This window comes from Salvia hispanica, chromosome 1 (assembly GCF_029641045.1).
Source record: "Salvia hispanica isolate PSC_SH4W2 chromosome 1, Shi_PSC_v1, whole genome shotgun sequence".
Classification (NCBI taxonomy): domain Eukaryota; kingdom Viridiplantae; phylum Streptophyta; class Magnoliopsida; order Lamiales; family Lamiaceae; genus Salvia; species Salvia hispanica.
In genome coordinates, this window is record NC_142692.1 from 37,008,663 (window position 1) to 37,137,078 (window position 128,416).

Sequence of the window (128,416 nt, forward strand, 5' to 3'; positions counted from 1 at the left end):
ATTCTCTCTCATCAATTTGGGGTAGGATTATCGAGGAAGATGATGACTTGGAAAGAAGATGATAACCCCTAAGTAATTAAGGTTTTAAATTAGGAAGTGATAATCACAATCAATATGTTCAAGTTGGTCAAAATAAGGATTAAAATGGTTGACTATTAAAATATTAACGGAATAGTTAACGGATGATCAATTGTGATCTGATTTAAAATGCACAGAATGATAAAAAATCAAAAGATAGAGTCTAGGACCAAAATTGTTAAATAGGCATACATTGAGAACTAATTTTGGCCTTTACTCTTAATACTCTTAATATATGTAGTAAAAGTTTGATATTCTATTAATGTGGCCACATCCCACTTGCGTCTTTCCCTAAACGGCAAGGTTTTTCAATAGCCACTTGGGCACACATTTTAATGCTTTCTTCATTTAAATTTTACTAGTAATACTTATGTTATTATCTTCCAGAAAACATGTAAATTTAAAGATATATTTTTAAAATTGAAAATGTATACATTTTAAAATACACCTTTGGTTGGGAAATGAATTTTTATGAAGTAGAGGTAAATATAGTATAGTGATTATGTCTCTTTATCTTATTATATATCATTTCTCTTATAGATGCTCTTATTGGGATAAATAATCTAAAGAGTCAGCAATATTTAATCAAACACTAAGAAGTTCTGATTTTTAAAATTAGTAAAAAAATTGTGATATTAGAAATTTTTTATTTGTCGCATAAAAAAAATAGACGATCATATCGAATATGGAATCGAATGAATCATATGTAGATAGCACTTATACTCCTATTTAGTTAAATGATAGTAATGTGTATTCATATACAATGTAATGTCGTTTGATTGAAAAACATCATACGTAAGTGATCGTATATTTTATTGCCTTGTGTTAATTGATAGCTTGTTTGGCTTAATTTGTGAAAGTGTAAATAGAGTGAATTTGTTGGATCAAATTAAATTTTTTTTAAAAATAATTTACACTTTTTCGTAGTATTCCATGTTTGGACAAACAGATTAATAGTATTAAACCTTTCGTCCTAGTAACTTTTTTTATCTATGAATTATTGTATACAGTACGACATTTTTAGTATGTTAAATAGAAGAAAAAATAATGTTTCCATTTTAAAAATGAATTTGTAGGATATGGGTATTAAGTTAACCGTAAAGTAAATAATACTCTGAAATTGAGTTTGAATCCATCTTGACACTTATTTTAAAATTTTATTTATTCTATCAACTTTAAGAATAATGAATCCGACAGCACATGGTTGGAATATAATTTAATCCAAATCCAAATTAAGCAACGCAATTAGTCCGTAGTCCGACACGTGTACCTTGGAAAGATATTTTGAATCCACGTGTCCCTCGCTCACCCCTTACAAGGTGGATTTTTCCCATGTTCCGCCACTCGCGTGTATTATTGTCCAATAAAAACCCACCACGTGTCCCCAAAAATAAAGTTGTTTCCGCGATGGGCGAGTGGGGGAGCTCGACCCAGCGAGTCCGCCAACGAGCGAGCACGTGAAGTGGGACATCCGCACGCTGGCCAAGCGCCTCCTGTGGCGCCAAGCTCCTCTTCTTCTGCGGCGGATGCGACTTCGCAGTGAGGAGGCAGTTCCGCCTGGGCGGTTCTCGAAGACGTCCTCTACGTGAGCGAGGAAGGGGAAGGGGGAAACGACGTCGTGGGGAAAGTGTTTCGGTCATTTTTCAAGTCGAGGACGCGGGAGCGGCAGATCGGGTTCGAGGAGGGGGTGCGTTGCCCGTAGAGGGTGTGGAGCATGACGGCGGCGCGGCTGATCCCGCGAGGAAGCTCGGGTCCAGCGGAGTACTTCGTGTGCCTCAACGGGCACCTCCACGGCCTCTGCTGGCTGGTGCACCTCTCCTCCGACGATGAAGATGGCGGAAATCGGAATTGCATCAATTCACCCAACAACGCTAATAATTGATGCAATTACATAATCAATCGGTGCAAGGAGCGGAGATGAAGACGACGCTGATCGGAATTACATCGTTGACGCAATTAATACGTATTAAATCGGGATTAGTGGAATATTAAACCGGAAATGCAAATTTTATTTTTAATGTCCATTGGCGTCGGTGTTGGGATATATATTTTGTAGGATTAAAAATTACACTGACTTTGGAAACGAGTAGAATGAATTTCGATATTTTTATCTTGTTACTGAGAAATTTTTGTATTATGTCGTTTACTCATATTTTTCACCCTTTTGTGTATGCGTTGCATGTGTTGCATGCATCAATAAGTTTGCATTAGTGTATTTAGTATTCAAGGCAATTTGTGAAAAAAGTCAAATTATGTAACTTTAAACTTTTTAAACTTTTTAATTATAAAACGTTATTAACATAATATTTCAACAAATTAGTAGCATATTTATATTTAAATTTAAATTATTTATGAAGTCTGCAATGGATCAAATTCATTGACAATATTGTCCTTGCATAGTTTTTTCGATGTTATATTAAATATAATTTCATCCAAATTAGATTCTTGGCTCTTCGCAAAACTGAAATTTTAATATTGATGATTTTGTCTATTTTTTAAAGTTATTAATATAATCAGAGTTTAATCAAAATTTATAAATTTTTATTGCAATTTTCACTTTTTCCTGTCCCGGAATTTTTTATTTTCATGAGTGACATCTTAATAGAGTACTACATATTTATTTGCCCTAATTAGCTTATATTTTTATGAAATTTTAAATGAATATATCAAATAAAAAAACTAGGAACACTTTCCCAAAAAGGAATCGAAAATAATTTTAATTCCAATTCATGTGACTTTAGTTGAGATTTGTGAAGCGTACAAATTATGTCTGCCTTTACTTATTCTTTAAGTAAGATCTCAATCTCATCATGAATTGGCCGATACTTGTTTTTATGTATGTATATATACGCATTAATCCAGAAATAAAATAAATATATTTACTTCCAAGTGTTGAACTGTTGCACCTTTTAATTATAACTCGTAAAACAAAGACGCATCAATTCTCCAAATGGAGATTTCTGACAAATCAAATGACAATGTTGTTTCAAGAATTAGTCAAATATAATCATCTTTTGCTTTGATATTATCAAAAGACTAATTAGTTAATATCAATGTGAATATTTTAGAATTTCCACACGACTACAATCTACAATACATATTACATTAAATATATACTACTCCGTAGGAGTATTTGTTTTGCATAAATATAGAGCACATTTCATTTTCCTCTATTTGAAGAAAAAAAAAGGTGTCGAATAAAATTTGAATTATGAAGTACCTATCTCTAATTAATATTCGCAATTTTAATTTCAAACAATATATTTCAATCGTTACTTTCAATCGTTATAATAACCAACAACTTTTTTTCAAACTAGAAATAGAAGACTTCGAATTTAACCCATGAGAAAGCCTTCAAAAATAGAATATCGACTGAATACTTTCAGCGGCCAAAATCAATTTTATAAAATAATCTTAGTAATATAGTACAAGTTTTAATATAAAATTAATAAATTAAGAAAAAAAAAGATAAAATATTTGAAATACTATTAAAGGAAAAATGAGACACACCTTACTAGAATAAAAACTTATCACAAATAAAGAATAACTAGTTTTCACAAACGAACCAACTTGAAGAAATGACTATTTTCATGAACAGGATGGTATTATAAAAAACTACTACAAATTAGATTGAATATCGAAACAATAAATTTAGAGAAACATTTCAAAATCATATGAAAATATACTACTTCTGTCTATTAATAATATTTTAATTATTTTATCTCTATCTCATTATTTTATAATTTCGTATGCAAACTCGTGACGACCACTACCAAGACTATTTTACGTGGACGGCGCAATATATAAATAAATCATGAAAATTGTAGATAGTAGTTTTCCAACAATGGAGTAGGGGGCAAAATGGTAATTTGAATATTTGAAAATGCTGGTTGTATTGCGGTTATTAACGTTGAGAAAGAACAAATGTGTGTTGAGAAAACGAGAAAATCGGGAAGCAAAAAAAGAGCCGCGTTCTCCTTGCCGCCCTTGCCCTCGCCACCTCCGCCTCCGCCTCCTCCGCCGCCTAGATTCCATAATTCCTCTCTCTTCCACTCCGAGGAGACTAGGGAGACCGTTCCTCTCCATCAATATAGGTAATATCTCCCTCCACATTTCTCTACATTTCAACCACAACAATCTATCACATCTTCATTTTGTTCCGAAATTAGCTCGGAAACAAGTTTTTTTTGTTCTCCTCTTGTTTGTATGCGAACATTTGGCGTTTGATTTTTTTTTTTTTAAAGTTTTGGAATTAGTTTTTTTTTTCGATGAATATTTTGTTTTCTGATATCGAATAGCGAGCAAATGATTCAAAGAATTGATGTTAATGATGTGAGTGTTCGTTGAAATTAGAAGGATAATAGCATTGATCCTCTGTTTCGTGATATGTTCTTCGTAGAATGAGTTGCGTGCCGCATAAGAGGCATCAATATAGGTAATATTTTCCTCTACATTTCTAAACATTTCAACCACAACAATTTATCATCAGTCTTTCTGTTAGCGTTATTTTTAACTTCGTTTTGGCTCAGCAATTAGCTCGGAAACTAGTTATGTGTTCTCCTTTTTGTTTATATGCGAACATTTTGCGTTTGATTATTTGTTTGCTTAATTTTTATGTTTTTGAATTAGTTTTTGGTTGTTCGCTGATATTTGTTTTCTGATACCGGATAACGAGCGAATGATTCGATACATTGATGTAGGATGTTATGGTGTTATGCTGTGAGTTTTCATTGAAATTAGAGGGATAATATAGCATTGATCCTACGTTTTGTGATCTGTTCTTCGTAGAATGAGCTGTGTGCCGCATAAGAGGTTGCTAGTACAGTATCATAGTTCTGATCTGGAGTTATTTTGTAGTAATTCCTTTTCTTATTTTTTCAGGTTATTTATGGTAGGATGATTTAATGGCCTGTGATGTTGTATTCGACATGTTTTAGGAGTTCACAGAGATTGGTCTAGCTGATCAACAAGCTTCTAAAAGATTGTAAGTGGCAAGTGAGAATGTTTTCGATTAATAGTGAAACTTTCGATGTTATCTTTTTTCTTTATATTATTGAGGCAACTTTGATCACTTATCTGGTATTCATCTCATTCGAGCAGAGTTAATCGGTGATCGTTAGATAAGAGGATGGCCAGTGTTCAAGATATTGTCGTAGCAGCTTCCATCAATCTGTTATCTGTACTGGCGTTTCTTCTAGCTTTTGCATTCTTAAGGCTCCAACCGTTTTGCGATAGAGTCTACTTTCCAAAATGGTACAAAAAGGGCATACGAGAGAGCCCCAAGAAAACGGGAACTGCGCTGAAGAAGTTTGTGAACTTAGATTTCAGAACATATTTAAGGTTTTGGAAATGGATGCCTGAGGCGTTAAGAATGCCGGAGCCTGAGCTGATAGAGCATGCAGGACTTGATGCTGCTGTGTACGTAAGGATTTATCTTCTTGGGTAAGTGCATAAGATTTGAGGTTATGACTTTGGTACGATGATATAGATTTGAAGGGAAAAACAGTTAAAGACACCAATTACTTTTTTAGTACTAGTATTATCCAAATTTACAAATCCAGCATTCTATGTTTTTTCTTTAGTGTGATGAAGAAATTTCAAATGCAGATTGAAAATCTTTGTTCCTATTACTTTCCTTGCATTTGCTGTATTGGTGCCCATTAATTGGACTGGAGAATCGCTGGATAAAATAAAAGATATAACGTACAGCAACATCGACAAGCTTTCTATATCTAATGTATCTCCAGGATCTTTGAGGTGAGAACTAGTTTTATTTTACTAGATATATTCATCTACTTTAGATCTATGGGCTTTGAAATGCTTAAGGAGGAAAACAAACACTGTTTTGATAATTTTTAATGCTATTTCATCTGGTAAATAGTACTCAGTAAAGCTGATAGCCCCTTTTCCCAGGTTCATAGCACACATTGCAATGGCATATGTATTCACATTTTGGACGTGTTATTCCCTTTACAAAGAATACAAGATTGTAATGACCAAGAGGTTGGAATTCTTAGCTGCTGAAAACCGTCGGCCAGATCAATTCACTGTGAGTTTATAAACTATGCTCCCTGCATCCATAGATGCTTATGTATAAGTTATTACAAATATTGATCGACCAACTTTACCAATTGATCCTTAAAATGGGAATTTTTTAGCCTGGGCTCCATTCTAACACTCTATTGCTATAAGATGTGTGGATGACACTTGCCATTTCATTTTCAGGTCCTAGTGAGAAATGTTCCCCCAGACCCTGACGAATCAGTTAGCGAGCATGTGGAACATTTCTTTTGTGTGAATCATGCTGATACTTATCTCATGCATCAGGTGCGTGTTCAGTTTGCCGCTATATTTCACAAGTTATGGGAATGCACGCACACACACACACACACGCATATCCTCTTTTTGTTCACCAGACTTTGGACAAGAAGATTGGTTAATGATGAGAAATGAGCCTAAGGGAGAGAGGTCTGGCACTTTTAAAACCCAAACTTGTTCAAATTAGATGTGACGAGTTGGATTCCAACCATCTTAGCTGCTCTTTGCGTGATTGTAGTAATTATAAAATAATATTATTCCAACATCAAGGGAATCATAAAGTCAATGTTTAGCAGATTTCAATTTAAATCAATTTGACCCGAATACATTTGATTCCAACCTTTTAACTCTATATTGCTTGTTGATAACTGGTTTAGGTTGTATATAACGCAAACAAACTAGCCACTTTGGTTGAGACGAAGAAAGGTTTGCACAACTGGCAAACATATTATCAAACAAGATATGAGAGAAACCCAAAAGCTAGGCCAAGAACAAAGGTAAGTTGTTTGCTCGTAAATTTCTTACTTTGAAGATAATGCTATATAGAAGAACTTATCATCTCATATTTTCTTGAGTTTATAGAAAGGTTTTTGGGGGCTTTGGGGAGAAAACGTGGATGCCATTGATTACTACACAGCAGAAATTGAGAAGATAAATGGAGAAGTAAGCCTGCTAGTCTACATAATGCCATGCTTGGTTGTTATTCCATTATAGTTTGCTTGATTCATGCTATGTAAATATGTTGTTGTTTCAAATTCAGAGATCTTATTCAGTAACCTAAGTGATTATCATCGATTAGTAGGAAACGAAGATAGTTACATTGAGCTAGTAACAAGTGTACTTCAATGACCTACAATGACCTATCTTTAAGTTCATTCTTTTTTTTGTTACCTTTCTCTCTGGATCAGGAAGCTGCTGAAAGAGAAAAAGTTATGAGCGACCCAAATGCGATAGTTCCGGCAGCATTTGTTTCATTCCGATCTAGATGGGGAGCAGCTGTTTGTGCTCAAACACAACAATCAAGCAATCCAACCATCTGGTTGACTGAATGGGCGCCTGAGCCACGCAATGTCTACTGGGAGAATCTTGCAATACCATATGTTGAGCTTGCTGTGAAAAGACTGCTAATGGCTGTTGCTATGTTTTTCCTCACCTTCTTTTTTATGATCCCTATAGCATTTGTTCAATCCATGGCAAGCATTGAAGGCATCGAAAAGGTTTTTCCATTCCTCAAACCAGTGATCGAAACGTGAGCTCAAATCTATATAATATTTGTCTTCCTCTGCACATAACTTCCTTTAGCATGCACCATGCTTTACCCACCTTCATCATCATCTTCTTCTTCTTCTTCTTCTTCAGGGAAAGGGTCAAATCCGTTGTTCAAGGCTTTCTTCCCGGCATTGCTTTGAAGATATTCTTGGTTCTTCTTCCCACAATTCTCATGTCAATGTCCAAAGTAGAAGGTCTCACCTCTTTTTCATCTCTGGACCGAAGAACAGCTGGAAAATATCATTTGTTCATAATTGTAAACGTCTTCTTCGGAAGTATCATCACAGGAGCAGCGTTCGAGCAGCTCCAGAAATTCCTCAACCAGGCACCATCAGAGTACGTTGCTTACTCTCTTCTTGTAGCTTGCAATTGCAACACATACACATTGTTAAGAATCCACTAGCAAGTTGTTTTTGTGAAAGTTCATTTTTGCTTGATCGTTAACGAGTCCCTTTTTTCGCTGCCTTGCAGAATCCCGAGAACAGTGGGTGTTGCCATCCCAATGAAAGCTACCTTCTTTATTACTTACATCATGGTTGATGGTTGGGCCGGGATTGCTGCAGAGGTCCTCCGAATAGTTCCTCTCGTTCTGTTCCACCTGAAAAACACATTCATAGTCAAGACCGAAAAGGACAGGGAAGAAGCAATGGATGCCGGTGGCATCAATTTCTACATAACAGAACCTCGGATACAACTGTATTTCTTGTTGGGGCTCGTATATGCAACAGTCACTCCCTTCATCCTTCCTTTCATCATCGTCTTCTTCGCCTTCGCATATCTGGTTTTCCGCCACCAGGTATGCTCGTATCACTCTGGGACCACCCTCGTTAGTTCTCACCTGCTAAAAGCACGTCTGGTTCTCCCCCGCAGATCATAAACGTATACGATCAGAAATACGAGAGTGCAGCTTCATTCTGGCCAGATATACACCGTCGTGTGATCATAGGCTTGATAATGTCGCAGCTGCTTCTAATGGGGCTGCTGAGCACAAAAGGTGTTTCTAAATCAACTCCGGTGTTGCTAGTGCTCCCTGTCTTGACCATCTGGTTTCATCGGTTTTGTAAGGGCCGTTTCGAATCTGCATTCGTGAAGTTCCCGCTGCAGGTATATTCGACTTCCATCCTCCTCCAGCTTGTTGTTAATCGAGCCATGTTTACAACCGCGCGTTTTTCCTTTTCGTGGTGCGTACAGGATGCTGTGATCAAGGACACGTTGGAGAAGGCAACGGAGCCAAACTTGGACTTGAAAGCATACCTACACAATGCTTACACACATCCCGTGTTCAAGCCCGTTGAGGCCGAGAGAACGGTATTCATCGATGAGGAGGAGAACAATCCTCTTGTCACCACCAAGAGGACTTCACGTCGGGAGAACGGTGGCGGGGGCAGGGGCGGCGACGGCGGTGGTGGTAGTAAACCTGATTCTGGAAGGGTTACTCCCCGTGTTGTATTAGATTGAGAAGAACCCCAAGTTTCTAAGGGGTTTGTATTTTCGTATATTCATATTCTTTTATTTGGTGCTTCATTGCCCCATATAACTTTGTATTATAAGGTCAAATATACATGTTTGAGCCTTTAATTTTACTAAGAATGACGTGTTTAATCTATTTTCGTTTTGTTTTTGTGAAGGATCGATAATAACTTCTCATTTACCCGTTAATCGAGATGACTCAAATCCCGATCTATTGATAGAAGGAAAATGGAGAAGCATCTTACAAGCTAAGTACTTCATTTTTCACTTAATAATCCATGTCAAATTTTCCGGCATACTAAAGCTAGCAACGACATCAAGGTGGCATTTTTTACCCGATTTGGACGATTTGGACTCGACTCGTGTATTTGGAAGATCAGCTACACCGGTGATGGATCTCAACGTTAGCTTGATGCATCTGCTCGACAACTCCAAACCTGAGCACAATTACCATGTCAAATTAACGGCCAGCTCTAAGAGAGCCAGCACTTGATCAACGGCCCGTTGTTTCTCCTGCCATTTCAACCTACTTGCAACTGATTCCGGGTCCAGAGCTTGTGTAGTCATGGCTTTTTCGTGCTCGGACCGCACCTCCTGGAGGAACACATCGACCTCTCTCACAAAATCGACCCTTAGAAGAACATCGTCAGCCTCAATGTTTGGCCTCATTGGCCCGTGATGCTAAATAAACAGCCAAACGTTATCAAGAAAGAAACCATGAGAATCAAGACGAATATAGAAAATGGCAACTTTCCGCATTTTACAAAAAAACTCTTTTCAATTAAAAAACCTCAACTTTGGAAAAAGTTTGATTTGTGTCCCACCTTACAGAATCCGATGATAAATGATGATTCACCTCACCGGAGTATACTATTGAATATTGCAGATTCCGGCAAGGTGACTTATTATTTTGATGCCGGATTATGTAAAGCGGGACATAATCAAACTTTGAAGTGAAAATGAAAACTGAGAATACATTTTGGAAAACGGTCAAAGTTGGAGACAGTGAGCCGAGGAAACATGCACCTAATACCAGAAAGGCGAGGCGAGTGATTTTACCTTATCAAGGTCGAATCCAGCAGGTACGAGGATGCTGAAAGGATCCTCTCTGGGAAAGGTTTCGATCATGAGCTTCTTGCATGCCTTGAGCCACCCGTCGTGATCGAATCCATCGTGCATATTCAACATCTCGTTCAACAATCTCATCGCTGGAGTGGCCTCCCTCACCAAGATCTCAGTCTAAGAACGAGAGAATAATTCGGAAAATTGTGACAAAATAATACTGCGTCCAATCCAATAACAACAGAACATGAGAAGTGAAGTTACCTCAACCCTCCTGTACAAGAGATCAAGACTTCTAATGGCATCCTTTTCTTCCTGAAATAAATATTCATGATTAAATCTCCCAATCTCAACAACTAAATTATTACTCCATTTCTAAATTGGGAATCATCATCATCATCATCCTTGCCATATCAACAACATAAATTTTATCAATCAACACTAAAGTATTGCGTTCATATAAAAAGTAAAACATCTAAATTCACATTAACAGACATTGGGGACACAATAACTCACATCACGTCGAGCAAGATCAAGGCGATTCCATATCACCAAAAGAACCAGTTCAGTGAGTTCGCCTTTCTCTGCAGCTTCCACAATTCTCTGCAGTGTAAGTGCGTCATCCAATACTAGCTCGAAACAATAGCTAACATCACAGATGAAGAAATACTAACACAAAAAGGTGATCGAATTCTCGAGTAAGGCTACTTATTATACAACTATGAAAATTCTAGAGAAGCAACTGGAAAATCAGTTTTCCGCAGCGACATATACACCTCGTCTGCAACAGCTTACTGGAATGAGGAGATTCGCGTAAAACGCATTGGTTTGAAGCCAATTCAATAATCAATTCACATTCAATTTCTCATCTTCCTCCCATTTCTCTTTTATGCAACTTTTCTCCACAATTTCAACAGTATACCTCTCTTTTCCCCTAAATTGTCTTCAATGGAGATAACATTCGACTTGTCAAATTTCGAAATTAGCTTCTCTCTAAACCCTAAACCCCCAAATTCATGCTGTTGAAAGAGAGAGAAAGCAGTACCTCTTCGACCTCTTCAGCAGATCTAATGAAGCTGGAGACCAATTTCTTAGCTTTTCTCAGATCTTCGTCGCGATAATTTTTTAGGCGCAATCCGATTTGACGATACTCATCGACTTTTCTCTCTTCTTCCTCGTCCTCCTCTTGCCGCCTCTTGTGAAACTCCTTCGTCTTTTCCCTCTGCCTAGCTTGCCATTCCTACACACACGCGCGCGCAGATTGAGAAAACGTAGAAATTGAATTGTGGAGCAAACGGAGCGAATTCATACATCATCGTAGTACTCTTTAGGGAGGCCAGGTATGTAATCCTGCTCTTCTATCTTCTTGCATCTCTGTGTAATTGAGCTAGCAACGGATAATTGAGGGGAGAAGCTGCGATTGAAACACGAGTGTGTGGGAAATGTTGATAACGGCCATGAATTATTGAAGCTTGAGCTTGTTAGCAGCTGCAAAAATTTTGCCTCCATTTCTTCGTCTCTCTTTTACCGGTTTCAGTTATATTATCCCTAAACACCAGAGTGTAGTAACTAAATGAAATATTTTATTGAAATTGTATTTTTTTATTTTTTTAACGAACCCGCCCTTTTGACGGAATCCGACTAATCCTGCTCGACCGGACTTGCGGATTAAGTATTGAAATTGTATTTTTGTCACGACCGCGCCTTACTAAGGATAGCATTGCTCGGTGAATCGTAACTAGGGGAGGGGAAAAAGAAGAGGGGATAGAAAGGGGATGAAAGAATTAACAATACGACACTCAAATACGTTTTAATAAGATAAAGAAGGTTCACAAGGCAGGATATGAGTGAACCGAATCTAAATTCTCATAGTTGACTGTCAATTCAGTTGACCAAACATGTTTGAAAGAGTTGACAGAACATTGGATGATGTATCTATCCGAGTAAGTCCCGACATACCAAATTAATGGAGGAATTAAAAAAAATACGATTGTTGACAAGTTGAATTGACTATCGATTCATCACATCATAATTATGAAAAAGAATTTGATGGCTTTCCAAGTCTTTCATAGGTAATACAAGCAACTCTCTTAGGGAGAAAGTAAAATTTAAGATTTAGCTTGGAGTTCAGAAAAATTTAACGACACGTGAAAGAGTCTTGTGGCAAAGGTAAATCCTAACTTTGTAAGAAAAGAATTTACAAATCATATATTGAGAAAGAGAACGGCCAACGAGATATTCAAGGGCAATATGCTATTCTTGAAAGTTAATTGCCTTAGAGGCATAATTGTTTCAGAAATGAGATTTGTTGGTAGAACTCATGAAGCCACTACTCTTACAAAGAACGAGTCAAAGAATATTGACTTCAATCAATGACTTTTAAAAAGATGAGGGCAAGACCCAAACTTACGCGTACGGAAAATGAACCACCACTTGGTGCAGAAAGAAAGGAACAAAATGGTACACTACTCTCGAAATATGAATCAATCAATTTCTTTATCAGAAAGAGGAAAAAAATTTGGGGCTCCAAGTAAATACTGGTGGTTAAAATCGCCATTGTGATCCATAAGACGGTACTCCACATTCGTCTTCTTGTAAGTGGGATAAGAGAAAACTAGGTAAATCCTATGTTCCTAATAGAGATCATTTTATAGTCGTGTCTGGTAACTTTTGTTGATGAACATATCTTCATAGTAGTCTTGATACACCACAACAGTCATTCCTGTGAAAATTTAGAAGTCGAAACATAAAAGAGATCTTTAGGATAGTACGATGTTGTTATTATTAACTCACAAAATCCAAGGATTTTCATATAGCTTCTTCCCGTCGGTCTATATTTGTCAAGTATATAGACTCACCTCATTCGGATGACGTTCGTGCTGACGATTTTTATTTATTTATTTTTTTAACAAATTCTTACATCACTCTTAGAAAAGTTGGCGCAATAGACCTGCCTCAAACTCATTTCTTGTCTGTCATCGTTCGGCAATCGGTTTCTCATGACATTGTACGTATAACTAGGATTCTAAGAGGACTCAGGTCTAAAACAACTTTAGCTCAGTATCGGCACCTTGTCGGGCCTGGATTTATGATAATTTTTCTCATAATTTTTTTGTCACAGTCAAGCATTAGGAAGGAAAAATTTAGCAAACAACGGGTATTAGTTGGTTTCATTCACTCTTGAGAATTAAGACAGTAGTCGACTCAAATGTCCTCAAGGTTTAGAACACTTGAGCAATAAGACTAGTCCATGTTATTAAGCAATAACAACATTTTCTTTAATCTTGTTTGTTTCTTCTGTATACCGAATGACTCATTGTTACGTCATTCTCTTTGTTTCCATTGCTCAGGAAAGCGAATCATACATATCATTCTAAGTTCAAACTAGGTTCAAAAGGGACAATTCATCTTAAAGCATTTTATGTTCTCCGATGATAAAATCCTAAAGACCAACTTAAAGAGTTATTCATTTCCTTCAACCTTTTAAGCTTATCACATAAAAACTCACACTTTCAACTTTTGCTTCAAAAAAGTAAGTTACCTTTTTTTTTTCGTTGAGTGTGATGAACTGGTGCTGAGTTTTGGTCGAGTCGACACATAGTCAAGTGAAACAAGTCAAGACCATTTAAGAAGAAAGACTCTCGGGTTCAGAGCGGAAATGGAACCTAGGCTCTGATACCACTCTGTCACGACCGCGCCTTACTAAGGATAGCATTGCTCGGTGAATCGTAACTAGGGGAGGGGAAAAAGAAGAGGGGATAGAAAGGGGATGAAAGAATTAACAATACGACACTCAAATATGTTTTAATAAGATAAAGAAGGTTCACAAGGCAACGAAAGATCATGAAGATCAAAAAAAGTATTTATCACAAGTCACTCATTGCTAATCATTTTCCTTACGATCCATCTAATACAAAATACTACAATAGTGCACAGCGGAAGGTGTTGCAAACGCATGGCCATATGTGTGAAGACATATGCCACAAAAAAAATCCTATAAAAGAGATGAGACGACCGCCAACTCCACACAGCCATCATTTCATCACAGCTCAACCTGCACATTTAGAAATACATGCAGGGCTGAGTACGGAGTACTCAGTGAACACATTGCCGAAAGTTACACATATATAAGAAAAGTCATCATTATCATGCCATCACAGTAACACACGGGGGTTTTTCATAAAGGCCCGAGCTTACTAAGTTCATTTTCATAAAGTTCGTCTGATCAGACTAAGTTCATTCCAGCAATCCGCCATATCTGATGGTTCATTGTGTGTCGGGAAGGTGGCCACCTTCCACGATCACATTGACCGGCCAACCCTTACGATGACTCACGGTCCATTCCTTTGTGTACACTAACTCGAATAAGATCTTGGTCCTATTGGAGCCGAATTCGATTCATTCATTCATTCATTCATTTGGCATCGCCAAACAGATAGGCATCATAAAATAAACAATTTATGGCACGATAACATTTTAAAAAAAAAAAGGTAAGTGCGATTTTATCAAGCAAAAATCATTTCATATATTTGATAATTTTATCCACACTTAATGTGTTGGATATAAAGCCCACCTCCTTGCTTCCCAAAAATTTGTACTTCTCTACACAAGCTCGGCTTCGAAAGCAAACTCCTTGTACACGCCCTTCTTGAAAGAGGGTATTCATTCAATTAGTTTTATGGACATACATAAGGTGCATGACATGCAATGATCCTACATGGAATATGCATCCTATGTTCGAGGTTCGATCAAAGATAACTTCATTCCATCACAACTTACGACTCTCTAATTTAAAAGAGACTTTAAAAGTAATTGATTAAGATTAATTGTTTAATCACTCCAGAAATCTACAGTATTAACAAACGAGCAATAAATCTTCAAACCCAACAATTAAATCTGGCCTTATAACTTGCACTTAAATTAAACTCAAGTATAAAATAAAAAGGGCAAACATTTCCAACTAATTAAAGTCTAAAGAAACTGCCCAAAGTAATAAATAGGAAGAGCCCAACTATTAATTCCTTGGTCCAGAGAGGAGCCCAAAATTCAAAAGAAGTCAGATTTTTAATTTAGGATAGGAGCGCGCCGCCCCCTTCTTCCCCAACATCTCACGCCTCTCTCTGTCCGTCACCTCTCTCGGTTGGTCATGGCGTCGCCGGCGAGCGACGCCGGCCACCTAACTCTTCGCTCTCGTTCCTCCTTTCCTCTATCAATTTATCGGTTTTCATTTTCTATCTCTCTCTCTCTCTCTCGGTTCAATTATTTTGAGTGCAGCGGGGTTTGCTCGGGCAGCGGCGGCACCCCGAGAGGGCAGCAGCTGCACGTGTGTGTGTGTGGCTGCCGTGGGTCGCAGCAGCGGCGCACTCCTCTGGATGAGACAGCAGGGGCGTGCAGTGGCGACACTGGACAGCTCCGGCAGCGGCAGTGGTTGTGTGTGCGCAAGGCGGCGGAGTTTCAGACCGCACCTCGGGCAAAGGCCCATCAGGCAGCGCGTTGTTGAAGCGCACATACCCCTCAAAGCTAAGTCTCAACTTGTTTCTTGGTTGCTCGCTATGGTTATCTCAACTAATTAGGATTTATGGTACTTAAGGCTCTACTTGGTTCATTCTTTCATTCAAAGGATATTGGAGGAGTTAGAACTTGGTCTTCATGATAAATCTTTTTCTTTTTTTTTTCTTGGCACACGAGCTTGATAAAAAAAAACGTTGGCATCTATTATTGTTGCTAAGATCAAAAGCATCAAAGGCTAAAGCATGATATTGATTCCTAATATAAGCATGCTTGAAAAGTGTCCATGAAAGAAGTTAAATATGCTACGTGAGATTTGTTGTTGGGATTTAATGAGGAAGGAATGTTGTAAAGGAAAGAAAATGGTAGGGCTTGCCATAATATTTGAGCATTCTATGATTCTTGTTCATGCATGGTCTAATGATATGAATAGCTATGAATAAATTTGATGCTTGAAGATTTTACCTTGAAGAAATGAGGAAAAAGTAGGGTGGAGAGACTTGGCTCCTCTTCTTCAAGCACTCATTTGAAGATCCTCACTTTGAAATAAATTTGATGGTGGTTTATGGTGGAACAAAAGATTTAAGAGTAGAGATAGAGTGGTATTTATAGTGGAAAAGGGTACATAGGAAAAAACATGGTCAAATCCCTAATTCATGGAAGCAAACTTTTACACAAGAGATAATGACTTTTTGCCAAAAGGGGTAAGTTGGCAAATCAATCATTCTTAATACCATAAATAGCAAGAATATTACATCTTGTCGCTTAAAAAGACGTGAGCCGTCGTTTGGAAAACGCGAGCCGTCGTTTGATAAGCGTGCTTGAAGTGATGTGATTTCGTCGATCGTCTCGTCTTGATTTAACATGCTTCTTATCCTTTTGTGTAGCCATCGGGGTTCAAGGCGTGACTATTGAGCAAGATCCGGAGAGCATGTAGAGTATTTTTTTTATTTTTACTCTAATGTTGAACTCGATGTAGAACTTTTATTTGAAGCTCGGTCTTTAAATACGGACTATAAGGATATTAAATATTGTAATAACACTATTTTCATTCATCACTCAAAATATACTTCACAACGTTTGATCATACTAGAAGTAAAAGAGGTTAGGCGCGAAACTAATATGTATTAATTATAGGTTAGTTTCCAAAATTCTTAGGAATAAAAAGGGCGGGTGTTACAATTTTATATAGACTGTATTTTAGTTTAAGAGAATTGGAATTATACTGAAATTGAGATTAAAATTATAGTTAAAATTTAATTTGATGTTAATTTTGTTTATGATTGTAAAAACAAATATTCATTTGTAGATCAAAAAATTACTAGTATTAAAAAATGGTTAAAATCGGATTGATTTTATGATTATGTTTTGTGTGCATGTGTACGAGTTTGGGGATGTCTTATTTTACGGTTACTATATTTGAAATTTTAAATATTTACTTTGGACATGATAGTACAAAACAACACACTCCCATTCGTCTATAAAAATTTGTCTTAAAAGTGGACGACAATAGTGCAAAATTGTAAAGTAAGAGATATAGAAAAAAGAAATTGGTTAAATTATTATTAATGAAAAATGAGAACATCATGTATTATAGAGAGATATTCACCATAAATAAATATGACTATTTCGTGAACATTTTTTTGAAACCAATAAACCAATATTCCACTATTACTGTTTACTAGTATATCCCCCGCGCATTGTGCAGCAGACAAAATTCGTAGTAAATCATATACTAACTCGTGTGAGATATGAATAATTTATTACGTATTCATTTAGTTACAATTGTAATTTATTACTGAGTTATCAATGGAGAATACATATATATAAAATATGGAATAAAATTTGAAATATCTGTGTATCCCTATAATTTATGAATACAAATATTCTTATAAATTTATGAATACATACTCTCTTATAAATAATTTGGACAATCAAATATCCAAATCGATAATAATAACAATTGCGGTGCATCCATTGTAAAAAAACATGGATTTAATTTTTCGTAGAACAACACAATGAAGTATATTAATGTTTTTCTATTTATTACTATCATACACTATTATTTTTTTATTTACTGTAGCAGATATTATTATTATTATACATCTTACCTTATTTGACTGTTATGATATTACTTTCTTGAATTAGTTACTATTTTTGTATATTTAAGAATAAATATGATGTTGTATGTACAATATTAATACAATATCAATTCTTTGAAATTACTTCAGAATAGTTGTAAAATAAACTATCGACTTATAGTACTACTACATATAAAAGCACATGACAACATTCTTCAAATTTACTACTTCATAACTAGAAATATATGTGTCACACTTTAATCTTTGCGAGGTATGAATAAATGAAATTAGTCAAATATTGTACTTTGTTTTATTTGGGGGGAAATTTCATTTATTGCAAAATTCTATCTGTTTTGTATTATGTTTATGACACTATTATAGATAACATGATATTCATTACAAATATTAACATCTACTCCCTCCGTCCGCGATTAGGAGTCCCAGTCACTTTTGCACACCCATTTTATAAAAATCATAAAAAATAGTTAAAGTGGAGAAATGGTAAAGTAAGAGAGAGGATAATGTTGACAAGAATCTTCTCAACATTATTTTATCTTTTACTTTACCATTTTTCCACTTTAACTATTTTTTTTTATCATTTTTATAAAATGGATGCGCAAAAGTGACCGGGACATCTAATCGCGGACGGAGGGAGTATTAACTTAAATTTTGATTAATTTTGCTATGATCTAGTATATCCCCAGCGCGTTGCGCAGCTGACGAAATTCGTACCAAATCCTATAATCCGTGCGAGGTATGAATAAAGGAAATTATTTAACACACTCCGTGCCCAAAAGTTTTATACGATAATACATTAATGATACAATTTTATTAATCCCTTCCCATTCTTCTGTTTTTTTAATTTTCTTAATGACACCTTTCCACAATATTTCTTCCAAATTTAGAGTAGTACTGTTCTTTTAATATTAATGATATCTCTTCACGATAAGTTTTAAAATATTATGAGTAGTACTACTATTACTTTTTGTCATAAAAATAAATGATTTAGTCACTTTGAAACTTTACAATATAGAAAAATTACTATTAATATACAAAGAACAACGAATTGAATATAAGTAATTAACGATTAATATTACTTTGATATATCACGATATGTAATATAAACGTATGATTACAGTCGAATCTCGTTAAAATATGTAATTTTGATTTTGTTTCTCTAATTTTTAAAATTTCAATTTCTTTAATTTCTTTTATGTTTGGAATGCTACAGTCGAATCTTGTTAAAATAATTCTTGTATTCTTAAATCATCTATTTCATATTTTAAAGCTATATGATTGATGTTTTCTCTGTTTCTTTATAAAATACACTTTGCAACAAAATCAATTGTTTATACTAAATATATCATATTAATATTAATTTAGTTTACTGTTGTGATTTTAATAATTTCATAATTTTAATTCTCCATTATATTTATATCTTTTAAGCTCTCCAATCAAAATCAATAAAAACATAATCAAATCCTGCAATATATAATAAAGTGATTTGAATTTCATGAAATTTTAATTTTTGAAAATTACAATCGAACATTGCTTAAAAAATCACATGTTCTTAACTCATCTATTTAATATTTTAAATCTATATAGTTAATAATTTATATTTTATATAGAATATTGCATAGCAAAAAGTACATTACGCAGTGTTGTTAAATTGTAAACTATGTTGCTAAATCGGTACTGCAACCTAGCCCTATCGATTACTAAACCCTTTGGGGATGGATTTAACTTCGATCACTTAGTGAAAACTATGCCATTGAGTCGGTGCTACACCCTAGCCTCATGGACTACTAAACCCTTGGAGTGTTGTTCCCAAATCACATTAAATTGTCAATCAAATGACATTCATATGATTAGTAAATTTGTACTTCAGCCCAGCGTGATGCGCATACGACGATATTTATAGTAATCAAATTAAGTACGTAATCATGTATTATTGATACATGTGAACTTTAGTACTGTTATATAGTACTATCAAATTGTTATGCCTGTGAACTTTTTGAATGCACGTTGGAACTTTCGTAAATTCACATTCACAGTAAAAGATGGAGTAAATATTAGAGTTCTTAGCTCTATTCACTACTAATATCAGTATTATAATTCTTTTTCTTTTCCTGACACTTGTCATTAATTTTATTATTGTCTCTGTGACAATATGAAGAAGTGCTACATTGTTGAAACAAATATAAAAAAATAGTATTCTGGGATGAATATAAAAAAAACAATTATTGTAGATTACATGCTCGATCATGTTTTAGATTACCACCCGTTTATGCATATAATAAATATATAAAGAAAATAATCGACAAACAGATCATATTGAAATCATATTTAAAATATAGTTGATTTAATCATTCGATTATATTGTTTTTCTAATTTTAGAAATTCAAGGTTACCAATTTAATTTTAATTTCTAATTAAAAATTCATGGATCAACGAACAAAGTCAATACTCATTGATAAATATAAAATAATGATTATAGTAGTACATATTTAAACATAGTTTAGACTATTGCCAATTATATTATAAGAACAAAATCATTAATCTATTATTGGGATAATTTTGATATACTAAAAATCATATCGGAAATATGATCAATTAATCTATCATTTAGATTTTTTAATTTTAAAAATCAAATGAGAGAAATTCAATTTTAAATTTTAAAGTTCATGATTACCGGAAGGAACCAAAATCCATATATAATTGAAATTAGAAGTTAATATCAAATAATTTGATTTGGGCTTATTGAAGGTTAGAATAAATAAATAGATGAAAGCCATAATTTAAGGATCTTATTGAAGCCTATTACAACTATACAATGAAATTTAGGTAATTAATTGTAGGTATAGTTACTGATATTTTAAATAATCTATTAACTAATAGTCTGATATATTGAATAATTACTAAAAATTAGTATTTTCTTATGATGGATGGTAAAAAGAAAATATAATTTTTGAAAATGCGAGAACCACATGTTCTTAACTCATCTATTTTTTAATATTTTAAATCTATATAGTTAATATTTTTATATTTCATATAGAATATTACATAGAAAAAATATATTGCACAATGTTGTTAAATTGTAAACTATGTTACTAAGTCGGTACTACAACCTAGCCCTATGGAATATGGATTACTAAACCCTTTGGAGATAGATTTTGTAACACCCGCCCTTTTTATTCCTAAGAAATTTGGAAACTGACCTATTAATTAATATATATTAGTTTCGCACCTAACCTCTTTTACTTCTCAGTATGATCAAACGTTGTGAAGTATATTTTGAGTGATGAGTGAAAATAGTGTTATTACAATATTTAATATCCTTATAGTCCATATTTAAAAACCGAGCTTCAAAATAAAAGTTCTACATCGAGTTCAACATTAAAGTAAAAATAAAAATTATACTCCATGCTCTCCGGATTTTGCTCAATAGTCACGTCTTGAACCCCGATAGCTACACGAAAGGATAAGAAGCATGTTAAATCAAGACGAGACGATCGACGAAATCACATCAAATCAAGCACGTTTATCAAACGACGGCTCGCGTTTTCCAAACGACGGCTCACGTCTTTTTAAGCGACAAGATGTAAGATTCTTGCTAAATATGGTAATTAGAATGATGAATGAGACAACTTACCCCAAATGGTAAAAAGTCCCTACACTTTGGACAATACTTTTCCTTCATAATTCAAGCTTATGACCATGTATTTCCATGCACCTTTTTCCTCTATAAATACTACACCCACTCCACTCTTAAACACTTTTGTTCCACCACAAAAATCTTCAAATTAAATGATCTAGAGGTGATGATTCAAATGAGAGCTTGAAGAGGATAAATCTCAACACCACCTTTCTTTCCTCTTTTCTCCAAGGTAATCTTTTCTCTCAAAACTTCTCTTACTTCATAGACATTATCATACAACATTCAAGCATGAACATTTAGAGTTTAACATGCCCAACACCATCGCCTTATTCTATGCATTGAACTTTGGAATCACCAATGCTTATGATTAATTGTTCGTGAACAAACTTTCTTATGCAAATTGCTAATAACTATGCTTTACCTAAGCAATCAAGGATTATGAGCTTTTGATAACCATTAAATCAATAATCATAATCGAGCATCAAATGGAAATGAGGGCTTAGCTTTTAAGAGTGCAACGATAAGCACCGGAAATTCCCGAACGGCGCCGTAGCTGCTCCGCCGTGGCAGCCACCACAGCTGCCGCTGCTGTCCCGGCAGCCACGCACACACGCTGCTGCCGCTGCCCTCACACACACCCATCCCCGGCCTTCGCAGCTACTGTCCGGCGACTCCGCCGTGACCTTGCGCTCGCTGACCGGGCACCGCTACATCATCCCGAGCAACCCAGCGCCGCCCCTATCCCGGGCAATACCCCGATGCACCCTTCTCCCCTCACTCGGCGAGTCGGTGCTTGAAATCAAACCTAGAGTGAGGAATGTGTGTGTGTGTGTGTGTTCAAACATGTGCTAAAGTATGGAGTGGTATGTGAGGTAGAGAAAACGTACCTGAATTTTAAGATGGCGATGGTGGTGGCGGACGGACGGCGTGATGGGGGGGGCTGCACTCCGGCAGCCGAGTCCCTGTTCACCGAGAGAGAGCAGTCGAGATAGAGGGAGGGTGAGCGTGACCGAGGTTTGAGAGAGGGAGTTAGGCCGAGGAGGGAGCAGCCTCGACCGGTGGCCGGCGTCGCTCGCCGGCGGGCGAAGGAGATGGTGACGAGAGAGAGAGAGAGAGAGACGTGAGATGTTAGGGGGAGGAGGAAAAATCTGATTTTGAAAATGTGTTGAATTAAATTAGCATTCCACTTTAAGTTTTGGGTATTGGGCTCCCCTTGGGCCAAGATAATTCTTTTAGTGTGGTCTCTTGTTAGTTTTAATGTGGGCTGAAATTTTAGAAGAAAGGAAAATTTGTGGCTTTGGGGCCTAAGTAAAGAAATAGACTTTTATTTAATTAATTGTTTGGTTTGATGTTTTATTTTGGTTTGGTGTTATTGAGTTGTTTGAGATGATTAAATAATTCAATTTCTTTTAAATTCTCTTATAAATTGAGAGCCATAAATTTAATTGAATAAAGTTATCTTGATCGAACTTCGAACGTAGGATGCATTTCCATATAGGATCATTGCATGTCATACACCTAATGTATGTTCATATGACTAATTGAATGAATACCCTCTTTCAAGAAGGGCGTGTACAAGGAGTTTGCTTTCGAAGCCGAGCTTGTGTAGAGAAGTAGTACTTTATTGGGAAGCATCGAGGTGGGCTTTATATCCAACACATTAAGTGTGGATAAAATTATCAAATATATGAAATGATTTTTGTTTGATAAAATCGCACTTACTTTTTTTTCAAATGTTATCGTGCCATAAATGATTTGTTTTTATGATGCCTATCTGTTTGGCGATGCCAAATGAATGAATGAATGAATCGAATTCGGCTCCAATAGGACCAAGTTCCTATTCGAGTTAGTGTACACAAAGGAATGGACCGTGTGTCATCGTAAGGGGCCGGTCAATGTGATCGTGGAAGGTGGCCACCTTCCCGACACACAATGAACCATCAGATATGGCGGATTGTTGGAATGAACTTAGCTTGATCAAGCGAACTTTATGAAAATGAACTTAGTAAGCTCGGGCATTTAAGAAAACCCCGTGTGTTACTGTGATGGCACGATAATGACTTTTTCTTATATATGTGTAACTTTTGGCAATGTGTTCACTGAGTACCTCGTACTCAGCCCTGCATGTATTTCTAAATGTGCAGGTTGAGCAGTGATGAAATGGTGGCTGAGTGGAGTTGGTGGTCGTCTCATATCTTTTGTAGGGTTCTTGTGGCATATATCTTCACACATATGGCCATGTGTTTACAACTCCTTCCGCTGTGCACTATTGTAGTATTATTTACTAGATGAATCGTAAGAATAATGATTAGTAACAAGTGACTGTGTCAAACACTCTTTTAAATTTCATCATCTTTCGTTGTCTTGTGAACCTCCTTTGTCTTGTTAAGAACTATGTGATTGTCTTATCGTTATTTCTTTTATCCCCTTTCTATCCCCTCTTCTTATTTCTCTCCCCTAGTCATGATTCACCGAGCAATGCTATCCTTAGCAAGGTGCGGTCGTGACAGATTTAACTTCGCTCACTTAGCGAACGCTATTTTTTTGTGTCGGTACTATACCCTAACCCCATGTACTACTAAACCCTTGGAGTGTTGGATTTACATTTCAGCCCCGCCGCGATGCGCAACTGACGATATTTTTAGTAATCAAATAAGTACATAATCATGTACTATTGATACATGTGAACTTTAAGAATCGAATCGTTATATGCTCCATCCGTCTAATGAAATATTGTCCATATATCAATCCCAGCGCGATGCACTATTTTATTAATTGAATAAGTATATATAATTAAGTATTGTTAACAACGTTAAATTTTGATATCACTATATAGTATTAAGATTGATTTCTATTCCACAAAAATAAACAATTAATAATTTAAATGAAGAGAGAAAAAGAGCAAGATATTTTAATTGGAATGAGAAACGTGGTTAAGTGTATCAACTGAAGAAGGAAAGTTTTAAAAAAAAAGAAAAGTGTCATTTTATTTGGGACAAACTAAAAAGAAAAATGTGTCATCTTAAGTGGGTGATAAAATTTACTAAAACTAATACTCCTACATGGCCCTAATTAAAATTTTAAAACTAATACACCTACATGACCATAATTAAAATTTTACTAAAACTAATACCTTCAATTTACTAAAAATAATATTCCAACACGGCTATAATTAAAATTTACTAAAACTAATACCTTCAATTTACTAAAACTAATATTCCTACACGGCCATAAATTATATTTAAAATTATCATTTATTAATTCGAAGTAGGGTTTACTTAATCCTAATTATATTTGGTTCAAAACATATTAGCTTAGCCCAAATTCACTTTTAGGGTCCAATGGCATTTTTCAATTCCTCCTAGCGGCCCCTCTCTTTCTTAGTTATTTCTACCTCTTTCACGCCACAAATTTTACTCTAGATTTCTTAAATTTGTTTTGTTTGCTAAGAATATGGAATGCGTATATTGTGGAATAAAAAAAATATGGAATGCGTATGATGTGAAATTTTACTCTAGATTACAAAAAATAAAAGAATATGGAATGTGTATGATGTGTCTGATATAATTTGAAACTTCATATAATGTTATTATAAAAAATTAAAATAAATATATAATGGTGTGGTTGGATACTCACTGATAAATAAAAAAAATGTATAGTTGAGGGGTTAAATATTGAGCATATCTTAAAATAATATAACTTATTATTTTGGGTTCTCTTATACATATATCATACAAAAAGTAAATTTTCCATTGTACAAAACAAAAGCTTGATTGATAAAAAGCAAATGTATACATTGAGCCAAATTGATTAAATTTATATACTCTATATATATCAGAATGTGAAACTATTTTTAATTTATATGACCATACCTAATATAAAGTGCATAGCATTACACTATGGTAACAAATTTTTACTTTGTATTCTTAATTAATTTTTGACAAAATTTAATAAACCATTTAAACGATTAAAATCTAAGAAATAGTTTGATAAATACCATCATTATGATCTAATTAATGTATATTTTTTTGGAAATCGCCAAACAACTTATTTGATAATACCATCAGTATTAATTACCTGGTAATCTTATGTTTAATCGGATAATGTACAACAAATATGAATAAAATTATTAATGAAGGAGTGAGGCGGTAGGTCAGGCCAACAACGTAACAGTGTGGGTCCCATTCCAATAATCCAATCGCCCTTTCCTTTATCCCAAAAAATTCCAAAAATTACATCAACTATATAGCTTCTTTAAAAAGCTTTGCACAAAATCTAAATTAAATAAAAACGTATATGTTGTGTCAATCTCTGTAGGGGTTTTTAACATGTGAGATAGAGATAAACTATTGATTAATGACATAAAATAATATTTCTTTCCAATTTGATCAAATTTGTATATTCCAATATATATCGGTATGCGGAACAATTTTTTCTTTGCACAAATGAAAGGAAAAGATGGATTAGCAATTTATGATATTGGAATAGGAATAGCCATTATAGCGTCTACAGTCTACAGTGTGAATTGGGAATATGAAAATGCATGGACAATAGAGAAAACTTTTTGGAATATGCATCATATGGACAATTCTTTGTGTGGAACGATTAAAATTATAAATAATCACTTTAAATGTATATTGTTAAAATATATTCCCTCTGTAGTTGAGTCATATTCCTTTTTGGGTTGTCCCACTGTAGCTGAGTCGTTTCCTCTTTTTTGGCAAAAAGCAACAACTTTTCTTCTATCTTACTTTACTCTCTCTTACTTTATTCTTTCTTCATCTCTCTACATTTATCATTTTCTACTTTATTATTCATTTATTTAACTCACTTAACACAACTTTTGTTAAATCTCGTGCCGAAAAGAAACGTCTCTACTACATAGGGAAGGATGGAATATCAATTATATCAACTAATATCCATATTATATCCCAAAATGATAAACCAAGAGCCAATGTAATCTATACATCCATATATGTATTTATACATACGTAAACGTTAAGTTATGAAATTTTTTGCATATGTATGCTAGCAAATGATTAAATGAAAAAAAATGTCTAAATTTTAAAGTTTAGGCTAAAAAAATGTTGACAACATTTTCGGTCTTTTTTCTAACATGCATATGTCGTACGAAATTGATTGGTAGTAGTTGAGACAACTATATAAGTCATCTAAAAAAGAATGAAATAAGGAAGATTTACTTAAGGAATGAAATCTACATTAATCATAGATAATATTATCGGATTAAAAAATTATGCTCCACTTACATATAAGATTATCATGAAATAATAATCTAATTAAATTTCATATCACAATATGGGCGAATATATGAGAGAATATTAGTAGCAAACATTTTCGTATCTTTATTGAGAGAATATGAGAGAATATTGGCAGCAAACATAAATGAAATTACAATCCAATTAATTTTCGTATCTTTATTGTGCAATTGAATTTGTAAAAACACACAATTTAACACAATTGAAAATCTATCATTTCTAAATAAACAATGCTTATAAACAAAAAATCAATATCTAATGTCTAAAATATAAAAACATAATACTATTTATATAATACTCTTTTCATTTCCTCATAATCGGGAAAATCTTTTTGGCACAATGTTTGAAAGGAATATTTAGTGTATTAAAAGAATATATGCTCTCATTAATTTATTAGAATGATGCAATCGATTTACATTTCCTTATGTACTTGAAAAATTGAAATAACCGAGCGACAATATTGTCATATCTTTTAATATTAGTAACGTTAGTTAGTGAAAATTTAGTGATAATGTAATATATATTCCCTAAAACTATAAAATAATATATTACATATATACACCCAGCCTTTTCAATTCTAGAAATGAAATATATATCTTCTATTAATCTATTATATTTGATAGATATTAATGTATATGTAATTTAGTAGTACCATCAAAACTAATTAATATGGTTAGACGTTAGACGACTACATGAAGTATAAATAGAGACAAAGCAATAGATAGAAAAGGTTTACAAAAAGTAGTTGAATATAATTATTTTGGATTCTTTTATATATATATGATGAAAAAAATAAATGGTCCATTGTACAAAATAAAAGTTCAATCAAAGTTAATAAAAAAGTCTAAAATTTACATTAATTATATAGTTTCTTTAAGAACTTTTGCACAAAATCTAAACAAAGTAGTGATTCAAAATACTGTAAAGCCCCTTCAAACAAATTTGATTATGATATTATGTTTTTCTTAATTTTAATAATACATAGTTTATTAAGTTAATTTAAATTGTTGTTAGATTATAATTATATAGAAATAAATAAATAAAATAGAATAAAACCTTAAATTATATCTCATAAAACCTTAAAAGTTTAAAACTAATACACCTACATGACCATAATTAAAATTTTACTAAAATTAATACCTTCCATTTACTAAAACTATTATTCCTACACGCTATAATTAAAATTTACTAAAACTAATACCTTCAATTTACTAAAACTAATACTCCTATACGGTCATAAAATAAAATTTAAATTATTTATTAATTCAAGTAGGTTTTAGTTAAGCCTTAATTATTTTTGGCCCAAAACATGTTAGCCTAGCCCAAATTCACTTTTAGGGCTGCATTATTCACTATATAATCCAACGGCATTTTTCAATTCCTCCCAACAACACTTTTCAATTCCTCCAAGCGGCGCCTCTCTTTCTTAGTTAAATCTACCTCTTTCACGCCACAAATTTTACTCCAGATTTCTTGAATTTGTTTTGTTTGCTAAGAACATGGAATGCGTATGACGTGGAATTTTACTCCAAATTACAAAAAATTAAAGAATATGGAATGCGTATGATGTGGCTGATATAATTTAAAATTTCGTATAATGTAAATTATGATTGATTTAATGTAAATTATGGAAGGCGTATAATGTAAATCATGACTTATTTAATTTACAATGAATCAATTATAATACAAAATGCTGAATTTTTCTTTTATTAATTCGATCAAGCCCAAACGGTGAAAAACTCAACTAAATATTGGAAACCATTTCCTTTTTATATAATTAGAAAGTTAAATTAAACAGAGAGACTATCTCATCATATTTTTTAATGCTAGTAATATTAATTTTGTGTATAACTTTGTCATGTATAATTTAATTTGTCTCTATATTCAAAAGTTGATGTGATGTCTGTTTGATTGTAAGTTTTATCAGCTTTAAAATATTGTTATCTCCTAGTCAATTAACAATCATTGAAGTGTATTTAAATATTTAATAAAAAATGAACACATCATAGTTATAGTGATAAGATGACTTTCCCTTATTTATGAAGAGTCTCTTTTAAAAGTTGTAGAATAGATTATTAGAATCTCTTTTAACCTGAAAAATATATTTTCGATAAATGATTAATAAAATATTGTAAAAATCTATGTTATTTTAAAATTTATATTTTAAAAAAATCAAAAAAGGATAATTTTTTTTATACAATTACAAATTCATAGCAATTGTGATATTGTAAGAGTATTGCAAAATGATATTAATAAAATATAAGTAATTTATGTATAAACTTTGTATAAATTATAGATACAATGAATTTGAGTATCACTTACTATCTTTTCTCATAGTCTGAGAAAAAAACAATATTTTTTTAGATTGATATTCCTCATACTTGAATAATCTATTTATATTTAATAAACTAAACAATTTTTTAATTAATAAAATAGAAAATAAAATAAGAAAGATAAAAGTGCATTAAAAATGAATATGATATGGTAATACTAACACAACAAAGGGGTATAATTTGTCATTTTTAATATTATCAATTTTTGTTTAAGATTTTCTATAACGGTTGAATTCAAGCTTCAATTATAATTTTATTAAATTAGAAAAAATATGATCTATTAAACAATAATAAAAATATTAAGCAAATAAGTTAAATATCTAGAAACTATAAATAGTATGTTTAAAGTTTAGGGACTAAATATATGTGTAAATGACAAAACTTTAAGATGGTTCAAAGAATATTTAACTCAATTTACATAGAGTTTAATCCAAAAAGTTTCATTACATCTCTCTTTAAATATTAATTAAATATAACTCTAATATAAAAATTCATGTGAAAACTTATTAAATATAACCCAAAGAGATATAAATATATATAAACAAATTTTTGTGAAAACATATTAAATATATATATATATATATAACCCAATTTTATTAAATATTTATTAAATATAACCCAAAGATAAAAGTTCGTGTGAAAACTTATTAAATGTATATGTGAGAGAGCCAGCGAAATCTCATTACATCTCTCTTTAAATTGGCATGAAATGAGATTTAAATATTTATTAAAAATAACCCAAAGATAAAAATTCAGCACATCTCTTTAAGATAAAAAATCAAATTATATTTTGTTATGCTTTCACTTTTTGTTAATTGTACTGGTGAAATATTTAATTGTTTGTGAAAACATGAAATGTATAGGTGACATCTCTAATCCAAATTATGCCTTATTCTGCATATTCATATATTTTAATGTTATTTAGGTATTTATATTGTTATAAGAGTAAGTATTGAATAAGATGGTAGTTAATAAATTATGGGGGGCGTGCCTAGTCCGAACTATATATGTTGCCTTTATACCTATATATATGTAGTTAAGCTTCAAAATTAAAATAATATAATATATTACATGGCTTTGTATATATATGTACGTATAAAATTGGTGATAGCCTCCCAATTCAAAAAGCTATATCTATATAAATAAATAAAAATAGACAAATGAACTAAAAGGATTAAAATACATAGCTATGTGACTACTGACAGAGCTCTAGAGTGCAGTGTAGGTGCGGTGTGATATGTGTCACTCGATCTAATAGGTCCAGAGGATTCGACTAGACTTCAGAGGCTAGAAGATCATGAAACTTATCAGAAAGGGGTCGTTGGGTGCACTCTGTCCCTTCAAAAACCTCAACCCACTATACTACAACTTAGCACAGGGAAGTAAAGGATCGATCCCACGAGGACGAAGGTGCTACGAAACTGCATTTGAGAATGTTTTGGGAAAAAGGGGTTGGCTGCTGCCACGCAATTTTGTGGGTGTCGAGAACTTAAAACTACTAGGTCTGAGAGATAAGCAAAACTTTACCCTACCTATTCGGTCTAATAGATCAGAAGAACTTTACTCTACCTACTGGGTCTAAGAACTGAGAGCGTACGGAACACACATGACTTTAGAGAAACTGAGATGTTTTTAAGTTCTAAAACAGCTGGAGTAAACTTAACTAGAAAGGTTTTCCTAATTTGGACAGACAAGCATAAAGCAAAAAGCAAGACAATTTTCCTTAAACTACCAGCGTCTGGAAAAGCATGCAGAAAAGTAAAAGAGACAAAGTGGATCGTACTGACAGGTCTAGGGGACATGCAGAAAAAGCAAAGTACATGCTGAAAAGTACTGACATAAAGCAGATCTGATTCTAATTACCAACAACTTCATCTTCTTCGGGAATCAAACGAGAATAGCAGAGAAAACAGAGTTTTAAACACCATGAAGACAGAGCAAACTTTAGATGTAGACTTAAAACGAGAAATTAAAGCCTAAACTAACAGATCTATGCTACTGGACCTAAAGGATGCAGAAACAGAAAGTAAATAGCCATAATCATGCACAACGTAAACATCAAGCACCAAATATGCGAAACTTCAACTCCAAAACACCACGATTCAACAAATCCAAACATATCCATATGCAAATCCCCAACCTCCGTCAACAAACCAACGTATTTCAGCTCCAAAAATCCAATAACAAACAAAGAACGGAAGCTAAAAACAAGAGATGAACATAAACTCAGAAATATCCAACCAAAAGCAAACATAAACTTCCATAATAACTAGAAATGGGTCTGAATCCAGTAGATCAAAGTAAGGAACTAGAATTGCGAACTAAAAACCAACAAGTTTTAAACGAAAGCAAGTAAAGATTGTTTCTTCGCCTTCACAAGGCGGTGTTACACAGCAAAATAACAACGATGACGATGAGAACCACGGTGGCCAGGATCCTCCATGTCCAAGTGCGCAGTAGTCGAAAATGAAAAATTGAAGTCTGGAACTAGAACTAGAGCTAGGAGAGTGTAGAAGTGGCTGTTCACGGTCCTTTTTGTTCTTCAAGGTTGAGCTCTTTATATATGTGAGCCTCTGATCCCTAGGGTATCCCCTCTGGTGATTTTACGCTCCTGCCCTTGAGTAAAATTCTTTAAAATAATTTGCTCTCGCTCCATTCTGCTCCTGTCGCCAACTTTTGATTCTCCCAGGTCTGAACGACGACTTCTGATTTTTGCTTCAATTTCATCTCTTTTGCATCTGCCAGGTCAGGTAACAGCAGCTCCTGGGTCCGACAGATTTACTACGCACCTGAACTCATAAACGCACATTAGCGCCCCAAATGCACAGAATTTTAACCCTAAACCAATGCATGAAACGAGCCTTATCAAACTGCTCACACTTAAACCATACTTGCCCTCAAGTATGAAGACAAGAAAAATGAATAAGGCACGTTTCAATGCATGGTTTCCCCTTAACCGACTCTAAAAGAAAAAAGACTCAAACTACTAGACCTAGACGCTAAGGACTTAGACAAAGAAAACAGATAAAAACTCATATTAACACATAAACACATAAATGCATAAACTGGTTTATTTTCTAGCAGCCATCCCCACAAGATTAAGGTCAATTCAAGAACCTACAGTCTCCGAATCTTCCCATTCCCTTCTTCTATCTAATCGGCTTGTCAGTTTGTCAAGATAGCCCCTAACTTCACTAACTGTTGGATTCGCTCGATCACTCATTCCTCACCAGGGATGTTAGGATCGTTCGCTCTTTATATGCTATACCACTGATGCCTCGGGTCAGAGAGTTCCCCTGTCTTAGCTCTTATTATAATTTTCTCCTTCCCTCCTGGACTTCGTCCAACTTACACCTCCCTGGACTTCGTCCAGCTATAACTCCAATTTTTTTTATTTATTATTATTATTATTTTTTTTTATCTGGACCTTGTTCCAGTTTATTCCTCCCTTTTTAGACCCTGGACTTCGTCCAGCTTATACCTCCAGCACCCTTCCCCTAGGCCCGAGAGGTTACTTCTATCACCCAAAATTTTCTCCTTCTAAGTTCTTTCCTAAGCATCAAGTGGCAGCCCTCTTATTTTGTGTTAGTATGAAGTGTTTAAGGCTTATAACTCACTTTTAATGGAGGGCTTCACAGCTAGGTTAGTCGAGGCATATTCTATCGTCCTTACTTCATCCAAACCGACTTTGATTTATTAAGGAAAAGGGCATCAAAGTTGACATGCATTCTCTCTTTAATCACTCTCACTAAGGGGCTTTGCTTTCTATTCACCAGTTATGCATAAACACATAATTTCCTATTAACTGACTACTACTAACTCCTAAACCTAGTAAACAGACACACATAATTGACACTAGCTTGCACTAACTCCCTCCCCCCTCCCACTTCACCATGCTTGTCCCCAAGCATTTTTTGTGAAGTGGAAAACAGGGCTAAGTTAGTGCGACACCTAACAGACTCACAAAACACATATTTACAAAAACAAACTTCTCACACTTAGACCGAGCATCGGGCTAAGTGGGAGAAGATACACAATTAAACAGACACCAAAGCATGCTATATAAAAAAAACAAACTTCTCACACTTAGACCGAGCATCGGGCTAAGTAGGAGAAGATAGCTAACACATATGTACATAAAGATTACACAAATATTCACAGACACATAAAAATAGGCATGCTTTGTAAAAAAAAGAACGATCTAAAACATAAAATGACATAAAAAAAACTGAAATTTAAAATTACTTGGTTATGGGGAGGGGTCAATTCTGGCTCTGGTCCCCCGTGGGACCAGACTTCTTGGGCACCGTCTTTGCTTTCTTCTGGCTGGGCTTTGGTTCATCATCCTTCTTGGCCTTCTATTCCCCTGGCCTGGGGGTATCCTTCTTCACTGGTACGCTGGTGGTGGTCTCGCTGTCCTTCCTCTTCTTTTCTGGTACACTTGTGGTGGTCTCGCTGTCTTTTCTCTTCTTCTCTGGTGGCATTCCCTGGGCGCTGGAGGCTAGCTTCTCTGGGGTGGCTCCCGGAGTCAGTTGCCTAGAGTCTGTGGGCAACTTGGGAGGCATGCGCTGCTGCTGGGCCCGGAGCATCTTTTGGTCAACCACAGTGACCATCTTCATCATTGTCTCCACCATTCTCGTCTACCACCCTTCGTCCGTCACCTTCTCATCACCTTCTTCATCTGCCCTCTCTGTCTTTATCTTCACCCCGTCAGCTTTCCCTACTTCATAAAATCTCAACACGCCATCCTTCATTATCGTCAATCCCTTGTTGAAGAAGAACGGGAGATCGAAGTATCTGGGGTCGCTACACATTGGCAGGTTGGTGACCGAGTTGGCTATCTTCATTGACACATTTCTCTGGAGGTATGCTCCCAGCAAGTTGCACGTGTAGAGATGGCGGTCGGAGTGAGTTCTGACTCTCTGGCATGCATAGGCAGTCCAGTACCCGAGGTGGACTTTCACGTTATTCAGCATGCACCACATGAAATACAGCTCTGGAGTAGTGAGAGTTGCACCCACTTGACCCAGGAGATTGTACCTGATATATACTTGTGTCAATCGGAGTACAGGGTCAGTGATATTCATCCCCTTTGATGTGCTTGTCTTGAACTTGGCCACCTTCTTGTGGGCAACCATCCTCCAGGCCTCCTCAGCATCGAAGCCAGCTGTATACTTGGGTGCGCCGATCTCTCTCTCGTTCCACGCTCCTTCTTCCTCTTCCTCAGGTGTCAGTAGTCCCAGTCTCAACGACCACTCCCTCATACTCATCTCCATCTCCTCGTTGAATATCCTGAAAGAGATTGTGTCTGCATCGAGATCCGTAGATTGTTTGAACTTGAATGATGTGAAGAACTCCTTCGCCAGAGCCACAGGCACCTCCGCATTGCTGTGATTTAGAAGCCACTCAAACCCTATGCTTTTGAAGTAGGAGATGAACTTCTTCTCCACTCCCAGTTCCTCTAGGTCCGAGAGGCACAACTTCTTGCCGGATTTCGCCGACTTTCCATTCGTGGCTCGGCCATCACATGCCTTCTGCAGCTTTGGGTCCTCAAACTGGACCATGGCTTCCAACAACCTCTTGGTCACAAGGACCTCCATTGTTTCGAAAGGGCTCTCCTGCACGGCTGGTATCTCAGCCTCTTCTTCTTCAGTCTGATGGGAAAACGGCACACGGATCGCCTCTGGTTCGCTGATCACCACAGTGGTGTTCGCGGGGCGAGATTTCTTCTGTTGGGGTTTAGCAGCATGCTTACCCTTCCTCTTTCTTTCCGCCTCATATCTCGTCTCCAGATCCTCTGGAGAGATCTCCTCTTCGGCTGGCAAAGTTTCTTGGGCCGGGGGGATATCATCCCTAGTCTCCTCTATATCTTCCAGCCTCAGGCGCTTGGACCTGCCTGCCTCTGCCTCATCCACTTGCTTTCTGTTCAGACGGGATTGCCTCCTCGTCATCCTCTCATCCGTCGGAGTTACTTGGTCATCAGTAGTCGTATCGTCCACCACGACGATGTTGTTGGGGATAATCGCAGCGGAAATTGCAAAACAAATAAATCCACATAAGAATCTATTTAGGTGATTATGTGGGTCGATTCAATTTCATGCTTGAACATGTAGAGACATATAATTGCGCAATTAATCACATAATTTAATTTAAATTATGTTGTTGAATACTTACAACAATGATTCTCCAAAGAATCGAAGTGGCTTGCTACTTCTCCACGTGTAGATCTTGAAGCTTGATTGTGAATGCAAGACCAAAGATCTTCTAACCTATGACCCTTAACTCTATAGATCTAAATTCCTTGTGGGAGGAATCTCTTAGAAATTATAAGAATCTTGAAGGAGAAGACAAGAAAGCCAAGTGTGGAGGCTAGGGTTTGTGATTACATGTGTGTCTCCTCCTTACATTCTTATTTATAGATTTTATGATGGGCTAGGTTAGGGATCTATGGGGCTTGGATTGGGCCTCCCCCATTGGACCTTCTTTACTAATTAAATTATAACCCATAATTTAATATAAGACCAATGGAATATTTCTTGTGCCACTATAGAAGAAATATTGACCGCCCATCCAATCCGTGATTACAAGCAATCCGGGTTAACCTCTTTAATATATTATTTCCCGTGTCTAAGACTTTCTATATCCATTAATTAATTTGTAGTCTGCTATAGACTTTAAATTAATTAATATCTTTATTTCCAAGAGTTTGTCTAGTACGAGATGTATATTAAAAATATACTTTTCCTTTTCTATTTATTCTTGGATTAAATCCAAACCGGCCGGGTTTCCGAATAATAGAACTTCTCTCGAACACCTCTTGGGGATATAGTCAAACCGCGCAGGCACACGATTCAATGTAATAATAAAACTGACACCATTCTAGTTATTAATTACTACTACCCAAGATATCAGGAATATTGGGTTACGAAAAACCCGCACCTATTGATAAGTCAAAGCAGTGTATGATTAAATAACGTGTGTCCTATATTATTACAAAGATTAGGAAATATTAAATCTCCAAGACATCGTCTTACAGTAGATAGCAACAAAGACGTGTCTATACTTTAGATCCATTCAATGCTATACCACACCAGTGTCACTAGTCATTCTCAAGGTAAAGACGACTTTCGGATGGACACTGCAACCTTTCACGATAGGTAGCCAAAGCCTATCTACGTTGTGAAAAAGTTTTACTTCTACAAGGTACCGGTTGGGCCACCTACTGTGATGACCTGTTCCACGACCCAACCTTCAATGTAGAAGACTTAGACTGATTTTACTTTCCGGCGTTTTAATTATATAATTTAATATATAATTAAATACGGTCAATACCCATTAAAGTAAAATACACAGTGTGAAGAAAACATTTATTATTCTCATTAAATGAAGAGTGTTTACAATATACAAGCAATTTATCAAATTCAAAAACTCGAAAAATGCTTTTTAGTATGTATGTTCCAACAGATGTCAGTCTCGATTTCTTCACAAACTTTCTCGGCATCTTGCTCATCGTCGTCTCTTCCTTCCTCCTCAGTCTTCTCAACTTCAACTTCCTCATCAACACTCTCACCTTCTTTCTCAACCTCCTTGTCAACAACTGCCTCACCTTCTTCACCTACGCTGCCCTCACTATCTCTCTCATCTTCCACAGTCTCCTCTACACCCTGTTCCTCCTTCTCTTCCACCTCCCCTGTTTCTTCTTGACCCACTTCCTCTGTTTTATCACTCTCCCCACCATCTTCACCCTCCTCTTTTTCCCTTTCATCCCCTGACCCAGCGGCCTCTACATCCGGTATTTCTTCTTGCTCTCCTAGACTACCCCCTCCCTCCTCTCTCTCTATTTCCTCCATATCCATCCTATCTCCCTCCTCAGCATCAGTTTCTTCTATATTTACAGAGGGTTCGGCGTGGGGCTCAGTTTCTGTTTGAGGAATAGTGTGTGGGGGGTTCGTCTCTTGAGTTAGGGTTTCAGGTAAAATTTGGGGGTTTTCTGTGTGTGTGGGTAAGGCTTGTGCAGTGGGTGTTTCGATTAATGTATGGGGTCTTGGTGGAATTGTAAGTGGGGTTAGGGCAGGAATTACCTCTTCTTGTTTCCGGCATGCCTCCGACATTTGTGCGAAGAATTTGCTCGCCTTCGGCCCTTTCCCGTACTTCCTCATGAATTCTTGTATGATTTCCTCGGGATCCGGTTCCGCTTCGTCGGATTTCGCCTCGGCTGGGTTGTCTTGTCCGATAATTGGCTGTGGTTGCACTTCGGTCGGCATGGGCTGCGGTGGAACTTCCGGCGGAGTGGGGTTTTCTTCTGGTGGCGGCGTGGGTGTTTTCTCGGCCGTGGGAGTCGAACTCGTCGCCTCCGTCACCTTCTTTGTGGTCTTTCTTTTTGGCGGGTTCTTCCCGCGGGTTGTGCGTGACGCCGGATTTTTCTGCATCTTCGTCTACGGCGTTGTTTTACGGCGGTGGTTAATGGCGGTGGGTTTGATGGTTCTCGGATCTGCAGAGAGAAAGAAAAGTTTGGGAATGGTGAGTTATGAGAAAATAGTTTTAGGTGGGGGAAGTTAATTAGTTTTCTTAAGGAAGTTATTTTAGGAAAAAGAAAATAAAAGGAAAATAAAATAAATAAAAGGAAAAGAAAAAGAAAAGGAAATAAAATAAGAAAAGGAATATCATGATTGGCAGCAGGCGAACGGTCGCGTCTCTGACGCAAGCAACCGTACGCCTCACCAGCTTTTTGAAATTCAAAATTCAAACTTCCCCCTGATTTTTCTCACTTCCCTCTGACCTGGTAATTCGAAACACATAGTAAAAATAACGAAATTTGCTGAACGTTTGGGTCAAAGAGATGAGCCTTTCACACTTGTGCATTTCCCAGACGATCAGAATTTTCAAAAAAATCTTTTTGGGTTTTAGAAGCATATATATATATATATATATATATATATATATATATATATATATTGTATTTTCATAAAAAAAACTTATTCATGTTAATTACACCTAAATGTTTAAATATTCTTGGGAATTAGCTGGTCTAGTCAGCTGATCGAAATTTTTACCCTATCTACCTGACCCAGTAATTCCCGAAGAATATTTAAACATGGCTTACTAGGCAATAGTGGAAGGTGTGTGGAGTGGAATTTCTCCCACTTCACACAACTCCGAACTATCCCTAAACACTTTCACTCTATGACCATTAACAAGGAACGGAACAGAGTTAGCATTGATTCCCTGAATTTCTACTGCTCCATGCGGTCGAATGCCAACAATTGTGTAAGGCCCTATCCACTTGGATTTCAGCTTTCCAGGCATAAGCTTGAGTTTTGACTGAAAAAGGAGTACTTTCTGCCCGACCTGCAGCTCCTTGACCCGAAGGTTTTTGTCGTGCCAGAGTTTGGTCCTCTCCTTATACCACATTGCCGAATCATATGACTCCAGCCTCAACTCCTCTAGCTCCTGCAGTTGCATCTTCTTCTCTTCCTCACAGGCATGTGCCTTCATATTCATTTCCTTAACTGCCCAATACGCTTTGTGCTCTATCTCCACGGGCAGGTGGCACATTTTTCCAAATACCAATCTGTAGGGTGACATTCCTATTGGTGTCTTGTAAGCGGTTCTGTAGGCCCAGAGGGCATCACCCAAACGCTTGCTCCAGTCCTTCCTTGAGGTATTCACCGTCTTCTCTAGGATGCCCTTGATCTTTCGATTTGAGATTTCAGCCTGCCCATTTGACTGGGGATGATACGGAGTAGATAACCGATGGTGGACTCCATATTTTCTCATCAGTGCTTCAATCGTCCTATTACAGAAGTGAGTCCCTTGGTCTGAGATGATCGCTCGGGGCACGCCATATCGGTTGAATATATTGGCCTTTAGGAACTTTGAGACTTCCTTCGCATCGCTTGAGCTTGTAGCCTTGGCCTCTATCCACTTGGACACGTAATCCACAGCAACCAATATATACGTATTTCCATACGAGGATGGAAATGGGCCCATGAAATCCATGCCCCAAACATCAAAGATCTCGCAGACTATTATAGGAGTCTGTGGCATCTCATCTCTCATAGAAATCCCTCTGGTCAGTTGGCACCTGTTACAATTCTGGTAGAACTCATAAGCATCCCTATTCAACGAAGGCCAGTAGAACCTGCTATCCAGAACCTTTCTTGCAGTTTTCCTTGGGCCGAAATGGCCACCACATGCTAGTGCATGGCAATGGTTTAGCACGTCTCTTTGTTCCCACTCTGGAATACACCTTCTTATCACTTGATCAGGACCCATCTTCCAGAGGTACGGGTCATCCCAAAAGTAGTACTTGGAATCACTTTTAATCTTCATCCTCTGGGCCCTAGTGATTTCTTGTGCGGTAGGTAATTATCTAGTAACTAAATAATTTGCCAGGTCCGCGAACCAAGGCTCGTCATTCGGCTTGCCTTTCCGTTTCTCTGACTCCTCGGGCCCAGTTAATGCTAACACTGCTACCCATCTGATTGGTCTAGTGGATTCCCCTAAGTAATACAAGTGCTCCTCTGGAAAAGCATCAGGGACGGCTTCCTCATCTTCTCCCTGGGTAATCCTGCTTAAATGGTCAGCCACTCTATTCTCGGTTCCTCTTTTGTCTCTGACTTCCCAGTCGAACTCTTGCAATAGCAGCACCCATCGGATTAGCCTTGGCTTTGATTCCTTCTTGGCTAGGAGATACTTAATGGCTGCATGGTCAGTGAACACTATTGCCCTCGACCCTAGTAGATATGATCGGAATTTTTCAAATGAGTACACCACAGCCAGCATCTCCTTCTCGGTGGTGTCATAGTTCTTCTGGGCTTGGTTGAGAGTCTTCGAGGCATAAAATATGACATAACTTTTTCCTTCGATCCTTTGGCCTAGCACTGCTCCTACTGCAAAGTCACTCGCATCGCACATTACCTCGAAGGGATAATCCCAGTTGGGCGAGCGGATTATCGGAGATGTGACCAGACGATCCTTGAGTAGCTGGAAGGCTTTTTTACACTTATCATCAAACTCAAATTCCACCTCATTCTGGAGTAGTCTTGTTAGGGGTTGGGCGATCTTTGCGAAGTCCTTAATGAACCTTCGGTAGAACCTTGCATGCCCCAAGAATCCTCGAATTTCCTTCTGATTCGTTGGGTGTGGAAGCTTAGAGATCACCTCCACTTTTGCTTGATCTACCTCGATGCCCCTCTCAGATACAATATGTCCCAGTACTATCCCTTCCTTAACCATAAAGTGGCATTTCTCATAGTTCAGCACCAGGTTCTTCTTCCTGCATCTCTCCAAAACAATATCTAGGTGCCCCAGGCACGTTTCGAAAGAATCTCCATAAACGGTGAAATCATCCATAAATATCTCGATGCAATCCTCCAGTAGATCCGAGAAAATACTCATCATGCATCGCTGAAATGTCCCAGGTGCGTTGCATAGACCAAAAGGCATTCTCCAGTAGGCGTATGTTCCAAAGGGGCAGGTAAATGTGGTCTTCTCCTGATCCTCCGGATTGACATAAATTTGGAAGTATCCACTGTAGCCATCTAGAAAGCAGAAGTATTGCTTTCCCGCCAACCTCTCCAGCATTTGGTCAATGAAGGGTAGCGGAAAATGATCCTTCCTTGTGGCCGCATTAAGTTTTCGGTAGTCTATGCACATTCTCCACCCCGTGACTAACCTTGTGGGCACAAGCTCGTTGCGGTCATTCTTGACTACTTGTATTCCTGATTTCTTCGGCACCATGTGGACAGGACTCACCCACTCACTATCGGGAATGGAGTATATGATTCCCAGGGGCAGCTTCAATACTTCCTTTAAGACTTCCTCTCTCATGTTGGGGTTGAGTTTCCTCTGGAGATCCCGGTGTGCCTTGGCTCCTTCTTCCAAACGGATATGGTGCATATACATGATCGGGACTGATCCCCACTAGGTCAGATAAAGTCCACCCTATTGCTTTCTGGTTCCTCCCCAGCACTTCCAATAGCTTGACTTCCTGCTCCTGGGTCAGAAGGCTATTGATTTTGACAGCCAGAGATTTGCCTTCTCCTAAGTAGGCATACTTCAAACCCGGAGGGAGGTTCTTCAACTCTTTCTTTGGAGGGGGTACTTCAGGTGGCAACGGATTCTTCTCCATTCCTTTCTTGACCAGCTCGTCCAACTCCGGTAATTTTTCCACACTAGCCAGTTTGACTGATCCCTTGGACCCAGGGAATCCTGCCATGCCACAGAAATCCATTATTGCCTTTGTGATTTCCTCATCAGATAGGCCCTGCTTAATAACTGCTTCACACCATCCTGCAACTTCTTTCCTCATGGATTCGGTCATCTCCGAGGTATCAGCCTGTTCCTGCAATAGCTCGGTCTCAAGAAACTCCTGGACCAGGGGGTTAATCACATCAACGAAATAGAGGTTTTCCACGTCAAGTGGTTTCCTCATAGCTTCATCAATACTAAAAGTGAATTTCTCCCCATTGTAATCTAAACAGATGGTGCCATCAAAAACATCAATTATAGTCTTAGCGGTCCTCAAAAATGGTCTTCCTAAAAGAACGCCACTAGACTCAGCAGTTTCGTTTTCACTCATCTTAATCACATGGAAATCAGCAGGGTATAGAAAATCATGAACTTTAACTATCACGTTCTCTAACACTCCCTCAGGGCTAATGCATGATCTATCAGCTAACTGGATCACCACTTTCGTATCAGTCATTCTCGCTCCTACCAGTTTTTTATATATGGAAAGCGGTAACACATTAATAGACGCACCTAGATCACACATGGCATGCTCGACCCTGACGCCTCCTATAGTGATAGGTAAGGTAAACATACCTGGGTCAGTTTGCTTCGACGGCATTATCCTCTTTTGAATTACTGCAGATACATTCTCCCCGATCACAATCTTTCTATCGGATTTTTCCTTACCCGCAATGAACTCCTTAATGAATTTGCTGAACGGGGGCAGCTTCATAGCCTCCAGGAACGGGAGATTGATTTCCAGTTTCCCAAAGATCTCCATGAAATCCACGGGGTTGTCCTTTTTCTTCTTGGCATCCCCTCGGTAGGGGAAAGGTTTAATCCTCTTTGCTGCGTTTGTCGGATCTTCCTTAGAGGGCTCCTCCGCCTCTCCTTTCCCTTTTTCAGTTTCTACCTCAGGCTCTGGGTCTAAGAAAAATGGGTCTGCCATCCGAGGTAACGATCCTCCCAAGTCACCGGCTTGAAGATCATCCTCTGCTCTAACTTCTTCTTTTTGCTGGACCGGGTGGATAACCTCTTCGCTCATCGGCATTGACGTTTCATCACTTACCTTAAGCTTAGGTCCTTCGTATGCTTTCCCAGATCTCAGGGTAACTTGGCTGATATTTGCCCTTTCTGGTGGCTTTACTGAGGCCGGAATCCTTCCTTCATTCCCTCACATGTCGCTCAGGGACGTTGCGATCTGAGATAATTGCTTCGACATCAGATCCATCACGGCCTTGTGTTCCTGCTGAGCATCCTGGAGCTTGTGAACCACGTCATTGTTTGCCACCAAGTTGTTTTGCATGTGTTGTTGAGAATTCACTAGGTCATGGACCATATCATCCAGATTCCTCTGGGTCCGAGTGTTCTGTTGACTGCCACTTGGCCCTTGACCATGATTTGGTCCACCCCCTTGATGCGGGCGAAAGTTTCCTTGACCTCCTTGGTTATTGTTGTACTGATTCCCTGGCCCCTGATAGTTGTTGTTCCTCTGGTGTGGGGGTACATATGAGCTTCCCTGGTTATTTTGGTTCCTATTGTTCCAGCTGGATTGATTTCCTTAACCTCCCAGACTCCAATTACCTTGTGCTCCTTGATTCCAGTTGCCCTGCCCCTCTTGATTCCTTCCGGACCAGTTGGGTTGGTTCCCTTGGTTTCCTTCTGAGTTAGTGATCTGGAGTTGAGGGTTTTGATTCCCCTCGGACCACCTGAAGCATGGATTGTCCCTCCATGGAGCGTCTTTGATTCTCCATTGGTTCCAATTGTTGCCTTGATTATTTTGGTTCCAATTTCCTACCGCATTTATATGGGCTGGACAATCCATCCCTCCTTGAGATCCGCAATAATTGTAGCCATCCTCTGGACCCAGTACTTGTTTTTCTTTCTCTGTTGGACCCGGTGAATCGTTCTTCCCTAGGGCAGTTAGGATAGTCTTCTCCAGCTTCTCCATTCTAACGTCCATCCTTGCATCTACTCTGGCATCCATCCTTTCTTCATTTTGCACTGTGACTGCATCCGCACTTCCTTTTCGTAGGATGGTACGAGGTGAATCATATGCCTTTTTTGCATCAATTAATCTTCCCAGTATCTCTCGGGCCTCGCTCACCTTCCTCTTGGTGAAATTTCCTCCACTAGCGGTGTTCATTAGATCTTTGGACTCAGGTTTTGCCCCTTCATAGAATAGATAGTAGGTTTCGGCTTCCATCATCCGGTGGTTTGGGCAAGCGTCGAGCAGCCCCTTAAATCTGGACCAGTATTGGCTCAACGATTCATCATACTCCTGCTTGCATTCCTGGATCTCCTTCTTAAGAGCATTTGTTTTGTTAGAAGGGAAAAAGTAATCCAGAAATTCCAACTTGAAGTCCTTCCACGTATGGATCGAATCGGGAGGCAACCTTAATAACCACGTGTTAGCCTCCCCATTCAGCGCAAACGGGATCGTGCGTAGTCGGTAATCCTCCTCTGTTGCATCGTTGGGCCTCTTCTGAATACTGCAAAGCTTACTGAACTCATTGAGGAATTCGTACGGACACTCATTCCTCCGACCCGAGAAATTTGGTAGAATACCTAGCACATTAGTTTTGATGTCGATCGCCCTCTGGCGCTGGTTGGAGACGATGGCCTGGGCAGGCTCGCCATCTAAATGGGCAGTGAGCCAGCCGATCTCTGGGTCGTCGTCGCCTGCGTTGGCCATGCTCTCAACGCTTTCCTCCTCTGTCTCTGAGGTTGACTTTGGTTCCTTCTTAACTGACGAAGTTGACTCCTCGTCGCTCTCCGAACTCAGGTGAACTGGATCCCCTGTTGTAAGCCCCGATCTGGTGGTAACTGGGAATATCGCTTCCTTGACCCGCCAACTAGTCTGGGCGCTCCTCCAACCAGGTGAGTTGTTCCAGTATCCGAACCGGTAGCTCTTGTTCATAAACTGAAAAGAGAAACAAAAGAAAACATAGTAAATAAACAATTTACACCAAAACATTCGCAAACACAGAAATAACACCATGCATCCCCGACAACGGCGCCATTTTGACAGAGCTCTAAAGTGCAGTGCAGGTGCGGTGTGATATGTGTCACTCGATCTAACAGGTGCAGAGGATTCGACTAGACTTCAGAAAGGGGTCGTTGGGTGCACTCTGTCCCTTCAAAAACCTCAACCCACTATACTACAACTTAGCACAGGGAAGTAAAGGATCGATCCCACGAGGACGAAGGTGCTACGAAACTGCATTTGAGAATGTTTTGGGAAAAAGGGGTTGGCTGCTGCCACGCAATTTTGTGGGTCGAGAACTTAAAACTACTAGGTCTGAGAGATAAGCAAAACTTTACCCTACCTATTGGGTCTAATAGATCAGAAGAACTTTACTCTACCTACTGGGTCCAAGAACTTAGAACGTACGGAACACACATGACTTTAGAGAAACTGAGATATTTTTAAGTTCTAAAACAGCTGGAGTAAACTTAACTAGAAAGGTTTTCCTAATTTGGACAGACAAGCATAAAGCAAAAAGCAAGACAATTTTCCTTAAACTACCAGCGTCTGGAAAAGCATGCAGAAAAGTGAAAGAGACAAAGTGGATCGTACTGACAGGTCTAGGGGACATGCAGAAAAAGCAAAGTACATGCTGAAAAGTACTGACATAAAGCAGATCTGATTCTAATTACCAACAACTTCATCTTCTTCGGGAATCAAACGAGAATAGCAGAGAAAACAGAGTTTTAAACACCATGAAGACAGAGCAAACTTTAGATATAGACTTAAAACGAGAAATTAAAGCCTAAACTAACAGATCTATGCTACTGGACCTAAAGGATGCAGAAACAGAAAGTAAATAGCCATAATCATGCACAACGTAAACATCAAGCACCAAATATGCGAAACTTCAACTCCAAAACACCACTATTCAACAAATCCAAACATATCCATATGCAAATCCCCAACCTCCGTCAACAAACCAACGTATTTCAGCTCCAACATCCAATAACAAACAAAGAACGAAAGCTAAAAACAAGAGATGAACATAAACTCAGAGATATCCAACCAAAAGCAAACATAAACTTCCATAATAACTAGAAATGGGTCTGAATCCAATAGATCAAAGTAAGGAACTAGAGTTGCGAACTAAAAACCAATAAGTTTTAAACGAAAGCAAGTAAAGATTATTTCTTCGCCTTCACAAGGCGGTGTTACATAGCAAAATAACAACGATGACGATGAGAACCACGGTGGCCAGGATCCTCCATGTCCAAGTGCGCAGCAGTCGAAAATGAAAAATTGAAGTCTGGAACTAGAACTAGAGCTAAGAGAGTGTAGAAGTGGCTGTTCACGGTCCTTTTTGTTCTTCAAGGTTGAGCTCTTTATATATGTGAGCATCTGATCCCTAGGGTATCCCCTCTGGTGATTTTACGCTCATGCCCTTGATTAAGATTCTTTAAAATAATTTGCTCTCGCTCCATTCTGCTCCTGTCGCCAACTTTTGATTCTCCCAGGTCTGAACGACGGCTTCTGATTTTTGCTTCAATTTCATCTCTTTTGCATCTGTCAGGTCAGGTAACAGCAACTCCTGGGTCCGACAGATTTACTACGCACCTGAACTCATAAACGCACATTAGCGCCCCAAATGCACAGAATTTTAACCCTAAACCAATGCATGAAACGAGCCTTATAGAATACATTTCTATTTATGAGTTGTCGACAATATAAAATACATTTCTATTTATTTTATAAAACTTAAAAAAAATTATAGTTACATTTGCATGACAAAATCGCATAAATATATGTTACAACTAGTTCAATGAGTATAAGATAAGAATAGAGAAATTGTCAAAAGAAGCGTACCAATGCTATTTATGTAATAGTACTAATTTATCAATAAAGAAGTTTTACACCGCCTTCATTTATATACAAATATACTACACAAGTTTAGTGGTAAGAAGGAGAAATAGAGAGGAAGTCAGAAGAAATACATATAGATATTACGGCCAAAATTATAGCGGAAGAAAATAAAAGGATCAAGGATGCAGCCAGTGGAATCAGGGATTCAATTAAACTACTTACTATAATCAGGTGTGTATAAATTACACTTTTAATTTTACATATTTTATGTGATTGATTGTTATGTGTTAAATTAGAGTGAATGTTTGAATTATATGATGTGAGCCTGAAATAGTTATGTGTTATTTGATATTGATGGTTTAATATGACGTGGATATGTTATTTGTGCAATGGATATGTTTATCTGTAGTATTGGAGCTAATTGATGGAATATATGGATATGTAACTGGTGCAATGGATATGTTTGATGTAAGGTGTTGGAATTATTAGAATCATTGGATTAAAAAGGATCTGTGACAGTCATGCCCTGTGTCTGATACCAATGGCAATGGACCTACAGGTCATATACAATGGCAAAGGACCTACGGGTCATATACAATGGCAATGGACCTACGGGTCATATATACAATGGCAATGGACCTTCGGGTCATATATATGTATAAAATGGCAATGGGACCCCCGGGTCATATTATACAATGGCAATGGACATTCGGGTCATATATGTACAAAGGCAATGTGACCTTCGGGTCATATACAATGGAATCCCGGGCAGATACCAGACTTGATTTGTCACAAAATAATAAACTGAATAAAGTGGCATATGCATATGTGCATGAAATCGTATCTAATAATTGTTGGTTATTGTTATATATATTGGTTAAAGAATATATTGATATCTGGGATGTGAGATTAAAGGTAAGATTTATATACACTGAGTTGTGGCTCATATAAACCACTAATATTTTTCAGGAATAAGATAGCAGTGAACTTTTTGGGTTGACGTGAGTCATAGGAACTCCACATGTTATCAGGGTCGGCGGCTGGCGCATTTTTGGCAACCTTCTCCTCCTCATCATTTTTGCATGTAGATAAATGTGTAGTATATAGAGTGGTGAAAGAGTCCCACTACGGTTTAGAATAAAATATGTACTTGATAAATGTTGGTTTTTGGATTGATATAATATGTGTGCTCTATTTACTTGACAAATGGATTATTTAGTTTAAATTTTGAATTTATTTTTGGTAAGTGCATAAGTCATAAGAGTTGGGGTGTGACAGTATATATTAGTACCTATTAATATTATACTATATTAATTATTGATTGCTGATTTTTTTTTCAAATTTATTTACTTTACAAAAGTATAGGATTTTAACTTTATGTAACATGTCAAATGTATTAATTATTGATAGCTGAATTTGACTTTAAATAATTGCATATATTAAGAAGACATATTTTTAACCTCGGTGTATATATAGATCTGTCCTTAATGAAAATTTTATTTTCTATATAAGTATAAAAAATAAAACTTACTTTTAATACGACAGTCTATTCAGTTAAACAAAGTGGGAAGCAACTTGCACTCTTTGCACAATCCTCAATGTCTGGAAATGAAGGTTTTCAATCTTTTCAGTCTTTTCACATTTTATAAAATGAAAAGAAACAAAATAAATTAGCAATGTAGACATCATTGGATGGATATGAATTTTGGGATATTCAAATCCCTCAAGAATCTCCTCTCTTTTTATAAGCAGTACAACTGTAAATTTTGGTGGAAAATTTTTTGGAATAAAAATGATTAAAATAAAATCTGCCAAAAATAGATTAAATAGGAAGAGAAAATAATATATGAAAAGAATAGTTAAATTGTGGAGTAATAGGAAATAGTATTACCAAATTTCCAATCCTTCGGATTCTTTTAATCTCACCTCCTCATCCTTGTTCTACTTTCTCTCTCTTGATATATATACATATATCATATTTGCATCTGTATACATATATCATATTTGCATCTGTATAAAGTGTCAAAGGGTCATTAATATTGTCCACCAATGAAGTACATTGGAACTTGCAATTACAAATTATGACAGTATATTTATTGTTCTCAATTAATGAGGTTTAAAATCTATTGCTTCACAATAATAATAACTACTAAACTTAATCCTACTCTTTGCGCCGCCTACTTCTAATTGTATCTCTCATTCTCTCTCTTCTTTGCAATATACTGTATGAAAGCAATGGTAAAGAAGTACACCTCTATTCTTAAAAATTAGAGAGAATACTCTTCCAATTTGCTATAGATGAAGTTTGCAGGATTTATTTCTGCGAAAATCAGAGTTATATTTTTGAAACCATTGGTTAATAGGATATCTTTAAAAGCTACTTTCCATCTTTCGAACCAACAATTTATAGGGAGTAGATCCCCTACGCAAGATTTTATACATCAAACGATCCATCTATTTCTCTCTCTTCTTTTAATATCTTCTTTCTTTAATAGTTTTATACCTTATCTTCTTTCTATCAATCTTTGTTTCTATATTATAAAATAATTTAAAAATATTGTATAATCTTAAAATATTAGTTATAGTGTTCATTCTTGAGAATATTTAAAATATTAACTATTCAAATCATTAAATAAATATTTGATGAAACACAGTCATCTATTTCTCTCCCTTCTTTTAATATTTTCATTCTTTGTTTTCATACTATACTACTATAACATACTGAAAAATGTTGTAAATCTGAGAATATTAATTAATTATAGTTATCATTGTTGAAATAGAAAAAATAGCTCAAAATATGTTGTCCCTAACTATTTTATATGTATTTTGATGATTTAAATTATCATATTTGCATCTGCTCAAAAAATATTGATTGTTGAAACCTTTTTTTAAATTTATTTACTTTACAAAAGTATAGGATTTTAACTTATGTAACCTGTTAAAGGCATTAATTATTAATGGCTGAATTTGACTTTAAAGAATTGAATCTGATGTAACTTACTTTTAATATTGCAGTCTACTCAATTAAAAAAAAATGGGAAGTACTAAATTTCCAACCCCTCTGACCCCCTCTTATTCTTTTAATCTCACCTCCTCATCCTTGTTCTACTTTCTCTCTCTCGAGATATATATGAGCATACATATATAATATTAGCATCTATATAAAGTGTCAAGTTGGTCATCAATATTGTCCACCAATGAAATATATTGGAACTTGCAATTACAAATTATGACAGTATATATATTTTGGCTTCAACTAAGAATGGGTACCATTGCTCTCAGTTAATGAGGTTTAAAATCTATTGCTTCACAATAATCATATAACTACTAAACTTAATCCCAACTCTTTGCACCACCTATTTCTAAGAGTAAAGGCCAAAACTGACCCTGAACATATCTCCATTTTACGATTTTGGTTCTAAACATTATCTTTTGAATTTTTTGGTCCTATACATTTCAAATCGGATCACAATTGGTCCTCCGTTAATAATTCCGTTAATTTTATAACGGTCAACGGGTTTAACCCAATGTTGACCAACTTAAGCTTTTAACTATGATTTTTAACTCACTAATTATATCCTTAATTATTTTAATAAATTATTATTTAATATATAAATTAAATAATATTAAAAAAATGAGAAATTCAAAAAACAACACAGAACTATTTTTTCACCGTCCCACACTAATTTCCGTATTCTCCACAAATCAACATAGGATGAGCCGAAAAATTTGCTCAAAAATGCAGAGTTCATCACCATCAAGCTGTACCATTGGAGACCATAGACCAAAAATTAGGATTCAATGCAATTCCGCCCACAAAAAATCAAAGAAGTAGTACTGGAGTATTATACACACTTAATAGCATAATCTAACAAACAACAAAACCTGGATTCCAAACGAGTAAATCAATAACGAATACTTAAACACAGTACTAAAAAAATGTATTTTGTTGCTCTCTTCACTCATCCACCGCCGCAACGTCGGCAAGAAGAAGCATCCCTCATCAGCTCCTACTTCGCAATCGACGCCACCCACTGCGGCAGATCCAGCCCGTCTTTTGCCTCGCTCGGAGACTTCGCCGTCAGGAGCTCCAGCACGATCACCCCGAGGCCCAGATTTTACCCTTTTCCGCAAGCGGCGGCGGCATCTTGATTATTTTAGTGATGCAGATTTACTTGTAAATATGAAAGGGGGAAAAAGTAAATTAGGTCTTGTTCTTGTTTTTTTTTTGTTGTTTTGTGTTTTGTGTTTGGAATTAGGGGTTTTGTTTTGATTGTTTGATGGTGATGAACTCTGCATCTTTGAGCAAATTTTTCAGCTCATCCTATGTTGATTTGTGGAGAACACGGAAATTAGTCTGACAAAGTGAAGAAATAGTTATGTGATTGATGTTGTTTTTTTGAATTTCTCATTTTTTTAATATTATTTAATTTATATATTAAATGATGAGTAATCTATTAAAATAATTAAGAATATAATTAGTGAGTTAAAAATCATAATTAAGAGCTTAAGTTGGTCAACATTGGGTTAAACTTGTTGATCGTTATAAAATTAACGGAATTGTTAACGGAGGACCAATTGTGACCCGATTTGAAATGTACAGGACCAAAAAATTCAAAAGATAATGTTTAGGACCAAAATCGTAAAATGGAGATATGTTCAGGACCAGTTTTGGCCTTTACTCTATTTCTAACTGTATCTCTCATTCTCTCTCTCTTCCTTGCAATATACTTTATGGAACCAATAGTGAAGAAATAGAGACTTCTATATTATGGCTTAAAGTATATAAAAATAAAAGAAAATATATTATATTAAAATAAAAGAAAGAAATGACATTGATTTATTGATCTATAAAAATATATACTCCATTTACATAGAGTATTGTTCAATAAAATAAAAAAATGACATTGTAGATGTTTTTTATTTTAGATAAGTTGATTTATTGACCTGTAAAAAAATTGTACTCCATTTAATACTATTTGAAATTATTTGATTAGAATATATATTTAATGGACTTATGAGAATTAATACATATAAATAGAGAAATAAAACTCAAAACCCATTTTACAGTTGAAAACTAAGATATTTAATCTTTTATAATTATGTAGTACTCTATTATATTGATACGACAAACTCATATTTTATGGAAAATGAAATGCATTCCATTCTATTTTCTGTGCAATTATTGCTCCACAATGTCTATACATTTATTGCCTATTAATCAAAACAATGGAAGAGAAAAACCTCTTCATTTTTTCTCTTCCCTTTCTTATCTTTGGACTAATCATCTTACACAAAATATATTAAAAAAAAGAAGAAGTCCATCTAACACTCAAACGTACAAAATGATAAAAAATATTACTACTAAAAAGAAAAAAAAGTGCATCTGACACTCAAATGTACAAAATGAGTATAAAATGATAAATAATATTACTACTCCCTAGGAAAGTACTCTCTCTCCTCTCTCCTTTCACCCCTCTCTATCTCTCACTCTTTTCATCTCTATATCCCTCCTTTTTCAGCTATTTAGTTTCACTTCCTATGTATAAATGGTTGGACAGATCCGGCAAGCCACGGCCTATACTAATTTCGTTAGTGTCTTCATCTGTTCTTGTATTTTTCCTTTACTGGATCTGTACTTCTCTTATCATTCTCTAATTTACTCCTCTTTTGATATTCAATGCTTGTTAATATCTGCAAAAAAACCCAGAAGATGTTGTGAGATATTAGATTTAATAGGACAAACAATGGTGAGTATTAATAGAAGGTAATGCTGTTGTGGTTTAAAGAGTTAACCTATGTAAAAAAAATTGTTAGATAATATTCACGTACCTTAAATATTTGCAAAATATAAATGGTCAAGAACTCAAGATAAACAACAAAGTATTAAAATAAAAAAAATATAAAGATGAAGAAAGATATGAAAGTAAACGTAGAGAGAGAGAGAAGAACCTATAATTTATGTAAAAAAGAAAAATGTTAGATAATATTCACATACTTTAAATATCTGCAAAATATAAATGGTCAAGATAAGCAATAAAATATTAAAATAAAAATAAGTATAAAGATGATGAAAGATATGAAAGTAAATCGTAGAGAGAGAGAGAGAAGAACCTGTAATTTATGAATGTGTGTTGTTGCAACTAATATTTATAGAGCAACTTTCTAAATAATCTTGGGTTTTAAATTTCAAATTTCAAATTTTTTTTGTTCTAGAATGAACAGATTTCTCCCATTTTTTAGCTCCAAAAAAACCCTCCATTTTTGAGGGGGGAAAACCCACATTATTTTTGGGAGGGAAAACCCACGTTTTCTTTTGGAGGCAAAACCTACTTTTTATTTGGGTGGGAAAACCTTATTATGCTATGTGTTTCATATGCATACAAAATGTATTTATATATATAGATGATGTGATGTTTAGTCAGCTTTACAATTAAAAATGATGCTATTATCTGATGGTTTTAATGCATGAAGGTGGTGGGGTCATTTAATTTTGGTCAAAGCATGGAAGTGTGAGTTGGCGCCTACCACTTGCAAAATTCCCTCCAAATTGAAAATTTGAAAACAGGAAGGAATTCCCTTTGATTTCCCCCCAAAAGAAACCGAGCTTTTAATGGTAGTATAGATTTACTTATTTTTCTTAGACAAATAGATGAATAACTATGAGTTCTTATTGAAATTGGCTTGAATCTCCATTTTAAATGCTCCACATTTTACTCTTGTATTGAAAAACCACAACAGTTGAAATTCAAGTAAAAGTTAGTCCATTCCAATTGCCAATCTTTATGATATATAGTTGCTAAAATCATCTGAATTATACATAATATATCTAAGAGAAAGTCCATTTTTTATATACATACTAAAAATATTTCTCGCTAATCATCTACCAAAATTCATATTCCTGTTTCTACTATCATTTCTGCAGCAGCACCCATTGCACCAAACCCACTTATCCCAAGAAGAGCCAACGCCAGTTCCTCCTCATTCCACTGCTTCAGCCCCTTGCTCACCCTCTTCAGAACCTCCACGTCGACTTCGAGCATCCACGCGGGCGTACAGCTCACCATCAAACTCAGATACCCTGTCACGTACGCCCTCCACGTGGCCTTGTTGCACCCGAGCGATATCTTCCCATCGAGGGCGCTCGCGACAAACTCCAAGTGCTTCTGGAGAACCTTGGGTCGTCGTTTGGACGCAACCGACACTGAGTCAGCCCCCCACGCGAATATCCCAGAGTATACGGTGAAGTAGGCGAGGGCGTACCCAGCCAGCATCGCGCCCATACCTCCTCCTGAATCCTGTCCGTTGGGGTCAGAGCCGTGGAGGGATATGAACCACGACGGGAGTATCTCTTTGAATAGCGCCTGCACCGAGCTTAATCCACCGGTGAGCCAGACTAAGGAAGCCCCGAGTGAGGCTGCGAGCTTCACCTGACTCATTGCAGCAGAGAGCGAAACCTGGCCGTACATTGTGCTGAACTTTGTCTTCTTCAGCTTCTCCATTTTCTCCGGGGGTAACCCGCTGTTCACGATATCTTTAACAGTGTGCATTAAGAGAGAGACGATTTCTTCTATCATGAGCATGATGTTTCTGACAGCTCGGTGAACTCTCAAGTAGAGTATTCCGGGGGCTACAGCAGAAAGGCCTCCAGAGAAATTGGAACCGAAGCCGTGGCCCAGAAGAGCACCCACGCCACCCTTGCTTGCAACGGAGGAAGAGTTTGAACCAAGGGCTGCAGCAAAGCAGACCCTGAGGAGTTGAACTATGGCATCACGATTGTGGTGGAACACAGTTTGGGATGCGGAGAAAATAAGAAAGTCGCTCCACCGTTTTACTTTTTGAGCCCATAAAGAAGCTATTATTGGCATACATGGCCATGGACAACTTATGCCAAGACTACTTAAGGCTGGACCGACCATATTTAGAAGGCGCTCAGAACCTCTGTCGAGTTTGTATGTTATTGTGAGGCTCACCAGAGCTGCCAAGGGTAATGGAAGTGTGAGCATAGAGCTTCCCCCTGCAAAGAAGATACTTGTTAGCATAATGTTGAACCAGCGATCAATAGTCACGGGAGTCGCATTTTCTGCAGCACTAGAAAGTTCCAATGTTTTTTCCAGAAGACATGCCTCTACCCCAACAAAATCTCCCTATATTATCTAAATTAACTTTATCATAGTACATAATAATTATATTTTGGATCAAATTCAATTTAATTATGCAAAAAGATATACAGTGAACTCTAGAGAAAAGAAAACTAAGATGCAATAGGCTGTGTAAGGCAGCTACAACGGGTCTACTAGAGGTTATTATAGACAATATAAGACCAGCACTAAAAAAGACATACCGTCAGAAAGATCTGGGACATTGACACCAGTTGCAGCCAATATTTTATGTATTTGCTGTTCAACCATGGCTAAATTTGCAGCAGGGCTTGGCCAGTCGGTTCCATTCATAAAAGCAGGCTTCCAAAGACCCCGAGTCACTTCTGCTGACAAGTAACTTACAATAGTGGCCAAAGATGCAGGAAGAAAATCAGCAAGATCTTTGAGACCTGAGACGAAAAACAATGGTATCACTCTGTCATGTTGATGCACAAATGGAAGGAACAGAACTGACAGCGTGCAACTAACAATGGATGTACAGATGCAACAGGACCAATGCCTTTACAAACCACATTCATTCATTTTCTACTTTTGATTTATGCAGTTTTGAGAATCTAAAACTGAATGGTACGTGACTGATAGTCATAGATTACAATCTAAGATATAATACTAGCTGATTGGTAAGATTATAGTTGATGATTAAATCAGATAAAGTCATGGGTGATTTTGTTGGCAGGTACAAAGAATTTAAGAAACTGGGCAAAATCGGTATTTTCTCTTGTACAGTGCAAGCAAATGGAGTTCATAAGCAGAAAAAAGTATTTCTGGAGTAACAGAATTTTACATTAAACAAATCTATCTTCCCAAAATAGTAAATACCAAGTACATATAATTGTAAAAATTTTAACTAACCGGTGGTCAATTCACGAGGTGATAGTCTCCCGTGGGCACAGGCTGTAAGGGCAGCATCCAGGGCAAAAGGAACAGCCTCTAGAATATCCCAAGCAGGTAGCTTAAGACGGAGAAAGTGATCATCAGACCCAGATGCAGATGAGGCGCTGCTTCCAGAAGTTGTTGAAGCCAGGGGTTGACCTCTGTTAATTTTTCTGAACATCATGTTTAGGAGAGCCTCCACAATCTCATGGACAGGATTTCCTGGTACTAGACCAGAAAGAATAGAAACAATACATTCCTGGTGTTTTCTGTACCAGCGCTTCAATTTTGGAAAAGAATCAATGAATACGGGTCCTTTCGGAGAAAATCTCGATGGCCTATTTGTTTTATTTTTATTTTTTGGTGAATTCTCATATGAAGCTAACTGGGAATTATGCACCAATAGGAGGTATTCTGGAGTTAAATGAGATCCTACTGGCGTAACGTCCCCCATTACATGTTCCAGAGGCGGCTGATCAAATCTCCACAACTTCAGCAGCAGAGTAAATGCATTTGAAAATACAACATGAGAGGAAATTTCCTCGCCTGTGCTAAGACTCCAGGACATAGTGGGTGCATAAGAACCGAAGACCTCACAAATTGGCATCAAGGCAGCAGCAAGTTGAGGAACCTGAATAATTTTTTCAGTACAATGTTGGAGCATATTAGTCACAAAAACATTAAGAAATTTGACTTGGCTTCAACAAAACCTTATTGCTCTGTTCTACTCCCTCTTGATGTTATTCTTTTTTTCTTTTTTTTTAATCATGGTATTCAACTTCAAGAAAATGAAATTAAAGACAGAAGATTGACATAGCTGGACCTACCAAGCCATGCGAGGAAAATATCTGAATGCAATCAACAGATGATACTCCAACAAGAATAACATTCATAAATGGAGCATAACCTATCAAATGGCTTTCACATCCAGAAAAATCTGTAGGGAGAGCAGGCGAGAGCAATCTTGTGATTAGAAGGCCTGTATGTTCCTGTAAGCATATACACACAGCTTATCTTCAGAAAAGAGAGAAAGAGAGGGGCGGGGGGGGGGGGGGGGGGAACTACTCTGCTTTAAAATAATGACCTATGCCTTCTTCATATGCTGTCTCCTCTATTTTTAGGTTCAGGGAATTAGCAATCAACCAACATAAACTGAAGGTGGGAAATATTGCAGAGACATGTAATCAGTAGTACTTATTTCCATCAGCAAATTCAAAAATGTATTACCTGTATGCTCCAACCACGAGTAAGAGAAGCCCCACAGAATATTGTAGCAGCGGAAATCTTCTCATCATCTGTGCCACTGACAGCAATCTCATACAACCGCTCCAACTCTGCTAAGCTTATATTGATCCACAAGCTCAAACTCAGTTTTCTTACTAACAGAATATATAGAAGTAAACACTAAAATACAACCCTATATATGCATCTTACTATTATTGGCCACCAACCAACTGAAGCTCGGAATATATGAGTCAGTTGCTTATGAAATAAGGATATTTAGTTAAACAGATGATAATAGTCACATCACCATGCCAAATGAAGCAATAATTTAATAGATCAAATTTTAAAATATACAGCCTTGTTAGCAACATTAGCTGCCAAACTGATAAAAGGATTATAATTTCAGTCACTTCGCATCTAAGTAGCACGTACACGAGTTATGAAAGAGATTAAACTTTTCAAAATCATAAGTAGCACCTACCTAGTTGCTGGAGTTGACACCAATGCACTGACCATTGGAGGAGTTAAAGGTGACCCTTTCATGAAAGATGACCATCCAGGCACTTGCCCGGAAATGTTTCGAGGAATTTGGCTGCAGCAACCTTTTACATATCCAGGCCACATATATGCTGATGTGTCCAACACATTTCTAGCAATGAAAGATTCAACAATAAGATGCCTGAGATTACCAGCTGCATGTGATTAAAAACAGATCAGCGGGGCCACTTTCAACCATTAACAGGAACATGGAAGAGCAGGAAAGATGCAGAGGTTATGCATAGAATGATACCTGGGGAAAGAGCTAACACAGACATATGTAGATATGGGCATATAAAAATGAAAAACATAAATAACGTAAATGAGGCCCAATCTTTGAGCCAGAAGGAAGAAGCAATGATGAAGCAAATTCACTTTTCATATCACAAGAAATAGTGTTATCTGTAATAATTACTTAAGACAATTGAAGCTCAAAATCAGAAAGCAAATAAAACAATCTCAGGTAAAGGAAATCCCAGACAAACTATAACAAATGGTAATTTTGTAAACATAAATTCCTGATGTTCGTGATGAAACACACGTAACAAAAATAAAATGAGATAGGTTATTACTTAAAAATTAAAAGCAGAGGCTATACAAGATACTCACAACAATTCAAGGGTACGTCATTCAAGCTCATGCCACTAAGATGGCCACTGCCAACAGACATGCCTGAAAGGAACAACATTGCTTTTGCAGCAGCTTGATTGGCCAAAGAACTAACAGGTGGTGGTGCAGTCAACAACCCTTCAAAGTCATCCAACCGCTGAAGGCTTGAAATTAAGTCTTGTCGGCGCTTTCCCACCTGTTCAATATTTTTTCTCTGACTGACGGAGCATTGCTCAGCTTCACTGTTCAACTCATTTCCGTCCTCTTCAATAATATTAACAACTGAAAGTATGGCAATGGACAATAACATGCACAAACAAGTATCAAGACGAGGAACAGGACCCTCACTTGAATTCCTCTCCTGTGAAGGTAAGATACAGAGGAAAGTTTTCAACACATTTTTTAATTTCTTACAAATGTAAAGATTCCACATGTCAATTCTACCAAACTAATTAACAATGGCAACATCCACCAACATGCAATTTACCAGGTGAATACTATCAGCAGCTTCATGCAGAGAATTTAGGCAAAATATTTTAGATTGAATAGTTCAAATAGTTTTTTATTTCTTTTCCAGTTGAAGAAAAAACTATCAAATTTATAAGAATGTATCAAGATCAAAGAGCTAACAAAAACTCATATGCCAAAGGTCTTACTCCCTCCGTCCTCTAAATATAGGAAATTTTGAAAGGGTGCAGGTTTCAATGCAAAATTGGGAAAGTAAGAGAGAGATAGAAAGAAAAGTGTGTTAGTGGAAAATGGATCCCACCTCAATAGAGAGAAAGAAATTTCCTTAAATAGAAAGTTTCAATTTTTAGGGGATGGACCAAAAAGGAAAGAGTTTCTGTTTTTAGGGGATGGAGGGAGTACTTAGTAAGTGAGGAAAATCATATGCTAACACATTAAGTGAGCATTGTGTTTTTCTTTGTTCAAAGGAATTAATAGTCAATAATATCCAGTGAGTACTTGATCATATTTCAACATGATTAAGTAGGTAGTATTATCAGGTATGCTTCAATTAATGATCAGTTGATCAAGCAGAGAAACAAAAACACTGCCTTAATTTAAGATTTGATTATACTAAGAAAAAATTAATGCATTTCATGTATGTTGAATTAGCACCCACCCTCTGGACAAGACGTAGAGCTGCAGTCCACAAACCAAGAAACGCCTCTTGCCAAGTGGTCTCATTTAAAGCCTGCAGACCCTTCACCAAACCTGCCATACCATTTCAGTGTTGAGAAATATATATATACGAAATATAGGCTTGAAAACTTGTAATTGTATTTGTAGGTAAATGTACCAGCAAGAGTTTCAACAGCACTGGTAGCTCTGACTTGTAATCCATCCATTGTATCTTCTAAATAAAGATCTATGGGAAGCCAAAGTGCAGAACGAACTGTAGCATGACACTGGCTGGCAGACGACATAGGAGAAATAGCTGTCACTGCATGAAGTTGTTTCTGTGAGTTTGTTTTGCATTCACGTGACAGAACTTGGCGGGCAGCAGATGTCAACTGCAAGAGTGCCTCTGGGGATATATTTTTCGAGTTTCTTAGAGAACCAGACTTTGCAGCCAGCAGTCTTAAATGGTCGATGAAGCATTCCCAATGCGCTGGCCTAAAAGTAAAAGGAGGTGAATGTTTCAGATCCTGCATACAATCCCAAAGGAAAGAAGTCCGACAGCTATAGTTGCCAAACTATATACCGTAAATGGAAAAGTATTCACTGTTCTGTCATCTACTCAATGCAAAAGATATTCCACAATTTTACCAATAAAGCCAAAATGAAAAGAAGCTTACATGTTTCGACGGGCCAAGTAGAGAATCCTAGAAGTTGTTTTATCACGAAAAAACTCCCCAAGCATTTCAACGGCCATAATAGTATTTATCTTACTCAATGCTTCCTGGCGTTCCATTCTTTTCCCATCAAAATTATCAAGATGGTCAATGTCCATGTCTTGACTCCTAACTGGCCACCTTGATTTCTTTTCAGCTGTGAATTCTAACAGACCTTCATCATCAAGTGAAGCATCAAGTAGCTCCCATACAATAGAGAACACGAATATAACAATGAGAATCCCGGGTTCGGAGGATTGAACACCAAATATTTGGTAAAACTGGAGAACATCATTGATAGATTCCATTATCCTGAAATTCAGTGGTTCCAATTATCAATTGGAGTAACAGAAACTGGATCTTGTCTGATGCCAAAAGATCAAGAAATTCAACAGAAATTAGGAGCTCACAAATTCGCTAGCAAGTATGTCCCAAGCAAATATATACGGATAATGAAAGTATGAAACAGCTCAAATAATCAGTAACACCCAAGTCTATTACTATGATTTATAGCTCACGGAACCTAAACTGAACTTCAAGTTAAACACAGCAATTTTTCTAACACATACATATCTTTTGGCCACATTAGGTAATATCGTATCATTCTGCTAAGCAATACCACAGATGGTGGCAGAGGATAGGAAATCTAAGAGTTCAAAATCAACACTATACATTACTTTGATAGTATAGCAAAAGATTAGTCAAATTTGAAACCCGGACACACAGCATAAAGCAATAATATTATACTTCTGATAGTTAGGACCATTGATCAGCGACAGCAATGAGAATGCATATCTCTTAAGAAGCTCCATATACAATCTGTATGCCACCGGGTACCTCCTTCGACTCGGTATTACCCTGCAGAACATTACTCTGGTCAGCACTCTTAGCTTCCCTCCACTTTTCTTTGCAATATAAGTAATACTATTCTGGTTCAAATAAGAGCACTACTACACTAAGATGCCCAAGAATTAAGCTGTAAACAGATCAATCTAGCTTAACAGTCATACCTAGAAGAGAAATCATGCCCGATACAAATACACATCATAATTCAACCAGAGAAACGCAAATTATGAACAAAATTGACACTAACCTAGTGGAAAGAAGTGCGAGAACGAGCATGGGTGGGACGATGCGAATAGTCAGCGCTTTCTCGAGGAATTTCCAGGCAATCGGGTGGTTATTCGACCAGCAAATGTGAGAAACGAGAAGCTCCGCGAGCTCGACGGAGGGCATGGAGACTCCGGCGGTGGTGAGGCTCGCGGAGAGCTGCATGGCCCACATGAGGGGATCGGTGGCCCTCTCCTGCGCGGACTTGGTCAGCTCCAGCACGCCGTCCCAGAGGCGCTGCTTCGCCGCCTCCTCGTCCTCCCCCGCCGCCGCCGCCGCCATGTGATCTCGAATTGACGAATTCTAGCACCGGAGCAGCGGAAAATTAGGGCATGGAATTGGGGATTTCCGGCTACGCGTTTCAGTGTGTGAATGCAAATTTGAACAGAAGAAACAATAGAGGGAGAAGAAGTAATCACAGTAGTCAATTTTGTGGGGCACTAAAATATTAGCTCTTCCGAAGCTTCTATTGATCTAACACTTGATCCACGTCGAAATAAATACGGTGAACGAGGCTAGTTGTTATATGTATCTTTGTCATGAGATCAAGCATCGAGTTCTATTAGCTTTAGTTATAGAGACTCAGTCTAATCTAATCTAATCATTAAATCGAACGTTAACATGTCTCATATGAATGGAGTGTGTTTGTGTTCGGAAACTTGTAATGGTAAAGATTAACTAAGTTCCGAAAATGCCTGAATTAAATTAATTCGAGATTAATTTTGTCACATAGAAATGTCAAAATGCTTAAATGAGATTAAGCATCAAACTTAAACACAAATATATTGAGTGATTGGTTGATAGTATCATGTGTTCGGTTATTCAAGAGTAAATTGTTCCAAACTTCTCAATATTAAATTAGCTCATAGTTACACAATAGATATAATGAGAATAAAATATAGGAAGAAACATGTGATTTCTTGAAATTATTTCAATATGCAATGAGTGAAGATATATTGTCATACAAAGACTCATAAGTCATGTTTAATAAGTGTCATGACTAAATATCAAATCGTATAATCAAACAACGGTCATAAAACTTAAATTTATTAGATCGGTCAAATCGAACATTATGTTATGTCTTCTTATACCGGGATATTTAAATTCTTAGTCAATAATTTAATTTAAGAAAATCATATTTTATTCATTAGAAGACGAAGTATGACATGTTTAGAATCCCAGCATGTTTTAAAATATACTAGTATGTTTTGAAATATATTCTAAACATGAATTGAGTTTTAACTTTTGACTAAACCATATCACTTATCAAATTCCAAACATGGATTTGTGGAACGATACGTGAACGTGACATTGTATAAAATTGACTTTTATTTATATCAAGGGCATAAAATAAAACTTCCATTTTCGTGTCAATAATGGTTCAATTGAAAATTTCCAACCTCACAAGTATGGAAATAAATAAGTTCGCGAGACCGTGTCATAAAAGCTGTCCTTCTTGACTTAAGAGCATCTCCAATGGTCGGCTAGCGACCGGCTAGCCGATTTGCGGCGCTGGCCGATCGGCTAGCAGAACCATGGCTAGCAGAACCATTGGAGGCGGCCAGCGGGCGACCGGCGAAAATTTCGGCGTGGACTAGCCGAACGCGCGTCGCTAGCCGAAGCGCTGGCCGCCATTGTGGTGGCCCGATCGGCCAGCGACGATTTTTTATTTTTTTTAAAACCTATATAAACGCGATTTTAGTCTCATTTTCATTTGCACCACTTGTTTTAACGAGTTTTCTCTCTCTCTAACTTTCTGTACAAGAGCATCATCGAGCGATGGATCACAACAACGAGTTCAGTCCAGCGACGAGTGGATCTCAGACTCCCACGGTACCAGTGGGATCTGGATGGGCGGGCAGATGGGCCCAGGGTTTAACGTCCCCTGGAATCAGCTGATGGGGATGATGGCCGGAGCGCCAGGGGGTGGGAACCAGGGGGGGATGCCGTGGGATATGCCGGGCGGCGGACAGGCCAGCGGCGGGCAGGGGTGGGGAGGTATGCCCCAGATGCAGCAGATGATGCAGCAGATGATGGGTATGCATCCCGGGATGTAGGGGTCACCGAGGGGGGACACGATCTATCGTCCCTCTCTGGATTTTTTGACGGCTTCGTCTCACACGTCGAACCCAGTGGAGACGCAGTTCACTGGCGATGACCTTTTGTCATTCCATGACATGGGGATCGATCTCGGCGATCCGGACACTCCCGTTCCAGCGGGGCGGGCCGCGGCGAAGAAGAAGAAGAAGACGAGGGGGAAGGCCAAGGCAGTCGGCGAGTCGTCGCAGCCCGTTGTTGACGACACCCCCGGCCGGAGGATGAGTACGCCGGGGTGGCCAGGGGGTGGTTGGAGGTGTGCGACGATCCGCTGGTTGCGAACAACCAGCGGGTCGTCAACATGTGGGCGAAGATTAGAGCTGCCTACAGGAGGCACTGCCCGCACGGGAAGGACTTCAGCGGGGAGGAGGTCCGGAAGGGGTGGGAGCGCATCAGGGCCGCGGTCGGCCGTTTTTCGGCGTTGTACGCCAACGCCCTCCGTCAGCTCACTAGTGGGCAGAATGAGGAGGACGCCCGGAGGATAGCCGAGAGTCAGTTCCCCTTGGCGGGGAAGTACAAGGAGTTCCACTTCTGGGAGTGCTATGAGTTGTTGAAGGACTCCGAGAAGTTTCGTGCGGGGTGCGACACTGGGTGGCCGAAGAAGCAGAGGCTGAACTATACCGGCGACAGCGGCAGCAGCGGCGGATCCCACGACCTCCCCCCCGGATACTGAGGAGTTTCCATCCCCTCCTTCATTTGCTGGTCGCCCTCGCCGGTTGGACAGAAGCGGGCGCAACGGGCTGCGAGGGGAGGATCCCCCCTATCGCCCCGCGAGGTCTAGTCCTCCGCCCTCCCACCCGCCCCACTCGAGTACACTCTCCATTCGCGTAACAAAACGCGGGATCAGATGTACAAGGTCTTCCAAGATTGGAGGACCGCCACTGACCCCACGGAGAAGATGTTTCTTCACTCGATGCTCGAGAGCATGCGGATTAATTTGGATGTCGCGAGGGCACGGCTAGGGGGTTCCGACGTGGGCTCAGATACCACGGGTGGCGGCAGCGGCGGCGGCGAAGGCGAGGACGGCGGCGACGGCGATGAGGAGTAGAGAGTGGCGGGGCTCGTGCGTGGAAGCCCTTTTTTAAAAAAAAAAATCATGTACTTTTTTTTTAAAATCTTTGTACTTTTTTTTGAATGGAATGGATTAATTTTCCCGTATATATGTCGTAAATTTAATTCCGTAATTTAATCGTAATTTTAATTCCGTAAATATAGTATATTTTGAATTATTTTTATTGCGGCTGGCCTATGGCTGGCCTAAATCTGATGTGGCAGGTAGATTTTTAGTGCTGCTGACGTAGCAGGGAGAGAGAGTGGCTGGCCTATGGCTGGCTTATTTGCATTGGAGATGCTCTAATGGAATTTGAGACGCAATAAGTTAAAATTCATGTAATATTTCGTAATATAATCAAATAAATTCCAAAATCATAGTAAAAAAAAGGTTAGATGTGAGAATTTTTATTACGGTACTATATATTATTGAAAGTAAAATTAAGTTATCAATTTCTCACTTTTAGTATATCGTCGTGCCAGGTTAGTACCGTAGTCGCGTTGCTACAGTATCATGACAACACCAATCAGATCGTGTCACTAACAAGTTCGTGTCATGTGAGACCATGTTAGGATTTGAATGTAGCATGTCGAATTAATGTTGTGTTCGGGATTTATTATTCGAGTTTGACTTTAACAAGTTGAATTGTCATAAAGTCAATCATATAACAATCCAACTAGCACGATCTGCCAAGCGCCAACCATAACAATATTCATAAGCCAAAAAGGAAAACTTGTGTAAAACTCATCTAAGTCCAATAGACTCACTTGATAGTCAAATATATCTCAAATTATCACTATTTTTATGATTTTATCCCAAATTATTGAATTTGACCAAATATATCTAAACTCTGCAAATCTATCACCAAATCATGAACTAAACATGGATTTATGTAAAAGAAATATTTTAATTTTTTAGCACCAAAATATTCAAATATTCATCTGAAAGATATGGTGGACATACTATCAACTAATCCAAACACCAACACTTATAATTAGATTTTGAGACATCAAAGAGCTCGTTTGATGACATACCCTCAATCTCCTTGTACGTCAATGAGTCATAACCCTTCGTAAGCTTTCGACAAGTAGCTAAAAGCTCGTTTGCTTTTGTTTGGTGTTTCTGGGAGCGAAGTCTCGTATATAATCTCATCGCGGATACACAATTTTGATACGGATCGTGCATCTCCGACTGCATATGGTACCTGAAAATATACTAGAGCCAAGCATGAGCTTTGTGGTTAAAAACGAGGCCCTCGTGCAGAATCCAGACGATATCAAGCCATGTAGCGAAGGAGCAATCGAGAAATTTATGTTCTAAATAGTCAAGGAGCATTTACAAGTAACTAGACAATTTCTTGACATTTGCAGAGAAAGGCCAATATGAGTCAAGAGAAAAGAGAACTTGCCCGAGATAGGTGTTGGCTAGGTATTTAAGCGAGTGGCTCACGAGATTCGTCTTCATTAAAGGAGGGTACTTCGCCGTATCTCTGCAGGTGACAGATTGAGAAGCAAATAAGCAAAAGAAGTCTAGCTCAGCAGAAACTACCCATAAAATTCATTGGCAGTTCATGAAAGTGGAAATTCCAGCACACAGTGACTTCACCTAAGCAAATGATCGGGATAATGCGTGCTTAGGCAATACAAGTCACGTTCAAGTTCATGACCTACAAGAACCCGGGCCTTTCCACCACTCAAGCGCAATATCCCAATTGATTCTCCATTGTGCAGAATATGCAGAATCTTATCCCGCACTTCCTCTAGCGGCATGGCATCTTTTAGATGGTCCTCCGTAATCCCAGTGACCTCATACCTAAAGCGAGACTTCTGTTTAGAACGAAGAGTAGCTGATTTAAACAGGAAAACACAAGATAGTAGGATACCTAATTACCTATAATTAGTAATAGGAATTTGCGGAAGAACGTATGCGTGGAAAATCAGTTTCTCCCCCTCGTTGACAAGGCATACCCTCACACATACATCAAGTGTTCCATCACTTCCACCACCAGCCATTGCACAATCAATAGCAACAGCCTCAGGGCGGCTTCCACGCTCGTTTTCAATGATTAGTGGAGGATCATAGATTTGAGATTCTGCGCTAGGCCCCTGCTAACAAGGCAAGAACTTCCTAGTAGGAAAATGTTTAGCATTGTAATTATAGTACGAAAGCAGAGCATCACTAACTCACCAAGGGAGTAGGGGCCCGTAGGCGACATACTTGCTCGTGTTCAATTAGAAAAACTGAGCTTTCGAAAATTCTCATACAGAGGTCACAACCTCTTTCAGAGAAAACTTCGGAGCAATTCCTTTTTGACAGTGCGCCTAAATGGAAACGAGCATCAAAACCAATCTTGACCATATAATGCAATTATGATCATAATGTGTAAGTAAATTCACCAGTTGTGTGCTCCTTCAGTGATTCGAATGATTTGCAGTGCTTTTGGCATACGCCGCACTTTGGCTGGTGAGCCGAGTGATACGAGATCTTCATATGCTCGATAAGATGTTCCCTTTTCTTGTACTGCTTGAAACATGCTGCGCATCTATGCCTAAAATCAAACCAAAATCCAAATGGTAGGTTGCTTCAAAACATCAATCAATCAACAGAATATAAAGGAACAACTCGCAAAGACAAAAACTGCATCCACAAATTAGAATTACTCTTCCGAAATTTGATTAAAGGTTGAATTGGCCATTTGATCATAATCACAACATTTCAAATCCACAAAACAGCTCCCTAACAAAGACATCAACAAAAACTGAGCTGGTAATAGCCATTGGCAACAAGAGAGAAATCACTCAAACTACCAGAATCAGCTAGTGAGTAATGTTATAGTCAAATTAAGCAGTGTGATCATCGCTGCACATTTTTTCAAGCAATTTTTACAGTATTGCGGTGCAACTTTCCGATAAACAAGCTGAATTTTTAAAAAAATTTGATAGAAATCGTACCTCTTCGACGACATCGCAAGGGTTTTGTGAGGATTATGGATAGAATTAGAATCCATGGAAATGAATAATTTGAACACGTGGAAACGATGGCACTCTTTTCGGCTTTTCGCTGATTTGGATGCAAAATAATTTCGAAAATAAATCTAAAATCAAATGAAGGTTTGTTTTTTTAAGTGATTTATAAAATTAATTGTGTTTAAGTTTGCGTTTAAATTTCTGTATCTTAGTTAAATTTTGCCTTTATACACCAACTTTGCTACTAATTTGTTTTGAATTTAAATTTAATTAAATTATTAACTTGATGACTTGCTTATGTGACATAATCGGACGTCAATCAAAAAATGTTACTCCATCAAGTACCGGTAGTAAAGACAACATTATATTATATTGAAATTTATAATTTCATATGTTGAATTATGATATACCCCATATTAAAATGTATCAAGATGAAAAGTGAAAATAAGAAACAAGATACAAGGAAGTACAACAAATGAAATCATTAAATTTAGTAGTATAACACGCTATCATTTCGCTACTTGCAATGTGACATCACCTTGGTTTGCATCTAACAATGATACGTTAAATAAGTAATCAAGTTATTTACTATCAATTCCAAAAATTTGATTGATCGCTGAAATAAAAATTTTAACTCCAAATATATAATACTCCCACTTAATAAAGTACTACTATGATCTAAGATCATAATGTATTTAGTTATTTTTTGCGGGAGTATGACTGAACTAAACTTGGAGACAGACCCGAAATGAAATAAGCCTCAAGTAACCTAGGACGAATGGAGTAAAATTTTCAAGATAGAGAGCGGCGAGGGTAAACACACAGCCACTATTCACGGTTTATAGTACAAAAACTTGCAAAAGATTTGATTAGTTTCAACTACACAATCAAGCTATTAGCCCTAGAGAAAAGACTAGCATATGCAGGAATAAAAAGGCTTCTCCAATCTTGTGCCGAAGAACCCACTGCTTCGAGCTCATATGTCACCGAGAGCTAGCCGCCGCGTGCTTCTCTTCTAGTCGCATCATGCAGAAGCTCCACATCAACTCCCTCAGGCGGCAATTGGACGTATCGGACCACAGATCCCCGGATGAAGCAGTTTCGCACTGAAAGCTGCAAAAAGTATATTTCTTGAGCAGGAGCACAAGATAGTATGGATATAATACATGAACGTAGGGAATTAACTCTATCAAGAACAGTATTAATGAGGAGAAATCAATCGATCACAGATGCACGGATGGAAATTACTTGCCATGAATACTCAGATATGGCAACGGAAGTCAACAGATGCAAATAAACATACACGTTGTCATAGAAGACTTTTACTACAAACACTTGTAAAGATGGGAATCTACAAACACACCAAGTGAAGTTTTTAATGAAATCTTCTGATGCCAAATGCTTCATATTCAACGAAGAAACCAGCTTTACAGCTCGACAGCAGAAAGAGAATTTGTACATACAAAAACATGATTCTTCATTGTCCATCAAACATTCAAAGTTCCGGTGCACAAGCAGCCTCAAGCCCTCAACAAAACATGAACAACAAAAAAGCCAAATGCGTGGTATTAACCATGAAACCAGCTTTACAGACAGTTAAAAGAGAATTTTTACATAAAAAAACTTGAATATTCACTCTCCATCAAAACTTCAAAGTTCCCGTGCACTAGTAGCCTCAACAAAACATTAACCACAACAACTCAATCCAAATGCTTCGTATTAAACCAAGAAACCAAAAACTAGACTCTTCATTCTCCATCACACTTCAAAGTTCCAGTGCACAAGCGGCCTCGACAAAACAATTAACTACAACTCAACTCACTCATAACCCGAAACGACTAGCCTAACTCAGATTATTCCTGATTGAATACAGAAACAAAATTAAACACTTCAGCCTTGTTTGTTCAGCAACAGGAGGGAAGTATTAAAACTCCCAAATCATACTATGGCATATGCATACATGAAACCATCACTAAAGAGTTAAGCCCAAACTTCACAAATAGAAAGTACACTAAAACCCTAATTAAATCCCACACACAGAGGAAAAAACAGAAATCAAAGAACGAAAAACCAGATAACAAAAAGATCACATTATTCGATTAACCCTAAATCGTAGAACACGAAAGCAACCAAGCGAGAGAGAGAGAGATGAGATAATACCATATGGGGATACTTGTCCTGATCAACAACCCTAGTATTCTCCAGCTTAATGTTGAGGTACTGATCCACCGAATGCAGAGTCCCTCTAATCGCTAAATCATTCTTCAATTCCACCGTCACTTCCCTCCCCACCAAATCCTTGAAATACGAGAAGAACAACTGCAAATTGAAGAGAGAAAAAAGAAAGAAAAACAAGTAAATTAGGTTAAACCCTTAATTCAAAAATCAGAAAAATGGAAGCATCCGGAGAAGAATTCAACCATTTTTGCGAGGGAAATCGGTTTTCAGTTTCACTGCGCCTGCGACGAGAGATCCAAAAGCTGCTGGAGCGAGCTCGTTGGGGTTTGGGGGTTTTGCAGAATAAATTTTCGCTTTTTTGCAGATGCGACCCCTAAAGTCTTGTATACTTACATAAATGTCCCTTAATAACTCTTATTTTCATTATTACTCATTAATTTTGTTGTTTTTCATAATAAAATTGGAGAATTACTAAATATTTAATTTAATCACATATGAATTATGAATATCAGGTTGGAATTCATCTTTGAGAATAAGAAGAGCACATGTGAACAAGATAACATAAGAATAGCACATGCGAATAAGAAGAGTCCATATGAAATGTTTGGTGACAATCAATATCACGTGTTTGAATTATGAGTATCATTGGTGACAATCAATATCACGTGTTTGAATTATGAGTATCATGTTAGAATTCATTCTTATTAGTTATCAATCAAACCAAACATCTCCTAAACAATATAAATTCGTACTTTTGATAAAAAAATTTGTGTAAAGATGATCCAAATATAAATACTCCATCATTAAATAAGTTCCAAATATTGTATATTTCCAACACAATTTATTATTCTACTTTGGGAGACTCTACAATAATATTTCCAAATGAAAACTTCTTTTTTTACTTCAGAAAAAAGAGAGATGTCAAGTGATATGGCATTTTTAGGGTTCGAAAAACACCAACTCAATTAACGTGTTCAAAGATGGAGTATATTTTTAGGCATATTATACAAGTGTCGAGTTACTCGAATAGTCTCATATTAACCGTATACATGTTTAAGTTTTAACGTACGTAGTTTTCTACTTGGTTCGTATTTGATACAACGTCGTACTAGCTAAGGCTCGGATACCATCAAAGAACAAAACCATATATGCATACACACACACACACACACTTTAACCCAATTCTTTAAGGATTCACATAAATAGCTGAATCAAGGCACTCAACAATATAACAAATCACTTCTCTCAAAAAATTAAGAAATACAACAAATTACTATCAGAAACAGTAGGCATCAAAAAGAGTTGGGGAAAATATCAATTACAGATAGGTATGTTCTTAGTTTACTAAGGGGAACCATACACATCACAAGTTTATGGCAGAGGGCGTCGAGTTCATGCTCTAGACTGATCCATGATCTCAGATAACAATGAATGGAAGCAGATCATTTACACCTGTAACGAACACGACCAACAGCCGGACAAATATATTTCTAGTAAACCCTAAAAAAGGATCTAATGTATTTTTCTTACACTAGACAATCGCGACTTCTTACATCCTTTGTTTGACGCGTCTGCCATTGACATCACCTCCATCTAGAATACCTTCGATCCCTAGCTTGCCAACAGTAATAGAGTGTTCGTTGACCCTGGCAACATGCTCCAATAACTCGGTGAGTACCTGTGGACAGCTTTCTTTAAGGTACTCAAAACCATCTGTTTGCATGACAGCTGCAAAAACAGATCACGCTTATCAGAAACCGTTCCACACCAGTTAAGACTTTACGAAACAAAGGACATGTTATACAACAGTTATCATAATATACAAAGAAAGACTCATAAAATCTCAACAATAGACTTAATGAATTTTAGGACCACAAGGCAACTCAACCACGTGAAATTCATTCAGAAAGCAAAGCTGACACAATCATTCTGCAATGGTGCGGATCAACACTGTCTAGAAAACCGATGTACCCACAAAACTCTTGGATACTCAGTACTCAGCAATCTAAGGGACAGGTAACAACATAATTATGAGAACTTCAAGGTCAGTCAAAATACATAGTAGTAGTATTTTCTATTGATCAACATGCCTATGTAGAAATATCAAATGCACGACTTTATAGCTAATAGATTTCAGAGCCGGCGCTATCAACCCAAAGATAATTATTTGCGTCAACGTAACTAGATCCCTGATACATCTAAATCAGTGCAGTTTCATGTTATGTTCCAAAACTAAATTACATTGCAATTTCAAGATTTACCTCTAAGATTTTCCGGAAGAGCGACAAATTTGAGACAGACAGATTTCAGCTGGAAAGAGTGGTGTTGTTCTGCAAGTGCTAATGTTGTTGCAACAGTATTGATGGCAACATCCTCACAAAGGTTAGCCTCACAGAGCAACCTCAATCTATTTAAACCATACCGATCAGCAGCAGCAAGCATATGCTGAGACATCAATGTGGAGGCCCCTTTTGAGTTCAGTCCAGTAAGCTCTTCAAAGTCAGGAAGTGCGTCCCAGTACATCCAATGAAGCAGGGCCTTCAAGGTAGGGAAAATGAAGCACACAACAATAAAAAAAACTTGCAAATGACATGTAACCAAAAATTGGCATATATATAATAAACTAAATGGTAAACATAACTAAGAAAGAAAAGGTGAAAAGTTGTTCATTCACAAACAGGTATTAAAACATAAGAGGAATGAGTGGCACATTTTAGATGCATCACTCGAGGAAAAATTCACCAAATTCCATTCACCACCGAATTCTGGTTCGTAAATAAATTTATCAACTTCATTTTTATTTTAACAGTGGCACAGAGCGTGGGCTATTACATTTTTATCTGTACATTTATCTTGAGTGGAAATGACGAGCCCAATAAACCATATAAGAACATAGTACTTTACAAGATAAATGTTGGTCAGAAACATGTTTAATTTTACACTGTTTATATAAAAAGAAGTGCTTGAACTCTAATGCATTTAATAAGCTATTCTGAAGAGCTTATAAGCTCGTCCAAGCACTTTCTAAACTGAGAGGTGGTTATCAGTTTAAACATTTAAAAAGAAGAAGAAGCTCCCCCTAATCAACAAATGATTTCTTAATCTGCAAAGCAGCAAATATTAACATAGAAACAATATATTTGGACAACAGTACAAAAGATTATTAATTATCATAATGTGAAAATATTTGCAGTATACCTTAAACACAGGTGCCTCCACGTCTTCAATATTTATACACTCCGTATTTTTATCCTTCATTGGACCATATAATTGAGCTCTGAAAACAGGTGATCGTGCTGCAAGAACCAATTTATGAGCAGAAAAGGTTTCTCCATCAACTTCAAAATTAACATCAGTCCCTTTTCCACTTTCTAGCAGCTGCCCAAAATGCAGGCCAATATTTGATGGGGAAACAGGAATGGAGTAGATCTTAGGTCCCTCTGTGTGCGAGGTAACAACACCAACACAGCAATGCACATGAAGGCAATCATCCTTCAGGTAATCAGATGATTCCAGAGCAGCTCTCTTGTAAAATCGTTTGTAACCCCTGCAGCCAAATTCGAACTTAAAATTTACCATCCTCTACTTTTTAACAACCCATTACTTGGTCACCTTGCATTCACTTGAATATATGTCATATACCACAATCAACAAAGTCTGAACTCTTCATGAATTGTCAACAAATAGAGCCAATGTGCCATGAACTACTAGCATTATATATAAAGACAAAATTGACGAAGGCAACGCAAAAAAAACAATTGTTAAGACAGCTACCACTGAATACACACATAAGATTCACCACACCCAAAAGCAGACATTAATCTTACTGGAGATACCTAGCATACAATCGCAATTCGCATTCAACTACATCTCACAATCTATAAAAAAAAAACTTAACAGCAAGAACTCACTAATATAAAATTGAAAACCCACCACATGCTGCCTCGGTATTTTAGAGTATATGGTCCCGTCTCCAACGCCCTACCGAAATGGCTATGAACTTTGTGCCTCTCCCTTCCACTTTGATCCAAGAGAGTCAGCTCAAACAGCGCCCTAACGTCGGTGCCCTCACTAGCTAACGCGATGAAAAGCGAGACGTAAGTAGCATTATCCTCCGCGCTCTTTCCATCGGGATAAAAATAAACTGCCCACGAATACCCACCAACCATAAACGTATCCGACGCTACATACTTCCCAATCCCAATTCCCTTAGACAGCGAATACCCCGTGATCTTAAAATCGTGTGTGCCATTAACCGTCACCGTCTTCGACGTCGACGTTGTCTCCGCCGGCGAGGATGAGGGCTCCGCTGTTTCCTTGTCAAACCTGCCCATTATTCCCACCTCTCACAATCGTGATTGGACTTCTACACCAATTAATCGATATTTACCAGGAAATGCAACTCAATCGGGCTTTTCTCGGCCAGATTTTCTTCGACGGTGAAAATATATACGATCCGGAGGGGGAATTGGGGACAGATCTAGGTTAATCGGGGCGAATTTAAACTGGAAGTGGACTGCAGATAATCAAATTTTAGGGTTTACCAGGGGCGATTGCGAGGAATTCTCGGGCTTCTTCTTGTAATTGAATTGAGATTGACGCGAGAAATTCCTCGATTCCCGAATGGAGCCGACGACGAAAGTCGGAGCTATTCTAGTTCTAGAGAGAGAAAGAGAAGATGGTTTTATAGAGAGAGAGTGTGGTAAAAAAGGAAAAAGATATAAACGACCACCGCTATTTATAGAAATGGAGTGGCAGCTTTTCTGTTTAATCTCAATCCTACTTGCCAATGTCTCATTGGTTCATTTTATGTTAGCTTTTTTGAATGAATTAAAACGTTGGAATAGCATTGATGAAATTTAGTTAGGTGTTTTAAACATAGCAATAGGAATACTTTACAATAGATACTAAAAATTGATGATTAATTAAAGTAATTAACATGAAAAATAAGGCCAATCCTAACCTAGCCCGGATGAGGGCGGTCGAGATGTAAGCTGAGTCCAAGCTCTACGGTGGCCGCGATTTCAGTCCTCATGGACTATGTTTATCGGTTGGAAGTGGCGACCTCCGCATCATTTAGAAATTAAAAGAAAAATTGAAACCCACGGTCTCTCTCCCTCTTCGACCACGGTCCCTTTGAGGGCAACCACAGACCGTCTGGTCTTCCTCCCCATTTATTACATCGGCCAATGAGATTGTGTCAAATGGCACAATCTCATTTGTTGATAAAAATTTTATTTAAAATTGAAATATCTTTTATATATTATGTCTAAAAATTTAAAAAAATTATACCAAATTTTATAATTTTTCATCCTCTACAAATAATCACATTTTCTATAGTTTTGAATAAAAGAATATTATCTTTTCTCCTTCCATAATCCTTCTTTGATACAATTTCATTAGGGGTGGCAAATTGTGCGTGTCGGGTCGTTATCGTATCGACACGATAACGACACGAACACGATAACAACAAACACGAACACGACCCGTTAAGAAAACCTCGAACACGAACACGAACACGACCCGCTATCCTCAGACACGAACACGACACGAACACGACACGAACCGTTTCGGGTCAACACGATACGAACCCATTAATGACACGAAAATAAGTATTGAAAAATGAAAATAATAAGAATAATAATATTAAAATATTATGTGTTAATAAGAATAATAATATTAAAATATTATGTGTTAACGGATAACACGAACACGACACGAACACGCATTGTTAACGGATAACACGAACCCGACACGAACACGACACGAAATTTTCGTGTCCTTAATGGGTCGACCTGATAAGGACACGAACACGATAAGCTCTGACCCAAACCCATTAATTTCGTGCCGGTTCGTGTCGTGTCAAAAATTGTCAGCCCTAAATTTCATAGAGTATTTTTTTTTAGCTTTCTTTGCTAGTTTTGCAATAATTACGTATTTTAAATTTCGTATTTTAATTATTGTAGTTTATATTTTTTATTTGTTTATTTTTATAATTTATAATTTGTTATTTATTGTATTTTTATATAAATTTTATTGTACAATAATAAATATTTTATATGTTAATATTAGTATTATAAAATAATATAAAAATGATTATATATTGTTGTGGTTGGGTAGTCATTGATAAACCATAAAAAAATGTGTGATTGGATTGAATGAATATTAATGATGTGGATGATGATATGGAGGAAATAGAAATTAGTTAAATATTAAAAAAGTGAATGGGTTTGGTTGGGTTAAGTGGTTGTTGATAAACATGGTCATAGGGGCGGATGCCTGGGTGGACTATGGGATCTCTGCTATTTACCGGTCGAGATGGATGCAGGGTCAGGGCTCTACGACACAACTACCCCCATCCGGGCAGCCACGATTTCAGCCCTTGGATGGGAGCAGCCTAGAGATCTCGACTTTTTGGCGTAACTACTTTTAGTATCGCTACAGACACATTGGACTGTTATTTATTAAAATCATTTTGGAGTTAATTTTAATGCCCTCTTTTTTTCCCATTGGTCCAATTTTGAACTTTTTACATTTCCTTTTGTTATTTTTTCTATTATTATTATTACAATAAAAATGTCATTTTGCTCACTCCACTTTCACTTACGTAATTTAAAATTTTAGATGGTACTATACTACTTTAATGGTATAAATTGGGACTGGATGACGTCATAAAATATACAACAACAAAATACTTCTCTCAAAAAAAATAAGAAAGGAGTACAAAAGGTGGGGAAAATATGAATTACAGATAAGAATTTTCTTAGTTTAGCAAGGGGAACCATACACATATTACAAATTTTAATGGCAGAGGCCGTTGAGTTCATTTACACCTGTATCGAACACGACCAGCGGGCCGACAACATATTTCTAGTAAACCCTAAATAAGGATCTAATGTATTTTCTTACTCACCTATTGGGAATCATTAGGCAATCGCGACCTTCTTACATTCTTTGCTTGACGCGTCTGCCATTGACATCACCTCCATCTAGAATACCATCGATCCCTACCTTGCCAAAAGTAATGGAGTGTTCGTTGATCCTGGCAACATGCTCCAATAATTCGGTGAGCACGTGTGGGCAGCTTTCTTTAAGGTAGTCAAAACCATCTGTCTGCATGACAGCTGCAAAAGGCGATCAAACTTATCAAAGGCCATTTGCAGCATTAGGATTTTAAGATTATCTTGCTCTAATATACTAACTACTACAATGAAATATCAAAAATCGATTTGATCAATTTAAGAAGACGAATCATTCTACAATGTTCAAGAAGGCAAATACACCAAAAAATTCTTGGTACTCAGTTCACAGCAATCTTAGGGACTCGGGCAACCACAAAACTATAAGAACCTCAAGGTGCATCCAAATCTGTGCAGTTCATGTTATGTTTCATAACTAAAATACATTGCAATCTCAAGATTTACCTCTAAGATTTTCAGGAAGCGCAACAAACTTGAGACAGACAGATTTAAGCTGGAAACAATGGTGTTGTTCAGCGAGTGCTAATGTAGTTGCAACAGTATTGATGGCAACATCCTCACAAAGGTTGGCCTCACAGAGCAACCTCAACCTCTCTAGACCATACCGATCAGCAGCAGCAAGCATATGCTGAGACATCAAGCTCGAGGCCCCTTTTGAGTTCAGTCCAGTAAGCTCTTCAAAATCAGGAAGTGCATCCCAGTACATCCAATGAAGCAGGGCCTTCAAGGTAGGGAAAATAAAAATACAGATTGTTAATAACACATAGCAGCAATAAAAAGTTGCAAATAACATGTAAATTCTCCAAGAGGCATCTCTCACATGGTTCTGCTAGATGCATCACTCAAGGAAAAAAATCACCAAATTCCATTCACTAGAAAATGCTGGTTCATATATGAATGTATCAACTTCATTTTTACTTGTACAGAAAGTGAGATACATATCAAGCAGAGCAAGCACACTAGGCTGGCATATCAACTTTAATGTGCATGTCCAAGTCAAAATTTTATGTCATTTCCATCACACAACTAGTGGCACCAGAAAGTGATCACTGAGTAAATCATGGTTGAGTGAAAAGGATGAGCCATATAAACCATATAACTATATAAGGACAAGGTGCAAGGAAATGTGTGCAACTTTACACTGTTTATCGGAAGAGAGCTGCTTAACTCTAAAGCATTTTAGAATAGCTTATAAGCTTGGCCAATTAAATAGTAGAAGAGGAAGCTCTGCCTATGCAATGATTTCTAGATTTGCAAAGTGACAAAAAATTTGGACGACATAAAATTCAGATTAAGATTTGTAACGCAAGCACAAAAGAATATCCAATATTACCATATAATATGAAAGTCATTTGCAGTATACCTTAAACACAGGTGCCTCCACGTCTTCAATCTTTATACACTCCGTATTTTTATCCTTCATTGGACCATATAATTGAGCTCTGAAAACAGGTGATCGTGCTGCAAGAACCAATTTATGAGCAGAAAAGGTTTCTCCATCAACTTCAAAATTAACATCAGTCCCTTTTCCACTTTCTAGCAGCTGCCCAAAATGCAGGCCAATATTTGATGGGGAAACAGGAATGGAGTAGATCTTAGGTCCCTCTGTGTGCGAGGTAACAACACCAACACAGCAATGCACATGAAGGCAATCATCCTTCAGGTAATCAGATGATTCCAGAGCAGCTCTCTTGTAAAATCGTTTGTAACCCCTGCAGCCAAATTCGAACTTAAAATTTACCATCCTCTACTTTTTAACAACCCATTACTTGGTCACCTTGCATTCACTTGAATATATGTCATATACCACAATCAACAAAGTTTGAACTCTTCATGAATTGTCAACAAATAGTGCCGTGAACTACTAGCATCACACAAAGAGACAAAACATATTGCTAAGACAGTTACACCACCAAATACTCAAGGAAAACATAAACACATAAGATACACCACATACAAAAGCAGAAAGTAATACTTGTCCAACTATCCCATCTCATTTTTCCTGTATAAACTTCACTAATAACATGCAATAAACCACAGTTCGCATTCAGTTACATCTCACAATCTATAAAAGAAATTGACAGCAAACCCACCACATGCTGCCTCGGTATTTTAGAGTATACGGTCCCGTCTCCAACGCCCTACCGAAATGGCTATGAACCTTGTGCCTCTCCCTTCCACTTTGATCCAACAGAGTCAGCTCAAAGAGTGCCCTCACATCGGTTCCCTCACTAGCTAACGCGATGAAAAGCGAAACGTAAGTAGCATTATCCTCCGCGCTCTTCCCATCCGGATAAAAATAAACCGCCCACGAATACCCTCCAACCACAAACGTATCCGACGCTATGTACTTCCCAATCCCAATCCCCTTCGACAGCGAATAACCCGTGATCTTAAAATCGTGCGAGCCATTAACCGTCGCCGTCATCGACGTCGACGTCGTCTCCGAGGGCTCCGCTGTTTCCTTGTCAAACCTGCCCATCCGCGATCGGGATTCTTCACCAATTAATTGATATTTTACCTAGAAATGTAACTCAATCGGGATTTTCTCGGCCGGATTAAGATAATTACGATCCGGAGGGGGGATTGGGGGCAGATCTAGGTTAATTGGGGGGAATTGAAACTGGAAGTGGAGTGCAGATAATGAAATTTTAGGGTTTACCGGGGGCGATTGCGAGGAATTCTCGGGTTTGTTCTTGTGATTGAATTGAGATTGACGCGAGAAATTCCTCGATTCCCGAATGGAGCCGACGACGAAGGCCGGAGCTATTCTAGTTGTAGAGAGAGAAAGAGGAGATGGTTTTATAGAGAGAGAAAGTGGTCAAAGAGACCGCCACTATAAATAGAAATGGAGTGGAAGCTATAAATTGCCTTTTTTGATTAGTCTCTGTCTTACTTGGCGACGTCTCATTGGTTCATTTCTACCATGTTGGTTTTGTTCATCTCTTTTTATAAAGTGTTTTAATATGTTGAGCTAAGACGTGATGAAATCCAGGTCATTGAGTTTATGATCGAATGAATCCTTGGTTTGTGAGTGAGGTTACACGACTCGGGTATCGGGTACATCCAAAGAGCTGACGGGGCAGGTATTGGATGTTGAGATTAACACGAAATTTGGTGCGGGTTTCACGAGCACTTGTTTTATTACCTTATAATAATTGCAATGTCAAACAATAAAGATTGATGTGATATTGTAAATTCAATATTCTTGTAGAAAATATTTCTATGTTTTCAAATATATAGTGGCATGTTATTTTCAATGATAATTGGCACTCCTAAACTATGTAGACTGATATTGTTTGAATGAAATTGATATTGTGTATATTATTAACGATATTACGCACAGTGGCGGAACTATATAGGGTCAAGCCCCCACGCCAGCGGGGACTTGGCCGGCACCAGACCTCGACCCCCTCCTATACAGCCGCCCTGTGACCGGTCTTCGCCTTAGAGCAGCCCTGCACTCCAGCCGTTGCGCCGTTCTTCTGAATATTGAATTAGGATCAGGAAAGAAGAAGACAATTTTAGACTTATTAGTTTTGGGCTAAATAATTTGTCGTTGGGTTGTTTTTATTTTTGCCCTTTTGCCTTTTGGGCTATATAATAAACTAATGCTGCCCTAAGTCTTTGACATAGAATGCCCAAATCCTCATAAGTAAGAAGTTTTTACGCGATACGAAAACAAATGGCTGTCGCATGCTGGAGATTTTGCAGCTATTCGCTGATTCAGGTAAGAACTTTACGTATCACTATGTATGTATCTGGACTATGTAATTCAGTATTTCACTATTTGAAAGAATTGTAAAAATAATTTACTACTATCTTAATTGCAGCAAGAGTGTAGTGCAGTAGGTGATTTTTGATATACTTTGTTTGCCTCAATGCTTATTAATTTAGAGTGAATTACATATTTAGGACCTATATTTATCACGATGAACGTTTGCGGTCCCTATACTTATAAAATATCATTTGCGGCCCTTATACTTGTACTTATGCACGTTTTAAGGTTCTTTTCACTTTTTGATCTTTTTTGAATAAAAATACCCCCAAAGAAAAAATTTGTACATTATTTTCTCTCTTTCATCCTCCTTCTTTCTTTTTCCTTTGTCTATAATAAAATTAGAACTAAAATTATGGGTTTGTTAATCTTATTTCCTTGTATTCTGTTAATTTTTTTGAGAAATTTAATCATATGATGATAAATTTTATATTTTCATGTCATTTTCCTTCATCACACTAGAGTATTCGTGATTATGCTTCAAATGTGGAGTATTATAATTAATGATCCCGTAAATAAAAGATTAAAAATTTGAACGACGAATTTCAACAAGTGAATATTTGAATCTAATCAATCGTAAAGTGAGGAATAATAAGCAATAAATGGAATGTATGAAATTATGGTAATTTTGGTTGTGTGTATTTAGCAAGTGGGCAGCGCCCGTGACTTATGTGGGTTCTCACATCAGAAATTTCTCTTCGCAATTCTAACAAAATAATGTAAAATAAACTTCTTAGCTGAACATTTGATTTGTCTAATTTCCTTCTTCAAATATGTCTCATCTCAATTTTTGTTGTAATTATACAAGTCATTTACAAAAAGAAGAAAGAGAAAATATGAAGAAGAAAGAAAAAGGAGAGAAAATAGTAATATATAAATTTGCCTTTTATTTATTTGGGGGTATTTTTGTCCTAAAAAATGTCAAAAAAAAGAAAAGAACCTTAAAACGTGCATAAATACAAGTATAGAGACCGCAAATGATATTTTGTAAGTATAGGGACCGCAAACGTGCTTCGTGATAAGTATAAGTCCTATGTAATTCACTCATTAATTTAATTGGTCTTTAGATTTGAACTACTTGATAGTTTTTTAATTAAATTAGAACTCATGTATTGTGCAAGTAGTACGGTAGTAGTTAGTGAATTTATTAGCATATGAATAATATGTACTAGGAGTACTATTTAACACTAATTAATCTTGTTGTAGTTAGTGACTTTATTAGCATCTGAATTGGAGTAATATATACTACTATCTAACACTAATTAATCTTGTTGTTATTAATTATAGTGATGCATCGATATTTTTTCGACAACTAAAAATGCTCCAGATGATATGATAGTAGTATTTCAATTCCGGATCATATTATAAATCAAGAAAGAATTAATGTTGCAAGTGTCGAATCTATTGCGGAAAACATAAAATAGTGACCCGGCAAGACGGAATCAGACATTACAAAACATGTCGACTCGTCGAAAACAGTTATCATCTAGTGCGTCGTAAGAACAGACATTACATGTAAAATAAAATATTTTATTATGGAGTTTTTTTTATAAAAAAGATAGCCCCGACTTACTTAATTTTCTGGTTCCGTCACTAATTACGCATGTATAATATTGATGTACATTGATACCTCAATAGGGGGATGTTAAATTGACAACGCTATTTTGGGTGACATTGTGCCACCAATCTGAGCCGTTAGATTTTAGGTGAGATGCAATTTTAACATGTCATTTGGCAGTCTCAATTTTTTAAAAAAATAATTAAAAAAATGCAAAAGGCTATAATTGTAAATCAAAGTTCTAGCAGATTCTCTACAAACGTAGATCACGGTATTTCCCCCTCTCTTTCTTCAATTTCAACATTTAATCCTTCAATCTCTATAATTCTCTCAATCGCTTGTGCTACTTTCATTCTACTAATTTCAATCTGTGTAATTCTTCCAAATCACGCTCTGCTACTTTCAACCTCTATTTGCAATTCCGCAGATATTCAATATTTGTTATTTTCGTAGATGTTCTATCTCTGCAATTCTTCATTAAATCTTCCATCTTCAGAGAATCCATGGAGAATGATGTTCCTGCTGACGTCCAATTCACTGATTTCGCAACGGTAAATATTTACTTATAATCGTGTGATTGTTAAATTGCTTATTATAGTTCATGGATTTTGATATGTGATTGAATTTCACGAATTTCATATGTAATTGAACTCACGGATTTGTATCTTCTCTTGTAAATGAAATTTATGTGATGGGAATTGAAATCGTGAGGTTTATATTTCATAACTTATTGCAATTTAGTGATTGAGTGTTTGTATTACGCCATACAGATTTCGTCTGTCAGATTGCTTGACTGAATATGTTATATTGCTTGCTCATGTTTACTAAATTGCATGTCAGTGTTTGGGATTCCCAGATGATTTAATGACCAATTGAAGAAATTCTCTGATTTCATGAGCTTGCAAATGAAATTTATGTATTTTTAATTAAATTTCATGAAGTTCAAATATAAAGACTGATTGTAATTTATTATCGACTGTTTTTATTTCTCCATAAAGATTTTGTATGCCAGATTGCTTGTTTAAATATGTGACATTACTTACTTATGGGTATTAAATTGCATGTCGGTTTTCAGCTGTAATGCTAGATTTTGGAAAAGAGTTGGAGAGCAACTCTCGGCCTTGCCTGATACTGAAAAAAGGAAAAGAGTGGAAGAAGATTTTTATTTCATTGGTAGACTATATGTAATTGAAGTTCAGACACCGAAAGAATTGAGAGCAACTCCTCGGCATTGCTTGTCTGTAACAAGTTTTTTAACATACTATCATAAAAAATCAATTAGTGCTTGCCTCAGAATGTGTAATTGCTTGGTTGCATGTGTTGGATTGGATGCATTGTAATCTGAAATAACATATCTTGTCATTAATTCCATATTCTTCTTTATAATTTAATTGCATCACATATTGCATGTCAATTTATAATTTAGTGCTTGGTAGTACCAAGGATTTAAACATATTAGAGCTACAAGAGTTTGTTTTGCTTGCCAATATCTCAGAATTTGCTTACGATTGTAAATCATGCCTTATGATTGTTTAACATTCAATGTCTACACCAAACAAAATAGAAATCCAAAAACCATCAATGTATACACCCAAAGAAACCGAACGGTCAGTGACCATCAAGAGTTAGTTTACTAAAAATATTTTGAACAAAAGACAATGGTGTTCATTCTCCTATAACAATATCTTTCACTATTCAAGGTCCGGGGTACTCTGCAACCATCCTTTCTAACATCAACGGGTCCTTTTCTTTTGCGCCTCTCCAAAGTGGCGTGTTGTTGTACTCTTACGTCATCCAGAAACTTATTTTGAGCTTCTGTAGATTTCCTTCGAGAGTTCTCCTTTTTCTGCGGGCTCTACGGTTACCTTCCTTTTTCTAACCATTGTTTAATTGTGTCATGTGTTGCACAATGAAAACCAGTACACTTATCATGTATTAACAAGCACATTCCCAACCATTAGTAAGCTAATTATAGACATGTCTTTTCACACATTTTCAATGTTTTATTAAAGCGAAACATTAAAGGAGCAATTAATAAGCTTGAACAAGCAATTCTAACAAACTGAACAAGCAGTTCGAACATACTTGATGAGCAATGCTAACACTCTGAACAAGCAAACAATATAATAGAACAAAGCAATTACTAAGGCTCAATCAAGCGTCATTAGTTTGTAGGATCTTTATTTACCTTCCTTTTTCTAACCATTGTAATAAGCGTATCCTGTGTTGAATGACCGAAACTATTAGTCTGTTGGCTCGTTCTCAAGTTTGACAAGCAACAAGCATATATGTATATATGTATTAAGCGGATATATGATAAAATATAAGCAATTGAACCAGCAAGCATATATATGGAATCACATAAGCATTTTTCATACTAGTGGCAAGCAATCTGAAATTTCTAACCATTTTAATTAGCGAGTCTTATGTTCAACTACAAAAACTATTAGACTAAAAGCTTAGTCTTGAGTATGCCAAGCAGCAAGCAAATATGTAGTAAGCGGATATACAGTACAACATAAGCAATTAAAGTAGCAAGCAAGTATATGGTAACACACAAGCATTTTTCAAATTTGTGTCAAGCAATTTGAGATAATTTTTTTAACTATTCTAATCATCTAGTCCTGTGGTCAACGATCAAAACTATTACATTGTTGGCTTGTTATCGAGTATTAAAAGCATCAAGCAGATATGTAGTAAGCAGATATATATTAAACCACAAGCAATTGTAGTGGCAAGCAGATTTATGGTCACACACAAGTATTTATCCAACTTATAATTTAACCATTCCTAAAAGCAATGAAGCAATTCACTACTATGTTTTGCTTACGTGTAGATAAAGCAATCCATAATGTTTAATCAAGCGATTCACCATAACCCATCAAACAATTTTTCATTTATTAAGCAGTCAAAAACGCACTGCGAAACAATAAAAAAACAAAGCATACTAAACTGATCTATACTCAATTTTCAATATTCCAAACCTCTAAGAATAATAGTACATCAACCAACAAATCATATGTTAACAAATTGCTATAACGAAACATGAGCAAATGCAAAGCCAATAGCAAAACAAACAACATCTTCGCGGCTACATATGACTTTCAAATGAATAAGAAACATTGACATCTGCGAGCAAGCACACAAATTGGAAAACATAAGCAATTATCACTCACTACTCAAACAATTCATATTAGTTTTTGGAATTAGATTCAAGACAAACAATTTGTATTATATAGACAAGCAATTAATCAAACACAGTGAAGCAATTCACTACTATTTAAAGAAATCCATAATGTTTAATCAAGCGATTCACCACACCCTCTCGTCAAGCAATTAACAAATAAGTTTAATCAATCGCAGTGAAGCAATTCATTACTACTTTTTTTTCCCCTGGGTATAGATAAAGCAATCCATAATGTTTAATCAAGCAATTCACTACACTCTCGTCAAGCAATTAACGCATAAGCTGAATCAAAAAATTGCATAAATATATCAAATAATTGCATATACAGAGAAATAGCAAATTGAAGAAATGCATACTCATCAATTACCAAACGATTAGAAAGAAATAACGATTCATAAAATTGCATACAAATCAATTACCCTACCATCATCAACAAATCAGAAAATTGAATACACATCAATTACCTAACAATCGACATTAAGCAATTACCCAACATCAGCAATACCTAATCAAAAAATTGCATACACAATTACCCAACCTATCGCGTCGAAGCAGGAATCAAGAGCATCGTAGGAGCATCTATGAATAGCAGATAGTGCCGCCCTCCATCAGATGCAATCATAAACGATGAGAGAGCAAGGTTGGACAAATTTCATCAGCGGCGCTCCTTCTTCCGTGGACTGCTGCAACGCTAGGATGGAGGCGAAGACAGCTGATGGAAAGCAACGATTTCTTCTTAGGGTTTCTGGATTGAGAGCGCCGATTAATTGCAGAATGGGGGAGTGAGAAGATGAGAGAGAGAAATTCTCAATCAGAGTCCAAATTAATCGTGATTTTCAAATCTGTATCAGTTTAATTTATGGTCAAATGACAAATATACCCATATAAGCAATATCTATACATATATAAAAGGCGAGTTTTGGCCTTCTTTTGAAATATTTGTAAATTTTGTCCTCATTTTGAAGTATCTATAAGTTATAAGATCAATTTGAATATTTATTGAATAACTTATTGGGGTGAAGTATCTATAATTTTGTCCTCATTTTGGGGTGATTTATGTGTAGTTTGGCCATATGAATTGACTACAACATTAGTGGGTTTAGGCGTTTAGCCGTTTATGTGTCAAAGAGATAAAATAATTTAAATGGCAGTTATTTTGCTTATTGAAGGTAAATAAATGTCATATGGAACGTTGACTATTTTAGGTAAATAAATGTCATATGGAATATTGATTGATAATATTACATTTAAGAGCTTTTAATGAAAATTTTGGAGCTAAGAATAATGATTCATTGTAAATACAATTTTAAAATCATATACTGCCGTTTCATCTTGTATACAACATTTTTTAATTAAAAAATTATTAATTATGCCTTATTAAAAGTAATATGTAACCGCCACATCTATGATTCCTTTTCAATACTTTATTTTAATAAATATATACCATTTGCTAGATTCCATTCCATTTCTTCATTGTCTCCGTTCTCTATCACAAACTTTTGGCAAAAATAAAATTTTGTTCACATAAGGAAATTCACATTCCTTAACGATCTACAGCCTAATAATGCTTCATCAGTAATTCGAGTGCGGTGCTTGCATGTTTATGAATTCATTAAACATGGACAAATCAATGTAACCTCCTTGAAATATGTGTTCAACGATCAGATGGTATGTGTGTCATTGCTTAGCCCATTACTATTTTTTTAGAAATTTATCTAAAACTAAAATCGTTCATTTTTATTTTTCCATGCCGGGAACAAGGATTCAAAGCACGGTTTCAAGAAATTTTTAGAATACTTTCACCATCCTATCTATAAATATGTATCATTTGCTAACTTATACTAATTTATTCCTCATTCTCTGCAAAAGGAAGAATTTTTCTATGGGTATTGAAGAGTTGATTTCTTGCTTGCTGTATCCTATCAATTTCTAATTACACACTTCCTAGATCCAGTAAATCAACTAGATCACAAGGTCTAGAGACTCACAGGACTGGAAGTCTGGTCGTTGGTACGCAAGCAAACCTTCAAAACCCTCAACCACAGATACTAAACTAGCACAGGGAAGTAGGGATCGATCCCACAGAGATGGACTCGTAAAATACATGCGTAGAGAATTGGAAACTATTTTTGGGTTGGCTGCTGCCACGCATATTTTGGGTTGAGGAATTTAACTAAGTGAATTTGGAAATAAAGTATGCTATGCTAACTGCTAGATCTAGGCAAAAAATGAATTATGTATAAGAACTAAATCAAATCAACTACTAGATCTGGGACTTCTACGAACATCTCTAGACCAAGGAGATTAAAACAAGTGGGGACCAAACTCTGAAAAAGGTAAGTACGGACAGAATCGAATCTGCAGCCTAACTAACTAAAGCATCAACTGAAAATGACTTCATCTTCTTCAACGAACATAAATAAATGCAGAGATCGAGAAAAACAAACTCAGATGTAGATTGGAAACATAATTTTAACGGTAAACGAAACAACGACGGAAATCACACTACTAGACGAAGCAAACCAAGCAGAACAAAATCCCCATAATCTCATGCACAAATTTCACCTCCCCTGTTCAGATCCACACTTCGGATGCTAAATCCACTCCGGATCCAAGCATCCGAACAAAAATCCAACCGAACACAACTTCAATACCACGATTCTCGAATCTCCTAAAATATTCAGCAACAAATTCAAGAGAACATCTCAAATAAACAAACCAAAATAGCAAGCGTCATAATAATCAACACGAAATCCAACTTCATCAAGGCAAATCAAACGTAAACAGAACGGATAAACTGATTCAGCAACAAAACAACAAGCTCGACTTCCAAACGTGAAGTTCGAGACTGAACTGAGTACCAAACAGAAATTTTAAAAGAACAATTGTTTCTTCGCCCTCAAGGGACGGTGATGCACTGATACGAGACTCCTGAAAACGAAAACCACCCCAAATTTCCCATATCCCTAGTGTGTGTGCTAAGAGCGTGACTGTGTGTGGAGTGTAACCGATCTGCCATTCTTGTTGCGCACTCCTTTATTTATAAGCTTCGAGGTGGGGCCCAGCGAGGTATTGATTGACTTGATTGCCCTCAGCTTTTGGCTTCCTTCCTCTAGCTTTTCCTCGTGATTCCGTTCCTGCTCCTCGCTAGATATCCTCCTCCAGCATCTCCTGGATCTAGCGCTACACACACACCTGGCTTAACAAAACTTGTTAGATCCAGCAGAAATGTGATGTTTTTCACTACATAACCAATGCATGAAATTAGCCTTATCAAACTGCTCACACTTAAACCATACTTGTCCTCAAGTATAAAGACAAGAAGAAAAGAAGAATAAGGCGAATTTCAAGCATGGTTATCCCCTTGACCGACTCTACAGACTCTAGACAAAACTCCTACACCTAGACACAACTGAGGCAAAGCTAGACACTAAAACAAAGAGTACATAATCACATAGGATGAAAACATATAAACACATATGCATGAACTGGTTTCAACTTTTAGACAACCGTCCCCACAAGATTAAGGTCAATCCAACAGGCTGCACTCCTCCAAATAGGCCCTTTTCTCCCCTCTACCTAGCCAATCTGTCAGCTCGTCAAGATAGCCTGTTACTTCCCCAATTGTTAGATTCACTCGATCGCTCATTCCTTACCAGGGATGTTAGGACCGATTCTCTCTTAAGTTATTGCCAAACCACTGAAGCCTCGGGTTATGAGAATTTCCTCCTTCTATCCTCCGTCACTATCCCCCTTTTTTTTCTTTTTTTTTTTTTTTTTTCTTTCTTTCTGGACTTCGTCCAGCTTATACCTCCTTGATTTCCTGGACTTCGTCCAGCTTATACCTCCTTGATTTTTTTCTCTCTTTTTATTTCCTCCTCTGGACTTCGTCCAGCTTATACCTCCAGATTTTATGATTATATATTTTCTCCTTTCCCCCTTTTTTATTTATATTTTTTTTTTTTCTTCTCTTTTCCTTCAGCATTCAGTGGCAGACTTTTGACATATGTTAGCTCTAAGTGTTATCACAGGCTTATAACTCACCTCTAGAGTAGGGCTTCACAACTAGGCAAGTAAAGGCATTTACTATCGTTCTTGCTTCATTCAGATTGGTTCGGCTTACTAAAGAATCAGGCTTCTAAGTTGGAATACCTCCTATTTTCAATTGCTCTCCCTAAGGGAATCTGCCGTATTATATCCACTAGTTCATGCGATACAATCCTAGACCTACAACTCCTCAAAGCATAATAACACTGCATTGATTCCTCTCCCCCTCCCACTTCACTCAAGCTTGGCCTCAAGCCATCGTCGTGAAGGGGGGAAAAAGAGAATTCAATGCAGAAATAAACAACAATTCTAAAAAAAAACAACTTCTCACACTTAGACCGAGCAACGGGCTAAGTGGGAGAAGAACAAACCAACAGAAAACATAGAACTTCTCACACTTAGACCAAGCATTGGGCTAAGTGGGAGAAGATAGCATAAAACACAGCAACGCATGGAAATAAAACACAGAAAAAGAAACACAAAAACTAAAATTTACTTGGTCTGGGGAAATTGCTCATTTCTGGGGCTGGCTCCCGCGAGAGCCAGACGGTGGTGGAACACTGGGGCGGTTTGTTTTCACTTTCTTCTTCGCTGGTTGCTCCAGCTCTTCCTTTCCTTCTGCAGCTTGATCGAGTCCTGGTTTCCTCATTAGCATTTTCGTCCTCGGTGGATTTGGAACTTTCTCGGGAATAGTCGGGGTGGTCAACTGCTGGAATGGCTTGATCGAGGGACTGCTGTGGATGATCTTCTGTGCCTCGCCACTTCGGCCGATTTTGTTAGGGTTTGTAAGCTTAGAGAGAGAATGACAGTAGAGAGAGGGAGGAGCAAGTTGTGAAATTATTATGTGGAGAGAGAAGGTCGGTTCGCATCTTTTACACAGAAGAGAGAGACGGTTGCAGGCATGACATCAGCGACCGTACTCCTCCATAATTGTCGGCATTTTGAATTTCAAATTATAACTTCCCTCCTCAACTGCTCCTTCATGCACTCTTCCTCTAATTGATTCCCTTGACCGCGACCTAAAAAAAATATGAAGACCCCAGACTCCTGGGTCAAGGTTAAAGTACGAGACATAAATCCCCTTTGAGTTTGGGTCTTCGAAAATATTTTTGGAAATTTTTGAATTTTTATTTTGTTTGGATTTTCTTTGTCTTCTAAAGCAATTAAACTATGTACAATTACCTTTGAATATTCTCGAATCCCCTGGATCAGTGTGTAAAAACATAACATTTCCCTTGACCCAGGAGTTCATCGAGAATATTCCTTTGTCTGGCTAAGTGATAACTGAGAGCGCACGTAGTGGTATTTCCTCCACTACGCATAGCTCAGAATTATCCCTATAGACTTTCAATCGATGGCCATTAACAAGAAAAGGGACCGAGTTAGGAGCACTTCCCTGGATTTCCACTGCTCCGTGTGCGCGGAGGCCAACGATGGTATATGGACCTACCCACTTTGACTTCAACTTCCCTGGCATTAGCTTGAGTCTGGACTGAAATAGAAGTACTTTCTGCCCCACCTGAAGTTCCTTGACCCGGAGGTTCTTGTCGTGCCAGAGCTTCGTTCTTTCCTTGTACCACATTGCTGAATCGAATGCCTCTAGCCGTAGTTCCTCCAGCTCCTGTAGTTGCAGCTTCCTTTCTTCTTCACATACCACAGACTTCATATTCATTTCCTTAATGGCCCAGTATGCCTTGTGCTCCACTTCCACGGGTAAGTGACACATTTTCCCAAACACCAACCTATAAGGTGACATCCCGATTGGTGTCTTGTAAGCAGTTCTATACGCCCACAAAGCATCGTCAAGGCGTTTACTCCAATCCTTCCTTGTGGTGTTAACTGATTTTTCCAAAATACTCTTTATCTCCCTATTAGAGACTTCAGCTTGCCCATTCGATTGGGGGTGATATGGTGTAGACAATCTATGATGCACGCCGTATTTCCTCATGAGCGCTTCTATAGTGCGGTTGCAGAAGTGTGTTCCTTGATCTGAGATAATCGCTCTAGGAACTCCATATCTGCTGAAAATGTTTGACTTCAGAAACTTGGCCACCTCTTTAGACTCACAAGTGGGCGTAGCCTTCGCCTCTATCCATTTGGAAACGTAGTCTACAGCGACCAATATGTAAGCATTTCCGTACGACGACGGAAATGGGCCCATAAAATCCATCCCCCAAACATCGAAAATTTCGCAGATCACTATGGGCACTTGGGGCATCTCATCTCGTCTCGAGATTCCCCCTGTCTGTTGACACCTTTCGCAGCATTGACAGTATTCAAAGGCATCCTTGTTCAATGTAGGCCAGTAGAATCCACTGTCTAGAACTTTCCTTGCGGTTCTCCTTGGTCCGAAATGCCCTCCACACGCCAAGGAGTGACAATGATGGAGTACATCTCTTTGTTCCCATTCAGGAATGCAACGTCGAATTATCTGATCTGCACACATCTTCCAAAGATAAGGATCATCCCAGAAGTAATATTTGGCTTCGCTTTTAAGCTTCATCTTCTGGGCCCGGGAGGCTTCCTCTGAACTTGGCACCTCTCCCGTGACCAAGTAATTTGCCAGGTCTGCGTACCATGGTTCTGCGTTACGTACGCGCTTTCCTCGATCAGATTCTCCTGGACCGGTTAAAACTAAGACAGATTCCCAGCTTATCGGTCTAGGTGGTTCGTCCATATAGTACAAATGCTCTTCGGGAAAAACATCGGGAATAGCCTCGTCCGTATCTCCTTGATGAATTCTACTCAAGTGGTCAGCCACTCGATTCTCTGTTCCTCTTTTGTCTCTTACTTCCCAATCAAACTCCTTTGACCCAAGAAGATAAGGGCGGAATTTTTCGAACGAGTAGACGACAGCCAACATTTCCTTCTCCGTAGTATCGTAATTCTTCTGAGCTTGATTTAGTGTCTTGGACGCATAGAAAATTACGTAGTTTTTCCCATCTATCTTCTGCCCTAGGACGGCTCCCACAGCGAAATCGCTCGCGTCGCACATTATCTCAAAAGGGTGATTCCAGTCCGGTGCCCTGATAATTGGTGCGGACACTAGTCTCTCCTTGAGCAATTGAAATGCCCTCTTGCATCCCTCATCAAACTCGAACTCCACATCGTTGTGCAGCAAATGAGTGAGTGGTTGCGCAATTTTTGCAAAGTCCTTGATAAACCTTCGATAAAACCCTGCGTGACCGAGGAATCCTCTAACTTCCTTTTGATTTGTAGGGTAAGGTAGCTTTGCAATCACTTCCACCTTTGCCTTGTCCACTTGTATTCCTCTTTCAGAGACCACATGACCTAAAACAATCCCCTCAGTTACCATGAAGTGACATTTTTCAAAATTCAGAACTAGATGTTTCTCTTGACATCTTTGCAGCACTAGGTCAAGGCTGGCTAAACAAGTGTCAAATGAGCCTCCATATACAGTGAAATCATCCATGAATATCTCGATGCACACCTCTAGTAGATCCGAAAAAATACTCATCATACAACGTTGGAATGTCCCTGGTGCATTACATAGACCAAATGGCATCCTTCGGTAGGCATAAGTTCCAAAAGGGCATGTAAATGTGGTCTTTTCCTGGTCCTCTGGGTTCACGAAAATCTGGAAATAACCGCTATATCCGTCGAGGAAACAGAAATACTGTTTGCCAGCCAGCCTCTCTAGCATCTGGTCAATGAATGGTAAAGGAAAATGATCCTTTTTGGTGGCTTCATTTAGTTTCCTATAGTCGATGCACATCCTCCATCCAGTGACCAGTCGAGTAGGCACCAACTCGTTCTTGTCATTCTTCACCACTTGTATTCCAGATTTCTTCGGTACCATGTGAACCGGACTGACCCACTCGCTATCTGGAATAGAGTATATGATTCCAAGGGACAGTAGTTTCAGAACTTCCTTGAGCACTTCCTCCCTCATGTTTGGATTCAGTTTCCTTTGTGGATCACGCCGAGCCTTTGCCCCTTCCTCTAGTCTGATGTGGTGCATGCAAAGATCAGGGCTAATTCCAACTAGGTCAGAAAGTGTCCACCCTATGGCCTTCTTGTTCCTCCTTATTACTTCCAGCAGCGCACTCTCTTGGTCTTCAGTCAAGCGGCTGTTAATTATCACTGGACAAGTTTCTCCTTCCTCCAGGTATGCATACTTTAAATTTTCAGGCAAAGTTTTCAACTCCTTCTTCGGTGTGATGGCTTCCTGAGGTAAAGGGTTCTCCGCCTTACTTCTTGGCGCCATTTCCTCTAGATTCGCTCCCTCGTCTGGGCTCTTCTCCTGAACAGATCTGGCTGATTGGAATGATAGTGGCTGGTGGCAGAATGCCATGATCGCTTCATTGATCTGATCATCTGTCAAGTCCTGTGTGAAAAAAGTTTCACACCATCCTGTCACCTCCTTTTCTACAGTCTGGCTCAGCTCCGAATTGTCAAACTGTTCCTGCATTAGTTCAGTCTCAAGATATTCTTGGACTAGGGGGTTAATTACATCTACAACATGCAAGTTTTCAACATCAAGCGGTTTTTTCATAGCTTCTTCAATGTTGAAGGTGTATTTCTCCCCATGATAGTCCAGGCATATGGTTCCATCAAACACATCAATAACAGTCTTCGCGGTGCGAAGGAAGGGTCTCCCCAGTAACACCCCACTAGACTCAGCAGATTCATTACCCCTCATTTTTATCACATGAAAATCAGCTGGGTATAGGAAATCATGCACTCTGACTATGACATTTTCCAATACTCCCTCAGGCGATATGCATGTTCTATCGGCCAACTGAATCACTACTTTAGTATCGACCAAACTGACTCCCACCAATTTTTTATATATTGACAGCGGTAGGACATTTATCGAAGCACCTAGATCACACATGGCATGCTCAATTTTAATATCACCTATAGAAATAGGAAGAGTGAACATACCTGGATCTGTACACTTTGACGGCATCCTCCTCTTTTGTATCACGGCGGATACATTTTCTCCTATAACAATCTTCCCATCAGGTTTGGTTTTTCCTGCTATGAATTCCTTGATGAACTTGCTGAAGGTGGGTATTTTCAGAGCCTGCAAAAAGGGTAGGTTAATCTCCAGCTTACTAAATATTTCCACAAGGTCCTCAGTATCATCTTTCTTTTTCTTGGCTTCTCCTCGATATGGGAATGGTTTGGGTCGCTTTACTGCATTCGTGGAACTCCCTGCTGGGGCTGCACCTGTCTCCCTGCTTCCCTCTTTAAGTTCCAACTCAGGTTCTGGATCAAGGAAAAATGGGTCACTTAGTCGAGGCATCGATCCCCTTAAATCTCCCTCCTGGAGGTCATCCTGTATAGGAATTTCTCTGAGTCCAGGATCATCTCCTCGAGACTTCTGATTCCCCTTTTCTCCGTTCATCTGTGAGGGTGTCTCCTCGTTTATCACTTGCTTCGGTCCTTCATAGCCTTTCCCCGATCTCAAGGTAATTTGACTAATATTTGCTCGGTCTGGTGGTTTGACAGTGGCAGGCAATTTCCCTTCATTTCCCCGCATTTCGTTCAGCGACGTGGCCAACTGGGACATCTGCTTTGCCAACATGTCCATGGCAGACTTCTGCTCCTGCTGGGCATCTTGAATTTTGTGCACCACGTCATTATTAGCCTGCATGTTATTCTGCATGTGTTGTTGGAAATTTACCAGGTCATGCACCATGTCATCAAGATTCCGCTGTGGTCGGAAACCTTGAATTGAACTGGGATTAAATCCTTGATTTTGATTGGTTCCAACCACCTGGTTCTGGCGAAAATTTCCCTGACCTCCTTGATTATTGTTGTACTGGGTTGCTGGACCTGGGTGACTCTGTTGGAAATTTTGATTGTTTCCTGAATTGTTCCTCTGATGCGGTGGCACATAAGAATTCCCTTGGTTGCTCTGGTTCCTGTTGTTCCAGTTATGCTGATCCCCTTGGTTACGGAAATTCCAGTTGTTCAGCCCCTCTTGCTGCTTCCCTGCCCAGTTAGAATTATGCTGTGGTCCTTCCTGATTCCGGCTGGGCCATGTCTGCTGGTTCTCCGCTGGACCTGGGTGTTGTGACTGTGGTTGTTGGTTCCCTTCAGCCCATCTGAAACAAGGATTGTCCCTCCATGGTGCCTCCTTAATCTTCCACTGGTTCCAGTTGGTATTTTGATTACTTTGATTCCAATTCCCCATTGCATTCACTTGAGCTTGGAAATCTCCATCGAGTGAGGGATTATTGTAAAATTGAAGCTGATGTTCCTCTTGACCTGGGTTTTTTTCCTTATCAGTCGACCCAGGGGTATTTTTCTTTTCAATGGCATTTAGCAGTGCCTTCTCCAGTCGATCTATTCTGTCTCTAACCTCTTCTCCTTCTCGTTCCTTAACTGTGTTCGCGGAGCTTCTCCTCATGATAGCACGCGGGCAGTCATACGCCTTCTTCGCGTCGATTAATCTTCCCAGAATCTCGCGTGCCTCGCTTGCCTTATTCTTGGTGAAATTCCCCCCGCTCGAGGAATTCATTAAGTCCTTGGACTCAGGATTTGCCCCTTCGTAGAATAGATAAAATGTTTCAGCCTCCGTCATCCTGTGATTTGGGCAAGCGTCAAGCAGGCCTTTAAACCGAGACCAATATTGGCTTAAAGATTCATCGTAGTCCTGCTTACACTCTTGAATTTCTTTTTTCAAAGCGTTTGTCTTATTGGACGGAAAGAAATAGTCCAGGAACTCCAATTTGAAATCCCTCCATGTGGTGATCGAGTCAGGTGGAAGCCTCAGCAACCAAGTGTTTGCCTCTCCTTTCAATGCAAATGGAATCGCTCGCAGGCGATAGTCCTCCTCGGTAGTTTCGTTAGGCCTTTTCTGGATGCTACATAGCTTACTAAACTCGTTCAAAAACTCATAAGGACACTCATTCCTCCGTCCAGAGAATGTAGGTAAAACGCCCAGCACATTCGTCTTGATCTCAATAGACCGCTGACGTTGATTTGACACTATGGCATGAGCTGGCTCTCCGTCGAGATGTGCAGTTAGCGAACCAATCTCTGGGTCTAGGTCCACTAAGTTTGCCATTACAGACTCCTCTTCCTCCCTTTCCGAATGCTCAGTTTCTGACGACGACCGTGAATCCTCTTTCCCCGATGAATTCCACTCTTCTTCACTCCCTGATTCAAACGGAAATGGATCTACAGTTGACAACCCCGATCTGGTAGTTATGGCGGATGTTGATTCCTTAACTTGCCACTTCAACTGCACGTTCCTTGACCAAGATGGGTTGCTCCAGATTCCTGACCTTGAGCCCTTGCTCATAAACTGCCAAAAGCGAAATTCAAAAGATTAAAACTATTTACACCAAATCTCTAAACACATAAACAAACTACGCCATCCATCCCCGGCAACGGCGCCATTTGAAGAGTTGATTTTCTTGCTTGCTGTATCCTATCAATTTCTAATTACACACTTCCTAGATCCAGTAAATCAACTAGATCACAAGGTCTAGAGACTCACAGGACTGGAAGTCTGGTCGTTGGTACGCAAGCAAACCTTCAAAACCCTCAACCACAGATACTAAACTAGCACAGGGAAGTAGGGATCGATCCCACAGAGATGGACTCGTAAAATACATGCGTAGAGAATTGGAAACTATTTTTGGGTTGGCTGCTGCCACGCATATTTTGGGTTGAGGAATTTAACTAAGTGAATTTGGAAATAAAGTATGCTATGCTAACTGCTAGATCTAGGCAAAAAATGAATTATGTATAAGAACTAAATCAAATCAACTACTAGATCTGGGACTTCTACGAACATCTCTAGACCAAGGAGATTAAAACAAGTGGGGACCAAACTCTGAAAAAGGTAAGTACGGACAGAATCGAATCTGCAGCCTAACTAACTAAAGCATCAACTGAAAATGACTTCATCTTCTTCAACGAACATAAATAAATGCAGAGATCGAGAAAAACAAACTCAGATGTAGATTGGAAACATAATTTTAACGGTAAACGAAACAACGACGGAAATCACACTACTAGACGAAGCAAACCAAGCAGAACAAAATCCCCATAATCTCATGCACAAATTTCACCTCCCCTGTTCAGATCCACACTTCGGATGCTAAATCCACTCCGGATCCAAGCATCCGAACAAAAATCCAACCGAACACAACTTCAATACCACGATTCTCGAATCTCCTAAAATATTCAGCAACAAATTCAAGAGAACATCTCAAATAAACAAACCAAAATAGCAAGCGTCATAATAATCAACACGAAATCCAACTTCATCAAGGCAAATCAAACGTAAACAGAACGGATAAACTGATTCAGCAACAAAACAACAAGCTCGACTTCCAAACGTGAAGTTCGAGACTGAACTGAGTACCAAACAGAAATTTTAAAAGAACAATTGTTTCTTCGCCCTCAAGGGACGGTGATGCACTGATACGAGACTCCTGAAAACGAAAACCACCCCAAATTTCCCATATCCCTAGTGTGTGTGCTAAGAGCGTGACTGTGTGTGGAGTGTAACCGATCTGCCATTCTTGTTGCGCACTCCTTTATTTATAAGCTTCGAGGTGGGGCCCAGCGAGGTATTGATTGACTTGATTGCCCTCAGCTTTTGGCTTCCTTCCTCTAGCTTTTCCTCGTGATTCCGTTCCTGCTCCTCGCTAGATATCCTCCTCCAGCATCTCCTGGATCTAGCGCTACACACACACCTGGCTTAACAAAACTTGTTAGATCCAGCAGAAATGTGATGTTTTTCACTACATAACCAATGCATGAAATTAGCCTTATCAGGTATCACTCTTTATCTATAGTAGTACATTTATTTGAGATTATATTGTTTCAGTGATGTTAGTTCATATTTATGTTTTTTCTTAATGTTAGTTTGTTTTATTTTTTTGTTAGTTTTGTTCTAATTTTTCCGTCGAGACTATAATAATCCTTTTTTTTTACAAACATAGACCTAAAAGTGTCGTAATTTATTTAATTTTTTATCTATAATTATTTAACATATCGTCGTATATAGTACTATATTTTTTATTTTTAAATTATGTAATGATTTACTATTTTTTATTTTATTTAGTATATTTATAATGCCTAATTAATAGAATAAAAATATTATGCGTCGCGCATAGCGCGTGGGCTAATTATGTTAATAGGCAAGCAATTCGTACTCTAATCCTACAAATCAATCTCGTCCATCTAATTAAGAGATCGGACGACCTATAATGATATTAGGTTGTCATTTTAATTATGTTGTCACCATAGTGCTCCCCAACTACATCAATATTAATATAACATAGAAAATTGTTATTGAATTGTAAATCTATAATATAGATTCGGATTTCGGACTAGTCTAGCAATTGAAATTTTAATCCATTGTTATTTAAGTGATGCACCTCAGTTTGATAGGAGAACTAAAAAAAAAATTATACTCATTAACTTAATTGAATGAAATCGATAGATAATAAAATAAAAAGGTGAATAAAATTGGAATGACAAAGATATAAAATATTAATGTTAATTAATTATCGATAGTTTGACGTTATTTTATACTCACAACACACACGACCAATGTATATCTGTGAGGAATGAATGAAATATTTAGACGTAGGAGTATAAATAACCTTACTCTAATTAATTAGTTTATATCGTAAAAATGGAAACAGTGTTATCTCAAATTATTTATCCCACCTAAATAAAATCTGGTGATGAAGAAACATATCTCAAAGTTGAAATTAATAATCCTTAAAAAAGATAAATTTAATAAGAATAAATAGAAGTATATACACTGACAATTTAAAGTCTGGAATCTAATTTGAATCCATAAATTCGAAAGATTCCAACCAACAAATGAAGGCTAGTAGTAGTACAAATCTTTGTCCGAATTCGGAAATCCAGGCTGGAATCCGGAGACCACAGCCTCTCATTTGGATCTTGATTCGGATACCTAAAATCACAGAATCAAATTTCGCATTATCAACAACTCGAGGGCCTCGGCCAAATTTGAGGTGCGGCGGAGGATAAGCCAAAATAAGCTCACCCCATTATAAGATTATGTCTTCGGTATCCAATTTGGGGCTTTCTTGAGGGACAGAGAGAGAGATGGCGGAGCTGTGTTTGATGGCTTCGCATGCCTGCCACCCTCCCGGATTGGGGGTTGCTTCCCATCAAGAACTTGCTCCAATTAGGGTTTCCGATGTGAGGATTGATTTTCTCCCTATTTTATTTGTTTTAGTGTGTTTGAGGAGTTGAATTAGGCTTTGAGTGTGCTATGGTATTCAAATTTCTTTTTGGTCGATAGAATTTGATTTCTTCTTCAATATGAAATTGATTGAACTGTTTTCCCATGGTTATGATGTTTAAGCCTCATTTGCAGTGAAGTATTGTTTTGAAGCAGTATAAGTGTGTGTGTGTGTGTGTTGCATATTTTGAGCAATAATTTGGCACTGTGATGTGTTTCTTGCATAGTTGCATATGTATATGTTCCTTTCGCATCGAGCCTCTGCCTTTTTGAGTTCATCGAGTTGCAAAGGGATGTGTAGATTCTTCGTCTAGCTATGTCTCGTCCGTGTTTAGGCATCTTGAAGTCATCAGTTTCATGTGATTGCCTTTTTCTGCACTAGCACAAATGTGTTCATTCGTATCCGATTTGGATTGTTGATCTCTTGCATATGACTTCTTGTTGTGAAGGCATGTGTAGATTCTTTGTCTAGCTATATGCCTATATCTCCTTCGTGGTTAGGCATCTCGAAGTCCCCAGTATCACGTGACTGCCTTTTGTGCACGAGCACAAATGTGTTCTTTCGTATCTGTTGTGAAGTGTTGATCTCTTGCTTATGACTTCTCGTGTTGTTGATTTCATATGTACCGTCTGTTGCAGGAATATCACCATTTCCTCCCCTATAACGGGTCGAGGCAGGACCTTGTTGATCCCCTTTCGTTCAATCTAAGCGGGCTGCACAAGGAGGAGTGGAGATCCCCGAGTGGATTATTGGATCCAATCACTTACTCGGATTTGGCTCGGCGTGTAGGAAGCATGCAGTCGTTGAGTTTCAAGGTTCGTATACCTGACTTGTTATGCATAGTCAAGAATGCAATAATTTGGAGTTTGATGGTATTGACATTTATACTGATTACTTTTTGAAGACAGACACCAGTCTTGACTCCGTGCCTTCTGGCTCTGGGATTGTCGAACGATGTGCAAAGCAGGAGAAGATCTTGAAGCTACTTGCCTCGGGATCAATTGAAGAAGAAGATCCGTTGCTAAATTTGTCGATGCTCTATGATCTAGCGGGACCTCAGTCACTGATTGCAGATTTGCCTCTTATATATCCAACAGGGGAGCTCTTTCTCAAGGAACCGTCGTTGGACTTGGCCGAAGAGAGAAGCTACACCAGCACTGAAATGGCTGATATGCTTACAATAATCTCCGACATTCATTCACTGAAGAAAATGAATAAATCAAGTAGGCAGACGATGCTGGTCCCTTATTTCGAGTGGTATTCTTCAAACCAGCTACTTAGCTCGTCTTCAATGTGTCATCTCGATGAGATATTGTCATGTGTAGTTAGATTGAATCTCACTGGTGTTTCTTCTCGATTTAACAGGCGTAGAAAAGCAAGTGCAAGTACTAATGCATCAAAACTCGCGACCGAGAAAGTTATGTCTCCCAAGAGGTAAAGGCCGCGTTTGCATTATTGATCGAGCTCTTTAACCATCGAAGTTGCTAGACTGACTAGAACATCTTAATGATCTTTAAGTATCTCGTGCTGAAGCAACAAGCACGTATATTGTTCGATTGATATGCAAAATTGTCCGTTGCTCACGTAAGCTCGTGTTTTTTCCAGCCATGATAAGGTGAAGGAAAAGACACCACGAAAGAAGAAAACAACGAGGGATTCCTACAGCAGCAGCTCCCTTCACGCTTGCGAAAGTCTTCTATCCGTGATTATGGACAGGAAGCAGCCGGGTGGGAACACAATCCTCTCGTTGAAGAAATCTGGTCCCCAGCTGCCCCGACTCCTCACTCAGTTCTCGGCCAGTATTGCCGGGACTGGCATTGCTGTAGTCTTATCCGTTCTCTGCAGAGCAGCCTACAACCAGCTGCCCTTTTGCGCGTCCAAGATTCTAAGCACCGGATTGGGCTTAGGTCTTGTCTGGCTTGCTTGGGCCGTCAACAGGCTGAGGGATACGGTTGTCTCGATCAGCAAAACCTCCAGCAAAGGCTACGTCAAGGAAGAGGAGATGGTGAGTGCTTTGGACAGGAACTTGAAAGACATCTACTTCAGGGTGATCGCATTGGTCGTTGTTGTCGCCCTCAAGGTGGCCTAGCCCGAGAAATGAAGAGGCATATGGTTCGAACCCCCGACCTATTGGTTTAAAGAGATTCATCTCGTGTATAAACGAAGAAACAATGGAATTATAACTAATAAAAATCAATCTAGTACTAATTATTGAGCATTTGATTTGATTTTGCCACAAAACCAAGAAAATATTATAATGAAATTGATTTCAATACAAAAAACAGTAGAGTAATATCAACTCATTTGACCACCTCAATTTTCAAGGCAAAGCATGGTAAAGTTACCAATGCAATGCAGAGAAAAAATTAATTATTAAATTTACTACAATTCCTAGTTTCTAAATGCATCAGCTTGCCAAAAAAAAGTGCCAGTGAGCACCATTTTAATGACCTATTTTCAGCTAAAGCTCTTCGTAGGCAATCCCTTGTGTCATGACAAAAGGCATACATGGTAAATTAAATCGTCTCGACTTGTTTCATCGCGTATAAACTGCATCAACTCATAACCTTTGAAACAACTCCTGCCCCTACAGTCCGGCCACCTTCCCTCAGGGCGAATCTTTGTCCTGCCATTATCAAAACAATATCATAAATCGATAGATCAAGAGTGTTGGAAAAATATTATACTACTGCATAAATCATGGTTTCCATAAATAGACGAAATTGGATACCTGCTTCGAGAGGAACTGGGTAGATGAGCTCAAAGACAGCAGTTACATTGTCCCCGGGCATAACCATCTTCACATTTTCGGGCAACTCGACTTTACCAGTGACATCAGCTGTTCTCAAGTAGAATTGAGGTTTGTAATTCGAGAAGAAAGCAGTATGGCGACCCCCTTCCTCCTTCGTGAGGACATATATTTCTGCCTCAAATCTTGTGTATGTCTTAATGGTATTTGGTTTTGCAATCACCTAAACAAAAGACCCACAAGTAAATCAATCAACGAACAGTGTTAGTATAGGCAGGAGTTATTATTGATTTCAACTTTCAAAGGTGGTAAAGCTTTTAGTATCGAGCATTCATCTAGTGTATGGCCATGAAATTATCAACTTGGATACTAACTCCACCTTGGTTGGGTACTACTATGGTTAGGTAGATGGCAATTTCGTTTTTAACGAAGCACTGGGTTATGGAATATTTTTCTTTTATATAAGCAGTTATAATTTCTTGGACTGTCTCTCAATTTCTTTGCGCAACTTCCTTAGAATTTGAAAAAAAAAACGGAAATGAAAACACTGATAGCAATATCAAGGCAGATATTTCAAGCTGACAGTTTTTGTACGAAACACAATTGCTTGAGAATGGAACTAACCATCCCTCTTTGGACATCATCACGTTTCAAGCCACGTAGAAGCAGACCCACATTGTCTCCAGCCTAGCAAAGGTAAATCTAGTCAACAAATGCAACACGTCAATACAAGGTGAAAAGCACACAATAATTAAATCCTTACCTGGCCATTATCAAGCGTCTTTTTGAACATCTCTACACCAGTTACTGTAGTTTTAAGTTTATTCTGTAGAAGAGAGAGATGCATACGAATGTCAGTTTGTATGTTACTGAATTTAACATATTACTAATTTAACAGTACATAAGAATTCAGAAACCCATTTAATAACATGTAATAAAATTGTTTTGAAAAAGATCACCGGACATTACGCAGCAAGGCGATCTCAGGAGTGTACAAGATTTAAACTTTTCCTATCAATAGTAAGTACAAAATTCCACTTGATTGAAAAAAACAGGGCATCATGGAGCTAGGAGTGATACCAAAAGGAGGTATGATTTTAAATGTAGTATAACAATTAATCATGAGAGAGAGAAAGAGAGCTTCCACACAAATCTGATTACTCACCTGCGACAGCCCTAAAATTTCCACTTCCTCCCCAGGTTTGATGATACCCTGTTCCACACGGCCAGTTGCCACAGTTCCACGCCCCTTTGGAATGCAAGGATGAAGACAACAAGATTACAAAAGGGTAAAAGGAAGTTAAAGTATTTTCAAGAAAACGTTGCACTTTATAATCAGAAAAACAGATACTACAGCAATGCCCGACTCGCACGTTTGATTAGTCGATTTTATAATACATTTCGTAAAAAACAATTAGGAAAATTTGATAAGGATGATTTAGGAAAGAATGACTATCACCTGAATGGTAAAAACATCTTCAACAGGCATCAAGAAAGATTTCTCAAGTTGGCGTACAGGATCGGGAATATAGGCGTCTACAGCATCCATTAACTTTAAAATTGCCTGTTTCCCTATTTCTTCATTTTTACCCTCCAACGCAGACAAGGCTGATCCTCGGACAATAGGAATGTCATCCCCGGGAAACTTGTAAAAGCTAAGCAATTCTGCAAGTATTGTAGGTGATGTCAAAGAAAAGTAGTACTATCTGTTAAGGATCACAAAAACTGTTTTCTATATTGTGACTTACCACGTAGCTCCATTTCCACAAGTTCCAGCAGTTCTGGGTCATCAACAGCATCAACCTTATTCAGGAAACATACAAGTGATGGCACACCAACCTGCATCACGTGAAACGGTTTATAGCACAAGCCAAGCAGCAACTAGTAAGGTTTTTCTATTCAAATGTCATTTTCAAAATCAACACCTGGCGAGCAAGCAGAATATGTTCCTTAGTTTGTGGCATTGGTCCATCAGGTGCGGATACAACAAGAATACCTCCATCCATTTGTGCAGCTCCAGTAATCATATTCTGGTTATTGTTGAACATAATGAGTACCAAAAACAACATTATTAGAACAGCGGATACAGAACATTTTGCCCTGAAATTCATTTCAAATTTAATGCATAGACCATTACAAAATATTTGATTTAGCACTTTAAAGTTTAAACAGATAAACATTTCCAATTTCATCTAATAACTCAAATTTCACATCATGCATTGAGAGATTTCACTAATTCACGTAGCAATCCGCGTATCTAGGTTTTACTTAGATGTGCACATTTTTTTATCTAGGGTAAAAACTGATGCAAGGAAACCTAGAGAGCATATACCCTGGATGTGTTCCGTACATAAATCTTTACTGAATGTTTTATCGACAGAGAATATATAACACGGATCATTAGTCAAGAGGGAGATAAAGCCAAAATCAAAATACTCAATAAGTGACTGAGTACATCGCCAAACTTCTGAAAGAACAATTTCATAGCATGCAAACAGTGTCTTCATTATAATAATTTCTATTCCCGTTGGGATGGAGGACACAAAAAATTTCGTAGACAAGCAAAGTTAATTGCAAGAGAACTAAGAAAGCTAAATCTCCATGTGAAAATGTGACTTTGACTCATAATAAAGGATGTTTATCAGAAAACTTATCGAACACATTGCTAGGATCGCAGTAATATCTCCAGACACATTTATACAGAGTACAATTTAAAAATCACCAAATAACCAGACATGGTAAGTATTAATGAAATCAAAGCATAAATAAAAATTTGCTCCAATTTACAGCAAAGTAAATCTGTTATATCTCACCTTAACATAGTCAGCGTGACCTGGACAATCTACATGAGCATAATGCCTCTTCACAGTCTCATACTCGACATGAGCCTGCAACAAGTACATACACATTAAGACATTGGAAATATACTTGCATATAAATCTAGTGGAAAATCAAAATACATAAAGGCAAATAAGAGCCCACCGTAGCAATTGTAATCCCTCTCTTCTTCTCTTCAGGGGCTTTATCAATTTCATCAAAAGCAATAGCCTTTGCCTTCCCTTCTTCTGCTAAGACCTTTATCCACATAAAGCAAATGTATTCCAACAGGCATGAGAAGTTGAGAACTAGGCGTACTACCACAGTTTACAAAAAATACAAACAAACAACAAATACAAGCTAAATTCTCCGATTCCTTTCAAATCCTACCTTGGTAATAGCCGCAGTCAAGGTGGTCTTCCCATGGTCAACATGCCCAATGGTTCCCACATTGACATGTGGTTTTCTGTCATCAACAATCAAAATTCACTAAATCAATGCAAGTTAGCACTTTACTAGAGCAAAAGTTTGACGATCCCACTATTCACTCTCCAATTATCCCAATACAGATCAGATGCACAAAATCTAATCCTCATCCTCTTCAAATTTTCACCATAAATTTTCGTACAAGCACACGTTAATATGAATGTGAAAGCTCCAAAATGCTAATAGCAGAAAAAGGGAAACAAATCAAAATTTCAAAATTAATCCAATTCACCATTTCACTAGAGCAGCATCCTCCCACTCATCTCAATACAGATCATACACACAAAATCAAATCCCTATCCTCTCTAAATTTCAGCCCCTGAATAAAATTCCAACAGCTCCAACAACCAACCACGCGTCAATACGAATGCTCAACGCTACAAATTGCTAATAATATCAGAATAATAACGAAAACAGGTATGAATTAAAGGAAATCAAATTACGTCCGGGTAAATGTGGCCATGGATCTCCACCACGGATTGGGCATTATCGGCGAATCGGAAACGGAGAGCGGCGCGGCGACGGATCCTCGGCAGCATGATGAGTATAATTGGGGGGAGAGCGTGAACAGCCGCTTCGAGGTGGTGTTCCTGAGCGCCACAGAGGCCATTTGATGCAGTAGCTGATTGAGTCAGTGGTGAAGAGAGTGTGAGAGAAGGGAGTGAAAATGAGATCAGGGTTTTAGAACTTAACTAGGGCTTTACAAAACGACATCGTATTCAGCCTGCTCCATTTTATGGGCTTTTTAGCTTCTTGCAAAGCCCACATTGAAACATTTGTAACAAATTTGAAAATTGGTTTTTAATTTGGATTTCTTAACTCAGAATTTTGATATTGTTAATTTTATACTATGTGATTATGCAGTATATTTTTACTTTTGTAACTTGTACTAAATTAAAATATAAAACCACAACTTTTCTAGTATCGTAATTGACAATGTCGGTCAAAATCGACACTAACGTGGCAACAAAACTATGTCATTTCGAATAAATCAACACTGTTTTGCTGACACTAAAAACATAATGATTTTTGTTTTATTTAAAACAAAGCCGTTTGTTATGTCAACTCATATTTTATTTAATCGTATTAGTTTCGATTTTCACCATCATATGGCAATTGCAAAAAAATTTAAGTTATGAATTATATTCCAATTTCAAGAGTTATGGGATTGACTAAAAGTTAATAAAAAATTATAATTAAAATGACAATTATCTTTATATTTTAATACAAACTCTTGTGAACTTAGAATCTTAGATGGTAGTTAAGTATAAAAGTGAAAATGTTATTATTATTGTTTTAAATTAATAAGTACTATACGTTATGAGCATCAATGCATGGTAGTGCACTAGCTGGTATAATCAATTACTAAAATTGAGATAACATGTGTGAATTTAAAATTTTCAATAAATTTTATAAAATCACAAAAGTTGTTTGTTTGTTGAGAACTTTAATGAAATGAATCAAGAAAACTTGTTTGTTTAATATCCATGTGGCTGTTTTTTGGCCTCTATAATCATTTCATGCAATATTGCGTAACAGTCAATTTTTCACCCAACCAATAATAATTTTTGGCAGCTTTTTAATTATCTTGCTAATACATTAATATTTTAGTTATATATCTAGAAAAAATAAAACATAAAAATACATTTTTCCAATCTCTATCCATGGTTCTCAACAATAATTTTAATTATTAAAATATGTAATTTAACCGAATTTAAAATTTGTATTGTTTTGACAATATTTTTATTTTCTTTCTTTACTCTAACTATTTTAATAGTGAAAGTAAAGGAAATTCGAAAAAGTTGAAAGAAGCTTCTTAACCTTGAAAGACGCCACTCAATTATCACATGATTGCAACTCAAGATAAATTTCCCTTCAAATATTCTCAACCTAATAACACTTTTTCTCATCTCATCACATATTTTTGCAATATGTTGATGGATTTCTTCCCCACATTCTTGATCATTTTCCAAATTCTCTTACATTCCATTCTAAAAGTTACACCATTTGAGTTGAATTATCGTACAGTTTTCAATTTTGGTGACTCAAATTCGGACACCGGTGGGCTGGCTGCTGGAATAGCTTTTCCGATCAGCTTGCCTCATGGACAGACGTTCTTCCAGAAGCCAGCCGGCCGCTTGTGTGACGGTCGCCTCGTCACTGATTTTTTCAGTAAGTATCATTTTGTCTATATATATAGAAAGTCAATTCAAGTGTAAATGTATTAGCCTAGCGATAGAATGATTAATATTGTCATCCAATTCAAGTTCACGGGACGTGGACTTAATTTCTGTTTATTTAATGAATTTTGGTGACATTTGAGTAATGCCAAAAAAAATTGTTTATTTATCTATAAAAAGGAAAAGGCTACATAAAATAGACTTTGTGTTAATATAGAATTAAGATTAAATATTAGCATAAAGTCATAAATAAAGTTAATGGTCCATTAATACTCTCTTAGTCTTGTAAGAGTATGGAATTTTTTTAGTCGACACACTAAATAATTTGAAAACTTATTTCTGAGGGGATACTCATTCTCTACTAACAATATTATAATTACATTTTCTTTTTATCTCTCTTACTTTACCAATTGTGCATTATGTAAAACTCATGTCTAACTAAAAATACATACTCTTGTAGAAAGAAGGAAGTAATAATCATTATATAACTCCAAAATGATCAGTATAGTGCTATCGTTAACGATATATACGTTGTGTAGTGGATGCAATGGGATTGCCATTCATGAGCCCATACTTCAACTCAATTGGTGCACCAAATTTCAAAAGTGGGTGCAATTTCGCAACCGGTGGCTCTACTATTCTACCTGCCAAAGCCAATGCCATTAGCCCTTTCTCCCTCAACATTCAAGTGGATCAATTCATCAGATTCAAAGCTCGAGTTCTTGATGTAATCTTGAAGGGTACTCTTTCAATTTCAACATATTATATCAAAATATATTTGATTTTTTTAGAATAATAAATTTTTATGGTGGGCTTTTTCCAGACAAGAATTTGCGAAAATTTGTGCCCTCATCACATGACTTTGAAGAGGGTCTATATATGTTGGACATAGGCCAAAACGACATCGATGGGGCATTTGGTTTCATGTCCCAAGACCAAGTTTTTGCCCTAATCCCAACTATCTTGTCTGAATTTCGATTTAGAATAAAGGTTATACACGTATTTCGTTATATTGTGGTTTTGCATATCTAACTTTAAGATATGTGCGCAAATATTGATAAAAATATTGATCCGTTATGATTTTAAAACCAATAGAGATTATGTCGCTGGCATGGCTCATGACTTACTTGTGTGACACTTTCGGACGTCAACTAAAATGGTGTCACACTGTAGGAAATGAAATGAAATTGTATTATTAAATTTAGTATACTACGACAACGTTTCGTTACCTATGATGTCACTTCGTTTTGGTTGGCGTCCGAAAGTATCACACAAGTAAGTCATGAGCCATGCCAGCGACATAATCTTGATTGGTTTTAAGATCATAACAGATCAATATTTTTTCAATATTTGCACACATATTTTGAAGTTGATAATCCTACGAAGAGTTTGACATAGTTGAATTTTGCAGAAATTGTACAATGAAGGAGCTAGAAACTTTTGGATGCATAACACAGGACCCTTAGGTTGTTTGCCAAGAATTATAGCTAAATTTGGGCAAGATGAATCAAAATTGGACCAATTCAAATGTGTGGATTCACACAACCAAGCTGCAAGGCTTTTCAACTTGCAACTCCAAACCCTTTGTGCCGAGTTCCAGCAAGAGTTCCCAGAAGCTAAGGTCACTTACGTCGATATTTATGCCATAAAATCCGACCTCATTGCAAATTATTCTCAATATGGTAATGAATCTAGATTGTATATTTATTAAACTTAGGGTTGAATGAGAGTAAAATTTTATAGACTTCAATATTCTACATTATTAATTAATTTATTTCATGAATGTCAAAAGATCATTAATTAGAGATGAAAATGCTAGACTTTTGAGAATTAAAGACATAATGTCAAATGGCATACGTGGTTTCAAATAGCTTTGTGCCACAATTAATTAGTTTTGAGAACATAAAATTATGTGCAGATGTTATTCAATTTATCTCAAAAAATCGTATCGTTTTAATGTTTTAGTTTGTCCCTCAAAATCGATATTACTTCTATTTCTAGATTTCTTTTCACCACACATAACACTTCTAATAATACGAGTCTCATTACGTACCAATACAATCCCTACTATTTTTTCTCTTTCTCTCTCGAACTGTACCGATTTCACATTAAAACATGTGTCGTTTCTAAAGTCTCGACCCCCTAATGATACCGATTGATATTATATATTGTGCAGGTTTCAAGGAAGGATTAGGAGCTTGTTGTGGATATGGTGGGTTGCCATTGAACTATGATAGTAGAGTTATGTGTGGGCAGAGTGTGGTGTTGAATGGCAGTGTTGTGAAGGGAGAAGCATGCACCAACACAACTCAATATGTTAATTGGGATGGAAATCACTATACCGAGGCTGCTAATCACTACATTGCCTCCAAAATTCTCACCGGAAACTACCTCGTTCCACCGCCACCGCCACCGCCACCGCCTACGCCTAAGTCTACTTCATACTTTTCCCTTCTAACTAGGTAAAATAAACCACATAATAATAAATATTACTGCCTATGTTTGCTATTAAATGTTTCATTTGGGATCGGCACGAACGTGATGAATATGGATGGAAAAATTAGTGAAATGTATCTAATTTTTATTTATTAGTACTAGTTTTCTGTTAAATGCGAATGAAGGAAGTTAATGGAAATAAAAGTGAAAATGAGATGAAACATATAATAATAGACGTCCTAAAATGATAAGTTGAGATATTTAATGATGGACGAATTGAGAGGGTATATCTCGATCATTTGAGTTATGCAAGTGTCAAGCTATATAAATAGTAGTATAAGATAATCCAAATGCTTGACTAATAAATGGATTCATACAATTAATATGTGTTAATTTGGACGTATATATTAATAAAAAAAAGAATGGCTTCCTAAAAACAATGATATGCCTATGGGGGAAAAGGCTGTATTGATGTATAGGATTTTTTATTAAATCTTGCAATGGTTAATTTTATTTTCTTTCATTTTTTATGATTTTTATTTAATGTTATTGATTTTGTAATTGGTTTAATGGGTGGATCTTAATCGTAATATGTAATTCATGAAAAGGGGGGAAATAGTATAGTACTACTACGTAGTACTATATTAATATTTTATAATTTTTATATGGTTTTAATGCGTAAATCTTGTGTATGGGTATAGTTTTCAATTAAAAAAAACATATTATCGTTGAGATAAACTCCTGCCCTCGAATTTGCTCGTGATAAATTAGGTAAATCCAACTCCAATCAAAGCCACAAGTTTACGACTAGATTTAGCATTAAAAAAAGAAAACTCAATTATTAGGACTAATACGCACGTTTTTACTTATTTAGCCTTAATTCACAAAAATCCTATTCCCAAAGTCATATAGTTAGGCGGGAAACCGCTCGTCGATTGAACAGTGAATTGATAATTTCAATGGTTTACTTACCGGTCCGATCTTTAAAACATTAATTGCTCCAATTAAGGCCACAAGATTTCATCTAGACCTAACTTAAAAAAAGAAAACCTAAGTCTTAGGATTAATTATTAATATAAGTGTTTTTACTTTTTATACCCTAATTTCATTATAATCATATTAAATCTAAGTTTCCTTTCCCACAACACACTTGATCTTTGTTCGAACATGGCAAGTTTTAGTTCAAACCCTATCCAAATCCAAATACTTCTCTTATTAATCAAGTTATATATATGTATATAACTATCTATAGTCCCTTTTCCTCCTTCAATCAAAATTACTCACTACAACATGATGAAGACCCCAATGTGCATGTTTGCTAAAAAATTCAAGCATAGTCTAAGGAAGCTTCGGGCTCGGCACAAAATCCAAGTGCCCCGAGGCCATTTTACTGTGGACGTTGTCGACTACATGGCGGATATGGCGGTGAGGTATTTCGTCTCAGTGGAGTTTCTCAGGTGCGAGTTTTTCGTAAGCCTACTTAATGAGTACAACGAAGTTGAAGTGAATAGAGGGCCTATAACGCTGGCTTGCTCCATTGGCAAGTTCGAAGAAGCTCTCTACCGAGACCGATTACATTCGAGAATCACCAAATTTCGATGAAAAGAGAAATGTGTAGAGGCTAATTTAGATATGTATATTTGATGAAATCTTGATGATTTTAATGTTATATTGTATGGTGTATTGTACTAACTTATGATGATTTTAAGGTTATATTGTACGGAGCATTGTACTAACTTATGATGATTTTAAGGTTATATTGTACGGAGCATTGTACTAACTTATGATGATTTTATGTTAGATTGTTACACGGATTTTTATAGGCTCTAATTGTAGTTGTACACAAAAGATTTATTTATCTTTTTACTATGAGATTTGATTCACCATGATTGATATATGATGGCTCTGGTTGAGATTTTATTTTTAATACTTTCCATCAAGTTGAGTTAGTTTATACTCATACCTTAGAGTTCTTTAATTTTTCATGATAGTACGTAGTTCATAATCGCATCAAGAAATTCTTTATTTTTCTATTGATATTTTTACTCTGTCAACGAGTACAATTTTACTGATAAATAAAGGAGTCTTTTGTAATTTGTTAAGAAAGAGGAGGCTTTGGTTTAACCTAGGAGCCTTTATTTTTTTCTTACATTATTTAATAGGCCTTATATAATTTTTTCCTAGTAGTTTAACATCGACAATTTTATGTTACTAAAATTTTGATTTATTTCTTACTATTGATGTATCTGATCTTTTATTTGTTAGTTCTTTTTTTATTATATATAACTTGTAGTAATTGTTTATATCTATATTAAATTTATATGCAAATAATTGAAAAACATGAATTTCGTTAAAGTTAAAAAGGGTTTAATTTAATGGATATGTTCTTATTGGGCTTATTATTGCCTTTTCTACGATATAAGTAATGGGCCTACGAGTATAAACTTGGTAAAAATCATTTATGTTATTAATGTCATAACTGTATTCTGACCTTTTCAAGTAGTATTTGATTTTGTGGATCAACAAAACTAATATTTACACTCAGACTATTAGGTCTTCAAATTAGGTCTTCAAATCAATAATTCGTGCCCTCTTAGCTCAACTATAAAACGATAATGATAATAATATCATGAAAATTGAAAATTATACCAAAAAAACCAATATTAATAGGGTATAAATTAAATGACTCTACCACCATAGAACAACGAAAGTATAAAATTACTTTAGATGTTGAACAATGCAAATTTTAATATAAAATTAATAGAAAATATAGAAAAAATAGTTGAAATATTATTAGTAAAAATAGACACTGTCTTATTAAAGGTAAACACTTATTATAACAAAATAGTGAATAAATTTAATTAACGGACTAATAAAAAAACGAAGCTATTATTCATGAGTGGGGAATATAAATATAGAAAAGTCAAGATACAATAGTGTATTTTCTTTATAATATTATTCACCCGTGACTCATCTTAATTATTAGCACCCTTATGACACTCATATGCCCAAATAATGTCTTCACTTAATTCCAAATTTGTTTAACTCAATAACCCACTCACTATTCCCATTAAATACAAAAATTACACATCATTCACCAACAACCATAACCAATCACATGTCACCAGCCAAAAATTAAATGTTAGAATAGTTAGCAAATAAAAATATCACTAGTAAAGCTGACAAGGAATCATATATTTTCATTATCATTTAAAAAGAATTAATCAATAACACAATAACCCTTTAAATCCAGTCACCATATTCTGTACACCTAAGCGAACCATGTGGTCCCTCCACACCAGATCCCTTCTCCCAACGCGGCACTGTACAACATTCTCAACGCCATGTACAACACTCGCTCCGTTGAAAATTTCCCGCCATCGCACAACCCAAATAAAAAATTCCAACTGTCACCCACTACTATGTTTATTTTCCAACGCAGCAGCTACTGTCTCGACCTGCCGAGCTTCCTGGATAAGGCAACCATCACCTGCCACGTGGCATCGCCCTCCCCCACCGTGTCGCCGAACAGCAGGGCCTTCCGCACCCGTGGGTCCCACAGGTTCCGCTGCATCGCCGTCAGGTTCGTCGCCGCCACGTGCTCGAGCACGCCGCCGAGCTTGTCCACGTCGGCCTCCGCCACCGTGAGGCTGATGTCCGCCCACGGCACGGCATCGGGGAACGGCAGCAGGATCCCGTCCGCTATGATCACAGGGACGCAGCCGAGCGCGACGGACTCCACCAGCCTCGGGCTCCACGGGGCCCACCCGAGCGGGCAAAGGCAGAACTTGGCCCGCGCAATCTCCGACTGGTACCCGCCAAACCTATGCCGCCGAAGATAGAACCGACCGTCCTTGCTATACCTCCGCAGTATTGCGGTGCGCACACGCCTGTCAAAGAAGGGACATTTACGTCATTTTTAATAAACATACTAATATTAGCTTAAGAGGTGCACTTTTCTTAAAATGCTAACTCATCCACGTAGAGTTTTTAAAATGTCACCACCAACACATTAAAATGTCAATACAAATTTTTGTTGACATTTAAAATATCACTTAGTAAAGCTGAGAAGGAATCATATATTTTCATTATCATTTAAAAAGAATTAATCAATAACACAATAACCCTCTAAATCCAGTCACCATATTCTGTACACCTAAGCGAACCATGTGGTCCCTCCACACCAGATCCCTTCTCCCAACGCGGCACCGTACAACATTCTCAACGCCATGTACAACACTCACTCCGTTGAAAATTTCCCGCCATCGCACAACCCAAATAAAAAATTTCAGCTGTCACCCACTACTTTGTTTATTTTCCAACGCAGCAGCTACTGTCTCGACCTACCGAGCTTCCTGGATAAGGCAACCAGCACCTGCCACGTGGCATCGCCCTCCCCCACCGTGTCGCCGAACAGCAGGGCCTTCCGCACCCGTGGGTCCCACAGGTTCCGCTGCATCGCCGTCAGGTTCGTCGCCGCCACGTGCTCGAGCACGCCGCCGAGCTTGTCCACGTCGGCCTCCGCCACCGTGAGGCTGATGTCCGCCCACGGCACGGCATCGGGGAACGGCAGCAGGATCCCGTCCGCTATGATCACAGGGACGCAGCCGAGCGCGACGGACTCCACCAGCCTCGGGCTCCACGGGGCCCACCCGAGCGGGCAAAGGCAGAACTTGGCCCGCGCAATCTCCGACTGGTACCCGCCAAACCTATGCCGCCGAAGATAGAACCGACCGTCCTTGCCATACCTCCGCAGTATTGCGGTGCGCACACGCCTGTCAAAGAAGGGACATTTACGTCATTTTTAATAAACATACTAATATTAGCTTAAGAGGTGCACTTTTCTTAAAATGCTAACTCATCCACGTAGAGTTTTTAAAATGTCAACACCAACACATTAAAATGTCAATACAAATTTTTATTGACATTTAAAATAAGGTTGACATTTTTAATACACAACATTGATGAATTAGCAGAGTTAATAACTTAATAAAATTAGCAACGAATCACACCACTATTAATCTACGCGTAAATTGCCTTCAAAATCAGAAATTTGAAAAAATTATGGTCAGTCTCAACTTAAAATCATTCAAAACAGGAGTACTTAATAAATTTGGATTTTAGTATTTGGAACTTTATCTTTTTCTTACTAATTTTTAAAATTAGTTTTTGTATTTTGCTAGTAAAAAAAATGTCATCGTTTTCATTTACTTGCTGTAGAAACGACCGCTGACATTCTTAGGGTGGACCTCCATCTTCCCCCTGAAAAATGCAAAAATGTCGCGCCGGCCATTGACCGGCGACGACTTCAGGGTGGCGTGAACACTCTCCGCCGAAATATACGGCGGCACCACCACATGCTCCACCTCCTGGCAAGGATGCTCCCCTTTCACCCCAAACGTCTGCAAAATTATCGAATTCCTCAAAAACTCCGGCACCCCCTCCGATTTCGCCCTATCCTCCTTCAAATTTCCCCCAAATTATTAGTCAAAATCGATATACACACAATTGAATTAGCAGTGTACATGATTCAGATAGAGCTCTAGCAATACCATGGTGTGAAAGCATGAGCCGAAATCGTGAGACGCGACGAAGACGTGATCGGAGCCGCGAGAGAGGTTCCAGAAGGGGAACTGCGACGAAACGTACTCAATCGCGGCGGCGATGAGGGAGCGGGCGTGGCCGATCGCGGGGAAGCCGTTGACCTCGCTGAAATTGCACGACACGTAAACAGGGACGAAGAAGAAGTCCGCCTGCCGCGCCTCGAGCGTCCTCGCCTCGCTGCTCATCAGCGCGCGGTGGATCGCCACCTCCGCCGCGAACAGGTGGCTGCTGCACCGCTCGCTCCTCAGCCAATCGCGGTTGAACCTCGCCGGCAGATCGTAGACGTAGATTCTCATCCCGTTGAATTTTAAATCTGATCGATTGAAAAAAAAAAATTAATCGCTAATTGAGAATTCTAGTTGATTGATTACGGTTAGTGAGTGATTAATTTACCTAGGGCGGAGGAATCGAGGGGATTTTCCGCCATGAGAGCGAGGGAGGGTTTGGAGCGGGAGATGGTGGTGGTGGAAATGGCGGAGGGTTTGTGGCGGGTGATGATGAAGGAGGAGAGGAAATAGAGGGAGATTGAGAGGATGATGGCATGTTTGAAGCATTTGTAGCGTGGATTTTTGGATGAATTGCTGCGGAAAAGCTTCATTTCAGCATGGAATGATGCTTTCTTCTTCTTCGTCTCCATAGAGAGAGAGGGAGAGAGAGAGTTGGTTTAATGGGGCTTTCTGTATTAGGTTTTGAGTTCAAGTGTGAATTGAGGAAATTGAGAGTTCGTTTTTGCTTCAACAAACAATTTTACTCATACTATTAATGAATGATGAGTTTATGGATTTGTTTGGTTTCATTTAAATGGGACAGCTAGATACGGCTTAAATACATGAATCATATAAAATGTTTCATATTTGTTTTATATTAGTACAAAAGATTTGATGTTTACATATATTATACAAAAAGTTTCTATTGTATTTCAATTCAGAACATTCTATTATTTTTATTTAAGCGGCGTTAACTTTTTGTCTATGTAAAGTACAAGATGTTTTATGATTATTTCATGTTAGTATAAAAAGTTTTATCATTCTATTACATTAGTACAAAAAATTTCGCCATTGTTTTATGGTGGGTGCGTCACATAAGTGCAAAGTTAACACCGTTTAAATAAAAATAACAGAATGTACTGAATTGAAAAACGATTAAAACTTTTTCTAGGATTTATGTAAATTTCAAACTTTTTGTATTAATACGAAACCAATGCGAAAGATTTTGTATGGATTATATATTTATCCTAGGGGTGGGTAGGTAAGGTATACCTTACCAAAACCACCATATCGTATACTTTACCGTAAATACGGTATGCGAAAAAGTCATACCTTTACCTTACCAAAGTTTTCGGTATACCGAACTTTGGTATACCTTATTTTCGGTATGACGAATTTCCATACCGATACCATACCTCACTTTCGGTATACCGTACCGAAGTTCGGTATACCTTACTTTTGCGGTATACCTGACTTTCAACATCAACTAAAATAGAAAATTAGAGCATTTAGAATATTGTTTATATTTTATAATTTTGAAAATGAATTTAATATAAATTATTCATAATTATATTTATATTTTATAATAGATTTTTATGTATAAGATATATTTTATATATAATTGTGTTTATATTGTTGTGGTATATACCTTAGTTTACGGTATATACCTTAATTTACGGTATATATTGAATTTCGGTATGCAACGGTATACCGCGGTATTTGAAAATTCATACTGTTACCTTACCAGAATCTTTCGGTAAGGTATCATACCGTACCGAAAGTCACGGTATACCGAATTTTCGGTATTTTCGGTATTTTTTCGATACGATAAGGCCGGTATTTCGGTATTTTTTCCCCGTCCTAATTTATCCCGATAGATATCGAAACTAAGAAATTTTATGTAATATTGTGATTTCTACGGTGTTAATTACGTAAGAGGTTATTTTTAAGATATTTGTTTATAATAAAATACTACTACACTAATTTACAGGTGATCACTTAAAAGATACTCATAAAAAAAATTTCAACATAATAACAGATATCTTAAAATGAAAAAAATAAAAAAATTAATGGCGGATGGAATGAGTGCTCATTTAGTCATATACAAGGTAAATGGCTTGACGTAATTTATAATGGTAACTCATCATTATATATTTTAGTTAAATTAAAACGCTAGTTATGAGTAAGGACCAATCATCATTAGCCAATAAGCTTCCATTACTATGTTTTCATTATTAAATTAAATGAATGTGTTCTGCTTTCATCAAGTCCATATGTTTAGAGTATAAGTCATTGGTAATAAATAAATTGAATATTAATTAATCCACATTTCTTAATTGCGGTTTCTTAAATTCGCACTGTCATCACATTTATTTACTAATTTATTGTCACGAAGAAGGTGAGACAGCCATAGGGTTGAGAATTCAAATTTCAAATATCATACTACTATACAAAATTTGGCGGTTTTAACTTTTAAATACTCGATTGTCGAATTAAATACTCAAATAGTTTCACGAATATGAATACAAATCGTATACAGTGACTTTTCACTTCAATTCCCTAATCATCGAATTATAAGAACTATTCATATTAATTTCCTTCTTACAATTAAATAAAAGGGGTATTGTATAGGTTGGTGAGTATCCACTAATTAAATTAGATCTGAATTTTATTTACACGAGTAAAAAATATGGATAACAATTTGCTAGAATTTTTTTTTACTACTTTTTGTGTCTATTTGATTTGGAATCTTGGATCCCCCCTTTGGCTGCCAAGTTTGCGAAGTTTGTGTAATTTGCTATGTCGACATTATAAAGATATATTGCATGATGTGTAAATGTGTAATCGATATGGAGTAGTATTTATAAAGAAGACAGATAAGCGTGTCATTGTTGTGTATTGTTTGCTAGTCAGTTTCGTCATTATAAACATCTTTATTGTGTTTCTCACTGCTCTTTAATGATGTTATATTAGTTTTGTTGTTGTATGTATTGTCAACTTTATTTGTGGATTCTATTCGTCGATATTGACAGCTTTCATCGTCTTATAATCATAAATAACGTAAGTTCAATTAACCATTTCATTCCATATAATAAAATGTGTGATTAATGTTTGAGGAAAAAAAATCAAATTTGAATTCATTATAACACAATCTTACAAAAAATTATTTACTAATCTATTAAAAAAAGCCGTCACTTACTATCATTATGCTAATATAGATATGGATCTCCAGTGGGGCCAACTAAATGATTTAAAACTTGGCTAAAGCCAGCTACAACTGATTAAGAAATGGAGTAAGATAAGTACCAGAATAATAACGATATTTTTATTTCATAATCCGAAAATATTAAGAGAAAAAATAAAAGACGATAAATTAAAAAAAAATGTAGTGGCAGTCCTTTTACCGTAGAGTTTAAGCAACAATAATACACAACATTATCTCAATCTTATTATTCTTTTTCGTTATTTATTATGTACTAGTATTATTTAATTTGTGATGCTAATTAACGGATTGTGGAATTTGTCGTATCAAACTCAAATTCACACGCGTCGTTGTTCATGTCGCTTATTTAATTAGTGATGGTATGATGTGATAGTTTTTGTTTTATGTGATAGATTAAGTTGTCTTTTTTATAATTAATCTAATTAATTAAGACATTTACTTACTAAATTAGCTTCATAACACATGTCAATAAAGAAAACAAAGTCGGTTATTTGATTCGGTTCTACCCATATGATGCCGCTAAATTAGATTCCCTCCAATTAAATTGTTCGGTTTCCGACTAAAGTAAATAAATTAATCAAATCAGGTACTAAAGTGATTTTCGATTTCTAGATAAAATAGTACTGAAATATAATTTATTTATGATTGAGTCGTAAGATTATTTTAGTCATGGATTAGCTATGATTAATTATTCCATGATTATCCATCTAGGATTGAGTTAATGAGATTGAATCTCATGAACCAAACACACTACATATTTATCACGGGATACAATCTTGCAAAATCAAAACATCCAATCACTGTAACTTTATTCTCATCACCTACTTAGTATCTCATATTTCTTATACTTTATTTTTCTCTTTTACTCCCCCGTCTCACAAAAGTATGATACTTTTAGTTGAACACGAATTTTAAAGCATAATTGAGAAATTAAGAGAGTAAAAGGAAAAAATAATTAAAGTATTGTTAATGGATAATGATTCTCATTTCATTAAAAATAAAATACTTTATAACTTTCTAAAGTTAGAAAGTGCATACTCTTAAAAAGGAAAGAGTCCATACTCTTGTGTGATATATGGAGTATTTTATTTTATTTAATTTAGTCAACACAATTTCTTATCTTTGTACCCAAGATTTTTACCTCAACTTATTTGAGACGGGTAGTGTAACTATTCTTTATTTAAAAAATATACTCCTTCCGTCCCCGATTAAGAGTCACACTTTTCTATTTCGGTCCGTGCTCAATTAATAGTCACACTTCATTTTACCATAAATAGTAAGTAGGTCCCACATTCCACTAACTCAATTCACTCACATTTTATTATAAAACCAATATAAAAAAATGGATCCCACATTCCATTAACTTTTTCAACCAACTTTTCTTTACATTTCTTAAAATCCGTATCCGGTCAAAGTGTGACTCCTAATCGGGAATGAAGGGAGTAATACAACTGAAATTTAAAATAAATACGACTCAACTATAATAAAATTGATAAAGTATTTTTTACTTCCTCCATCACATTGTTAAAATTGATAAAATTTATCAATAGTAATGTTTACAGTATAATATTTAACCCTTGGAAATACCCTCACTATGTGATCACTTCTCCCACGTATTTATAAATTATTCATTTTTTTAGCATGAGACAAAGGAAGTATTTTATACAATCATATTTTTCGCAGTAACTGATTTTATAATTTATATACATGTTTAATAAGAGAGGTAATTTAAAAATTATGAAAAACTTAAAGCTATAGTAGTTTTTAATATCAAATCTAGCTACTTCGAAATTTCAGGCCATTTATTTATCAAATAAGAGGGTAAACGGTTTGGGTTTGAGCCCATACAAAAGAATTAAAGGATCTTAATCACGGGCCGGGTTCGGACGCTTAAACTGACCCGGCCCATTACCCTTCATATTCCTGATATTGGCGCTCACAATTTTCAATCCGACGGCGCCAATTCCGCAACTGCACATTTAGAGAGACAAGAGATTGAAGAGAGAGAAAACGCAGTCCCTCTCAGAGAGAAGAAACCAATGGCGGAGGCTGGTGGTCCGCTTGATTTTGAGTTTGAAGAGCCGATTCAGTTTTCCCCTGCTCCACCGAAGAAAAGGTATAACCACTTACCCCCCATATTTCTCTCGTTTGTACTCTCTCCGTTGCTTGATTTTGGTGCTCTACTACCATCTCGATCTGTGTTTGTGTGTTTACGAGTAGATTAGTAATTATTGTTGACAAAATTGTAACGAGAACTTTGATCGCCGCGTTCTATTGTAAAATTAGGTTTTATCAGGCACGCACATTGATATTACTCCATTATCAAGTAAAAAAATGGGGAGAATGCTTCCTTTCTTTAATTTTGTTCAGATCATGACTAGAATTTTAGTAGTTCCGTGCAATTTGCTAATCTCTTCAATGGACACTATTGTATCTAACTGATTTGCATTTACTACACGAGAAGTTGATTATCACAAAATTTTATTGAATCACCTTATAAATAGGTGTGTTGTTATTGCCGATATTGAGCTTGCACACTTTTTAGAGTGTTGTTGTAATTCACTATTCTAAGATGAGAATGAATAGTATATTAGCTCAGGTAACATTGGACTGATTATTAATGAGTAATTTATTCCAATAGTAATATTTACTTCACCAATGAGTTCAAGTGTTTTTAGATTTTCAATCTTTATGGGTTATGGCAATCTGGCTTTCAGAAGGATTTCTAGTTGCTGTTTCATTTTTACACTTATGTACGCATATGAGTTTTCTGGTAGTGTAATTCTTCTTATATTGTAGGAAGAAACTTATTGGGCTGGATGATCTCTTGCATGATATTCAGAAAGAGCAAAAGAGACTTGATGAGAAAAAACTCAAACAAAAGAAGATACGAAAGGCTTTTGATGCAGAAGATGATGAAGAGGATGCTGAAGCGGCACTACTGTCAGAATGTGTTGACAAATGCGAGAAAGAGGCATGCTCTTTTCTTTTTATTCATTATGCGACTTTGCGTATATTTTTTTTCTGTAGACTAGTTGCCTTTTTCCCCCCTTCTTTTGATAGAAAAAGTAATTGTAGATACGTCAAATAAATGGTGATGAACAAATTCCCTACTGGGGAATACAAGTTTTTGGAGATCAGGTACATTTTTTAACATGTCTGGTCCTTATCTCCTGCTCCTAGATATTAATTTGCCTCTTGAGTGATTTGAACAAGTTTTTTAATAGGACTATTTATTTTTGTCTAACTTGAAGGAGAAGTTGCCTCAGCTGGAGCATCCAGAACTGAAGAGCACTGGTCTCATGCAGTTATTATTGGATAAGAAGATCAGTCCATTGCTGGATTTAAACTTTGAGAAAGGTTTTACTTTCTTATCTTTTCATGAGCAAGGAAGACCTGGATTTCTGATTTTGCATTAGTTTCAGTAAAATCCTAAAATTATTAACTTGCAATGAAGTTTTCTTTTGCATTGAACCTTTAAACTCAGTTATCTATCCCTCAAATCTATTGTAGGTGAAGATTTCCTAGAAGGATTGTTGGCGGATGGCTGGTTACTGCACCTTGTGCGTGCCTCTGGCTGTGTTGACAAATCTATTGCAACATGGGCATTTAACTTAAGTGAGTGTCATGCCAAATATAATAATATACCAAAATGTCTTTATAAATTTCTCTTATGCTCTTTTATTATGATTTTCCAGTGTTATATTCATCAAATATGAGGTTGATGCAAGCTTCCTGTGACTTCTGGTCTGCTATATTCTCAGTTAGAGATAAGGTTCTTGCTTGGTTTCGACACATGCATTAATCGTATCTAATGATATGATCTCTTTCAGGTTCTAATCTTCAGGTTTGTTTACCTTTTATGATCTTAAGCAGCCAGATACTTGTAATATCAAGATTGACTGGTTACCTAGTTATTCAGATCTGAAGAGAGCTCTCCAGACATATGGCTTTTCTTTTGATTTATTTTCTAAGTCTTCAGCAGACATTGAGATGGTTTCTGCTGGTAAGCATTTCAATGCATTTAAAGCCTGAAATTTCAAGCATGGACACTTATCCTTACTTCTCTTTTCCTTTTGCTACTCAGACTTGAAAATGTTTTTTCAGTGGTAATTATTTATGTGCATTATCTTTGAGAATCCGTATCAATAGACGAGTAATTGTATTCCAGCTGTTGACACCTCTTTCCAATCTTTTCATAGATTCTGTAATAGCAGGACCACCGCAAAACATTCAATGTTGGATAAAGTTTGTTGGTTTCTGCTGCCAATCAAGGTATGTACACATGATGTTGCCACTTCTCATGCTGTCTGATTACATTTCTTTTTGATGAAATATTACACAAATAATGAACCTCTATCTCACATATACTACGAACAAACATGTATTTGCAGGGATGCTGATATAATCGCCTCAACTCAAGAAGTACAAGAATTGCTGGTTATAATTATCTCACTCTTTCTAGATCGACAACTTGTAGGACTAGCTGCTATATTGCATGAGAGCTTGCACTCATTACTTAATTCCTTCAAAGAGGAGTGGCCCAACTGCTGTGATAACGTAGCAAAATCTGTAGCGTCAAGGTTATATACGAGTCACACACCTTTACGCTAAACTAAATATATGAATGCCAGAAAGTCCTGTTTACAGTCTTATTGGAGTTATCATTTTTTTACCCACACTCTCTGATGACCATGCTGTAGATTGCCTTGCAATATAAATTGTTTAAGAGTGGTGGAGAGTATTAGGGGAGACAATGAGAGAAGTAAGCAGCTTCGAAGTGCAGTTGCACTACGATTTCTAGCAGCAATTTTAAAAAAGAAGGTAGGTACCCGATCCTTTGTGGTAATTCTAGTTTATTCTCTGGAATTGAACATCGAGATTCATCTTGTTGCTTCTGTTACGATACATGCTAGACATCTGCTCTTGTACAACAACAAAAGTACATAACTAGCTATGGGAAAACATTGATTATTCATGACAGCATTTAATAGATTATGGTTGTGTGCTTAACTGCTTATTCTTTAAGTCAGCAACCTCAAAAATCACGTTTATATCCGCAGGTAAGTAACGCAGCGATTATCCTAAGATCGCTGACTGCTATGAATGTAAAGGACAAGAACTGCGATCTCTTCCAAATGTATATATGCTTGAGTCTGGCGGAGAACTGGATAAGCTTTGACACCCTGTCAAAAGACAAAGCAGCAATACACGAATTATGGTTCACTTGTCTCCGTAATTGCTCTTCTGGGATCTCTATCACCGATTTGAGGTCATATGCTTCGAACGTAAGCAGCAAATACATCTTCCTTTCTTTCATATCTAAAAATATAATTTCATTTAAGTTATTCTCCCGCTATGCAGGTCCGCAGCAAAGCTTCGTATCTTCTTCAAAGCAGCGCGAGTAAGTGATCCGTATCTTCTTACATGATGAACTTGCGTTGTGTCTTGTGATGATTTTGCAACTCTGCTTACTGCTTAAGATATTGTTAGTGTTAGATCTATTATTAGTGTAAAAAGTTTTTATCATTTCAAAAGTTGTGTTCACTACAATTTGGCTGAAGATTGTAGTGTTTTGCTTAAATTAACCACTTAATTAAGAAAATTGATGCGTTTGAGTTTCAGCCAAATATTATCAGAGTATTTTCATTTTAAATTCTTGCTATGCATTTTCTTTAGTTGTAAATTTATAATGAAAAATTAAGAGAAGGAAAATATCCCTTTAAATCTCTCATTTCTTCTTCATCCTTATCTATAAAAAAATTATTGAGTTTATTGTTCCACCTTTTCACTTCAATTAGAAAAAAGGTGTTACTACAATATTATCCTTTATTGGAGTGAAAATAAGGAATAAGAAATGCTGATTTTTTTATAGATAAGAATGACAAATAAATGAGGGATTTAATATAGGGTGAAAATTTCTTTTTCCTCAATCTTAGTAAGATATATCACAATCAACACAATTTCCGTATGGAATGGTGAATCGAATTGCAAACTCAATTCGATTATTTTTTAGTATTTTTGATGTGTAGTTTATCTTTCGATTAGATATCTCTAACTACGTAGGTGTTCCACTACTTTTAAAAAAATGAAAGCAAATAATGAAGATAAACTAAGATATTTATTATTGTTTGAGTAATTTATTGTGTTGCTAGTTTTATAAGTAATATAATACGAAACATTTTAGATTATACAGAAAAATAAATAATTAATTACGTGCCTGAATGGACCATGCCACTCAACATAATTTTTTTGAATTTACGTGCCTGAATCAATTAGGCCGATAATTACGTGACAGAGGAATTATAACATTGGGAAAACATCACATTTTCCTCCCTAAACAATTTATTGACTCGACTTAGAGGTTGATGGCTTTTGAAAAATAACAGTGATAGTACTGATTTCCTTTTCACATAAAATAAGCTTCTTAAATTTATAAAAAATAATTCCATTGTAACAATGGTTGCCTTTTGAAACATATGTTTATGGATGATTGATTTTTCTTTTGCTAATTGGTTGTTATTTGTTTGTTAGTACATAATTTAACTTCATCGTACTTGTAGAGAATAAGATTTACATTTATAACTAAAAACTAAAACTAAACTTATAGTTAAAACAAAGAGAAGATAAAAGATATTGCACAGTATAAATAAAGAGCAATTGATTTTTTTTTATGTACGTACCTTTTGTTTTTATATATATACTCCAAATGTATGATTACGATTTACAAATACGAAAAATTACATAATTTCAATCTTTTTTTGTGAATTTGACGGGACTCTTAAAAATCGCAAGTGTAACACGTTTTTCATTTCAAGTTACTATTTTAAATGTTGTTTTATTGCAGAAAAAACTTATAATATCGTGATTGCAACATATCGAAAATTGCATGAAAAATAATTAAAAAAGCCTTTCAAATGCAAATTCCGAAAATAATTATACAAAAAATACATATTCTTGAAAATACAAATATACTCTAAAGATACGATCCGATCGATTTATAGCAATGGATGCCACGTAGGAATCCAAAATAAAAAGCACATTGGCTTTTTTACTTTAGACAATGCATAATACATCACGTTAACAAATAATAATAATAATCAGAATTAAAATCACAAACCCACTAACCCCAAAAAGCACATTAGTTCATTTGTTATCATACTAATTCCTCAGCACGAATTTGAAGAAATATAAAAAAAGCTGTGATAAAAAATAGTGAATATGAGATTTATTTCTATAATATATTTATTTTATAATAGAACGTGAGTGGAATGAATTAACGAAAAATGAGATTCACTTATCATTTTTAGTAAACGTGAACCGGGATTCCAAATGGTGTGCGAACTTAAATGGTTAACCGGGACTCTTATATCAGACGGAGAGAGTACTACTAATTTTCAATAATAACAATATTATACTACTAATTAGTTTTAATATAAGGTAAATATCCTGAACCAAAGCATGCTTTGATTAATTTGAACAGAAGACATCGTTTTTCACAAGTTTTGCGATAAAGAAAAGGATTAAATGTAATTTGTGTAAAATCTAATGGATGTCACTTTACTCATGTCATAATCGCAATTGGATCTATAAAAATAAATATTCCTATATATGATTCTCCATTATAGTACGTCATACTGATAAGTACAAAATCAAGATCTTAAACATAAGTCGTGTAAATTACTTATATTTTTGTTTCGTGAAAACATTCGGACTAATAAAATTACATTTTCAGAAATAAAAATTGACAATTTAAAATAAAAAATAAAGATGATAGAGTTTATAAAACTTAATCTTAAAAAGTGTTTAGTATATTAATAAAATAATCCAAATTAATATGATGTTTTATAATCATCTTATATTTTAATTTATCGATAATTAATACTACTCCCCACGTCCCATAAAAATATGTTCATTTCCAATGACACGTGAGTTAATGCGTAATTGGTAAAATAAGAGATATGAAGAAAATAGTAATTAAAATAGTGTTAGTGGATAGTGAAACCAACGTTATTAATAGTTTTTAATGATTTGTAATGGTCAATCATTATTATACAAGTTGTAAATAAATTAATACTACTATATATGAATTGGGACAACTTTCTATAAATAAAAATATCCATATTTTGATGGACGGATGGAACCGTCCTATATCACTGTATGAAATACTTAAATGCGACAATTCACGTACAAACTATACGTTTGGCACCCCTGTATGCACGTTTATTATTTACTATCAATCAAATCATATGCATGTACATGCACATGATTTAGTCATGGTAGTAAATTCCATGATAATATCAAATCAAGAACAACTTCAAAACACTATAAGGGGAGAGATGAAGACACGTAAAGTCGTTCAGTCATCTACATCCATTTATGTTAGACTCAAACCTACTTTTGAGTAATACCACAAAATAAATAATTTTACTTCAACCATTTATACCAAAACTTACACCATTTTTTAGTATATACTCCATATCACACAAAATTTATAGTATACAATCATATTTAGAAGCATTCCATAAAAAATGCAAAAATGGATTTAAGTTTATAGTGGAGAGTTTTCTACGCTAAAAAAATGAGATTTGGCGTATGATTGTAAATTTTAACTTGTGTTTTCAACGAGTTGGTTTAATTTCTTCATAATAAAAAAAATATTAAATTCATGAGTAAATAGATTTGTGAATTTCATTCATCGAAGTGAAATAATTATATAAGCATTGAACAAAATTTCCAATCACAGAGTTGGAAAAAGTTTGCATATTTAAGCATGTGAAAGACAAAGATAGACGTCGAACATGGTTTAGAAACGACTTACTTATTATCTTGGCAACTATTGAAGTGTAATAATCATATGCACAATTTTGGAATATCAATTTTGCAATTTTCTCAAGATTGATAGATGAAATTAGCAACTTGGGACCTGAGTCTCTCGACAATTAATAGACATCCCATTTATTTCCAACGTCTTTTTTGGGCAGACCTCTCAACGACTCAGTCACCCCAAATTAGATGTGGAAAAAATTTCCAAATGAATACCGCATTTATTGTATCGAAAAAATATTTAAAAATATCAAATTTTTGTTCGGTTGGTATTATACTTTTTCAAAGGATTTTGGTACGATAGAATAATGTTATTAATTTTCATACATAACAGCATATCGAAAATACGGTTATAGTGTCGGTTTTGAAAATTCTCCTAGCTAACCGAAACTTTGGAATCACGAAAAATTTGGTGCGGTTACAATATGATATTGAAAGTTCATGTCTGGTATTTTCAAACTCTAGACGAGGTGATGCCTGAAAGTAGACGTGGTGTGTCAAACTCCAAACCTGGCAATGCTTCGAACTTGTAAGTCTTCTTTAAATCTAGACAGGATGATGTTGAAAGTTCGGTTACAGGTCTTAATTTGAAGCTCTAGATGAGACGATGGTTATAGATATATATGCAGTATTTATTTTTTCAATACCTTTATAGAGTCTTCATTACCTTTTATGGATGATTACAATATGAAAATTCATATATAAAGTAATACTTCGATTAACGTAGGCCTATAAAGTAAACAAAACTCAGGTAGGCCTATATTAAAATTATAATATATACTACTGCTAGTTTTTAATAAAGTGATTTAATTTGATTGACTTAATGAGTAATTTTGCTTACATGAAAGGCCCCATAATCCATTCATGGTTGTCTTTATCCTGTCTTTATTCCCATCTTGATACGGATCATAATTAACTATTCTCTAAATTCCAATTTCGGTACCTTTTTAGATTAGCTAAGATACTCATATCCAAAAACTCATTTTCGAATTCGAAATTTAATATTGTTACTATTATAATAATAATAATAATAATAATAATATTTTATTTATACCGATAATAACAGCTGCATGGAGATTCAAATAAACAAAAAAAATTGAACGTATAAATTTAAGATTCTAAGAGTATTCTTCATTTATTTTTCTATACCACTTTTAGAGCGATTTTTTTAATAATTTGGAATTTTAACTATAAAAAAAATATTCTTTATATGGAACGAATGAATAAAACAAATCAGACAACAAAATCAAGCGTTGCTAAAGAGCCTATAATATGCCCCACAAAATCTTACTTATATCAAGCAATAAATCCCACAAATTAAGGTTAACCTTTTGGTTATTGAAATGAATTAATGTTCATGATGCATTAAAATTTTGATAGAATATATTATATGCATGTCTGTAGAATATATAAACATGTTTGTAATATATAGTTCATTGATATATGTGATGTTTTAAGACATCCACGATTCAAAATTTCATTAATTTAGTGAACCCCAATTTATGAATATATAGACACACATAATTACAAATGATATAAATAGAAGGAATTTGAAAAATACAATACAATCATAAATAA

At 36.8% G+C, this 128,416-nt stretch overlaps 12 protein-coding genes and 1 long non-coding RNA gene across 17 annotated transcripts; 4 read left to right on the plus strand and 9 right to left on the minus strand.

The window, feature by feature from the left end:
* The first annotated feature begins 4,033 nt into the window (after window positions 1-4,033).
* LOC125222495 (hyperosmolality-gated Ca2+ permeable channel 1.7-like) lies at window positions 4,034-9,277 on the plus strand. 3 transcript variants are annotated; one of them, XM_048125142.2, is made up of 13 exons: window positions 4,034-4,172; window positions 4,960-5,062; window positions 5,179-5,520; window positions 5,686-5,835; window positions 5,992-6,127; window positions 6,304-6,405; window positions 6,774-6,893; window positions 6,979-7,059; window positions 7,305-7,645; window positions 7,756-8,001; window positions 8,137-8,461; window positions 8,536-8,769; window positions 8,857-9,271. In XM_048125142.2, exons 3-13 carry the CDS (start codon window positions 5,207-5,209, stop codon window positions 9,121-9,123), a joined length of 2,316 nt encoding a protein of 771 aa, XP_047981099.1. In that variant the 5' UTR covers window positions 4,034-4,172; window positions 4,960-5,062; window positions 5,179-5,206; the 3' UTR covers window positions 9,124-9,271. The 3 variants fall into 3 exon arrangements, with proteins under 3 accessions (XP_047981099.1, XP_088919112.1, XP_088919114.1); XM_089062986.1 differs by having other exon boundaries at window positions 8,536-9,277; XM_089062988.1 differs by lacking the exon at window positions 4,034-4,172 and adding an exon at window positions 4,363-4,513 and having other exon boundaries at window positions 8,536-9,277.
* A 53-nt stretch (window positions 9,278-9,330) lies between these two features.
* On the minus strand, window positions 9,331-11,740 carry PAC (pale cress protein (PAC)). Its single transcript, XM_048125145.2, has 6 exons — window positions 11,509-11,740; window positions 11,243-11,437; window positions 10,714-10,800; window positions 10,462-10,512; window positions 10,195-10,374; window positions 9,331-9,816 (listed from the first exon to the last, which is right to left on the minus strand). The coding sequence occupies exons 1-6, from the start codon at window positions 11,704-11,706 to the stop codon at window positions 9,583-9,585; spliced, it is 945 nt and encodes a 314-aa protein (XP_047981102.1). The 5' UTR covers window positions 11,707-11,740; the 3' UTR covers window positions 9,331-9,582.
* Window positions 11,741-52,865: 41,125 nt separating this feature from the next.
* On the minus strand, window positions 52,866-60,983 carry LOC125221739 (mediator of RNA polymerase II transcription subunit 33A-like). The gene is made up of 12 exons (XM_048123961.2): window positions 60,455-60,983; window positions 60,109-60,219; window positions 59,326-59,673; window positions 58,827-59,143; window positions 58,650-58,741; window positions 57,524-57,884; window positions 56,859-57,069; window positions 56,381-56,495; window positions 55,981-56,142; window positions 55,133-55,784; window positions 54,463-54,669; window positions 52,866-54,135 (listed from the first exon to the last, which is right to left on the minus strand). Exons 1-12 carry the CDS (start codon window positions 60,751-60,753, stop codon window positions 53,012-53,014), a joined length of 3,999 nt encoding a protein of 1,332 aa, XP_047979918.1. The 5' UTR covers window positions 60,754-60,983; the 3' UTR covers window positions 52,866-53,011.
* A 3,523-nt stretch (window positions 60,984-64,506) lies between these two features.
* Window positions 64,507-66,691, minus strand: LOC125219620 (Exonuclease family protein). Of its 2 annotated transcripts, none has more exons than XM_089058349.1 (7): window positions 66,571-66,691; window positions 66,016-66,167; window positions 65,807-65,940; window positions 65,510-65,724; window positions 65,225-65,431; window positions 65,028-65,108; window positions 64,507-64,823 (listed from the first exon to the last, which is right to left on the minus strand). In XM_089058349.1, exons 1-7 carry the CDS (start codon window positions 66,624-66,626, stop codon window positions 64,589-64,591), a joined length of 1,080 nt encoding a protein of 359 aa, XP_088914475.1. In that variant the 5' UTR covers window positions 66,627-66,691; the 3' UTR covers window positions 64,507-64,588. The 2 variants fall into 2 exon arrangements, with proteins under 2 accessions (XP_088914475.1, XP_047977598.1); XM_048121641.2 differs by lacking the exon at window positions 66,571-66,691 and adding an exon at window positions 66,280-66,536.
* Window positions 66,692-67,350: 659 nt separating this feature from the next.
* Window positions 67,351-69,152, minus strand: LOC125220041 (sm-like protein LSM2). Its single transcript, XM_048122154.2, has 3 exons — window positions 69,006-69,152; window positions 68,746-68,904; window positions 67,351-67,698 (listed from the first exon to the last, which is right to left on the minus strand). The coding sequence occupies exons 1-3, from the start codon at window positions 69,006-69,008 to the stop codon at window positions 67,579-67,581; spliced, it is 282 nt and encodes a 93-aa protein (XP_047978111.1). The 5' UTR covers window positions 69,009-69,152; the 3' UTR covers window positions 67,351-67,578.
* An 840-nt stretch (window positions 69,153-69,992) lies between these two features.
* On the minus strand, window positions 69,993-73,471 carry LOC125220040 (BTB/POZ and MATH domain-containing protein 2-like). Its single transcript, XM_048122153.2, has 4 exons — window positions 72,697-73,471; window positions 71,962-72,310; window positions 71,025-71,301; window positions 69,993-70,491 (listed from the first exon to the last, which is right to left on the minus strand). The coding sequence occupies exons 1-4, from the start codon at window positions 73,095-73,097 to the stop codon at window positions 70,313-70,315; spliced, it is 1,206 nt and encodes a 401-aa protein (XP_047978110.1). The 5' UTR covers window positions 73,098-73,471; the 3' UTR covers window positions 69,993-70,312.
* Window positions 73,472-75,493: 2,022 nt separating this feature from the next.
* LOC125222692 (BTB/POZ and MATH domain-containing protein 2-like) lies at window positions 75,494-78,571 on the minus strand. Its single transcript, XM_048125446.2, has 4 exons — window positions 77,837-78,571; window positions 77,107-77,455; window positions 76,188-76,464; window positions 75,494-75,887 (listed from the first exon to the last, which is right to left on the minus strand). Exons 1-4 carry the CDS (start codon window positions 78,223-78,225, stop codon window positions 75,709-75,711), a joined length of 1,194 nt encoding a protein of 397 aa, XP_047981403.1. The 5' UTR covers window positions 78,226-78,571; the 3' UTR covers window positions 75,494-75,708.
* Window positions 78,572-82,635: 4,064 nt separating this feature from the next.
* On the minus strand, window positions 82,636-85,075 carry LOC125217609 (uncharacterized). Its single transcript, XR_007175764.2, has 3 exons — window positions 84,805-85,075; window positions 83,268-83,300; window positions 82,636-82,954 (listed from the first exon to the last, which is right to left on the minus strand). It is a non-coding gene; the product is annotated as an uncharacterized LOC125217609 (long non-coding RNA).
* Window positions 85,076-98,263: 13,188 nt separating this feature from the next.
* Window positions 98,264-100,748, plus strand: LOC125220088 (uncharacterized). Its single transcript, XM_048122224.2, has 5 exons — window positions 98,264-98,486; window positions 99,169-99,345; window positions 99,435-99,787; window positions 99,896-99,964; window positions 100,136-100,748. Exons 1-5 carry the CDS (start codon window positions 98,391-98,393, stop codon window positions 100,617-100,619), a joined length of 1,179 nt encoding a protein of 392 aa, XP_047978181.1. The 5' UTR covers window positions 98,264-98,390; the 3' UTR covers window positions 100,620-100,748.
* Window positions 100,749-100,820: 72 nt separating this feature from the next.
* On the minus strand, window positions 100,821-105,245 carry LOC125220087 (elongation factor Tu, mitochondrial-like). Its single transcript, XM_048122223.2, has 12 exons — window positions 105,026-105,245; window positions 104,487-104,562; window positions 104,262-104,354; window positions 104,093-104,167; window positions 103,205-103,309; window positions 103,028-103,118; window positions 102,739-102,944; window positions 102,445-102,528; window positions 102,043-102,105; window positions 101,904-101,966; window positions 101,262-101,502; window positions 100,821-101,156 (listed from the first exon to the last, which is right to left on the minus strand). The coding sequence occupies exons 1-12, from the start codon at window positions 105,190-105,192 to the stop codon at window positions 101,086-101,088; spliced, it is 1,335 nt and encodes a 444-aa protein (XP_047978180.1). The 5' UTR covers window positions 105,193-105,245; the 3' UTR covers window positions 100,821-101,085.
* A 1,184-nt stretch (window positions 105,246-106,429) lies between these two features.
* On the plus strand, window positions 106,430-109,372 carry LOC125185428 (GDSL esterase/lipase At1g54790-like). Its single transcript, XM_048081955.2, has 5 exons — window positions 106,430-106,754; window positions 107,302-107,502; window positions 107,586-107,752; window positions 108,174-108,444; window positions 108,939-109,372. Exons 1-5 carry the CDS (start codon window positions 106,430-106,432, stop codon window positions 109,226-109,228), a joined length of 1,254 nt encoding a protein of 417 aa, XP_047937912.2. The 3' UTR covers window positions 109,229-109,372.
* Window positions 109,373-112,378: 3,006 nt separating this feature from the next.
* Window positions 112,379-115,590, minus strand: LOC125218472 (putative glucuronoxylan glucuronosyltransferase IRX7). Its single transcript, XM_048120144.2, has 5 exons — window positions 115,196-115,590; window positions 114,751-115,115; window positions 114,410-114,660; window positions 113,546-113,973; window positions 112,379-113,088 (listed from the first exon to the last, which is right to left on the minus strand). Exons 1-5 carry the CDS (start codon window positions 115,437-115,439, stop codon window positions 112,907-112,909), a joined length of 1,470 nt encoding a protein of 489 aa, XP_047976101.1. The 5' UTR covers window positions 115,440-115,590; the 3' UTR covers window positions 112,379-112,906.
* A 4,383-nt stretch (window positions 115,591-119,973) lies between these two features.
* Window positions 119,974-123,636, plus strand: LOC125217722 (actin protein 2/3 complex subunit-like protein). 2 transcript variants are annotated; one of them, XM_048119245.2, is made up of 12 exons: window positions 119,974-120,128; window positions 120,812-120,986; window positions 121,091-121,153; window positions 121,267-121,372; window positions 121,526-121,630; window positions 121,711-121,787; window positions 121,886-122,018; window positions 122,215-122,287; window positions 122,407-122,595; window positions 122,716-122,836; window positions 123,076-123,300; window positions 123,377-123,636. In XM_048119245.2, the coding sequence occupies exons 1-12, from the start codon at window positions 120,052-120,054 to the stop codon at window positions 123,422-123,424; spliced, it is 1,392 nt and encodes a 463-aa protein (XP_047975202.1). In that variant the 5' UTR covers window positions 119,974-120,051; the 3' UTR covers window positions 123,425-123,636. The 2 variants fall into 2 exon arrangements, with proteins under 2 accessions (XP_047975202.1, XP_047975203.1); XM_048119246.2 differs by having other exon boundaries at window positions 121,889-122,018.
* The last annotated feature ends 4,780 nt before the right edge of the window (window positions 123,637-128,416 follow it).

Coding starts and splice junctions, on each gene's coding strand:
- LOC125220088 (XM_048122224.2), top strand. CDS start 98,391: ATGGCGGAGCTGTGTTTGATGGCTTCGCATGCCTGCCACCCTCCCGGA. Junction 98,487..99,168: donor CTCCAATTAGGGTTTCCGAT/GTGAGGATTGAT, acceptor CGTCTGTTGCAG/GAATATCACCATTTCCTCCC. Junction 99,788..99,895: donor CTGGTCCCTTATTTCGAGTG/GTATTCTTCAAA, acceptor TCGATTTAACAG/GCGTAGAAAAGCAAGTGCAA.
- LOC125220040 (XM_048122153.2), bottom strand. CDS start 73,097: ATGGGCAGGTTTGACAAGGAAACAGCGGAGCCCTCATCCTCGCCGGCG. Junction 72,311..72,696: donor AAATACCGAGGCAGCATGTG/GTGGGTTTTCAA, acceptor ATTTGGCTGCAG/GGGTTACAAACGATTTTACA. Junction 71,302..71,961: donor TGGAGGCACCTGTGTTTAAG/GTATACTGCAAA, acceptor CCTACCTTGAAG/GCCCTGCTTCATTGGATGTA.
- LOC125221739 (XM_048123961.2), bottom strand. CDS start 60,753: ATGGCGGCGGCGGCGGCGGGGGAGGACGAGGAGGCGGCGAAGCAGCGC. Junction 59,674..60,108: donor AATGGTCCTAACTATCAGAA/GTATAATATTAT, acceptor ACTGAATTTCAG/GATAATGGAATCTATCAATG. Junction 54,136..54,462: donor TGTCCCAGATCTTTCTGACG/GTATGTCTTTTT, acceptor TCTTCTTTGCAG/GGGGAAGCTCTATGCTCACA.
- LOC125185428 (XM_048081955.2), top strand. CDS start 106,430: ATGATTGCAACTCAAGATAAATTTCCCTTCAAATATTCTCAACCTAAT. Junction 107,753..108,173: donor AATTTCGATTTAGAATAAAG/GTTATACACGTA, acceptor TGAATTTTGCAG/AAATTGTACAATGAAGGAGC. Junction 108,445..108,938: donor TGCAAATTATTCTCAATATG/GTAATGAATCTA, acceptor TATATTGTGCAG/GTTTCAAGGAAGGATTAGGA.
- LOC125220087 (XM_048122223.2), bottom strand. CDS start 105,192: ATGGCCTCTGTGGCGCTCAGGAACACCACCTCGAAGCGGCTGTTCACG. Junction 104,563..105,025: donor ATGGCCACATTTACCCGGAC/GTAATTTGATTT, acceptor TGTTGATGACAG/AAAACCACATGTCAATGTGG. Junction 102,106..102,444: donor AAATTTTAGGGCTGTCGCAG/GTGAGTAATCAG, acceptor TCTCTTCTACAG/AATAAACTTAAAACTACAGT.
- LOC125222692 (XM_048125446.2), bottom strand. CDS start 78,225: ATGGGCAGGTTTGACAAGGAAACAGCGGAGCCCTCGGAGACGACGTCG. Junction 77,456..77,836: donor AAATACCGAGGCAGCATGTG/GTGGGTTTGCTG, acceptor ATTTGGCTGCAG/GGGTTACAAACGATTTTACA. Junction 76,465..77,106: donor TGGAGGCACCTGTGTTTAAG/GTATACTGCAAA, acceptor CCTACCTTGAAG/GCCCTGCTTCATTGGATGTA.
- LOC125218472 (XM_048120144.2), bottom strand. CDS start 115,439: ATGGAGACGAAGAAGAAGAAAGCATCATTCCATGCTGAAATGAAGCTT. Junction 115,116..115,195: donor CCTCGATTCCTCCGCCCTAG/GTAAATTAATCA, acceptor TCAATCGATCAG/ATTTAAAATTCAACGGGATG. Junction 114,661..114,750: donor GCTCATGCTTTCACACCATG/GTATTGCTAGAG, acceptor GGAAATTTGAAG/GAGGATAGGGCGAAATCGGA.
- LOC125220041 (XM_048122154.2), bottom strand. Junction 67,699..68,745: donor AGGACAAGTATCCCCATATG/GTATTATCTCAT, acceptor TACTTTTTGCAG/CTTTCAGTGCGAAACTGCTT.
- LOC125222495 (XM_089062986.1), top strand. CDS start 5,207: ATGGCCAGTGTTCAAGATATTGTCGTAGCAGCTTCCATCAATCTGTTA. Junction 5,836..5,991: donor GTATCTCCAGGATCTTTGAG/GTGAGAACTAGT, acceptor CCCTTTTCCCAG/GTTCATAGCACACATTGCAA. Junction 6,894..6,978: donor AAGCTAGGCCAAGAACAAAG/GTAAGTTGTTTG, acceptor TTGAGTTTATAG/AAAGGTTTTTGGGGGCTTTG.
- LOC125217722 (XM_048119245.2), top strand. CDS start 120,052: ATGGCGGAGGCTGGTGGTCCGCTTGATTTTGAGTTTGAAGAGCCGATT. Junction 122,019..122,214: donor CATTGAGATGGTTTCTGCTG/GTAAGCATTTCA, acceptor ATCTTTTCATAG/ATTCTGTAATAGCAGGACCA. Junction 122,837..123,075: donor CAGCAATTTTAAAAAAGAAG/GTAGGTACCCGA, acceptor TTATATCCGCAG/GTAAGTAACGCAGCGATTAT.
- LOC125219620 (XM_048121641.2), bottom strand. CDS start 66,368: ATGTCTTTGTTAGGGAGCTGTTTTGTGGATTTGAAATGTTGTGATTAT. Junction 65,432..65,509: donor ATTCCTATTACTAATTATAG/GTAATTAGGTAT, acceptor GTCTCGCTTTAG/GTATGAGGTCACTGGGATTA. Junction 65,109..65,224: donor TATCCCGATCATTTGCTTAG/GTGAAGTCACTG, acceptor TGTCACCTGCAG/AGATACGGCGAAGTACCCTC.
- PAC (XM_048125145.2), bottom strand. CDS start 11,706: ATGGAGGCAAAATTTTTGCAGCTGCTAACAAGCTCAAGCTTCAATAAT. Junction 11,438..11,508: donor CTAAAGAGTACTACGATGAT/GTATGAATTCGC, acceptor GCGTGTGTGTAG/GAATGGCAAGCTAGGCAGAG. Junction 9,817..10,194: donor CTGGATTCGACCTTGATAAG/GTAAAATCACTC, acceptor CTGTTTATTTAG/CATCACGGGCCAATGAGGCC.